The sequence below is a fragment of the Candoia aspera genome, chromosome 2 (assembly GCF_035149785.1).
Source record: "Candoia aspera isolate rCanAsp1 chromosome 2, rCanAsp1.hap2, whole genome shotgun sequence".
NCBI classification, from domain to species: Eukaryota; Metazoa; Chordata; class Lepidosauria; order Squamata; family Boidae; genus Candoia; species Candoia aspera.
This window is the reverse complement of record NC_086154.1, coordinates 231,939,363-232,083,541: the sequence shown is the minus strand read 5'-3', so window position 1 is coordinate 232,083,541 and position 144,179 is coordinate 231,939,363. Positions and strand designations below refer to the sequence as shown.

Here is a 144,179-nt window from a genome sequence, read left to right as displayed (position 1 = left end):
AGACAGGAACATAATTGGAGATGCAGTCCATCAGCTAGTCAATCCCTAGTCAATCTAAGTTCTAAAGGCTACAATCAGTCCTGTGGTTTATGCCAAGACAGTAATGAGCAACCAAGACAGATCTTTCATCATGGCATGATTGGATCACATCACTATGCTTTCATTTGGTTGCTGATTTTGCATTATCTGAAGTTTCTGGACTCTCTTTGAGGCAAGTCCCATGTAAAATGAAGTGCAAAAGTCTAGGAAAGGGAACAGCTAACACTCTAAATACGATTTTGGAAATGTACTTCATCTATCACCACCATCTGGAGATCCAGAGACACTTGCAGTTCAAGGGTCATGTGTAAACTGTAGCCAACTATCCATTCATTTAGTCATGAATTTATAAAGTACTTCAGCCAAGCTGCTCTAAGTCAAACCTATAATAACATACAAAACAGAAATACACTATAAAATTATGGTAAAAATTATAATTTGTATAATATTCTTGCAACTGGGAGTTCTACAGCACCTAAGCCCCAAAGGCTTTCTGCAACAGCCAAGTTTTTACAAGCTCCCCAAAGGCCATGAGAGTGGGGCCCACCCTTGCCTTGGGCAGCCAGCTGTTTCAGAAGAGGGGAGCCTCCACATAGAATTCCCTCTTTTGGCTCCCCTCCTGATAGGTGAGGAACTTCAGCAAGCATCTGTCCTCTGACTGGGATGCATCTATATGGGACAGGAAGTCTTGAAGATACTCAAACCCTCAGCTATATGAAGCTTTCTAGGTGATACCCAGCGCCTTCAGTCGCTCTTTCAGGAGAAGTGGACTCTGATGCAGAATAGTCTGGATTTCCAGCCCCCAAGCCTATTTTCCAACAGATACTTTTCAGTGTTGTCTGGATTGCATTTCAGCTTTTCAATCTAACTGGCACTTTTGGAGGGCCCCAGAGTAGAAAAGTTAATAAGAAATCACTACATGCTAACATATGAAAATCTGGCTTATAATTATAGTTTGAATGGACCTACTCTACTCTCAAGACCCCACTTTCTTTCTAATTCATACAATTATCTCTTTATATACATTCATATATACTTTAATGGATACTGAGAATGGTATTTCAACTGTGTGTAGTATAGGTGGAGGGGCTGATCCATCTTTGAATCTCTCTCTCTCTTTCATTGTTTTTATTCTTAGGCAAGCAGCGGTTTCTAGATAGGGGCATCTGACTCCCAAAACAAGGCTCAGTATTTGGCACATTGTGTTTGTTTTGATGGCATTCCACCCATTGAGTTATAAATTTCACCCTATGAAATCCATCATAAAGATATAATACTTGAGGAATTTCTTTTCCTTTGGTTTATTTTTCCAAACATTTTGAGAAAATGAGATGGCTATCTGCTGTTTCCTTATTTTTTTGCAGGAAAGCTAAGGGTTGTTGACTTCCTCTCCCCTCCCTTCCTTCCTTCTTTCTGAAGGTACAGAACTCATCTGAGAGAAGAAGAAAAAAAACAGAATGAAGTGATTGTTCCTGTTCTCTTTCTTAAGTCATTTGGAACACTGTCCCTCCACGTTTTCTAAATTCACTGCAGCTGCCACACGAGGAGTGACAACTTTGCCAGTTAGGGAGCAATTACAAGCATTGGGCCACTACCATTGTCGGGTCAGCACCTGGTAAGTTAACCTTCCAAAATTACTTAAGGCAGTGTGTAAACTATTAATAAATGAAATGTGAAATATCAAATACGTGCTTCTTTGTGGGTCACACAGCAATTCAATTTGGCAGCAAGTTAGTATGTGTGTTTACATGTGGATTTGCGCATTCTACAATTAACTATACAGTACTTCATTTTTTCAAACAGTCTGAAATTTAAGAAGAGGTGATCATTTTTACAACAGCAGTAAACGTTCTTAGTGCACTCTGAAGGCTGCAACCTTTTTTGTTTTAGTGCGTTTCCCAATCTGTATGGCATGTTTCAGATCCTCATGAAATCTTGAAATAATTCATCTGAGAAATGTACTTGCTTGTGGCCCTTAGTAGCTGATTCATCTAGTCTGGGCTGCACAGGGGACTGAATGATCTCTTAAAACCTTCTATTTTTAAGCCACAGCAGAAGGTGGAGGCTAGAGCTATATGAACAGTGCCCTGGGTACTAAGTGTTAACATCTCAAGTGTCCTCTTTCTTGAGAGTGTACAATACCAGTGGAGCAACCACTTCACATCAGAAGCAGCAAAAGATTCTGGGAGCTGTTTTATAAAATACACAGTTGTATTCATTGAGAAATCTAGGCAACATTTATGTTAAGTAGGTTGCAGTTCAGGTCTTCAAATTACAAGGTTTGTTCTGCTCAGTCATGAATTGTACCCTCCTAGTATCTTGTTCACTACAATTTTAGCTATATTTTAAGTTTTAGCTATAAGCCAAGACACCTTGGAGTAAATCCCACTTCCATGCTGGGGTGCAGTAATTTCCTTTCCTTTCCTTTCCTTTCCTTTCCTTTCCTTTCCTTTCCTTTCCTTTCCTTTCCTTTCCTTTCCTTTCCTTTCCTTTCCTTTCCTTTCCTTTCTTCTGGAAACAGTGCAGTACTGGTGCTTAAGTTTAAATGTGATATATTCATAGCATACTGAAGACCCAGTTTTCTCACATCTAAGCTCTCTGGGAATTATGTAAGATATAGAAATTTTAGGAATAAGTCCCAATGTACAAAATGGAATTTATTTCTTAGTAAGGACATGTTCATAGCTGCCTCAGTATTTTAAGTGATGAGCTCTCTTCTTCAGGCTCCAGTCCTATGCATGGTCGATATGGGCTAAGCAGCATTGAACTGATTGCAACAGTTCTGAAGAAACATGCATAGAATTGTACTAAATTGGGGATACCAGAATTGGGCTGCAAAAATCTGAATCACCACTAAGCAAAGAGATACAAGAAGACTTTAACTCTACACTGCTATCTAGTGGTTATCTAGCTTGTTGCAGGTCAGACTTTCTGGCCTTAACTAAAGGTGCACTGCTAGAAAGAGGTCCTTTTCCAGAGTGTTCTCATATTTTGCTGCCTGAAGTTTGTCAAGCATCAATGCTGCCAGTTTTCAAGAAAGACTTTAAAAAATATTTTATTCACAAGAAGAATGCATCTGATCGTTCTGATTGGGATTTTAGCTGGTCTGTGAGTTCTTTGCATTTTTGGGGAAGTGCTTTAATTTTTGCAGGGTGCTTGTTTTAATGTTGGTTTTAATTCTTTGTTCCTTTTATTTCATTCACCTTGAAACAGTTGTGCTCTTAGAAATATTTTAAAGGAAATAAATAAAGAAAATTTCCCCAGAAGTTTGGGATTAAAATCAAGTCCATGGCAAAGTGGGAGGGTTGTGTTTTGTTTTTGTTCTGGCATGGAACATCTAAAGTCAGGGTGAAGGAACTCAAGCCTTGGAAGCCATGGCTTCTGCCACTCTACTTAAGCCTATGCATAGAAGATCACCCAGGAAAATAAGAGAAGCCCAGCTGGGTCCTCTCGCTTCTTGCTGTGACCAACCAAACAGAAATGTATAGTTGACATTAGATTTGGAAGTATGAGATCAGTAGTCAAAGATTACATGTTTGGGGGTTGGATCTTCAATTTAAAGTTGCATATAACATCATGTGCAACTTTTTATTATCTACAATACTTTAACCGCTTTGTTGGAATGTTTTAACGGGATGTACAGTATGTCTACCTGATTGATGGACTTACTGGCTGTCTTTTCAATCAAATTTCCTCAGGTTGAGGTAAGCTACACATGGGAAGTTAACATACTCAGAAGTGTTATGTCCTGAGGCATAATTCACAATGTCAATAATCTTTGGAAAAGCTCATATATGTATCAGTTAAGTACACTTAGTGCTTAACTTATTAAGAGTAATGTTGTTTTTTTAAGATAATATTTTATATTTGTCATATTTAAATATAAAGTAAAAAATGTATTTGTGGACTCTTATAGCTAATGATTCATTCTGAAGCTTTAGGATGAGAGTTGATAATTTAATGACAATCAGAATAGAACTAAATTCAAACATTCAGTTATTATGTTACAGTAGAAGGAAAAAAACTTCTTCAGGCAGACAGTTCTCTGTGTTTCTTTGCTTAAAGCTTTTCTGTCCTGCCTTTGTACCTTTAAGAGCTCAAAAATATAAAATCAGAAATTAAATCAAGATCAAACACTGAGAACTGTTAAATGAACAATAAAGGTACAGTATATAAATATTAATTAAAATAAAGTCCAAAAACCCTTGTCAAATAGCAGAGAGAGAGAGAGAGAATGTGCACTGAAGCATTATATGCAATATTTGATCATTCAGTGAACCAAGAAGGTTCTCTGAAACGATGCGGTCTTGTAGTTGATTCATAATAATTTTCAAAGATAGTGCCTGGATTTGCATACTGTAGTTAATGCTGCTTGGATGGTTTGGGCTTTGCATGTTGGGTGAACCCAACTGATTAAGACTTATTCAGTCAATTAGACTTAAACACAGCTTAGCACAATGTGTAAGCCAGAGCAGTGGGAATTCCCAGTGTTCTTATCATGGTTACTTATTAATAAAATTTCTAGCCTGCATATTCATTATTAAAGAGTCATAAGGTAGGGAATAGTTTGAAAAACAATATGATAAAGCATTTTAAAAAATGATTACCAAGAAAATGATGATGACGGTCCTTTGAAAACTCGTTGATGATAAAACTCTAACAACCCACATACTTAAAATCATGATTAGGAGATCAGCTAGTGTCATACTGGAATGATGCAGTATTATAGTAGACAGTCTACTGTCATTTTAAATAATTGGCCTTGAGCCAGCACTGAAATGAATCCACTAAACAGAAAGAAGAAGATAGTACTTAAAGGAAGAGGAAGATAAACCAAGAACTAGATGAGTTTTCATAAAAGCAAAAATACCAAACCATATTTGGGTTAAAGTTGGCAAATGTTTTGGGAAACTCTCTGATGAACAACCTCTTCTACAATATAGTGAAGTTAAGAAAGTTGTGACCAAAATTGATTAAAATGGTAGTTACCGCTTTTATTTTGGATGCTATAGAACAATCTGAAATCTATGTAATAATTACCTTCTCCTATAGGTTTCATTTTCCCCTGCAAAATGAATTAGTCATGTTGGTGAGCAATAGATCTGCATCAGATTATGAGGAGACTGTGTCACCTTGCAGTTGAGTCTTCTTTAGGGTTACCAAATCTGGACTGCAAAAAATCAGACAAATTCTGATTGTGAATAGTATTTAAGAGGAGGGGCTTTCTTAAAGGTTGGCAGTGATGATACCTGGAAATCAGGAGCCCCACTGCAATACAAAGGAAACAAGCCATGGAGGCCAGGCCATCTGGCCACCACTGTAGTCAGACTGTGAATGATGGACAGAAGTGATATACATGGTCTACATGAGAGGCAGTAGTCCTATAACAGAGCTGGCAGACCAGCTGGAGTGACATAGTTCCAGGGCCAGCCTCCTCCCCCATGTACATCCCAATGTTGACATAGCTGGCACTATGCCACAGCAAGAGGGAAAATACCATTTCTATACTGGAATACCTCAGCTGACCTTTGGCTCACCTGAGTGTCTGGCTGGCACAAGATGGCTGCTGCAGTGCGTAGTAATGTTTTCCATGAATGCTAAATGAGCTGTCCCTGTGCCTCAACACAGGGGCTCTGTGGATGTGGCTTTAGTCCTCCTCAGAGTTTCCCAAATTGCTATATAATCTGGAGGTGAAGTCACACAGTATATGAGCTCCTTACGGAAATGGAATGTATGCTGTACAACTAGGGTTGGGTTGATACTCTCAGGCAAAAATCTTCCGTGCAAAAGGGAGATCTAGGGGAAAAATGAATAATGAATATTCTGTTGTTCGTATTTTCAAGATCCTGTTTACTATCTGTTTATGACTGCTTTTTCCCCCAGCACTTTTCTAAAAAGTAATCCTTAGCTGGGATAATACTTGCAAGCAACTTAGTGGGGTGATGTCCTTAAAATATATTGTAGTGTCAAAATGAGGACAATAACTATTGTCCTTACTCTGAATTGTCTTTGTGACATTGACTATATTATGATATGATGAAGCTGGTTCAGAGTGAGGGCAGTACTTGTCCATCTCTTGAACCTGGCTATACGGGATCATCACAAAACCAATTCTAGTTCAAAGTAATGGTAGAAAGCTTTCCTTTACTTTGCGTTGTTGTCAGGGATGGAACATTTTTGTATCTGCCTACAATTCATTCTCCCTACATTACCAAAATGTGCTGTTTTGTGAGGTACATAAAAATCTCTTAAAAAGCCATAGCAGATCTTAGCTTAGTCTTCCCCACAAATGTCTGGAACTTTATAGATTATGGCTCGTACATTCACTTTGTACCTGGAGCTCTCCTTTCTAGAAGCAGTAGAAGACAGTCTTGTGTATTGTGAACTCTGTGGGTGATAGCTTTGCTCCTCTGCATACAGAGCCAACCATGAACATCAGGGCTGTGCAAAACTTCAGATCTGAAGACAGAAAGGTGCTCCTGCAGTTCCTTAAACCAAACTCACCTTTTCCTATGAAAGCACTGTATTTGTTGAGGGCCACCATGCAATTCCATGGAAAGATTCAGGTAATTGCAGACAGATGCTACAGGAGCCCCAGTATGCTCTAAAACACCTTTTTGCCTCTAAATCTGAAGCTCTGCAAAGCCCCAATTCATGTGATTATTCCATTGCTGAAGTCATTATGCATCTCATATAAATCTGGCTGGGTTCTATATCAAACCCTAAAAGGGTTGTCACATCTTCACTTCCACTTTAGTAACTAGCATATGAAGTAAAAGAAGAAAGGAAGTGATTCATGCTTTATTCTGTAGCCTGAATCAATACCTGAAGGTAATTTCCCATAGAGAACTGAGATGCCAGCCTTCCTATGTTCACATCTAAGACATGGCTGAGAGGTGGACTCTGTTGCTACCTTCAGCTCATTCAAGATAATGATGATTGGCAGCAATCTACCAGTTTTTAGCACCAATACTGATAGTCACATAAAAATACAGGTAGTCCTCATTTAACAACCACTTTGTTTAATGACCATTGACAGTTATGACACTGATGAAAAAGTAACTAAATCCTCACATTTACAACCTTTGCAGGTCTGTAAAGCAAAGGAAAGCTGAAGTAAGATTATAAGCACAGTCACAGATTCATTTAGCAACTGCCTCACTTAGCAACCAGGTTGCCAGTCCCAATTGTGGTTGCTAAATGAGGACTATCTGTAGTAAAAGGCAGTGCAGAATAAGCTGCTATGGGGGCTCAAATAAGCTTATGATTCTATACAGATACTTTTCAAAGACTTAGACACAACATTGTTGAGCTATTTTGTCCATTTTTCCTGTCTTGCTATAAGCCCCATGCACTCATTGAAGAATGGAGTGCAAAGTGTGGGGCAATGGTAAGGCCCATGTCCTCCATAGATGTTCATACATTGGGTACAAATGTTTACTGGGGACATTCAGCTGAGACTTTGCCATAATCAGGAACCCCAGCACAATCAGGTTTCTCATCACAAGAAAGCTTACTCAACTGACTGACTTATGAAGCATCCAAAGTCATTACGATTACAGGTAATCCTCGTTTAGCAATTGCCTTGTTGAGTGACCCTTCACAGTTACAGTGGTGATGAAAAAGTAACTTTGCGACCAATCCTCACATTTACAACCTTCGCAGGTCTGTAAAGCAAAGGAAAGTTGAAGTAAGATCGTAAACAGAGTCACAGTTTCACTTAGCAACTGCCTTACTTAACAACAAGTTGCTGGTCCCAATTGTGATTGCAAAACGAGGACTATGTGTATATCCCCCCTTCTGACTCTTTCAGCCCTTATGTACAGTAGCTAAATGCCTAAAAAGAGTTAAGCGTCTGATCAAATCGGATTTAGAGTCACTTTGTAAGAAGAACACAACAAAGCTATAGTCTAATGGTGTTTCTTATGCAACAGTAATAAATCAAGCCTTGAACTTTTTTGGCACCTGGTGGCTGGTGCCAATGTTGGCTGATAGTGCAGTATGATAACATACATATACCTAACAAATGTGTACATAACTACAATTATTCATATTTCTTTAAGGAAAAATAGTATCTGCGCTGTCATCTTTACCGTCTATACCATGCTGGATGAATTTTTAATAGTTTTTCTAATATTTTTAAAAACTCAGGGCAGCATGTGGTTGACCTGCTGTGTGCTATGAAGCTAAGCAGCTTCAGACCTGGCTGGTGCTTGGATAGGAGGCCACCAGGGAATTCTAGGGCTGTAAGCTACAATGGGAAGTTGAAAAACTTCCACAGACCACATCTGTATTATTGAAAAGAAAATAATATTCTTGTGGTAATGCAGTCACCAGCTGAGCTGAGGTCACATCAAGAATATGTTTTTAATTTGTTTAAATGGATGGAGGATATGCCGTTAGCATTATGAGTTCCTCTTACTAGCAACCCCGTATTGCTATTAATTTCTGTGAACCTGACTCCTGACAAACATTCCAAGGGTCGGGGGGCACTCTGAAAATGAATGGAAGTAGCCATTGTCTCAGTTCCAATTTCAGAACTATTTTGCCCACACAGCTAGTATGTCAGATCATTTGTCCACATCTGTTTCATTGCAAAATGGCTGAGAATCTCTTTGGATGCTAGCAGAGACATTTTCAAAATCCAGCATTTCCAAACAAAAAACCAAATTGGGGCGCATCTGCAGAGTGCATCTGCAGAGTGAGGACAAGGTAAAAAAAGTCAAGATGGCAGCTGTGAGCACATGATGAAAGCCGCACTCCTTTGCATGTGGTGCCGCCACATAGACTTTCTTGACCCCCATTAGATGCCCCTGTTCCATTCTGACGGGAAAGGGATTAACGATTTCTCTTATGAAACAATGCTACCAATATCAAGCTATACTTTACCCCTATCAGTCTTGTTATGGTAGTTTCCCTTTTTCTTCATGCTTTACACAATTTACAGTACAAATTTGGTTTTCTAAGGAAGCACATCTTAGGAACAGTGCCATTTGTTTTATGAAAATAGGTGAGGGTGGAGAGAAGAAAGTAGGGTTCTGCTTTAATTTTGTATACGTCTCAGATTTGAATATTTCAAGTTAAGTAACAGCAAATAACAGCAAAATGTTATTTTAATAATTTGCAAAATTATGATTGTTGTTTATTACTTAGTGATAAAAAATGTGTTTTCTTACTTCCTGAAATTTCAGGGAGACATAGAAAGGCTCCATTCCCTGTCCAGTGGCTATTTCTTTTGAATTATGTATTTAGTGCATGATTTTATCTGTTTCAATAAAACAACCTCAGAAGAAGGTAGAGGATCTGTGTTATTTTATGCAGTGTCAAATACAAATGAATACAGAATGTTAATAGTTCAGCCACAGAGATGAGAGCATGAATATCCACAGTCAGATCTGTTTCACCCCCCATTAAACCATACTGCAGTTTATCTGTCTTTTTTTTTTTTGGTGTTGAGTCAGTCTTGACCCCTGGCAGGTTTTCTTGGCAAGATTTTCAGAAGTGGTTTGCCATTGCCTCCTTCTTAGGGCTAAGAGAGAGTGACTGGCCCAAGTTCATCCAGCTGGCTTTGTGCCTAAGGCATGGCTAGAGCTCATGGTCTTCTGGTTTGTGACCTGGGGCCTTAAACCACTGCACCCAAATGGTTCTCTTTATTAGTCTTAGTCTTAGCATATTATATGAATTTAGAGATCGTGGTTGTGTATGGCTTAATGTTATTTGTGTAATGCTTTTGTATTCTGCCTTTTGTCATTTATGCTCAAGGAAGCATAAAGAGGGGTCTCCTCAAGATCCTCACATCAACTTCCCTGAAGGCAGGTTCAGAAAATGTCTGGCTTAAAGTCAGAGTGATTCAATATTGACTTTGCCTTCATGGAAATAATTTGCTACAGTTGATAATTCCTCTATGCTTGGTTTAGGCTAAAGAGTATTGAGTCACAGCTTCAAAATTAAGTGACTTTGGACTTCGTTTAAAACAGACAGTAGAATTGCTACGTCACATAACATTTGATTTCTCGTAATACTAACAGTACAGATGATAGATTCCTGTTCTGTGTAGTTCAGAAAGTTTGAAACAAAGGATCACAGCATGCACTCTTGTACTTTAAATTGTTCTGGTGCAGATAAAGAATTTTCAAGATACGATCTTATCAAGAAGGGTAAGAAAAGCTGTTGTACTGCATTGCTCGGCTATTCAAGGTACAGGAAGCTGGTCTTCTCTTGCTATTGCACTTGGCAGCACGTTTAGTATTTAACACTTACTTCCTACACACAGAAATGGGAACGTTGTGTACAGAAGGGGAGAATGGAGCTCCCGTTCTCTAAAGATGAAAAATAATTACCTTTTCTTTAAAAAAAAAAGCATAATAGAACATTAAACCGGCAGCAGTTAGGATAACTGAGAAGCAGTGTGGATGTACCAACATTTTCTTCTTGTCATCCAAGGAGAATGTGACTCATGCTGAAGTCAACTGCTATTCCCACTTCTGTGACATTGCTCATAGTTTACAATAAATTAAAATTTAGTTTGGATGATGCTGTTGTTTTTTAAAAAGGACGACAAACCTTGCAAAGTTAAAAACAACTCAAAATTCACAAACACCGCTTCCCATTTTGCACGCCTTTCTGTCTCTAACAATACACACCACCTATATAGATAGGCACACTAAACTAAACACTATTAGCGACTTCACTGTGAGTAGAGTTCCCCATCTCTCTTTCTCTTTCTATCTCAGAAAACAACTATAGTTAGACACTGATTTGGATGGGCTGTCAGCACAAGGGACAGGAATTAAGGGTTTGCCCCAAAGCTAACATGGCAGAGAAAATATGCTAGTACTAGTACAAATTTCACAGAGGCCTCTCTCTATCATGTTCCTTTGACTAGCCACCGCCAAACATAGGAGACAAGCAAGAAAATAGCTTGAGAATATAGGGCAGCCCTGTTTAGTGATGCCAGTCCTTCTGTAGGAAAGCTTAATAGGATATACTTTTGTCTCCACTGGAACCCAGTGTTTCTCTTTATGGGGAATAGCAGTTTGTGATGTAAGTCGGCCCAACGTGAGGCCCTTCAGATAAGTTGGAATTACCTTTGCAGGCTGGTTAGGAATTCTGGGAGTTGCAATTTCAAAACATCTGGAGGGTACCAAGTTGACGACACATTTGAATACATAACAGTCTGCATACCTATCCCTCCCATGTGTAGAAACTTCAGTTATATTGTAGGGAAAGTTTACTTGGCTTTCTAAGTTAATATAACAATACTGTATACACCTGGGCAGTGTTAAAGATACTCATACAGCAAAGTGAAGGGAACTGTCCATCCACAGAATACAATCCAGGTGGTGTCTATGATCTGTGTACCCTATACTTGATCCACCATGGGAAGTTTTAAATGAAACAGCCTGGTTGCTCTCAGCACAGCAGTTTATATAAAGGATGAAAAAATGTGCACAACACTAACATTTTTCGAAAGGCAATGGAAAAGCAGCAAAATGAGAATTTCTACATGTGCTATCTCCACCAAATTTACTTTGACTGTAAAGGTTATTCTTTGTGAAGTTTCCTGTTTTGGTTTAGTGACCTTATTATATTGCAAAGTGCTGACATGTTTCCAAACAAAGTCTGACAATTATACACTGCTTTAGGGGACCTAGACCCCAGCCCTTCTATAGTTAAGGAGCTAGAACCAGAGTAACATGCTTGTTTTGAAGACAGTCAAATAAAAGACTACAAGCTACATGAACAAATACAATGCCATTCTTATATGTTTTTTCCAGTTCAAAAAAGGGAAAGAGTATCTGAACCTTCCATTCCCTGTTTTCTGGAGGGGAGGGTACCTTAGAGTCAGTCTTGACTCCTGGTGACTGCCTGAACAAGTCCCTGCAGTTTTCTTGGCAAGATTTCAGATGTGGTTTGCCATTGCCTTTTTCCTGGGGCTGAGAGAGAGTGACTGGCCCAAGGTCACCCAGCTGGCTTCACACCTAAGGCAGGACTAGAACTCATGATCTCTTGATTTCTAGCCTGATGCCTTAATTATTTTTTCATACTGAGGAAAGAATAGAATTAATGACAAGCATGCAGAGAGCTCATAAAATTCCTCAAACTATGCCCTCCAGCTGTCTATTGGGTTATAGTTCCCATTCAGTGTAATGAACACCAGAGGACCCCATATTGAGGAAGACTACTCAAAGGAATTATATGCAATATCATAGGCAAAGAAAACATAATAAAGAATGAGAAAATTGTATTCTCTTCTATAAAATCTCCAATTTAGCATGAAGTAGAAGCAAATGCAATGTCTATTTCAGAAACTTGGTACAAGGGTGAGAATCTTTGGATACAGTAGTCACATCAGGTTTGGTCCTTGGTGTAGGGAGTCGAATACATAGTACAGCATGTTTACATATTGATGCTTCCAGTTCAACAAAGGGCATACAGTACATGCATTATCTCTGTAAGGTTGTTTAATTGTTTAAGATCTATCTATCATCTCTATCTAGATCTATCTATCTACAGTATCTGTGTCTGTCTGTCTGTCTATCTATCATCTCTCTATCTTTTCTCTCTCTTTCCTCTTTCTTCTCTCTCTAGCTATCTAGCTATCTATCTAGCTCTCTCTCTCCCCCCCATCTCTAGCTAGCTAGCTAGTTAGCTATTTCTGTCTAGTTATCTAGCTATCCAGTTATCTCTATCACCTGTCTGTCTGTCTATGATCCATCATCTCCAAACAACAGCATCCTCAGATCTATTTTCCCCCAGTTCTGCACCAGAAAACAGCATAGAACCTTGAATTTCTATATCTCTACTATGACACAGTTTAAAGAATTATCATTCTCTTCTCTATCTCTTAGACACAGATGTCTGGAGCTCATGCAGATGCATTCAAAGCCAATTTGGCCCAAAGGTGATAATTTAATGTGAGTATAAATGCTGCACTATTGACTCCTAAACCAAATGCACATTTATTCAACAAATATTGTAAAATAGGCCAAGTAGCTAATGGATACTCAAAGCTTGAATTAATTTGTTGGACAGAAAATAGCACTGAAAGGCATAATGAGAGGTCCTAAATTTAGGGCACTCATGGAAGCATACAGCACCAATCTTTCATTGTGTGCTTGCTAGTTCATGCAGCTGATAACAGCCTGCAAAATCAATACTTAGGAACATAAGAAATTACCTTCACTGAATCAAGCTTTTGGTACATATAACCCCTCCCAAAGTTGCTAAGCTGTAAATGTTACAGAGATGGAAGTAGAAATAGTGACATACATTGGGAATAAACACATTAAGTATATGCCATTTATTAAGGCAAGAGTGTCTAATTGCTGCATCAGCTCACACCAGGATATAACGTTCCTAGAAATAAAATCCTGCTATATTAGATAAAATTGCTACTGTGTAGTTCTATAAACAGTGTGCAACTTCACTGCAACTCTCTGCCCCAAATTCATGTGATGTTGCAATTAAGAACTGTGCAGATGATGGATTAGCTGAGTTTATATACTCTACCTTGAGTGTGACCCCCAGAACCCTATACATTTGCCACTGAATTCTGAGTTTTAAATGATGGGGTAAGGCAAACTATTACATGCTTGCTAATAACCATATGAACTGTATTAATTGACTTAATTGCAATTTAATTTGCATTTAATTCAGTCAAATTGTGTTTTTATTGTGGGCATTTTGTTTAAGACTGCCACACTTTTTCCACTGTGTCCCTAGGATATCACTCAGAGCCCAAGTGTAGCTCTCAGCCCAAAAAGGAATATATAGCATGAATTTAGGAGTAGGATGATGGCCTAAACAGTTCTTTCCAATGCTATAATCTTACTGAACATCAAGATTGGTCTGCATGCTTTTGACATTGGAAAGCATGTCTAAGTGCATCCATAGTGGACCAGCAGGATGAGCCCTTACCAACCCATGGCCTGTCCTCATTCTTTTAATGCATGGGAGAGTTAGATTGAATTCCTTTCACATGGAGTTACATAGTATATAGCTACAATAAATAAAAATGCCAGAACCCAAGTTTCTGGCCTAGAAAGGTAAACTTGGGGCTGAAAATAAAAAGCAGACAAAATAGGAGAGACTACCATTTTTTGAGTTAAACTATCATTCAAGAGATTCCACTCAGATACCACATCATATCAAAAAATAGCAAGCAGGAACAGGATTGGTTTTAAGAACTGTTATTTATTATTTGAAGGAAGCTAGATCATCCAAGAGGACTTCAGTGCAATGAAGAAAGAGGACACACTCTGCAGGATGGACAATATGCAAACCTTTTCCTTTGCTCATTGCTTGGATCCTATTGTGAAGACCAGTATAGCTTCACCCCTCAGTGAGGAATTCAGGACACAGCTTGCCCAATTTGGATACAGCCCTCCAACAGACTTAGAAAACTTCAAAAGTTCTTTGGAAGGGGGATCTCGTAAACGTAAAAGTATGCCCATGAAAATGCCTCCTACTCTCCCTCCAGGAGATCCCACATCTCCATTGCACACATCTGAAGAAAATGTTGATGGAGGTTCTCCCAGCGTCCCTTCAATATTTCACCATGAAGCCACACAGTCAAAGTACAGTGCTCACATGATCGACCTCTGCAACCTTGGTTATCATTTTTACAGGACTCTGGAACACTTTGGGACACAGCCTATCAAAGAAGAACCAATAAAACCCAAAGTTCTATGGCCTGGCCCTACTGCATTTCTGCAGGCTCCCTATTCATACTACCCCAAAGTCCACCCTACTCTAATGTTCCCTTTTATGATCCCCCCAGATTTTCATTTTAGAAATCCTTTCCCATTGAAAAGGCCTCCAGAACCACCCTTCAAAACGGTTGAGTTAAATGAGCAAGCTGAAAAGAAGCAAAAGGTAGAAAGAGTGGATGTTAACATTCAGATTGATGACAGCTATTACATTGATGTAGGAGGGGAGCAGAAACGTTGGCAGTGCCCTATGTGTGACAAGTCTTACACATCCAAATACAACTTGGTCACTCACATTTTGGGGCATAGTGGCATCAAGCCACATGCTTGCTCCCGGTGTGGCAAGCTTTTCAAGCAGCTGAGTCACCTGCATACCCATATGCTGACTCATCAAGGCACTCGGCCTCATAAGTGCCAAGTATGTCACAAGGCCTTTACCCAAACCAGTCACCTGAAGAGACACATGATGCAGCACAGTGACATTAAACCTTACAGCTGCAGGATCTGTGGGAGGGGGTTTGCCTATCCCAGTGAGTTGAAAGCTCATGAATCCAAGCATGAGAATGGCCGAGAAAATATCTGCATTGAGTGTGGTCTTGACTTCCCAACTTTGGCTCAGCTGAAGAGGCACTTAACCACCCACCGAGGTCCTATACAATACACTTGCACCGAGTGTGACAAGACATTCCAGTACCCAAGCCAGCTGCAGAATCACATGATGAAGCACAAGGATATCCGCCCATATATTTGTACTGAGTGTGGCATGGAATTTGTGCAGCCTCATCACCTGAAGCAGCACTCTTTGACTCATAAGGTAAGCTAATACCTGAAATTCTCCAATAGTTGTGCTGGAAAAAACTTATTTTGTGACCTGCTGAAATGCATATATTTTTAAGCACTTATAAACTGAAAATAACACAGAAGTCACTTCCATATTACCACCATTTTTACTTCTCCCTAACCTCAGAAACACTTTCAGTTTCAGCAGCAATGGCCCTCACTGCAGCCAATCTTGAAATTTCAAGAACATCATACTTGCTGCAGCTGTCCAGTAGGTGTCCACAAATTGACATCTGGCCATTACCACCTTCTGTCTTTAGTTTACATGCCAGTCCACTAATCTGGCAACTTTTTTGAAACACCTGACTGTGATTTTAAACTCTTTTGTAAAGGAGAAGCCACCTTAAGCTCAATTTTAAAGAACACAGATAGCACAGCACCACAGCAACACACCCACTATGGGGAAGGAGGAGAGTGAAGGAGCTCAAAGGTGGATAAAACAAGAGCTTTTTAAAATGGGAAAACATCTGCCCCCAAACACCAAGGTTTGTAAGACTAAATTCCTCTTCTACTGTGGCTGAACTAAAGTTAATAATCTCAGCTGCCCAATAGAGATGATGGTGTGGGATCACAAGCAGAGCCAATCCAAGACTGGCATAAATACCACACATGGAGGAAACCTGAGGCTACAAATCTTTGCCCACATATCTGGGAGGAAACCTCACAGAATTCAGTAGTTCTGAGGAGACATCTATAAGAATGTTCTATAAAGTTGTAGCCCTGAACACAGGAAGTGAGTTCATTTGGACAGCATTTCCTTTTGGTGATCCTACTGAATGCAACAATACCTACTTTAGAGTATCATGCATAGGATAATACTATAATATTCTAAATGTGTTTTGTAATAATTGAATTAAAGTAAATATTCATTACAGAGACAGGTAATGGTGAGTGCTAATGAAATTGCTACATTTCTTGGTTTATAGAAAAATTTTGAAGTAGAATTGGTGGATTCATGTGAAAAATATGAAAGTTTAGAGACAATAATAACTCTCATTATTCATTATTGTTTTCTAATTCTGGTTAAGTTACAAGTTTTTGAACCAAGGTAGAAGTTTACTTCTTTATATTGTATTCTTTTGCACTTACAAATAATAATAATAATAACAAACAAAAACAAGCAAAATTTGAGCTGTTTTAGCACAAAGACATGTGACATTTATCAATACTTATTTATTTAATATATTTATTTTTCAGAGATTAAAAAAAAACCCAGCCAGCATAGTATATAGCAGACTTCCCTAATCTGCCTTCCACAGTTGAACTACAGCCCTCATCAACCCTAGCCAACCTGGCATAGTTGCTCTAAGTGTGCAGATTCTGTAGTTTAACTTTTCCTGAAGGTACCAAGTTTGGAAAGGCTGTTCCATGGATATATAAATAATTATTGAAGTCTTGATTCCAGATTAAGGCTGGGCAGCACTTCAGATTCAGTTTCAAAATAATGCTACAGGGTACCCAGGAGACCAGATATAACTCTTTAAATCAATTGCATCTTTTCTCAGGATTGTGCTGCAGGCAGCCATGTGATCCTAGGAAAAGATGCCACGGTTTTAAAGGATGGTATCCTTGTGATACATTTGGTTTCAGATTCACTCCAAAGCACCCTTTGGAGACCGAGTCTGAAGTTCTGCATGGCCCTAATCAAAATCTTTTCCATTCTAGACACTCTTCTTGGCCTTATAATAGACAGGTACACCATATTTCTTGTAATATTTTCTCCCTCTCTCTCTCTCAAGTTTTTGGTGGTCTACGATGGCTTTATCAATATTGTTTTTCTTCTTTTTCCCCAAATCTTAGAAGGTTGCAAGCACGTTATTCTTTGTGCAGCTTTGCATGGCTAATGAGATGATATGGGTTAAAAATGTTGTGGTTACCACTGGATCTAGAAACAGGTTAATGAGAAGTCATGAAAAGGAAGTGACATCTTGATATATGTCACAGAATGAGGTATTAAAAGGTGCTCAGTTGGAATTAGCACATCACAGATTAAAGGAGAATCATTATCACAGAGGTGAAATAAAGCAACCCCAGTCAAAACCAAGACCAAATTTAAAAAAAGGAAAAGGAAAAAAACGGGCAGCGCGGAAACCAATACCCTTCACTTACCTTGTTCTTATGTTTTTCAAGGGTGTGAAAGAGCACAAGTGTGGGATCTGTGGCCGGGAGTTTACACTACTTGCCAATATGAAGAGACATGTCTTAATTCACACCAATATCAGGGCCTACCAATGCCACCTCTGCTTTAAAAGCTTTGTGCAAAAACAGACCCTCAAAGCCCACATGATTGTCCATTCAGATGTCAAACCCTTCAAATGTAAGGTGAGTATTTCTCATTCTAGATACAAAGTCAAGTGAACCAAGAGATCTCAAAATAGTTTGTTTTTTTTAAGTCCCTGGTAAAAAAGGAGTGGAGAAATTCATTATAATTTGCACGATGAACAACAAAGACAACTTTCCATAAATACTATTATGTCTATAGCTAGCTAACATTTGCAATGGTAGTAATGTGTAAATATCAATATTATTGAATTCAGAGCACATGGATGATTTAGTAAGACCTCAGAATGGTTGCTTCTCATGTGGCAAAGATATAATAATAAATTAAACCAGTATGGTTCCCTTTCATGATGCCCCAAATCTGCTTTCCTATGCTTGCTGGTAAGTCTGACCCTTCTTTACTTCTAAAAAGAGGGAGATAAATTCATGTTTAAGAAACTGTTAGAGTGAAGACAATTTGGTATTACTGAGCTGTACCATAACAGCATTTTTTTTCATACCCAATAACTCCCAACATGATTTAAATCTAACCAATAAATCCTCCACTTCGTCTGGCATGAATTTGGAGTTTGCAGGAAGAACTGTACCTTCAAACAACCATTGTTTAGAGCAGTGTTTCTCAACCTTGTCAACTCTAAGACGTGTGGACTACAATTCCCAGAATGCCCTAGCCAGCTGGCTGGGGAATTCTGGGAGTTGAAATCCACACATCTTAAAGTTGACGCGGTTGAGAAACACTACTTCAGAGAAAGCTAGCCAATACCAGAGCTCTGAAAATGCTAGCCAGTCATTGCTCACTTTCTTCGCTATATGCTTGTCCACGGCTGAGCTTCCTCCCTTCCCAACCACTTCCAACACTCCAATAATCAACAAACAGCCCCGTCCTCTTTTTCACAAAAATGAAAGCAAATATGCCTTTGGTATATTATTTATTTTATTTTATTTATTTTATTTTTATCCTGCCTTTATTATTTTTATAAATAATCAATGATGGTGCTATTCTAGCAAGCCCTGAGGAATGTCTTGTCCTAGCAAATCCTGATTATGAGTCAAGTCAGCAAAGCTGCATTTGAGATCTTTTTCCAAAATGGATTCACCGAAACAGAGTGAGATTCATCTGTAGCTGACGTGGAAAAAAAAAAGCTTTTTTTTCCCACATAGAACTGTGGAGGTAGAATTGCAGCAGATCATTGCTGGTTTGCTGATAATATAGTGTGACAGGGTGGGGACCTATAAAGCAACAGAAGCAGGAAAATGTTATATGGTAGGGTGGTGCTTCTCAATCTCAGCAACTTTAAGATGTGTGGACTTCAACTCCCAGAATTCCCCAGCCAGCATGCTGTGGAATGGGATCACCCATTCTTTGAAAAAAGACATCAATAAACCTTACGCTAACATGTTCGTGAACTTTTTTCCACATCACCTAGTGTGACTGATCTTTAAGACAGTGTTTAAGAGAAACAAATCTGAGCACACTCTCATATCAAGAGTTTGGGAGCAGAAGCAGAACAACTCTTCTGCTGATAACAGAAGAAGCGCTTATACCAGGCCAGGATAATCCAGTTGTTGCAGTTGTTGTTATCATTTAGTGCCAATCCACAGCTAAGGCTCAACATAGCAAGCTGTTGTTTCTTTGGGGGGGGGGGGAATTCGATGAAGTTGCAAACAGCTGTCCTAACTAATTTGCCAGGTGAAGCCTCACTTTTGAAAGCAAGACTCCTATTCTGGACTGCTCTCCTGGAACATGTGCAACTGACATTCAAATCCACAATACAAGTAATGAAACATACACAGACATGTATATGCACACTGTTGTACTTTTAACTTAGATTTCTAAAAGGTATTCACTTCTGGAATGCATTGGCAAAGAGAAAGATTATATACTACTTAGAGTGATTAACAGATAACATTAATCTGTTACGTAGGTGGTACTTGTTCAATATTTTTCCTTTTTTGGAGATGGGATGCGTGGACTGGTGAAATAGTGCCATGGTTTCATTGTGTCATTGGCTGTTCAGTTGCTGCACTAAATCAGCCTTCCCCACTCTTGTGCAGTTCAGTTGTGTTGGGTCCACAGTTCCCAGAATTCTAAGCGTTAAGGCCATGCTTGCTAGGTATTCTGGGAGCTGCAGTTACTATATATTGATCAGGCATCAAATAAGAGAAGAGGGACTGAAATGAGGAAGCTTTGAAACTAGAATGTAGACTTTATCTTCATATTTCCTTTTGGTTTTATTCTTCATCTTGAGATTGCATTTCACAGCACTTAGTGTAATTGCTAGTCTGCTGATGATAAATATATCTGACATTTGCATTGCACATTTCATCCCAAAGGGAGGTCAAGGGTATTTAACAATTTGATATACTGGCTAAACACATGAATCAGTCTGTTCGTGCTGCCTTTTTTATCAATACAAAATATCAATTATGCCTATACCTAAAGACAGGAAGTATATTAACAATATTAGAGGAGGCAATGTCGTATTTCAAGCAGGATGATATTAATTAAATTCCAGCTTAACTTAAACAACCGTGTCAAAATTAGTCCCTTGGAAATGCTATGAACATTCATCGAAATAGCTAAACCTTTTGGCAAGCTGCAGAAGAATACAGTGAACCGGTACAATTCCTGTCTTCATCTTTCATGGTCAGCACCCTCTTTGATGGCAGTATTTCTAACAACCTCCAGTGCCACCCAATCCCCTATTTATTGAATGAGGCAAAAATCCCTTTTAAATCAACTATGAGTTCACGTTAGGATTGCTTTACCTTTTTTGCCCTTGGGAGGGGCAGAGCATCAGCACGTGGCTGCAAGAGGAAGTAAATACAAACTAGGGCATTGGTGACTCACTTTCATCATTCCTCTCCCTAAAGAAAGGGGAAATACATTGTAAGAATGGAATTCCCATCAGGCTTGTGTGAGCAGGCCATGCTTTGTCCCATGAAGCCTCCTTTGGCCCCAGAGACAATGCTATTTCAATGCCATCCTGACGCAGTTCATCTTATGGCTTCATTTCTGGCTTCTGCTCAGTCATATCTGTTGGCTGGAGACTTCTGGTTTGCTTCTGGAGGTGCTAGAAGAGCTTTATGGATGTGCACGATGCATCCATAGAGCCTTTTTAAACTGCACTTCTCTCAGGAGTCCCCACTAGTGAAGTGAAGGTGAGCAAAGCAGAACAAAGCAAACCTTAGTGCAGCTTTCTTGCATGGTAGCTTTGAACAGGTGTACTTCATTCAAAGCAGTGGTATCTGTAGCAAAGGGGGATGACACAAAAGCGATGAAGGACATGGGATGATGTAATTGTGCAAATGCTACAATTACATATTTGTGTCATTGGTGTAATTGTCATCATGAATGCATCATTTGCCCCTCACCCTCACTTGTTCCCTACAGACATCCATTACTTGAAGTCTTGTCAAAACCAATCACCCTTTCAAGTTTTATATGGGGAATCAGGCAATAGAATGAATTCCTCCTGTCATATGTCACCACCTTCATAAGGAAGAGGCTATAAGGTTATTGGGGGGGAACTTTGCTTTGTTGTTGTTTATTCATTTAGTCGCTTCCGACTCTTCGTGACTTCATGGACCAGCCCGCGCCAGAGCTTCCTGTCGGTCGTCAACACCCCCAGCTCCCCCAGGGACAAGTCCGTCACCTCTAGAATATCATCCATCCACCTTGCCCTTGGTCGGCCCCTCTTCCTTTTGCCCTCCACTCTCCCTAGCATCAGCATCTTCTCCAGGGTGTCCTGTCTTCTCATTATGTGGCCAAAGTATTTCAGTTTTGCTTTTAGTATCATTCCCTCAAGTGAGCAGTCTGGCTTTATTTCCTGGAGGATGGGCTGGTTTGATCTTCTTGCAGTCCAAGGCACTCTCAGAATTTTCCTCCAACACCACAGTTCAAAAGCATCGATCTTCCTTCTCTCAGCCTTCCTTATGGTCCAGCTCTCACAGCCATATGTTACTACGGGGAACACCATTGCTTTAACTATGCGGACCTTTGTTGTCAGTGTGATGTCTCTGCTCTGAACTCTTTTATCGAGATTGGTCCTTGCTCTTCTCCCAAGGATTAAGCGTCTTCGAATTTCCTGACTGCAGTCAGCATCTGCAGTAATCTTTGCACCTAGAAATACAAAGTCTTTCACTGCTTCTACATTTTCTCCCTCTATTTGCCAGTTATCAATCAAGCTGGTTGCCATAACCTTGGTTGGGTTTTTTTTGAGGTTTAGCTGCAAGCCAGCTTTTGCACTTTCTTCTTTCACCTTCATCATAAGGCTCCTCAGTTCCTCTTTGCTTTCAGCCATCAAAATGGTATCATCTGCATATCTGAGATGGTTAATGTTTCCTCCAGCGATTTTAACTCCAGCCTTGGATTCCTCAAGCCCAGCATGTCGCATGATGTGTTCTGCGTACAAGTTGAATAGGTAGGGTGAGAGTATACAGCCCTGCCGTACTCCTTTCCAATCTTAAACCAGTTCGTTGTTCCGTGGTCTGTTCTTACTGTTGCTACTTGGTCGTTATACAGATTCTTCAGGAGGCATACAAGATGACTTGGTATCCCCATACCGCTAAGAACTTGCCACAATTTGTTATGGTCCACACAGTCAAAGGCTTTAGAATAGTCAATAAAAGAGAAATAGATGTTTTTCTGAAACTCCCTGGCTTTTCCCATTATCCAGCGGATATTGGCAATTTGGTCCCGAGTTCCTCTGCCTTTTCGAAACCTAGCTTGTACATCTGGCAATTCTCACTCCATGAATTGCTGAAGTCTACCTTGCAGGATCTTGAGCATTACCTTACTGGCATGTGAAATGAGTGCCACTGTTCGATAGTTTGAACATTCTTTAGTGTTTCCCTTTTTTGGTATGGGGATGTAAGTTGATTTTTTCCAATCTGATGGCCATTCTTGTGTTTTCCAAATTTGCTGGCATATAGCATGCATTACCTTGACAGCATCATCTTGCAAGATTTTGAACAGTTCAGCTGGGATGCCGTCGTCTCCTGCTGCCTTGTTATTAGCAATGCTTCTTAAGGCCCATTCAACCTCACTCTTCAGGATGTCTGGCTCTAGCTCACTGACCACACCGTCAAAGCTATCCCTGATATTGTTATCCTTCCTATACAGGTCTTCTGTATATTCTTGCCACCTTTTCTTGATCTCTTCTGCTTCTGTTAGGTCCTTGCTATCTTTGTTTTTGATCATACCCATCTTTGCCTGGAATTTACCTCCGATGTTTCTAATTTTCTGGAAGAGGTCTCTTGTCCTTCCTATTCTATTGTCTTCTTCCACTTCTGCGCATTGCTTGTTTAAAAATAATTCCTTGTCTCTTCTGGCTAACCTCTGGAATTTTGCATTTAATTGGGCATATCTCCCCCTATCACTGTTGCCTTTTGCTTTCCTTCTTTCTTCGGCTACTTCTAGTGTCTCAGCAGACAGCCATTTTGCCTTCTTGGTTTTCTCTTTCTTTGGGATGTATTTTGTTGCTGCCTTCTGAACAACATTGTGAACTTCTGTCCATAGTTCTTCCGGACCCTATCTACTAAATCTAGTCCTTTAAATCTATTCTTCACCTCCACTGCATATTCCTGAGGAATATTAGTGAGCTCATATCTAGCTGATCTGTGGGTCTTCCCTAATCTCTTTAGTCTGATCCTAAATTGTGCAAGAAGAAGTTCGTGATCGGAACTACAGTCAGCTCCAGGTCTTGTTTCTACCGACTGTATAGATGTCTGCCACCTTTGGCTGCAAAGGATGTAGTCAATCTGATTTCGGTGTTGTCCATTTGGTGAAGTCCATGTATAAAGCCGTCTCTTAGATTGTTGGAAGAGAGTGTTTGTTATGCAGAGTGAGTTGTCTTGGCAAAATTCTATCAGCCTATGTCCTGCTTCATTTTGTTCTCCCAGGCCATGCTTACCTGTAATTCCAGGTGTCATTTTACTGCCCACCTTAGCATTCCAGTCTCCTGTGATGAAAATAACATCTCTTTTAGGCATGTTGTCCAGTAGGTACTGCAGATCCTCATAGAACTGCTCTACTTCAGCTTCTTCAGCACCTGTGGTTGGGGCGTATATTTGGATCACTGTGATGTTAGATGGCTTGCACTGAATTCCAATTGAGATCAATCTGTCGTTTTTTGGATTGTATCCAAGCACTGCTTCAGCCACTTTACTATTAATTATGAAGGCTACTCCATTTCTTCTGTGGTCCTCTTGTCCACAGTAGTAGATCTGGTGGTCATTTGATGTGAAGTGGCCCATTCCAGTCCATTTCAGTTCACTGACGCCCAAAATGTCTATCTTTAATCTTGACATCTCACCAATAACCACATCCAATTTGCCCTGGCTCATAGATCTTACATTCCAGGTTCCAGTGGTGTGTTGATTCTTAGAACATCAGATTCGCCGTTCACCATCAGCACCGTTGGCCGCTAGCCGTCCTTTTGGCTTTGAGCTAGCTGTGTCATCACGTCTGGGGCTAGTTGAACTCATCCTCTGTTCCTCCCCAGTAGCATTTTGACCATCTTCCGACCTGGGGGTCTCATCTTCCAATGGTATACTGACATATCTCTGGCTGTACTGATCCATTTAGTTTTCATGGCAAGAATACTGGGGTAGGTTGCCATTACCTTCCCCAGGGATCGCATTTAGTCTGACCTCTCTGTCATGACCTTCCCGTCTTGGGTGGCCCTTCACGGTTTAGCTCATGGCATCATTGAGGTACTCAAGCTCCAGCACCACGACAAGGTAACAGTCCTTTGCTGAAGGAACTTTGCTTACCCATCCCAAAAAGTAGGCAGGACCAAGGCAAAATCTAAATTTTATATGTAAATTAAATTAATTAAATACACAGGATTGTTCCTCTCTATCTAATAAATTCTCCCTTCCAGGATATTAAAAATTATACAGTAACTTGGGAAAATAATAGTCCTACTGTATTCTGCAGTGATCAGATTCCTTGAGTATTATGTCCAGGGCTGTGCATCACAGGGTAAGAAAGGCAGACTGGACCAGGTGCAAAGAAAGGCCATGAAGATAGTCAAGGACAGGAAGCAAAATTATACAGGGAGCTGAGATAGGATGAGATACCTTTTTTCCAAATACCTTACAGAGTCAGAAGAAGTCCATAGCCTGTTTTCTATCATCCTAAAATGGAATAATGGTGTTAATTACAGGAAGGCAGATTCAGGTTGAATGTGAGAGAAAAAAAATCCTAATAGTAAAAAGCAGACTGACAGTAGAATAAATTATTAAGGGAATCGTGGGCTTTTCTTTGCTGGATGTGTTCAAGGAAAGGCTAAACAGCTGTATTTTAGAGATGTTTTAAACTAGATTCCTACACTAAGGTGAGGATTAAAGTCCTACTTAGTCCTAAATGTCCTTTTCCAAGGCTTTGATTCTATTATAATCACTGGCAACTTTTGGAGGAACTTTGGAAAGCCACATGAAGCTCTGATGTCCGCCTTTGAGGTAGACCAAACCAAGTCAGGAAACAGCACAAGAAATACTAAAACCCTAGTTTATTGATAGAGGCTATAATAACAGAATCTTGAAAGCCTGGCAGCATTTATCTCTTATAGCAAACAGGCTCAGTCATGAGTTTCTTTCTCACACTTTCCTGTTTTCCTGGCCTAAGTTCATGTTTTGTTACATACTTTCTTTGAGGCCATCTCTGTTCTCCACTACATCTGAGGCAATAGGTAATGTATTTAACTATAGAAAAACCAGAAAATAGATGACCCTTTTTTATATTTCTATATTGCACCTAATAACTTTGTCAAATAATTAAGAAGGAGGGTGGCTTATGCAGAGATAAGTTGGGCATCTGGTGTTGGGGGCAACTTCTGAGGCTTCAGAAACCTTGCACAGTCCAACATTAGCAACCCCTAACCCTAACCAGTTAATTACCCTTGAATCTACCTGGCTGGGCACTTCAAGCAGTGCCAGGCAGCTGGGCATAGCTACTGCAGCTCTTCCATAGCAGTTTAAAGCAATACTATGGCAGGAACACTGTAAGGAGTTTTAATTGGAGAGTGATCTAGATGTCCAACAGTGTTGCTGCCCTCAAAGTTATCCATTGTTAGCAAATCCACCATGGTCTACTGGTGGAAGAAGATGCCTATTAGAAGATTCTAATCCAGAACTTCCTCAATCCTGGACTAATGCTTTTAAAAATATAATTTTATTGCTTTAAAAACAATATTCTTTGTATTACCTCTCAGGTAAGGTATTTGTAGCCCTGTGGATCATGAGACATAGGGATTGGGGAAAGTTATCTGCGCAAGGGGGAGAAAAACATGGCTCCAACAGCTGTCTGATCTTTGTTACACTGAATGGTCAGCTGGAGAGAGCCTAACATGGTCAGTAGAGGGGAGGAAATCCAATGGATTGATTTTAAACCCTGACATTCTGAAGGGTTTCAACAGGCAGCAGCTGAAACTGGCTACTTGGAGAAGAGGATCAGCCTGCTTGCAAGACCCCCTGGAGAATTGGGGCTGTTTGGCTGGCCTTCAGCAAGTTCAGGCAGTGACCAGATAGCCGCTTTTTGGCACCATGCTCCTCCTGAACAGAAGGAAGGATATCGCTGTATGAGCTGCTTGCTTAACAATGGCTTGCATGTCCCCAGGGAATGGCCTGCAAATAGATTTCATCTTGCTTTCTCTTGTACTTTTTGGAGCTTCCTGTTTTCTCACGGCCCTTTTGGACAGTTTGCAGTCTTTCTCCCTCTCCCTCTCTCTCTTACTTTCAGGAAAGGAACACCCTTCTTATTCAACTGTCTTTAAAAAAAGAGAAAAGAACACAAGGGTAAGACAGCACAGCAGTGGCCTTTCTACCTCTCGGCAGGCTTGTGCTTTCTTGGACTTGTTTCTCAGAGCAAAAGAAAACAGCCCGCTTTCCTACAGAGCTGATCACAAAGACCAGATGTGGCCTGAGGGCAGAAGAAAGGCTTTGTCGCTAATATTTCCTCATTATTTGGATTTTTTTCCTCTCCAAAGAGCAGTGCTGTATGCAGTCTCTTACACTAATCCAGCCAGAGGTTGCAGTGCTTTGCTTACAAATAATTGTACAAATTTTGCTTCCAAGTGCAGTCATGTAGTTAATGCGTGAATGTATTGAAACAACTGTCCCCCATCCATCTCAATATATATATAAATACACACACATGCGTGCACACACACACACACATCCTTTGCTATTGACTGAGCTCAACTGTTGTTGTCAAACATTTGAGATTCTTGTTTGCTCTTTGGAAAAGGATTATAGTTTCAGCCTGTTTAGGTTGATGCTTGCATGAGCTCTTTATTTTGTAGTTGCTAGAATAATATTTTCTAAAGTAGAGTGCTGAATTGTTTTCAGCAATGTCCCATCAAAATGTACTGAACAACTAGGAAATCAGGAAAGCAGCAGAAGCTGGTGCCAATATTTAAACAGACATATCAAGGCTTACCATGGCTGATGTTGCTTGGGACAACTTTTTTTTTCTTTCCTCAGTTTTTAAAACCATTTCATAGCAATAGGACTGACTAGGGTAGGTTGTCTATATGGATGTTTAGGATGCCTAAAATTACCTAGCTGCACCACTGCTTTGTTTTGCAAATGTTTACCAATATGGTATTTGATTACTGAATTGTTTAAAAAAGAATTAAAACACTATTGTTATACTGACAAATAGCTGCTGATAGATTTATCCTCTATAAATTTGTCTAGTAGAGTAGTCAACATATATTTGGGGTTGAATAAAGCCAGACCTTAAAGTGACAGAACTGCCTTATCATGTCAGTGACTATAATGTGGTTTTCTATTTAAAATGTCCCAAAACAAAACAAACAATAATTCATATGAGGTATACGGGCTTTATATGAACTACACTTAGAACATTCCAACAGAAAAAGCCAAAAATGTGTTTCAGTGGCCAACTTTCCACACTGAGGTACTCTGCTTTAGTATCATAATAGGTTTTTTCCCAGGATTTCTACCTTCCCATTAAATCCAAAAATTTGCTTGAGAGAGCAGAGAGTCCATTAAATATTAGGTGGAAAGGAACATGACCAAATCAAAGATTAAATAAGAAACAGAAACATGCTTGAAGAGGAAATACAGAACTTCCTCTTCATCTGTTTAGTTTTCCTGTAGCATTCCATGCATTTTTCCTTAAACAATAGAAATCCCAATTGTAAACACATGCCATCTTCTAGAATAGTTATCTCCCAACTTGACGCCTTCAGAATATGTTGGATTGTAATGTCCATCACACCCAAAGAATGGCAACTGGGGATGTTGGAAGTGATAGTCCATCCCATCTTGAAGGCACAAGATTTAAGAAGGTTATTTTAGGATGAGACAGATCTGAGGTTCACTTTAAATCCTACTTGAGTTTCTGAATGAGCTTGTACAATTTCTCACATAGGCAGGAGACCATTACGAAACTATCCTACAATAAATGTGAGTTTGCTCTTACATTTCCACAGTGAGCCTCTGATGTAAATATTTGCCTGTTACATTTACACTTTTAGGCTATAGTTTTGCATTTCCACATCAAAGAATATTCAGTAACTTCAAAGCCCCTATTTTATCAATTTTAGTGAGTAGTAGACCACCCGTGACCCGTTGGGTCATCGTTTCAGAAATATTTCCTTACCTGAACAGAGAAACAGAATGACCACGGGCAGATTGCTATTGGTTTGGTTTGAAAAATTAAACAAGAAAACATCAGTTCATTAAAGAAGAAAGATGTGTAGCAAGAGAAATATAGATGCTTTTTGTTTAACAAAGGATGATTTTAAAGACAGCATTTCTGGTTGATCTGCCATCCTTTAAAAATGCTCTAACATTTTCACTTCTTTAAGGTGACATACAGCTGACCATGCTGGAATACTGGTTTCTCCAGATAAATCAGCACATTCTCCAATTGTTTGTCCTTTTGTTTTATGTATAGTGAGAACAAAGCATGACTGTATGGTTGTTGTTGTTGTTTATTCGTTTAGTCGCTTCCGACTCTTTGTGACTTCATGGACCAGCCCACGCCAGAGCTTCCTGTCAGTCATCAACTCCCCCAGGGACGAGTCCGTCACCTCTAGCATATCATCCATCCACCTTGCCCTTGGTCGGCCCCTCTTCCTTTTGCCCTCCACTCTCCCTAGCATCAGCATCTTCTCCAGGGTGTCCTGTCTTCTCATTGTGTGGCCAAAGTATTTCAGTTTTGCCTTTAATATCATTCCCTCAAGTGAGCAGTCTGGCTTTATTTCCTGGAGGATGGACTGGTTTGATCTTCTTGCAGTCCAAGGCACTCTCAGAATTTTCCTCCAACAGACTGTATGGTGGAGTATTCTGAATTCTACACTGTCTTCAGGATCCATGAAGTAAATTTGAAGGATTTGGGCTTGCTGGTTGGGGTTTGGCATTAAATGTCCGATGTAATGATGAATTTGCCCTTGAATAATCACAGAAGGATTCCATCCGTTCCTCGTTGGAAGGACTTCTTTGGCACCAAAGGATGTCATTTGGAAGAGGCAGTTGTATTGTCTGATGTTCTTCCTGAACTCATTTGCAATAGGTTCATCAATGCTGTATAAATTGAAGAATTCATTAGGCTGAGGTTGCAAATTGCCTATCCTGACCTTTCCCTCCATACAGCAGAAATTGGCAGTTTCTCCAGGGAATTGGAAGGCACGACAAGGAGGGCAGACTTTGGCCATTGCACCAACATCAGCAGAAATATTACGCTGTGCGAGTTGTGCATTTCCCCTTGCTCTTTTTCTGTTGAGGTCTTGTCATCAAAGGCGGGTATTGTCATGTTGAGGAACTCTCACAGCAATTACTGCTTGCCACACATTCTCAAGTTGATCTTCCCTTTCTTCCTCTGTCTCTTCTTGTGTCCTCATTCTGTGTCTTTCATTGTCATTCTGGAGATGCGCAGCCCTTTCATCCTCCATTTGTTGATATCTTTTGCTATTTGTTCTTTGTGTCCGATCCTGGAGACGTGCATTTCTATGCTCCTTTGCCTCTTCCTCTCTTCTCCTTCTGTGCCTCTTGCTGTCATTCTGGAGATATGCATGCCTCTCCTCCTCTGTCTCTCCTTCTCTCACATTATTTGTCTGACTGCTTGATCACAGAATCATGCGACCCTGGCCTCATTCGATTCTTGTTCTGTCCTCCTTCTTGCCACTTCCTGGTGACATTTGTTGTCATCTGTTGACCATGACATCGCCCTTCTCTTTCCATGTGGCATAATTAGGCTGACAATTTTTTTAAAAAATATATTTTTAAATTTTTTTTTACCACAATGCTGTATGGTTCAGGCTTCCTGCCAGCTTACTTTGCCAAATTTTAATCCCTGAGGTATAGGGTGCCATCATCACCTCAGAAGCATTAGCACTTCTTGCTGGCTTCCCCATTGACTTGTGGGAAGCTGGCAGGGAGCACTGGAAATGATAATCACATGATTGTGGCTGACAGCAGCAGCGCGGCAGTGAAGTGGTGCTGAAGCAGTCACAACTTTTCCAAATTTCAGTCCTATGGAAATAATGGAACCCAGATTTTGGACACATTCTTTAAGTTAGCCCATTTGAGGTTTTTTTTTTCAAAAACTGTTGTTCTATGATGCACCATTTCACCCAACTGAAGGTTACAAACAGATAAACAGGAGAGTTTTAGTAGTATATAGATCCACAGGAATGAAAGAGAAGCACATCAAATTTAGCTGTACATACATTCCTTTTCCTTGAGGACCTATCTGTGATGGTTGAGTTGAGTTTCATTCATTATATAATGACATTTCACAAGTGAAATTCTTACCAAATTTTGGACCTATACCATAACCATAACCCTATAGGGAACACTTAGATTCATAGCTCAGGCTTCATCTTCTTTGGTCTTGCCAAATCTTTTGCTCACTAACATATTGTAAAAAAATATAAATTTTGGTAATTTCTGTCAAGCTACTCAGAACTAGAAGCTTCACAGGCAGCAATTCAAGGACACAGTTTATGATTAATTCATTTTATATCCAGAACTAGAAAAGCCTAATCTGACAACCAAGAGAGATGTTAATCCATTGATTGAGATTAAAGGGAGGCAATAGAAAAAAATGTTGCAGATTTATCCTAAAATATGATTCAGAAAGGCAAACTGCAGAACTGTTGAGAAGCTGACTCAATTTCAACAGGCTGTGTCTGAAAAAGCAAAGTGATCTCTTTGAAAAAATGCACCTACTGAATATTTATCACTTTGATTCTCATTGGTCTTTCAACAGCTGTGTGGAAAAGAATTTAATCGAATGCATAATTTAATGGGCCACATGCACTTGCATTCCGACAGCAAGCCATTTAAATGCCTCTACTGTCCCAGCAAGTTCACCTTGAAGGGGAATCTCACCAGACACATGAAAGTCAAACATGGGGTCATGGAAAGAGGATTTCGTTCTCAAGGTAAAAACTGGTAACTAGGTTGATTTACATTAGATCCAATAATATAATGACATTATTTAATATCTGGAAGTTCATTTGTGTACCAGAATCAGCAATCGTGTCTTTAATTGATCCAGATTTGGCCAAATAAGCAAAATCCAAGGTCCAAGGTGAGAAGGCAGACCTTATTGACTGGGTTAGCTCATCATATTTAGCCATAATTATCTTAACCATGTTTGTTAAATTGGCTGGTTTCACATACTGCACTAAACCATAAACAGTTATTTACAAATCATAATGAAATGGCTTGATTCACACATTATGCTAAAACGAAACCAACAAAACTCATTATGGCTTAGTACAATGGGTTGAACGCAGAAATTGTGTCCTATTGAACAGATGAAAGATGAATATCACTTCTTGGCCTTTTGGCTAAGATTTAGTATAGTATCATATCTGAATTGGAAGCAATTAATGATCATACCTAAAACATGACTTGCTCTGATTTTTCAGCAGTTTTGGAAATCACTGCATAGAACAAATGCTGTTGCTATAGCCCAAATCTCATGATTATTGGAACTGCAATGACATTAGTTCTAATGAGAAAATCATAATCCTGCTCCCACTAAAATTACTAGGAGTTGAATCACAACTCTGAGTAATCATCATTAACTTGTTAGTTACAAGGACTCTTACTGATATGGGAATTCAGAGGGCCAAATGAATTTTCCAATAATGCTGGCTCCATGAATTGTTGCAGTTATAAAACCAAGCTGCTTGATTTATGGACTTTAAGTCATAATATTCAAATATAGATTGGATATGAGCCATAAAATGAGTTGTATAATTTGGTTCTCCAGATACTCCATCTGAATTTGTTTATATATTTACCTATCCATATAATTAAGAAGGATTTTTGAAAATTATGATATTGGAACAAATTACAAAGGCCACTTATTTCTGAATATTTTTCCAGGTTGTAAATCATCCTAGATCATCCTGTTAGGTCAGTTTTCCAGAACTGTATATTAAAATAGGATGGAATTGCAAATATCCAAAATTGCCCAAGAGTTAGGAATGTAGCATCTGCAGGGACCTAAGTAGGTTCTGTAAAACTCCAGAATTAAATAAGATATATCTACATCTATGCTGAAATCTTTGTAAGATTGCTTACTTGCATGGTATTTTGGTATTCTTTCATGGGATCTTTTGAGATTTTAGGTTCTTAGATCTTATGAGAACATAAGGATGAGATCACCAAAACATTGTGAGATTTCACAATACAAATTTCTGCCTTTAAAAAAAATGAGTGTCCAATTTATCATGCAATGGTACATGACAATTAAAAAGATTGCCAATTAAATGATCTAAGCAAGATGACATGTGCTGAACATAACCACCACATAATCATCCTATTTCTTATATATAATGAAACCGAGTATTACCTAGAATTTCCATAATAGGCCAAACTAATCCAAATACCTCTGCGATAAAAGCTGTTCAAAATTGCCAAAAAATGCCAAGTGAAGTAGCAAAGAACCCCTTTTTTTAATCTTCCCTACCATAAATTGCAAAATAATCATGAGACACAAGCTGAAATATTCTGCATAAGGCTGAAGATCAGAATCACTGTAATTACAAAATGGACATGGAATGGTAGATGTATCTATTAATGTATTTGTCTTCTTTAAAAACAACCTAGGATTTGGAAGGGAGCAACTGAGAATAACACAAACAGATACCCCAGGAAGCCTAGAACAGGAAGAACCCTTTGACCTTTCCCAAAAAAACCATGGGCAAGGATTTTCCTTTCATTCTGACGGGGAGACTGCCAAACAAAACTCAGCCCATGATGAAGAAGATGACAACTGCCACAGGGCAGAGCAGTATTCCCCTCGCATGTACGAGAAAGGCAAGAAACCTAACAGACTGCAGGACCCTCCAGGCCAATCAGAATATGAGGTTAAGGATTTCAGAGAGTCATACTGTGAAGGAAAAGAGAAAAAGTTCAACGACACTGTTGAGGACAAACAAGAAAACAAAAGGGAGCAAAGCCGAGGAGAGAGAGACTTTGTGAATAACAATGAGGAATATCACTTTGAAAGGCTCACTCAGTCTCTATCTGACTATTTGTACTTTCAACATAGGAACAAGAGTTTGAAGGAACTGCTGGAAAGTAAGATGGAAACGCAAGCTGTTTTTCTGGGGATCTAAATGGACATCACTGAACTTACTTTTGGGAAAATGAAGTGCTTTCAGAGTTTTTGGCTAACACAAACTGTAAAATCTACCAAAATTGGTAAATGATAGCAAAAAATATATAAGCATAAAAAACTAGCAGAAATAATTTAAGACAATGTTCACTTGTCATTCAATTGTTCTTTCAGGTTTTCTGTTTTTATACAGTAATATTTTAGAGATTAATCTTTCATTCTCTTCCCAATACTTTGTCCCAATATTTGGACTGGGTCTACATGTTCAGCAGAACAAAGTGGAAGAGTCCTGGGGTAGTAAGTCAAATAAATGGCATATGAGATAGTCTTTTTTTTTAATGTTTCCCTATGTGATAAGTTTTCTCCCATCACAACTTTGTCCAGGCTGCACAATACTCATTTTTGTTTGTTTATTCATTTTGCTTGCAGGAAGTTAAGCACATGTAAAGCAATCACCTGAAGTGGTGCAGTACTGTCTCTATCTCAAGATACCACCACTTGATTGTGCTGGTTGTGCAGCTCAGTCCAGGCCTCGGTTCCTAACATTCTGTCCCACTGTGTCAAGACCAAGAACCAGTAACTGGGGCAGATCTTCCTGAGCAATAAGAAATGAGGAAGAAACTCCTTTCTTATTCCAGACACTGGAAGAGTAGGCTTAGCCTCTTTGTGGTAGTATCCTTTCATGTTTCCTGTTTTTATACAGTGATATTATAGAGGTTAATCTTTCATTCTGTTCCATTACCTTGTCCCAATCAATTTCACTGTAGCCTGTATAAGTTAATAACCACACCCACTCTACACATAGCCAAGAGGCCCCTTGAAGGCCTACTTTCCGTACAAAAGCTGTCAGTTATAAAATTGGCCTTTTAGTAGATCAATGTAGCCTATCATGGGAAAAAGAGAAGCTTATTTCATTTCCTCTGGACAATTTTTTTTCTTGATAATACTGTATTACTTGCCTTTTTTTAATTTTTTGGTGCCTTCAAGTCAGTGTTGACTTCTGGCAACTGCCTGGACAAGTCCCTGCAGTTTTTTTGGCAAGATTTTTCAGAATTGGTTTGCCATTGCCTCCTTCCTAGGGCTGAGAGAGAGTGATTGGCCCAAAGTCACCCAGCTGGTTTCATGCCTGTGGGACTAGAACTGACAGTCTCCTGGTTTTCTAGCCTGCCTTAACCACTACACAGTACTATAGAATTGGTTATATCGGTGCACTAAATACTTAAATGGATTAAGGTGTCATTCCATAACCTCATAGCATTATGTAGACAATAAAATTGGGTTGGGATTTATAGGCAGAGTCAGCTCTAACCATCTAAACACCTTCTAGAATGGGCTTTTCCAATGTTAATGGCTGTTAAATTCTAATCTTGCCTGGCAGCACTGGTTGCAAGCTTCCAGTCTGCAATGCTTTGTGGTATCTGAGACACTGGAAGGAAATATAGAAAGCAAACATCAATATGGCTGGGCCTTACTAGACTTTGAGAACTTTAGGAATACCATGTTTGAACCCAGATTGGGTTTAGGCTCCTGACCCAGAATTACCACCATTAGAATTCTTCAGCATAACTATGACAGGAAACTGGTAGAGAATCAGTATCTTCCTGCAGCATAGACATAGCCATTGTTATTAACAAAGTCAAGTCCATTCAGTGACATGCATATCTAGAAAACAGCCAAGCATGCAAGAATGCTGCATCACCACATCAAACAGTTATGATATTGCAGTAATGGTTTTGATAATTTTGTCCATACTGAAAGGTGCATCTCAAAAGATGGTTCCAACAGATTAACAAAAATAAGCATATGTTACATAATCTTGTGGCACAGAGGTGATCTTTATGTTTCCATAGATACTTTTATGTGGAGATCATTGCATTGTTCTTCATGTGGAATAACGTGGAAAAGTATCTAAGGCACCTTCTGGGTTGAGTTAACCTTTTAGCTTGATCAGGCTAATGATTTCCATAGGCTGTTTGCTTTACTTGCTGACTATGCCATATTTGTGCTATAAGATAATTAAGAACAATACAATCTCAGTCTGAGCCTGTTAACCTTAGGTGTCCCATGTCTGACTACATCAGCTAAAGAACTTAGTCCACACTTGAAAAACATAGCCAAGGCAACTATTGCCTTGATCTGCATTACAAAGCTTCAAACTGCTTTATGTGCCATGACTTTACAAAATCACCCTGGAGAGTAGAGCCATGTGGAGCATTCAGAACAGACCCTTTGCATCAGTTAAGAGTGCAAGCAAAGCACCCTCTTCAAATAATTAAAGAAGACTTGTCCTCTGGAAGGCTTGCCACAGTTGCATTGAAAACTTCTATAGAACTGCCAGTGAAGGGAAGTGACTGCATGGACACACCCACACAGACAACTGGAACAGCATTCAAAGCAGCTGCACAAGCCTTCCAAAAGATTCAGTTGCCTTAATGCTTTGAGGAGAGATGCATCGTACATGCTAGCATACTTTGCAGAGCACCCCATTCAAATGCTTTGCACAGCTGTACTGAGAAGAATAATTTGGTGAAATGCTGGGAGAGAGACAGAACACACAAGCATACGCAAGAGCACTGCCCCCATCAAAATGATAATTCTTAGGGCTCTCTGGACTATAACGTTTACTGTATCCTATGCATATTACATGTATGAAGGAAATTTTATACCTTTTGGTGACTGATGGTTATAGATATCTGACAAGGATAAACTTCTACACAGATCTCTGTGGAAAGTAGAATTCTCTTCTCACATGCTTTCAGATTGTGCAAAACCTAGCCATATAAAGCTCAAATGAGCTTTAATTGAGTTAATTCAGATGTAATTCTAATTAAATTAAATGAATGTAAAACAATACTATTGTCCTATGTATTTAAAGTCTCCACTTATTAAGGCAGCCTTGTAATCTCTCAAGTTTCATTTCTTGTGCTTAGTAATGACTCAGTCCTGCCACAGACACAGTCATAGTCCCCAACTGGTGGAGGTAATAAGGGAATCCATGGACTCAACCTTTTCCCTTCCCCTTCACAGTAATTGATTGAGATTGGTGTGGAAATATTTTCAACGACAACAGGAGAGTCAGAAATAGGGTCCTCTAAACTTTTTTAGAAAATGAAGATGCTGGGCAGTGCATTATTTGGAAGTGTATCCACATGACCCCGCTCCAAAATAAGTAGGCATAGTAAGGTGCAGTTTGCTGGAGGCAGGAGTATAGAAGGGATGACGATGATAGATAGATAGATAGATAGATAGATAGATAGATAGATAGATGATAGATAGATAGATAGATAGATAGATAGATAGATAGATAGATAGATAGATAGATAGATGATAGAGATTGCTTGCTTGCTTGCTTGCTTTATGGTAAATCGGTGTTCGTAACTACTTATATTGCCCACTTCTCAAGCCACCTTGAGAAGTTCCCTTGGACAGTATTTTGCAAGACCTCCTGCGACATGATCTTAAAAGGTGATCAAAGATTGGAGTGTGCTGTTGTAGTGGCCGCAATGTACTCCCTCCTGATCAGAACTCATCTGGCTCTAACACCTGAAACATTTAGCATTCTCAAAATAATTGATTCATATACTGTTAGCATAGGTATCTGGATTGGTAGGGAGACCAGAAGAGGGCACGTAACAGGGTATATGTTACATCAAGATACAAACTCTGCCTTTGAGTATTTACATATTACAGCACAATGCAAGTAGAAAGGATAGAACTTGCAACATGACATCACAGTACATGCTTTGTCACTTAAGTGTCACTATGTTTAGGAATAGTTACCTTTGCCTATTAGGATCTGGGAAGTAAGCCATGCTGAGTTCAGTCTACTTAGGGACAAACTAGAAATTATATGATGCTGATAGATTTCTTCCCCATTCAAGTATCTTCAGAGAAAGGATTTTCCTGGGAATGGCAACAGGACAAGGAAAGATAAAATCCCCTTCTCTGTTTCTGTTATGAACCTAAAAATCATCAACTTACCCCAGCCAATTCTGTTTGCATTTTGAAAAAACTGTGTTTATATGTAAAGCTACACCTAGCATCAGGGCTACTCTGGCACTTACTTTGAAGTAAGTACAGAAATGAGAATAATCTTACAGCACAATTCTTCAAGTGTCAGTCATGCTCCTGTGTTCAGTTTTACTTGCTTCCATTACATAAGAAAATGTGCATATGATTATGGCCTTAGTTTAGCTTATGGCAATAATATGATGTACATCTTTTTGGATCCTAACAGTTTGATATTAAAAACAGGAAATTGTATGTGATGATTTCTCTCCATTTTTCAAAACATGGAAAATATACTGCTTGATGCAAGATGTCCAGGATTTCTACAAACTTCCATGTAAAATGCAAGAATTCAGGAAATCTGCATTACATTTGTGGCCATAAAAGTAAGGTATCTATTGCATGTTAAAGGTCAACAATATATAGCATGCATGCTTCTTCTGATTCATTGGCTACAAGTTTGAAAACGTTATTGTATAGACCTGTAGTGGCTAAAGGGATGTCCAGATCTGGCTGTTAAATTAGGGTTGTATGACTTCTTCGAGAGTTGGAGGTGGTACTTGACCTTTGATAACCATGCTGGGAGATACATTCTAATAACAAGCAAGAGCAAGACAATAAAGGTCAAAATAAATTTGATCTGGTGGTTTTTCACTATGTACTTAATAATTTCTCCTAAAACATTACATTAAACATTACTACTTGGCAGTATTAGGTAAGACTCCAGGGGTTGCATGTAGCCTTGGGAACTCAGATCTGGTATCCCTCTGTTAAGCAATATGGAAGCCTCACCAAACCACAATTAAGATACAATAAAATTGCTTACAGTTTTACTCGTAAAACAAGAACAATTCCCCTGGCTAAATTGTACACATTTTCTGTACACACTGACCTCTTGCAAAGGTATGAGATACTATCTTTTGCTAATTTTCTTGTCATGTTTCTTTTGATCCTTGGTAATTGTAGTTTTGCCTTGCACTCCATAACAGGAGTAGATTCACAAAACTATAGCTGCAGTATTCTGTGTGGGAAATCTTAAAGGTATCCCTAAAGGGTCTTGCAGTATACTGTAAATATCCTTTATTTAAGAACAAGCAGCATTTGGTACAGGGATTCTGGGAAGCTGTATAGAATTCTGCGAGGTGCAGCAGAACATAGCAGGCAAGTGAAAGATTGGAAAGAAATATTGATTGCCACTTATGATAAGTGGATGTGGCTAAGACAACAAATGGCATCAGCAGTGTGATGATCAATTAACAAATGGTTTTGGCCTTACAGCAGCAAACTTAGGAGAGCTCAGATATATTGGGAGGCTACTAAAAAGAAAGAGTGTTCCCAGTTGGTGCATAATATGAAGGAGAGCCCCTGTTTAGGTATCTCAAATCTTTTTGGTTGCCTAGCGTAAGGTTGCAATTTTATTTTCACTATTAAGTATTGGGGGGAATGTAAAGAAGTCAATTAGCTTTGGATAGTTATATATCTATGTAATTTTTCTCAGCAACCAGGTGATTCCTATTTCTGCCTCCTTTTATTCTGTTGAAATGTTTGCCAAGGGTCATTATCTCTGACATCTTACTGCTTCATGGTGCTGTTCCATTTTGTGGTTGGTGGTGCAAATCTTGAAAGTGCAATTTAAAATATAATATTTATTAGGCCACTGTGATGTTGAATAGAATCCTACCATTTGTCCACTGCCATGTTGTGTTTATTTAACTGAATAAGATGTAACAACATTAACAATTTATATTTTATCTATGTACCAATTTGTGCAAATTTTGTAAATAGAATTCAACCAAAGTTCCAATTTAGCTCTTGATACCTGATAATTCATTTGAGAGTTGCATGTAAAATATATTTTGTTAATTTAAATAAAATAAAAAAAGACATATTAATGGTCAACTGTAGTTTCTGTCAAGTGCATACAGAAATATCAGTGATTTCTGTCCAGGTACACCAATAGGCTTGATTATGATGTTCCATTTCCTTTCTTCATATACTGAAGTAAACAATTTCAGAGGCATCTCTTATCTGGGCTTCAGTGAAATTAGCCCTGGAAACTTAGAAGATTATGACAGTCTTTTAATTCATTTATGAGCACATCAACTGAAGGTGGATGGGGATATAAAGCAGTGCTTCTACAAGCGTGAATTATACTGCCCACCTAAGATCTGTACAGAGAAATCTGCGCCAAAGCTGGAGCCTGCATTCAGCTCTTTCTCAGTCTTTTTACAAAGGCTTCTTTTGTTTCTAAAAACACTTCCATTATTTCTTCTGCACACAGATCCAAAACCCAGCCTTTGCTGTGGGGGTAGAAAAGCAAGAAGGAATGAGTCATCTTCTCCACAATGGTTCTCACATTCCAAGCATTAGAGTGTTTAAAGAAAATTCTTGAGCCACCTATGAATAGAACTAATCATTCTGTCCATAACATGACTTTGTGCAAACTCGAAAATTCTTCCAGAAAGTTAATCAGTATATGTATGTGTATGCAAACATATATACATGTATATTTTTGATGGGTTCATTTTAGATCTGATTCATTCACCACACTAAGCCATTTGTCTAACCATAGTTTGTTAAATAAGCCAGATTTGGGTGGAATTACATTATAATTTACAAACTAGAAAGGCTAGGTGTAAAGGAATAACTTTGATAAAGAAATGCAGGAGCTGTTAAGTCCTGAGAAAGGGGAAGATGTCAGAAAGAAACTCAAAATAATCTTGCCTTGATTGTGTTTGGTATAAAAGGGGGCAGAGAAAACTCTCACAGAATTTCAAGATTCTGTTGTTATCCCCTACAACAATAAAGTAGCACTTCTATAATCCTAGTAATACCTATTTCCTGACCTGACGCATCTTGAAGGGCTGACAACAGGTTCACAGATAGTGCTAAATTTTAATGTGATTTCTTTGATTTGGGCTTAGCATGTCATGTGAGCCCATAAGAGCATAAGAGTCCTGCTGGATCAAACCAACAGCCTCTCTAATGCAGCATTCTGGATAACACTTAATGTAAGTGTGAAGTTCTATCAGCTGTTCCAGGTCGTAGGTCAGAGGTAGGGAATATTTGAAAGGTTGGAGGTTACAGTTAAGTTTCTTGATCTTTGGAAAAGCAGCAGGAGGTGATACTGTGATGTCTGCAACCTAAATGGGGTCTGTCTGGAGACTTTTTTTGGTGAGTATGTGTTAAGAATAATGACAGCAGTCCTCCTGGAGGCAAACGGTTCCATCTCTCATCTTTAAAACTACCACAAAATCTGAGAAAGGTCCAAAACAGTGTTCCCAAAATGTGCCTATTTTACCATCAAATTTTGGGTCTGATCTCAAGGTGCTGAGATGGTAACAGCTAGGCTGCTCATGAACTATAGGTTTTCTACTCCTCTTACAAATAGTTCTTCACTGATTGACTAGACAGTTGGACCATTAGAAAATTCCACTGATCCCAAGCTGGTGGTTATCTCTGGCAGGGTGGTGGTGGTGGTGATACAAAAAGACTAGGTGCCTATAACCATGCGACTGAAATACCACTCCTTTTTTAAGTGTATCACAATGCATAAAGAAATTGTGAGCTGGTTGAGAGTAGAGCTGAGCCACTAGCTTAGCTCTATCAGCTGTTTTTAAATATTTACCAGCACACGGCTGGGTACATGCCGATAGCTTTACAGATCTGGCCTTCCTAAAAGCAACAAAGGTTCGGCTCTTTAAAAAAATTGTGAAAATAGAATGATTCTGATATAAATAATGACTGGAACACACATGAAAAAAGTTTACAACCATAGGATAATTTGGAAGGCAAATGTTAGTAACTGTAGCTTTGTGAACTGTTCATTTCAGGGAACAATGTGAATGGGGAAAAGTTTTGATTGTGTACTTTGTAAACACTGTAAACCTGTTCAGCGTGTGGAGGAAGCTCTGTGCCTTTGATAGCTGGGAGGGACCAGCACAGTCTCACGTGGCTCTCCATGTTTCCGCTTTGCCAGATGTAACAACAAGTTTTAAAGGCGCACAAAGGGCTTGACCTCCTTTTTATAACATACTTGCTTCAGCACCTTTGTTGGCAGCTGAACCGAGTTCCTTTCGCATAATAGAGCATGTCTGAAAATGTCCTACAATCTAGCCATTTGGTGAAGAAGCACACATGTATACACGATTGGTTCAAATAATACCCTAAGCTATAATTTGCTTCTCCATGATTTATTGCATAAATTAAGATTTACACAACATACCAGGACATAACTAGACACATTGTGACTTGGTACAATATATCAGCCCCATCCATAGCCATAGGACACTCCGCCAAACTTGTACTACCACTGGAGTTTTAGCCAGAAAGTTCATTCCACACCTTTCAGTTGAAAGACCCTCAAAACAGCAATTTTTCATAAGGAGAAGGGGCTCTTTCCCACAGGCAAAAGCCTTTGAATGTATTCATAATGAAAATGCTATGAGGACAAATATATAACAACAATCAGCAATGTTAAGCAACCTCTGGAGCTTGATCAGAGGGAAACGGCTTTTGCCGGATGGATGTCCTCCAAGCTGGAGTTCTCTGTGTTCAGGTCTGCACATTGCACTAAATCATAACGTGGCCTATTTTAATTTTGGCTTAATATATTCCGTTTCACGCAGTATACTAAGCCACTGTGATTTTTAAACAGGGGCTTATGTTCAATATGTTGTAAGAACTAAGCAAATCACAATTCATCCCAAAAATGATGGTTTTATATATCACGGCTTAGCATACTATGTGAAACCTGATTAGAAAAGTCCACTGAGGCACAGACCCATATCTGAGTGGCTCTAAGTAGTGTGGTACTTAAGAACTGGGTTGGGGTAAACATAGACAAGTTTTCTTCTTTATTCCCAGCAAGCTGAGTACCTGCACCTTGTATCTGTGGGCGTATTCGTGAACATGATTCATGCTAAATATCTCTAAGCAACAGAAGAAAAAGTTTAGCTGGAAGAAACCAATGATGATTCAAGCAAACTAACACGTGGCAAACAGTTCCAAAGATATTTGAAACTCCCAAACAAAAGTCGAATGGTTTAAATTAGATTTTCTAATGGTAAATTTTGCATTTTTGTTTTCACTGAGACATTTGAGTGTTGTTTTTTCACTGGTAGTGATGGAGTCATTATCACCAGCCAATTACTCCAATATCAAAAAAGAAGAAACTATATATTTAATACTTTTCTAACTCAATCCACTTAAAACTTTATTTCCTATATTCACTATAAATATTAAGTGATAAACAGGGATGTCCGCAAGGGAACCAAAAAAGTCAAGATGGCAGTCACCATTGTTTTTCTACTGTTACAACTAAGAGCCAGTTGGGTGGAATGGTTAAGGCACTGGACCAGAAAATGGGACCTTGGATGTGAAAGCCGGCTGGCTGACTTTGGGCTGGTCACACTCTCTCAGCCCAACCCACCTCACAGAGTTGTTCTCGTGAGGAAAATAGGAGGAGGAAGCATTCTGTACACTGCTTTGAATTGTACCAAAAATAAAGGCAAGATAATAACAAGAACTGGAAATCATAAGCATCTTACCTGGGAGCATGTATACAATATTTTAGGCAAAGATCCAGCATGCTCCAGAGGACCTACAAAGAACTGGGCACAAAAGGCCTTTCAAAATTCTCCCTCAAACTAGAAGGCATAAAAATAGGGTGGATGCTTGCTTCAAATTTCTCTAGGGGAATAAAAAAAAAACCCAATTATTTCTCCAATTCAGAACTCCTCCTTAGTTGTGCAATGGAAGAATTTTCCTGGTGTGGAGAACCACAGAGATGGCCTTGGGGAAGGGATGCAGTGGTGGCCATTAGCAACACATGAATTGAGCCTTGAAAGGAAGATGGCAATTAGAAAGAAACTTAATTCAGTAAGTTAGAGCCCTTAGACCGATGGGAGGCTGGGTCCAAAACCAGAAGCAGCACTAATGCATGCATGGATCCTATCAGCCCTTTGAGGTAGACCAGATTTGGACACCAAAGTTATGAATACTGACACTACTTTTATTACAGACCTACAGTAACAGAATATTGCAAATCTGAATGTGCCTTCCCTTCCCTGCTTTTATCCTAAAGAGAACTAGGGAGGGTCAAGTCAGAGACATTTTCTCAAGTTACATTCCTGTCTTGGACTCAGATTTCTCTTATCTTACCACTGTCTTGGCTGCAGCTCTTCCTCCTCTTCCTCAAAGTTATTCTCACAGCCCATTACAGATTCTGACAGCTGCCTAAGACTACTGCACGTTGATGCAATTTTTCTCACTTCTGAAGAAGTCAGGAGTGGATAACAGTATAATGTTTTTATCTTTTATACTTCAGTTTATGCAAAATGAAATCTGCCTAATACTGACAGGTCTCTGCTACATTGGCTAGCAAGGCAAACCACTGCATGACTGTTATTTTCCAGGACACAAAGACTCACATAACTACATTTATTGGAGCAAAAGTATGAAGCCATTACAAAAGTATTCCAGTGATTGCTGTATCAAGTGCAAGCATTATTTATAGCAATGTTCAAAGGTCTTATACTTCTTTCTCCTACCATGTTAGAACTAGAGTTCACAAATATTTGTGTACTGTGATAGTGTACTTTAGACTCAGTTTATGATTTGTTCACTGCTCCATATTGGAACCTGTCTTTTAAAACCTTCTAGAGTGGGGACTCTGTGGTGTGCCAAATGTTGAACCACAGTATCTAACATCCCTCATCATTAGCTATTTGAGTAGGAGATGCTGGGCTTGCCTATTTCTACCATGTAGCACCTGACATGCTTGGCTAGCACCAATCCCATCCTTGGGCCAAAGCAATGCCAACACCTCACCATCTGATAAAGCAATTACAAAAAGAATGAACTCTTCCTGTATCATGGTCACTCTCATTAATTTTTTTCAAGTCTGCATGGGAGAATGTGTTAGTTTAAAATATATCATTTGCACACAGAGTTTGGATGCATTTCTTGGTGCCTTCATTTAATACAAGAACTTAGTGAAAGATGATGTCAGCAGCCCAGTCTGTTCTAATATCTGGGTCACATCCAATTGGAATACAACCCAGTTGTGCCTCAGTATTTATTATGCTGGATGGAGCTAATGGAACTGGAATCCAACAGCTGAACGGCTCTAGGTTGCTCACCTCTGGGATGGACAAAACTGGACAAGACAGACAAATAATTCAACCGACAGAAAGCAGCTTCCTTTGCTTCTCTTATCTACACCCTGACTGCTTCCTAGTGTGACTTCCCCTCACAGTAGTAACTAGCCTTGGGCACTGAAATTTTATAAGAAAGTTTTAGCATCCTTCAATTTAAGGGCGGAGGAATAACTAAATTCCAGTACACAATTGTCTTATTAGTTATGAAACGGGATGCGCCTAAAAAAGGTGCCTTGAGACCCTTGAACCTGGAATGATTTATCAACTGTCAGATAATGAAAGACAATCAAACATGTTGTGTGACATATTTCCGTCAGTTCTGTTCTTCTCATCCAACAGTTGGGCAGATGACAACCAAAAATTATGGTTACAGACACACTTCAATGCTTAATGTTAAATGTTGAGTGGCAAACAGCCAGTTTGCTACCAGTTGGGATATTCACACTGCAATAGGAAGCAATTTTTATGATGTACAAACTTCCTTCTTTTTTTGAAGCCAGTCGACAATCATGTGCATATACGAATATTATATAAAAAAAAAGAAATGCCAGTTTAAAAACAGAAAAGGTCCATTGCATGAAGCTCGTATAGGTTCTAGTCTTTTACCACATCACCCTGATAAGTCAGGATAGGGAGTTCTAGACAGCATTTATTATTTATTTACAAGCCTTCTTCCCAATTGGCTAATATTAGGGTTCATAAAGCTAAAAGAATTTCAGGAAGATGAAACTGCTTATTTTCCTCCAACTGCATAAAATTGAATATTTAAAAACTATTATTTTCAGTTATGCTTCTGCCAGTGGTTTTTGTGGCACTGCAAGAGTTACCTGCTAAAATCTGAACCTTCAGTTTACAATATCCCTACACTGGGATATTTATTTAAGACTGTTACTGGCACTTTTTGAACAGTTTCTGGTATTTCATTGTTATAAATGCTGCTTTTCTACACTTGGTAAAGAATGGGTACTTACTTGGTTGCCCCGTGAATCCCTGTCAGACATTTTCCCCCTCTCTCTTTTCCTTTCTCTGTGATGTGTGTGTGTATGGATATGCAACAATGCCCTGGTCTCTCAAGAAACAAGAACAGAACTTCAGAAAACTGGCCTAAACGTGAGATTACCTATTTAGACTAGCACTGTCTTGCACTCTATGGTTCTGGTGGTTCCCAAAAAATATAGGCTGTACAAGGCATTGCAAGGGCCAATAATCCCTACAGACCCAAACAAATATCATGACATGATTTCTACTAGAGCTACATGAATCATTCAGAGGGATGCTTCATGAAGTGAGTAAAGCACCCCTCCAAAGCTGCTCTTTCATGGGTTATGGGGAAGCATTCTCAGAAGCCTTCTGAGGACATCCAACATTCATCTAAGTTTGCCCAGTTCTAGTCTGGCTGTTTTCTGTTCTGTAATATGCAGCCTTGCTTCTTCTGCTTTGGCTCTTTCCATTCTGATCTAGACCACAGAAACATGTCTGTGTCTGCAGCACCAATGCTTACTGGGGCATCTGAATTTTTGTGTGGGTTTGAATGCATCCACATCTCATCAGTGTATCTCTTTGAGCAATTAAATATCTTAAATCAGATTTCAGCCAATGCAGGTCAGACACAGTTGGTCATCTCAGTTGGATAACTTCATGGACAACACCCTTCACAGGCTTCCTGTATGTGCATGTGGCACAGGTAAAGCTGAAAGGGTGACTTTGTCTACAATTTCTGTATCTTACTAAAAGGGATTATATGAAAGCTTTGCTAGACCAGAGCCTTGATGGTTGGAGAACACCAATATTTATGGGCCCATCTGGGATGACTAACATATGAAGGGTTGAGATAATTACAAACAACAACAAAACAAAATAAAACAAAAGGATATTAATACTTTTTTTCCCCCAAACACAGGATCAGCGAATGTGAGGTTAGTTTGGCATGTCATTTAAATTTAAACATGATTTTCAGCCTCTTGGATTAAAAAAAAACTATACTGTAGAAAGTTAGAAAACAATGTAAATGAAACTTTGAGTGTTTATGCTAGAAACCACACTTTGGAATGATAAATCTGTCATTAATTTTGAAGATCAGTATTAATCTTCCAAAAATGGAATGTACCCATTTAAGGGATTTAGCCCCATTCTTAAAATTACAGGAGATATTTTACACTATTGAAGCAATGAAATACAGAAAGGCCTCTGGATTAGACAGGATCCCTTGAGTGGTATAAAAAATATAAGAGAATCTGGCTGCTCTCCAGTTAGCAATATATAACAGGTCTTTTGAAAAAGGGATTATCCGTATCATATTATGAGGTTGGTACAGGTGTGTGAGCTATTATCCAAATTGCCCTTATTAGATGTAGATGCTAAGATATGACAGCTACTTTGACATGAAGACTACAGAAAGTATTACTTTCAATAATTAATCCTGCACAATCTCGATTTATGAAAGTACATAAAATCTCCAACAATATTAAATCATTTTAGCATTGTATTATAGTAATGAAATAGCAGCACTGGCTTCCTTGGATGTGGAGAAAGCATTTGGCATAGCACAATATAGGTTATAAAAAAACTGGATTTCCCTCAACTTTATTTTTTGAATGAAAAGGGATTATTTTCCTGAAATTAAAAAGAAGTTGAAACTTGGCAAGGATGTTCCTTATCTCCTCTAATATTTAATATGGTGCTGGAAACATTGGTATGTTTAAGGAGTTACCCTGGGCCATTTTGGATGTTTGGACCTCAGGAACTGAATGTAAGAGGTTGCTATCAGTAATATATTGGAATGAAAATAATATTGAAAATATTCTGTTACGAGCCCAGGGAGTTATTACTTGGCATACTTGAAATCTTGGCGAATACTTTTTTTTCCCATTCAATCATGTCCGATTCTCGGAGACTGCCTGGATAAGTCCCTGCAGTTCTCTTGTCAAGGTTTTTCAGAAATGGTTTGCCATTGACTCCTTCCTGGGGCTGAGAGAGAGTGACTGGCCCAAGGTAACCCAGCTGGCTTTGTGCCTAAAGTGGGATTAGAACTCATGGTCTCCCAGTTTCTAAGCTGATGCCTTAACCACTACACCAAACTGGCTCTCACAAATACTTTTTACATCATAGTAAAATATTGTGTTATTTGTAGCACTTAAGACAGTTATACATATATACTGAGGCATTATTGCTAAGAAATTAAAATTTGTCTATAGTTCTGATGAGAAATGGATGCTTTAGAATAATCCCTTTTTAAAATTGGATATGTGGGAGGTGAGGGGGGAAGGAATGGGTAAAAAGTGGATAATTACTCTTAATCAGTTGATTATTAATGACAAATTTACAATTTCTGAAAGATTGCAAATAAAATATAAACAAATGAATGGCTATACATATAGTTAAAACATATATTATATTCTTTGTTTGGATCAGATGTTTTGAAAGTATGAAGAAAGTTTTTATCGAGGCCAACCAACAATCAAACATAATCAGCAATTAAAACACTTTACTGAGATAAAGTTGAATAACATACAAGATATTTGGAACAAATATTACAAAACCGTCTCACCATCCACATATAATGTTGGTCTTAAGTTGGTTTGAGCTATATTTTCTTTCTTTCTCTTGTCTCAGATCTTACTTTGGTTTTCCTATTTCTTACTCTTTGCCTACAGTTTGCATAACATTGCTTACCCTGAAAGGGACTTGAAAAATGGGGAGGTGTGCAAATAGCTATGTATATATCTGGACAATCTATAAACTTTGCTAAATGGGTGAAATAAGCTTTCCTTGCTTGTCCCTATAATATTCAGTTATAGTAGCTGTCCCTTATAAGGAATCTTATTAAAGTGAACCTCCAGGAAAGCAGACAGCAATATATTAAAGTGGGGTCAACAGTAGCTGTAGGGCATCTAGGCAATCCCAAGTAGCCAGATAAATTTAAAATTTAAATATTAAAGTATTTAAATTATTTTGCATTTCTACCCCCCAGAATTCATTGTTTCGAATTTCAATTGCTTGTTCATCATTGCACTGATAGCAGGACTGGGTTGGTGGTACTTCAGACAGCTTCAGCATCAGGAGTGAAAACTTGAACAATTGCAGAGATAAAGATGACAGACCTCCATCTTTGTCTCTGTTATACAGTAAATCAGTGTTTCTCAACCTTGGCAACTTTAAGATACATGGACTTCAACTCTCAGAATTCCCCAGCCAACCATGGTGGCTGGGGAATTCTGAGAGTTGAAGTCCACATATCTTAAAGTTGCCAAGGTTGAGAAACACTGCAGTAGATGATGGGTGAGAGGTGTCACCCTGAGGTGAGGAATTCAAACAACACTGGGAGTTGGCTGACTGGGTGAAATTAGTTTAACTCCAAACCATGTGAGGTCTAGCCCAATCTAGCCTTAGCAGGGTTCATGGACAGGGTCACTTAGCTCCATGTTGGAGTTCGAATGACACACTTATCTCCTCTCCAAGACCCCAGTTAAGCATGTTGTATGAATGGGCCCTGTATTAGTAAGTCTTATTGGTTGAACTAGGGTGCCAAAATCTGCTTATTGCTCACAATTACACAGGCACTTTGCAACTCATTTTTTACTCCAAGGGCTGTTGGACTGTTTCTCTAAAAGCTGAAAGAAAGGGGAAACATCTGATTATGATGTCAAAATAAGACAACATTTTTCAGAACTTTCATGCTGTTGGCTTCCCTGAAAGACACTCAAAATGAATAGGAAAGAATTTCCTGGGGAAAACGCTGGAATGCTTAGATAAAAAAGAGGAAATGACTGAAACAAATCGTGGCCTCTCCAGTAGTGGTGAGCCTGTGATTATTGTCTGTTGGTACAGAGTTCCAAAATGGTTACAAATAAAGGTAGTCAGTGTGTCCCATGTGATTGGATTAATAGTGATTTATGCTATTAATCTCAATGGCACACTGACCTGCGGGCACATTGACATACAAACTGTAGTCTTGATATTTGCAGGTCTCCTGAAAGTTCACCAGTGAACGTTTGCTGACATAAAAAGATGATATGTGCCACATAGAAAAAAGTGTCAGAAACATCTTCCGGTAACTTCAGCAAAGGTGAGCTGCTCTCACTCTCGGTACAAAGTACACTGAGCATGCTCACAACAGCCTTATTTCTGCAACATGCATGAGCCAGCTGGCCACCAAATCAAATATTCCCACCACATAAAATCACAGTAACTGAGTAAAGAGCCACTGGTTTAGGACTTACTGAGATCTCACTTACTTTTTGCAGGGACTGCCTTCTATCCCATACATGAAGAGTTATTGTCAGGACATCATTCCCATCATCCAGACAGGCAATAGGAGGAGCAGCCTGGCCACTGCAGACAATACATATTGGAAAGTCCTGCCAAATCTTGGCAGCACGTTTTTATGTTTTAGGGGTTTGTTTGTTTGTTTGCTCTAATGGAGAGGCATGCTCTGTGACAGAGAAATGCTCATTTTTTTAGGACTTGGTATAAAAATTGGGTTAATTGACAGGGTTGAGATGTTCTTACAATATGATTACTTGAACAGGTTTAATTTACTTTTTGCATGATTGAGACTGTTTTGGGCTAAATCAAGAATCTCAAACGCAAAATTACTATGCTACATGAGGATCTAGTTCATTAGATGAGCAGCAGATCTTTCTTTCTTTGGATCTCTTCTCATTTACTTTCCATTCCTCTCCTTGCCTGGCAGAGATACCTTGCTTGCTTGCCATGTTTCTCATTCTTCACCCAAATGCTAATGACAGGACAGTCAGATCCTGCCCTTCTCCTCAATCACCTTCTTCTTCTCTCCCATGGACAGTTCCACCATCATAATCTATTTCCCCTGGCCAACCTTGCTCCTGCCCTGCTCAGAAGGCCTGGCACTGCCTTGAAGCTGTGCCTGCCATGAAGCATGAGAATGGATTGGCATTTCTGGAGAGCAGGACTGCTTAACACAATTGCACAGCCCAGCCAACCAGAGTCCTTGGTTGCCAGGAGACCATTAGGTTGGGCTAGTATTGTGGCCCAGTCTGTGCATCTATGTTGCACTGACAGTCCTGACATGACTGGGCAGTGTCTAGAAAGTATTTTTTCAAGCCACAGAAAATGTCTTGAAGAGTGTCCATGGGCTGCTTGTTTGAAAGCCCTTGACTAAATTTAAACATGTGGGAGGATACTTGACTGGTTTAATTGATTCCTTTTTGGTGTTCCTACAACCATTGTCCCTTCCCTCCACCTCCAGCTGACCAAGATGAACATGTTATGGGGATAGGGCCAATGAATAATAATTTTAAAAGTTCATGCATGCATGCACAAGCTTGGGGAAGCCAACATTTGCTTTCCAGAGGAGAAAAAGATGAGTATGTCCATCCAGAGAACTATAAAATACATATTCTAACCTAAGAGAGAAGAGGATTGCATGTTATAACAAATAACATACAGTATTACCCAATTGTTATCTTCTATGTCATATTTTGTCAAATCAAAATATGCTACTGTATGACAGTTTGCCTTCAGCAAAGGATCGTTACCTTGTCGTGGTGCTGGAGCTTGAGCACCTCAATGATGCCATGAGCTAAACTGTGAAGGGCCACCCAAGACGGGAAGGTCATGACAGAGAGGTCAGACTAAATGCGATCCCTGGGGAAGGTAATGGCAACCCACCTCAGTATTCTTGCCGTGAAAACTAAATGGATCAGTACAACCAGAGATATGTCGGTATACCATCGGAAGATGAGACCCCCAGATCGGAAGATGGTCAAAATGCTACTGGGGAGGAACAGAGGATGAGCTCAACTAGCCCCAGACGTGATGACGCAGCTAGCTCAAAGCCGAAAGGACAGCTAGCGGCCGACGGTGCTGGTGGTGAACGGCAAATCCGATGTTCTAAGGATCAACACACCATCGGAACCTGGAATGTAAGATCTATGAGCCAGGGCAAATTGGATGTGCTTATTGGTGAGATGTCAAGATTAAAGATAGACATTCTGGGCGTCAGTGAACTGAAATGGACTGGAATGGGCCACTTCACATCAAATGACCACCAGATCTACTACTGTGGACAAGAGGACCACAGAAGAAATGGAGTAGCCTTCATAATTAATAGTAAAGTGGCTAAAGCAGTGCTTGGATACAACCCAAAAAATGATAGAATGATCTCAATTCGAATTCAGGGCAAGCCATCTAACATCACAGTGATCCAAATATACGCCCCAACCACAAATGCTGAAGAAGCTGAAGTAGAGCAGTTCTATGAGGATCTGCAGCACCTACTGGACAACACGCCTAAAAGAGATGTTATTTTCATCACAGGAGACTGGAATGCTAAGGTGGGCAGTCAAATGACACCTCGAATTACAGGTAAGTATGGCCTGGGAGAACAAAACGAAGCAGGACACAGGCTGATAGAATTTTGCCAAGACAATTCACTCTGCATAACAAACACTCTCTTCCAACAACCTAAGAGACGGCTTTATACATGGACTTCACCAGATGGACAATACCGAAATCAGATTGATTACATCCTTTGCAGCCAAAGGTGGCAGACATCTGTACAGTCGGTAAAAACAAGGCCTGGAGCTGACTGTAGTTCAGATCACGAACTTCTTCTTGCACAATTTAGGATCAGACTAAAGAGATTAGGGAAGACCCACAGATCAGCTAGATATGAGCTCACTAATATTCCTAAGGAATATGCAGTGGAGGTGAAGAATAGATTTAAGGGACTGGACTTAGTAGATAGGGTCCCGGAAGAACTCTGGACAGAAGTTGGCAGCATTGTTCAGGAGGCGGCAACAAAATACATCCCAAAGAAAGAGAAAACCAAGAAGGCAAAATGGCTGTCTGCTGAGACACTAGAAGTAGCCCAAGAAAGAAGGAAAGCAAAAGGCGACAGTGACCGGGGGAGATATGCCCAATTAAATGCAAAATTCCAGAGGTTAGCCAGAAGAGATAAGGAATTATTTTTAAACAAGCAATGCGCGGAAGTGGAAGAAGACAATAGAATAGGAAGGACAAGAGACCTCTTCCAGAAAATTAGAAACATTGGAGGTAAATTCCAGGCAAAAATGGGTATGATCAAAAACAAAGATGGCAAGGACCTAACAGAAGAAGAAGAGATCAAGAAAAGGTGGCAAGAATATACAGAAGACCTGTATAGGAAGGATAACAATATCGGGGATAGCTTTGACAGTGTGGTCGGTGAGCTAGAGCCAGACATCCTGAAGAGTGAGGTTGAATGGGCCTTAAGAAGCATTGCTAATAACAAGGCAACAGGAGACGACAGCATCCCAGCTGAACTGTTCAAAATCTTGCAAGATGATGCTGTCAAGGTAATGCATGCTATATGCCAGCAAATTTGGAAAACACAAGAATGGCCATCAGACTGGAAAAAATCAACTTATATCCCCATACCAAAAAAGGGAAACACTAAAGAATGTTCAAACTATCGAACAGTGGCACTCATTTCACATGCCAGTAAGGTAATGCTCAAGATCCTGCAAGGTAGACTTCAGCAGTTCATGGAGCGAGAATTGCCAGACGTACAAGCTGGGTTTAGAAAAGGCAGAGGAACTAGAGACCAAATTGCCAATATCCGCTGGATAATGGAAAAAGCCAGGGAGTTTCAGAAAAACATCTACTTCTGTTTTATTGACTATTCTAAAGCCTTTGACTGTGTGGACCATAACAAATTGTGGCAAGTTCTTAGTGGTATGGGGATACCAAGTCATCTTGTCTGCCTCCTGAGGAATCTGTATAACGACCAAGTAGCAACAGTAAGAACAGACCAGGGAACAACAGACTGGTTTAAGATTGGGAAAGGAGTACGGCAGGGCTGTATACTCTCACCCTACCTATTCAACTTGTATGCAGAACACATCATGCGACAAGCTGGCCTTGAGGAATCCAAGGCTGGAGTTAAAATCTCTGGAAGAAACATTAACCATCTCAGATATGCAGATGATACCACTTTGATGGCTGAAAGTGAAGAGGAACTGAGGAGCCTTATGATGAAGGTGAAAGAAGAAAGTGCAAAAGCTGGTTTGCAGCTAAACTCAAAAAAACCAAGATTATGGCAACCAGCTTGATTGATAACTGGCAAATAGAGGGAGAAAATGTAGAAGCAGTGAAAGACTTTGTATTCCTAGGTGCAAAGATTACTGCAGATGCTGACTGCAGTCAGGAAATCAGAAGACGCTTAATCCTTGGGAGAAGAGCAATGACAAATCTCGATAAAATAGTTATGAGCAGAGACATCACACTGACAACAAAGGCCCGCATAGTTAAAGCAATGGTGTTCCCTGTAGTAACATATGGCTGCGAGAGCTGGACCATAAGGAAGGCTGAGCGAAGGAAGATCGATGCTTTTGAACTGTGGTGTTGGAGGAAAATTCTGAGAGTGCCTTGGACTGCAAGAAGATCAAACCAGTCCATCCTCCAGGAAATAAAGCCAGACTGCTCACTTGAGGGAATGATATTAAAGGCAAAACTGAAATACTTTGGCCACATAATGAGAAGACAGGACACCCTGGAGAAGATGCTGATGCTAGGGAGAGTGGAAGGCAAAAGGAAGAGGGGCCGACCAAGGGCAAGGTGGATGGATGATATTCTAGAGGTGACGGACTCGTCCCTGGGGGAGCTGGGGGTGTTGACGACCGACAGGAAGCTCTGGCGTGGGCTGGTCCATGAAGTCACGAAGAGTCGGAAGCGACTAAACGAATAAACAACAACAACAACAATGACAGTTTGCAGAAGGGCAATATTAGGGTTTTATAATTATGAAGAGTAGGGGAAGCTGGATTGATAGGAAAAATCAGGTCCATTGGTGCAAAAGTGATAGAACTAAAGAAGAAAAATCGAAGAAACAGAGCAAGAGTGATACGATTAGATCATCTAGCAGACTCATTCCATCAAGCAAACTGAATCTAATCAATTAAAATTTAACCAACCCTACTTGGCTTAGAAGGCAAAACGAGATCAACAGACTCAAATCAACAGAAATAATCATGGACAGTTTGAAAATTGAGGGCATTTGTTCAGCTTGGTAATACCTCTACAGGGAGTATCATCTCCATACCTGCCAACCTTGAAATGCAGGGAACAGGCAGCGAATACCATTAGCCCATCAATGCTTCTTTTAGATGACCAAAAGGAAGTGTGAAGAGTGTTATCCAGAGATGCCCGGTCCCCTGAGCTCTGGCAGCTCCTGGAGTAACAGAAATCGCCTTGTCCAGGTGCTGTGACAGACATACAGTGTTATTGTCTGTTATACAATAAATGTTCTTTCTCCCTTTTGTGACCTGCTGAAGAGCAAAAATCTGGCATACCCGTTCCCTTGTTTGGCATAAAGCCATAGCACTACCTAAATTTTGCTCATTGTCACCTCTTGTACTTGTTCTGGCAAATACTTTCCAAAGGATGCCAAGCAAACTAACCTCACCATGGTGCTGGCATTCACTCTTGCGCCCTCTCCTGCTGTGTAGGGAAACAGTAATGGTGCTCTTCTAATCCCCACACCTAAATGTAGTCTGCTCACACTTATTAATCAGGCCACACATCTGTAAGCAAACCAGATTTTCTGACATTTGTTCAGTTCCAAAGTCTACACTTGAATCCTTGCTGTTGTTCAACATTGTCACTGCATTTATGACATCCTTTCGTCATTTATTTCTTGGACACTAACATTTATAGCATTTTTTTTCAATTCTATTCTTTGACATATTACTGTAATTCTTAATACACTTCTCTAAAATACTCCTTCCAGCATTTCCTCACTTCAATTTCATCCCCAATCATTTCATCAGTTTTATTTTTAAATCCATTGCTCTGCTAGAGGCTTTGTTCGGTCCTCTTTGCTCACTTCCAAAGCAATTTATCATTTTATCAAAACTGCTCTGCATTTTTTTTTTTTGCCTGTTTTAATCTTCACTGTTCCTTGCCCTTTCTGACTATATTACCTGAAAATGTCTTTTTCTGCTGATTGGAAAACCCCACATGGACTTTTTGTGTAAAAAAGAAAAAAATGAACTTATGGTTTACGATTTTGATGATTAGATAGGATAGATTATAGAAAGAAGAGAGTCATGATGTAGCTTTAGAGAAAGAGGTAAATTTATAATTGTACATATAACTGCTGTAAAGAAGATTGAAAGCTACTTTTCTTTGTATCTTTTTTCTGTCTTTTCTATTTTTCTTTTTTTTCTTGCACTTTTAGTTTTCTCTTTGATTTCCTTTTCTTTTTTCTTTTTTCTTATATTCTTACTCTATAATAGTTTGTATTAGTTTTTACTTTTGTTTTTAAAACTTTTAATAAAATTATATATAAGAAAATGTCTTTCTCTCTCTACAGACATTATACAATATCTTTCTTTCATCCTCATTCTCACAGCATTTTCTTAAATGCATTTTCTCTTATTCACAGTCTCTTTCACTTCAACATTTCACCAAACATCATTTTTCGTACTTCCCATTAGCATAATTCCTCACACTTCTGTGAACTCTGTAAGACATTTTTTTTTCATTAGGTTTTAAGCAGCTTTCACATCCTTTTTTCTTACATCCACTTTCCATTCATTCTCTTGGGAGATCAATCTACTTAATACTTTTTCATACAGGACTCACACTTTCTGTTCCTGAAGTCAAGACACTTTCACTCCTGTTTGTTTCACTTTTTAAGTTTTCTTCCATGTCCATTTCCCATCAGGGTCCTTTCTTGACACTGTTCCACAATCAGAACTTCCAATTTCCATCATATCCTTCACTAAGGAATTAAAACAATTGTGTTTTCAGATTTATATTCATTTCTTTGCTGTGTGCATATATATGATAGATGTATTCTTTAACTACATACTTAAAACAAACAGATCTTTCTCTGAGCAAACACCAGTCACCATTGCCATTCATTCTTAGACTCCAATAGCCCAATCACTTTTTCTGCATTTTTTCATCTCATTCCTACTATCCATTCAAGTCAACTAGCAAAAAGAGTTTGCCCTTGATCACATTTATTCAAAATGATGCACTGTTATCCATCAAACTCACCTCTGGTTCTTTCATTATCACCATTCACTGGGGTATAACATGCAATTATCACTAACCTATAGTTTCCTACTTTCATATACAACTGTACAACCTAGTTGGTACCAGTCCTTACTTTCTGATATACCTTATAGCCTTTTCATTCATAATTAAACCTATACCTTCAGTTCTCTTTATGTATTCATCAACTCCATTCCACACGATCAGACCAATTTCATTTATATAGATCACATCCTTCTCCTTTCTTCTTTCTCAGATATGATGCTGTTACCACATCCCACCAATTAGGATGTACAATTACTACATGACACAAACTCATCTGTGGTTCATTTAAGAAAATATGGCAAAGAAAACATGTTTAGTGTGATGCATGAACCCAGCTATATTGTCTCCTATAGAATATTCTGGATATTCTATAGGAGTATTCTACTCCTATAGAATATTCTTTATTGTAAATATTCAAGAAGGCTAGTGCAAGCTTCCTTAGTTTCACCTGGTTGCTGGGCCATATAGGTGTAGAGCTCTAATTAAATCTAGATACCTTGTAGAATAAATGAACCTTTATCCAATGTCAACTCAAAAACAATATGCATATTTGAATTATCTGTTACATTTACTTGGTATATCATAATACCATAATACCACAGAGTCATGATGCTGGCATGATAGACAGGAAACAGTGACAGTCAATAACTATATGGAGAATGTTGGAGTATTCGTATATTAAAAAAAAGAACAACCAAAATTATGGATTAGAGCATTTCATTCTAAGAAAGAATTTTCTTAAGTCTCTTGCGAAGTACAGAAATACTTACGTTTTAGTATGCAAGATCCTAATGAGACAGCAGTGTGAATTTTCTGCAATGTAAGCATTTCAAGTAATTTTCCTGAACCAGGATACTTTGTGGCCAGACACCGAGCAATTCAGCTCAGTTATGCCAGAATAAATGGTTAGGCAGAGTTCTAAGAAATTGCATAACAATTAAGCCTAGCAAATAAGTGATTTATTCTTTATGTCTCTCGACTGGAAACAAAACTAGTTATTTCCTAATTAAAGAATAGCAGACAATCTTCAAATGGAAAGAAGAGCTTGGTGTTAGTTACATACATTTGTACTGCAATTTGTTTTGAATATCAGTATGCTGGACTTGTAAATATGATTAAGCTTCACTGGAAGAGAATTCAAATGTCTAGGTAGGCCAGTTTAGCTATAAGATTACCTCTGCCTACTGCTTTCCTGCCTAGATAAATTTCATGCAGTGTTTTCTCAAAATATATTATTTCAACCAATGAAGTTCCTAAAAATGTGCCAGTTAAATGTCATGTCATCGTATCTTATTAAAAGATCTGACCTTTAGGGTATAAAATATAGAAACATCCATTTGTGAAGCACAAATGAATGTTTCCCTGTTTGACTCAGATTTGATCACTGAGCATGTGTTGTGAAAGTCTTACTTGCCTACTTCATTCATATTCAAAAAGCTTGTTTGTTTTTGCTTAGTGCTAGCACATGATGGCTTTGCTAACAAACCATGTTTTTAAAATTCTAGTTTTTCCATGCTGTATAAATCCAGCCACTCTGTTCAGTGATCTTCCCATGTAAAAGCAAATGATTGCCATATTTACCTAAATTTGAATGTTTCCATGATAGACTGCAAGAGATAATGGGTTTCTAAAATGGCACTAAATCTAGTCATGGTTTTGTCACTATGAGGTATTGAATAAGCCACAATTAGCTAGGTTCACACAATACCCTAAGCCAGAAGCCTTGGTTTAGAAACTGGATTGGATTCCTACGACACATTTAAGTATTTTTTTAAATAGTGATTTACTGTATAATATTGTATAAAGCAGGTTGCCTTCACCATTTTGAATAAGCAGCTAGTTTTACTTTGACTCAGGATCTATTTAGTCTTAGCCCTTAAGTCCCAGTACTTAAAAACAGTTTCATCTCGACATATTTGAAATACACAGAATAGGGCTGAGTGCATTTGCTTTCATTGATAAATCTGAATTTGACTGTAATGACCAGTGCTACCATGGATTATCTGGATCAGGGGGCCAAAGGACATTTCTGGCCAGGCTGCTCTACAACCTCTTAGTAAATTGATTCCAGAAGCATTTAAGGCATTTTGTCATACTAGTCATGAGCTAATATTTATACTGTAGATACTCTGTTTCAGAAGACATTAAATATGGCAAAAACATTAGTAAATTAGGACACAGGGCTTAAGTCTAGGTATTGGTGTATCTGTTAGTTTGAATTTGGGTTACATATTTAAAAAAAGATTGGCTGCCATACTTTCTAAACTGAAGAAGTAATAAATTTGCCATGGATGTGTCACCTGGTAATGCCTTATTGGTTAGATATAAATACTAAGATGAACCAGATTCTTGGAAGGAGGTTAAGGGCCAAAGGTGTTAATGTGTTGTTAAACTAAATTGAGAAATTGGGAATCTCTCAGTTTATGAAAAACATTAGGTATATCATGCTTGAACTCTTTTGAAAAAGGTGATTATGTATTCCTAGAAGTGTGTGCGTGTATGTGTGTGTGTGTGTGTGTGTGTATACATACATACATACACACACACACACACATACATACATACTAGATTTTAAAAAATTGGCTTAATGAAATTTGTCACCTCTTGGACTTCCATGAGGTCATGGTGAACTGAAGATGTCCCTTAAATGGATTAAGTGTTGATTTTAGAAAGCTATAAATGGATCAAGGGCCCAGATGGATTTAATAATATTCTGAAATTAAATATAAGAATCCTTCCCATGGGAAACTATTCTTGTTTTTGCATTCGGAAGAAAAACAACATGATAAGATAGGACTTTGAAGGCTGGACACTAGAGTGCACCAGAAGGAAATAAAGATTATAATTAAAGGGGAAAAATACTTAAACTCGATCTGATAATGGATTTAACAATGGATGCATTGATAAATATTTGTCAACAATGTACTTAGAAGTTAGTTTTAAAGATCTCTGCCGTTATTGATAGACTAAATGATGTTATGGAAGAGTAACAAGTTTTAGTAGACAAGACTGAAATTGATGCAAATGTGGACTTAAAAATGACAGACTACAAGAAGGATATGGAAAGAGAATATACAAACAAAACTGGCTGATGTTTTGATAACTAAAAAAGTACAAATAATAGACTAGGAGAGCGTCTTGGATAATCTTTCTATATTGGATTTACAAAATGGATTTGTTAATGTTGTCAGCGATTTTGTGAGAAGAGACAGAGAAAATGAAAAGAAACCAAGTGTTTGGACACTAATTGAAGGGACTAAAGATTAAGATTGATGTGAGCAAGAAGATAGAGTATAAAGTTCCTTTTTTTTTTGTGACCAAGGTTAATATAGATAGATTGCTATTTCTGGAAATTTCTAATGGATTTTTTCTGTCCAGGACTGGATGATAATGTTTTAAGGTTTTGTTTATAGATAATGGTTAGATGGGAAAGAGTTCATTTGCTGTATTTTAAATTGATCTGATTTAAGGTTATAACAGTTATGTTATCTCTGGTAACTTTTGTTGGATTTTTACTGACTAAATTTGAATGATGAGGTTTTAAAGATTTGTTTAATGATAGAAAATGAGATATTAATGTAAAAGGAAGAAATTCAGGGTGTTTATTAGATCAAGTTTATAAAAGATAGGTTGTTATTTCTGGTAACCCTTAATGGACTTTTGCTGATTAGGATGGATGATGAGGTTTTAAAGATTTGTCTATAGAGAATGAGGTGAGATACGGGATGAAGAGAGAGTCTGTTGTATTTTAAGAGATGGTGGTAAGTTGTTGAAGTTGTTTATACTTGCTGGGACAAAGGGGAAAGTTACTTTTTTTCTTTCTTTCTCTTTGTTTTTTCTTTGCACTTTTTTTTGATACTTTGTATTAGTTTTATCTGTACAATGTAATCTTTAATAAAATTATTACTTAAAAATGTCACCTCTCAGTATTGAAGGAGAGGTATTGTACTGAACAGTATGACTCCATACAGTCTAAATTGAATTGAATTGTAATGATTTGTATTAATTTAAAAGTATCAAATTGTGGAATAGTAATATAATTTGTACATTTGACTAATTTGGTATTTTCATTAATGGGCTTTTAAATTTTATTTTCCTTTTTTGTCTTTGTTTTCCTATTTTTTTCTACCATCTTTTTTTTAAGTAATGGTTTTGTTTGTTTGCATGGGGCTCTTAAGAGATGTTTAGTTACTTTAGTTTAGGTTTTTGTTTTTAAACATATAGTCTATTATATAATAATTATAAGGGACAGTGCAGTATAATGGTTAAGGCGCTGTACTAGGAATGGGGAGACCCAGGTTCTAGTCCTTCCTTAGGCATGGAAGATGGTTGGGTGATTTTGGGCCACCATTCTCTCCCAGCCCTACATTGGGAAGTCAAAGAACATCTATCTACCAACCTACACTGGACCAGTGTGGTAGATTGTGGTCTATAATGTTCAGTGAAGAAACTTTCATCCTGCAGTGTATTGATTCAGGCTGATTAAAATATTTAGTATGCATGTGTGTGTGTGTGCACACGCAATTGTCTGTGTACACACACATACAGTACACATTACTGTTACTAATATGTATTTTAACAAAATTTGATTGTAATTTTTAAAAATTCTATAAAAATCCTAACCAAAAATACAGGTAGGCTTAGATTCTCATTTTCCAAGCTTGTTCCCATCTGCCTTAGCAGAAACAGCACCAAACCAACCTTGGTTGATCTCCAGATAAGAGTTGGTTAATACTTGGATGGAACCCATCAGATAATCCAAGGCTATAGGCTAGACTAGGAAATCAACTCCCCCCACCCCCATCCTGGAAGAAGGCAATAGTGAACTATGCCTGTATGGTTGGTCACGGGTTGCAAATTTTTCTTATGCCTTCCTTTTTTGACATTAAAAGAATAACTCTTATTTCAATCTTCAGAAAAACCCATGGGACTTAAAAGCCACAATTTATCTCCATTGCTAATCCAGGTTCCTCTCTAAAAGGTAGTAAAAGTACAACAAAGCAGATTCTGTGGTCTAAATTTCCCCTGAAACTGCTAACCACAGGGAGGATTTTGTACAGGCATCAGTCTTTTCTATTCCAGTTCTCTTTTTCTCGGACATTCTGAAATGAGAACTAACAAAGCTTGACACATAAATGCATTATTCCCAAAGACTGGGCTGCTTTATTTCTCTTCCTCTCCATAATGCAATTATTTTTAGAATGGCAAAACGTTTCTGGGAAATGTTTATACTTATGCTCTACTCCATTAACCAACCACTTCCAGCCAAGAGTCTTCCAAATAAGTTGGATGACAGCTCTTAGAATTCCAAATATTAGATCCTTTACCTCTTCCAAGTTGGGGAAGGCCGACATGCAATGGCAGAATGATCTAGGAACCTGCTTCATATCATTAATCTGTCTCCCCTGATTGACAGAAACTCACCAGTCTTGAATAGAGAAGGTATTACTTAACCTTAACTGGATATGATGTACCACCTTTTGCTGCTTTGGACACAACCAACTGAACAATATCATTATAACTATGTAAGTATCCCATTTATAGTGTCTCGCCTAGCTATCAACAAAAGATAGTCAGGTTTGGATCTGGGTAGTACTTGGATGAGAGGTCACCTAGAAAATGAAGCACTGTAGGTCAGGCTGGAAAGCAAAAAAAAAAAAAAAAAAATCTCCAAGGCAAGAAGTGACAAATCACTTCTGCATGACTGCCATGAAAACACATTGGGAGAAGTTGGTTCCCTTCCAGTTGCAATTCAAAACACTAGTTTTCTATGGTTTGGCACCTGAATACTTGCAGGCCAGCATGTCCTGTCATAATCAACTCAAGTGAACAGGGAAGAAGTGCAGAGGTGCTACTTTTTGATAGCAGCACTGACCCTTTGGAATAGGGTCCTGGTTGAGAGTAGGCTTGGTTCCTTTTAGGGAGATGCTCAAAATGTAGAGCATTTGTAGAACGACTGGCACCATTTACTCTGAATGACTGTACGTATGCTTTTCTCATGGTTGATCTCTTTCTTATTGTGAATGTTTTATATACAACCACCAAGAGTGCTACAGGATTCAACAGCATACAAGTTGAATGGATGAACAAGCAAATAACGTGAATATGTTTTTACCTTTCTTGTACAGCAATGTCACAGTGTTGTTTTCTTTCTTTGTTTTGGAGGAAAAGAAGGGTCTGGGGAAGCACGTTCAAGAAGGGTCTAGTGAAACGTTGAAATCCTAAGCAGAATAACTAACTGGCAGATGCTTGATAAGCATGGGGCAATGCAAGGCCTATTCATTTATTGCATTATCTCTATGAGTACCCTTCATGTTTTATCTCTAAATTGCTCAAGGTGGCTAACAGATCAATATTAGTAAGTATGCTTAACCCGGTTCAAACTGCAGTTCAAAACTTTAATCCAGGCCTGGTGAAAAGGAAAGTCATCATTCTCTTTTAAAAGTAGAAAATGGGGCTAAGTCCAGCTCTTGAGGGAATGCATTGTTCTCCACAGAAAGTCCTATGAGATAGCACACCAATGTTATCCTTTGCCTGAAAATGGAGTCTCACACTTGAAATTCAGAACCTTTCCACACTTAGAAATATTTCAGTGCATTCATAATTTTATATGTAACTAATTTTAAAACACAAAAGGTAATACAGATTTTTAAAATTGTACCTGATACAATTTGTATTCCCCATTCAAACCAGATGGATTGTTTTACAAAGAATGAATACTGCACCCTCTACTGTCTGTTCTACAGTATTTTGACAAGATATTGAAAATGAAAAATTCAGTTCCTATTTCTTTTTCTAAAATTAGTTCTTTAAAAAAATACTTGAAGACAGGGGTACATAGAAATATGCTTTTTTGTTGCTATATACGCATCTAAGGGAAAAATAAATTAACAAAACCTTGTTCATTTATGTCTGATACAGACATTACACAGCGTTCAGACTGACTCCAGCTACTCTTAATTCAGCAATACTTATTTCCACCTAAGTGTGCTTAGGATTCGAGCTTCAAGGATATTTCCATTTTGCATTATTTTTATATATACCGGTCTAGCAGCATAGCTTCTGCAACTGTGATCCCTCACAGCTCTTGTTCCTTTAAGCATTCAGGAACCCTTTTCATAGAAAATGACTCCTTAAGATATTATGAAATGTCTCCTTAGTAGTACTGAGGAATTCTGATTCTGGTAAACACATTGCCATGAAAGTAACAATCTTTACATGCTAAAAATGAAGGGACTCTCAGCCCAACTCAGCAAGGCAAATTGAAATCAGGTAGGACCATGGAAGAATCTGTTATAAACTGGTAGGCTTGGGGGAACAGGTGGAGGGAAGAGCAGAGATGGCAGGCTTTTTATGAGGACTTCTATAGATCTTTGTATCAGAGGCTTCCAAAAGGTTTGCTTGAAAGCAGAAGAATTGTGTGCCCATATGCAAAAATAACCCACGGCTATCTGAATCATGATTTACTGAATCAGTCCCACGATCTGTGCTCCTACTACACAATGAATCATAAACTAATCATATTAATTGGATTTTACAGCATATTGTCATATCATGAACAAGTTTGATGTAGTGGTTAAGATGCTGCCCTAGAAACCAGGAAACTGAGAGTTCTAGTCCTGTCTTAGGCATGAATGTCAGCTGGGTGATTTGGGGGCAGTCACTCTCTCTCAGCCCAGCTCACCTCACAGGGTTGTTGTTGTGGGGAAAATAGGAGGAGGAAGGAGTATTAGGTATGTTTGCTGCCGAGAGAGAGATAAAAGGTGGAATAATAATTGTAATAATAATCCACAAATTAATTATATTTTAGCAGAGCATTTGGGTGAACTCAATCCAAATGAGGCATATTTGGCTTTGGCTTAGTATGTTGTGCAAATCTAGCCACTGTTTGTATAGCTTGGCATACTGAATGAATCTAGCCAATTTGGTTTACTAACAAAATCGTGCTTAAGTGACCATAGATGAATGTGATGTGTTAACAGCCCAAAAAAGCCCAGTGAATTTTGTAGTTAAGTGGGGACCTGAACTTGGGTCTCCCTAGCCCAACACTGCTTGCTGTCTAACAGAGTTCTTCCCTTTAGTGAACTGCTCAGATGGACAAAGCAAGGGAAAGATGGTTGTTTCTGTCTTCTCCATACCACCTTCTCTCCAACAGGAACCAATGACTATGGAAATATGAAATCAAGAAATGCCTTGATAAGCTTGGCAAGCTTGTTTTAACTGTTCCTGCAGAATGCCTACTTTGAAGTTATGTTAGGTCTTTACATTACTTTCTTGGCAATATACCAGGAAAACCATTCATATCATTTATGAACATCAGTATTCATCCATGAAAACACACTAAATGAAAATCTTGTAAGAAAGGGAGATTATAGGATAGAATTCCTGATGGGGCAAGTGCACTCAATCACTCAGCAGAAAAGACTGAAGAGGCTGTAAAGTCCGTTGACTCCGTTTCATTTCTTTCAACAGCTGCATTTTGTACCCTTTTGGGTGTGGGACCTCACACAGCAGGTCATCCAGAGTCAGTTCATTTATCTGTCCTGAGACTTTTAACTTGGTGACGATTTCTTCAAACTGAATAATGAGTTGTGAATTGACTTCTACTTTTTCCCTGGCTGCAGTCATCTGTGAGATTACAGCAAACAAATCAGCATCAGCAAAACTGTAGCACTGTCTTTTCTATGCCAAATCATAATCAACTTTTACCAAATGTCAGAAACAAGACCCCCTCCCACACCCAATCCAATTCCTCCTGGCTATTTGTTATGAAGGTACACAACATCTGTGATGCTTACATTTATCTGCAGCTCTACACATCAAAGCTTATCCTGTGCAGCTGAAAGCTACAAGCCAGAGAAGTTTTAAACTTGCACATCATTAGACATACAGCAGAATACCATGCCTGAATATTTGTTAATTGGGACTGATTAGATGAGGAAAATATTCCTAAGGGTAACCAAGATCAGCAAGCTATCAATGTGTTAAAAGGCTGTTCATGTGTATGGTTATTTCAGGATAACTATTGCCAAATTGTTTTCAGATTGTGTATTATTTATAATTAAACAGGATGCATCAGTAAGCAACGATTCTCACCATTTACAATGTAATCTACCTTGGGCTGAAAAACCAGGAACAGGGGTGTGTTCTCTTGAACAAGTAATGTTTGTGGCTGATGTAAAGTATGCATTATACTCTAGCAAATAATGCAGTACCTTTCAGCAAGATGTGGGAGAAACAACTGAGATAGCCATGATAGCATGGGCACATTTGTTCCTAGTATAAAATGCTTTCCAATTTATTCCTTGAGAATAAATCGAAAAAGTCACTTGTGCTGCATTTGGGGTGACACTTCAGCTGCTACAGAAACAGTTGAAGAAAAAATTAGCAACACATTTCATAGGGCTTTCAGCATGCAGCAAAGAAGGCTAAAAGTGTTGGGTACACACACACATGCACAGAGACACCCCCCTCAAGTCCTGATGCGATAAAAAGAATCCCTGCCTGAAAGGAAAAAACGAACTGGACTCCTAGCTACGAAAAAAGCCTGCTTCTATCAATTAACTTCCACTTACCACGTCCTTACAGATGCTAGGTTTTCTCACAAAATAGGTATCGATTTTTGAAGCTTTTTCCAGTGTTTGCACAAGATTTTTTAGATTTCCAGAAGCAGCCAAAAGAAGAATCTTCAATATAAACACCACAAAAGAATAAAGTTTTGACAAATTCTGTACTATGTCAGAAGAAAACCCTTCCAAACAAACAGATCAAAGGTCCTTTTGTACCAGTAGCCCTGATGATCGTCAACAGAATGTATTGTTCGTAAAGAGGAGAGACCGTGGTACCCTTGCGGCTTCCTCAGCTACTGCTGATCGACTGTGGCAAATTCCAGATATATTTTTCAATGTAAAATTTCCATTACAAAAGTGACAGTAAAACTTGCAATACGGAACCTTTCTGTCTCTAATTCTACATAGAAGTATCTGTAGAATTAAATAGACATGGCTAAGGGAAAGGACATGCTGGGATTGAAACTTCAGAGCAACCTTCTCCACCCTGGCAATCTCCACACCAGGAGATGCAGTCCAGTACACCTGGAGAATGTTATGCTAGAAAGAGCTGCTTAGGAACTTTCTTGCCATTACAGTTGAAGTCATCAATACCCTCCAAGTCCATGTCATTACAACAAACCAAAAAAATTGGTATGTATAGATGGAGGAATGGGGAAGTGTATGTGAAGAACAAATTGTACTTGTTTTGTTCCTAAATAAGAGTTAGATTGCTGATTGTCATCTATCTGCTGTCCCTTCCTCCATCTGCCCCACTTCCTACCACTCCCATATAGATGTTTCTGTCTTCAATGCAATACTAGCAGCTCCCATTTTCAGTGGCATATCCCCTCTGAGATTATCTCTGCTTGTCCTCCTTCAATGTTCTTTCAACATCTTGTGAATAAATTTATTTGCTCCTAAGTTTGCTGCCATGGAATTTTTTATTAACAAAAGATTTTGAGAAGGTTCCATATAACCATATCCCTGATGCGAGTCACAGTAAAGGTTTTGCCAGAACATTTTACTAGTTTAACCATTGGTTATTTAAAAATAGAGTTGAGGAACAGTAAATGGGTAATTGCTTACATTTTTCCATTGCTGATCTGCCAAAAAGCAAATCTAAACCCTTAAAAAATTAAGGACATAAAAGAAAACAATAAAAAGCAGAGATTTTTTAAATTAGTGTGGAACAGAGCAGAAGCTAACTTGCCATAAGTTGTTTAAGACAATGGACATCCTTTCTTTAAAAAAATAATCTTCAGAACTCAGAACACACAAATTAAGTGCACTTACCTTTAGATTATCATATACTATACTTTCTGAATGCTGTAACTGTGAAAAATAATAGTGGGCCTTTATAAAATCATTCTGCAGGAGGAAACAAAAATAATAATTAGCCATACTTTAAAATATTGTTTAACATTTTATTTGAACCCTGACAACTGGCTCTCACAACCTCTCAATAATAAATTGACCTATCATACTGTACATTGTCCTAAATCAGAAGTGAGCAAATATGTTGGATCTCCAGATGGCAAACTCCCATCTTCTCTCAGTTAGCCACACTGACTAAAGCTGCTGGGAGTTGAAGTACAAGGATGTCCAGAGGATCACTTTAACATTCATCACTGTTGTATGTTCAATTCACTTTGAGTCCACCTCAAAAATGGCAAGCACCACCATTTTAAAGTTATCTGAAGGTTTTTTTTTTTCCTCTGTTTTGTCTCTGAAAATATCCTTTTAAAAAACAATCCAGGTGATCACAGTTGTCCATAGAGAAGGACAAAAGGAAGCAAATTCCAACATACGCAAAATGGCATCCCTACACAAATGCCATGACTTTTGTAGTTGTTCTAGACGTTTGGATTCAAATATATAATGACAATATTGGTGTGATGTCACTGTGTGCCATCATTTTGGCATCATCTACAAAAAACCACTGGGTGAGCATGTCCTTTGGTTACGGGTCAGGTATCATTGTATGACCATGATACCCAACTGTACATCTTGACTATGGGCCATCCAAGGGATGTTGTCAAGGTCTTGTCCCAATGTCTGGAGGCTGGATGAGGAAGAACAGATTCAGGCTGAATCCTGACATGACCAAGTAGCTGTGGATATTTGGGCCCCCTGGCGCTGGGGACTTTCCATCTTTATTCTTGGATGGGGTAACAATTCCCCATTCAAGACTGGTAAACAATCTGGGGGTTGTCTTAAACTTAAAGAACAGGGGGCAGCTATGGCCAATAGGGCCTTTGGACAGATTCATCTAGTTGCACCAGTTCCTGGATTAGGAAGCCACTGAGGTATCACTCATATCCTAGGCACCTCACAAATAGACTACTGCAATGCACTCTACATAGGGCTGCCCTTGAAGACCACGTGGAAGCTACGGCTGGTCCAGAATGCAATAGCCTGGGCAGTAATGGACACACCACAATGTGCCTATGTAACTCTACCGCACCACAAGCTATGCTAGTTACCAGTTGGCTTCTGAGTGCAATTCAAGGTGCTGGTTACCACCCAAAAAGCCCTTCATGGTACAGGGCCTAGTTATTAGAGGGACAGCCTATCTCCAGTTGTTTCTGCCCGTCTGGTGAGAATGAGGAGAGTGGGTGTGCTTTGGGTCCCTTCAATGAAATGATGTCATCTATCAGGAACCTAGGAAGCATGACTTCTCTAGTTGATGCCTCTCTGGAACAGCATCCCTGCCAAGACCCATATGCCCTCCACCCTGATGATGTTCAGAAAGTCACTGAAAACCTGTCTGTCTCCCAGACCTTGGGGGCAGGATATGGTTAAGCTCCTGTAGGATGTTTTGTTTATTGTAGAGAGTTTGCCCTCTCAATGCCTACAGTTTGTTTCCTTACTTTTTACTGTTAATGCCTTTTTAAGCATAAGCCACCCACTCATTTGGAGTTGGTGGCTTCTAAATTGTATTAAATAAATAAAATCATGGCTTGCTGAATACCTCTGTTGATTACCAATATTTGAGTTTTCATAGGACATTATATTCTGAAAAACAATCTAATTAAAATAATTGACCCATATTGGATGATAAAGTTCAGTCTTCATAGCTAAAAAAAATCTATGAGTTATAATTCTTGTAAGATTTTAACTGAAAGTCAGAGAACTAAACTGCTTCCTGAATATCTCAGATTTTTTAAAACTGCAATTTAAAAAATAAATTTAGATTAAAGCCATTGGAGAAAACTAAGATCCTTAAGGAACCACATCTCGTCCTTAAGCTGCCAACTGGTTATTCCCATGTCAGAGAATGTTCTGGTTTTGGCATAGTTTTATTTCAATGTTCAAATTGAGAATATCAGCTTCTTTTATATATTGTTTCAGGTTTAATTTCTTTAACAAAACAAAACTGCTATCACAAAAAGCCCCCTCTTTTCTCTTCAAAAATAATCTAGGAGATACATCATAAATATTTGTATTGCATCAATGCAGTAAGGTAATCCCCAGTAATGGGAAGAACAAGGTCAATATAACCAGAACATCTGCACTGATGTTGTTGTACAGACACACAACCAAGGATACAGAACAGCAAACTGCCCACATAATAGAAATGAAAAATCCTGTACCTGTTTCAGACCAAGTGCGACTACAAAATATTGTGTTCTTCTTGAAAACTCATATCCCTGGAGATGCTTATCTTCAAGTAATGTATTAACAAATTTCCAAGACTCTGGGTTGTTCTGTGGAATGGAAGATTTTTAATACATGTGTAACTGCAGTGCACACTACATTGTGGAGATGTCAGGACTTCACTGAATTCTAAGTGCGTGGGATATGAGAACAGCTCAGACGTTCTCTTAAAATTTTGCGCGTGACCAAAAAACAACCACCCCACATTCATTTGTAAACTCCCTTGAAAACTGGACCTCGGTGGATACTCCAGCATGATTAATTAATTTGTGAGCACATCAGGAAAATGATATTCAATACTTGTCTAATGGAAGAACATTTATTTCTAGAAATCAATAGACAGCAAGCTTCAGCAAGCCTCTGTGTTAGATACAGGTGAAGGATGAAGCATATCTCCTCCCTACATAGTCACATTATTTCCAAGCTATCAAACTTCCCCTCTTTGTAAGTTGAAGATTCCACTGCTCCTTGGAGGAGGAAGATATCCAGATGGAGAAAGGAGCATACGTACCTCTCCTCACAGAAGGTAAGCTTAATCCATTAGTATGATACTCACTGGGACAGCGTGTCATATTGGTCGAAGCACAAACACCTACCAAATGGCTGTGGTTCATATCTATTTTGCTGTAACCTTTACAAAGCCTAGCAAGATATTTTGTATTACTGAAAAGATCTGCATTTGTGTATCATAGCTTCATGAAACTATTGATGACTATGATGTTCTTTACACAATGTGTAGCTGACCTATGGTATTCCCAGCTAATGTGATCATTTAAAAGGAGACTACAGACAAATGCAAGAAGGATCAGGCTATCAATAGCGGCTAGTTTTGATGTGTATTACCACAGTAATACACATCAAAACTACTGCAATACAGCCACAGTAGACCAAAACTATTATCCTTCTGTTTCAGACTGTGAACTCTTTGAATGAATCTGGCTGGCCGTATGTGGCGTGAAACACTGGATTCGGTAAGTCATAACCTGAGGCAACAAGATTGTTATGTTCTTATGTCAAAATAGCAAATGATATTTTATAGGATAGAAATCTATCTTAAATGCTTAAGATTTAACTTTAAAAAATCATATTCCTGATTCACCTATGACTATATGCAAAACATGCACCTTTCCGCTTCAGTGGCTATAAAACACCATCTGCTTAACTCTAGGGAAATCTTAGTGTCTGCCCCTGGTTGACAAAGCACCAGTGGAAGCAAGATAGAGAGGCAAGGAATGAGGCCATTCAATGATCTTGTCCCTACCTAGTAAATTGTTATTACTACGGGTTTGGCCTTCTTTGTAGGCTTCAGGATGCACATTTACTAAAGAAAATCATAGACACAAATCATATTAAACATGACTTAAACAGTACGTATTATATTACCAGTTTGTAGCATATTGCAAATGCAAGCAAGTAGGTGTCTTGGCTGAATCTGACATTTCCCCTGTCCATTTCTAAGAGCACTTCCAGAGCATCTGTTGAATATAATTTAAGTATTCAGTATTTGTAGATAATCACACACTCTAACAGCTAAATAATAATATTTGCAACTGAAATAAATTATTTATTAAAAACACTTGGGAGATCAGTTGCATACCACTAGCTCAGGGTTTCTCAACCAGGGTTCTGTGGAACCCTAGGGTTCTGCAAGAGGTCACTAGGGATTCCCTGGGAGATCACAATTTATTTTAAAAATTATTTCAAATTCAGGCAACTTCACATTAAAGAGGTAAGTCTTGTTCTTTATTTTTAGTTTAAGAATACAGTCAATGCATACATACAGGCCTACACATGAAACGAATATAATAATTTTGTAACTTCTGGCCTATATTTGAGCCTGAATGTGCAGGGGTTCCCGAGGCCTGGAAAATATTTCAAGGGTTCTTCCAGGGTCAGTTGGTTGAGAAAGGCTGCACTAGATTCTTTATTTTAACTCAGGAGTTTTCAACTCTTTTGGGCAAATAGGTTCTTTTGGGATATTTGAATGCCTGTCATAAACACGCAATAATTCTGCCATAGGAAGAGTTTGATTTATACAATGGTTGTCATGGTGGGTGGGGCCAGTCACAAAACACCAATTTGGCAGGAGGCAAACTTGTGAAGTTCTTCCTATAGTTACCTTTTCCCCATTTTCGAATAGGCAAGCACATTTCCAGAGAAAGCACTGGGATATAGCTGCTTACCACTGTCACTTTCCAAGAATGCCTATGAGATCCCAATACATTCTTGTAAGCTAAGATGATACTAGAGGTTAGTGCACTGCAATTAAAGTATGTATTAAAAATTACATTAGGTAGAGCAGGGACCTGGTAGGTGCAAAGGGATGTGGCTATAAACAATGTAGCCCATGCTGGGGACTCCAGTTAGAAATGATACTATACCTAGCTTCTAAGATCACAATAATTCAATGGAAATCATACATCATACTAGAAAAACAATGTACTATGTGATAGTGAAAAGCTTGGTATATCAATTTTTGTTTTTTTGTTACTATATACAGTATAACCGATAACAAATGGAATAAAACTGCATATTAGGCTTCAGCATTGATGTCCAAATACAACTTTGTTTGCAACTCTTGCATCATGCACTGGTTAGAAAGGGTGTCTTCTGAACCTCAGTCAGGGGTCTTTCAAAATTACAGGTCAAAATATTCCCAGGGACCCAGAGCCATTACAAAATCCTCAACAATTAAAATGGCATCATCCAAAGTTTAAAACATTAAAAGTGAATGACACCTTGTAAAACCTCATGGCAACCTGTCTTGAGATATTTTTTTAAAGAATACTATTTTGATTCCATTTGGAGGTCTGTGAATGATATCTAGAAATGTCGTAAGTGCTGTGGAGCTGCAGTACTATACACACTTACTTGGAATTAAGTATTATTGTCTAGAACAACTCTTCCTTCCTAATAGTATTAGGAATTCAGCATTAGGAATTAGGAATAGCACAGCATTGCAGTGCACGTGCAATCTCATGTACCATGGGGCAAAGGAACTGTTGTGCTCAGTCAAAATTCAATCTTGTCAAGATTTAAAATTTCTCAGGCTCCCAAAAGAAAACAACTGCACAAGTGACAACGCAGAATTTTTAAAAACTCCAAAAAAGTACTAAGCGAGATTACACCCACTGAATGAGAACTAATATCTAATGAACACAGAATTAAGAGAGCTACAATTATCTTTATGAGATGTGTTATAGCTCTTTGATATGAAAAGTTTCTTAGGAGATTGAATTATTCAGTGGCAATTATATTGTATTATTATCTGATTAATATTATCTTTCCTTTACCTTCATAATGGCCCTTTTCAAATAACATGTCCATTAATATATTGAATGATGTGTTATCTCCAAAGAAGCCATTTAGAGTCTGAAAGGAAAAAAAAAAAAGAACCAGAAAATATAACTGTGTTGGCTGTCTTCATCTAAATAATTGTTTCTACTGAAACCACTCTCTTCATAATGCTTGGGAAAAACTTTTGGATAAAAATTCAGGGCCTTAAATTTCAGTTTCATATTCTCAAAGCGCAGATGTTTATTAGGAGAGAACAGTTTCATCATTCAAAAGTAAAATACATTTATCACTACAGTACTTCTGAAGATAAATTTTCAGAGGTTAAAGGGCTATTTATCAGAAGACCGGTTTGAAAAGTTCTTGGCAATGCACAGACCACAGAGTGCATTCCTTTGGATCTTAATCATCGGCTGTAGTAGACTGTACTCAAACCTTAGAGTAATCCCTAATGAAGTGAATAAGATCTACTTCCAAGTATCAAGTCCCATGCAACTGGCAAGACCAAGGAAGCAAGAGTAACTAGGATTTCAGGAAGATATTTTTAATGCTAGTCTAAGATAATCTTGAAAACTCTAAGAATTTCTTAGACTTAGTTATAGTGAGTTGATTAAGGTGGAATTTCTTTGAAATGCTTTTTCTCATGTCTATCAGCAACTGGACTGAGTTGCCTATTCTGAGATTAACATTCACCCATCTTCTCTCCCTCCTTTCCACTATCCCTTGCCCCAAGTATAGCAAGGATTACACTATCCCTTGCCCCAAGTATAGCAAAGATTACACTATCCCTTGCCCCAAGTATAGCAAGGATTACACGGTTAATCTCCAAAGTTATGCCAGCTACATTTGTATAATTATTATTCCTATCAATAAAATAGCAATACTAAGCTTATCTTTTAAAAGCCAAATTCTCTGTAACTGTGAGAATTATCTGCAAGCAAAACTGGAGATCTAAGGTAGCTGCTGCTTTTAAAATTATAATTACTTAACAGATATATTTTAGTTCCATAGAACCACCCAAAGTTCTGTAACAACAATTAAGGTGTCTAAGACATATTATTTAAGGTGGCAAAGCAAGCTGCTTTAGAGAACAAATTTGAATTATTGCTAGAATGTGGATGTTGATGGTATAAACAAACCTCTATTTTATAGATATTCATGTTTAGGTAACCTGATAGTCCATATTCAGACTTAATCTGGCATGCCTCCCCCCAAAAAAGTTCACTTCCCAAAATGAAAGCATGGTAAAGACAAGGTCTCTGAGATCCAGCTATGGCATAAGATTCTCTAACACACATCCTTCCCTGAAAGCGGACAAATAAATCAGAGACAGAAGAATGTCACAAGGCTGGTATCTCTGAATAACTAAGTTGTTTCAGATAATATCTGTTATGACAACTGATGCACCATTTAAACAGAGGCAAAAGGATATATCTAAGTTTGTGTAGCAGGGGAAAAAAACATGAATTAAACACAAGATGTTACAAGATGCAAAGGAAAGAGGAAGATTGGGTTTACCTGAACTGAAATTGTATTTTGCCCCTTGTTGTTTGGTTTGGGTGAAAAGAGTGGGTGCTGCTACGAAACAGAAGGCTTTTGGAGTTAGAAGGACATGACCTGAGATTTGGGTGGCATGGATGTTTGTGGTACGATAAAATCAAGGTAAGAGAGCCAGTTTGGTGTAATGGTTAAGGCATCAGGCTAGAAACTGGGAGACCATGAGTTCTAGTCCTACTTTAGGCACAAAGCCAGCTGGGTGACCTTGGGCCAGTCACTTTCTCAGCCCTAGGAAGCAAGCAATGGCAAACCACTTCTGAAAAACCTTGCCAAGAGAATTGCAGGGACTTATGCAGGCAGTCTCTGAGAATCAGACACGACTGAACAGATTGAAAATAAAAAAGTCAAGGTTAATGTGGATTTTAAAATTATGTTAGACATGCCATATTGAGAATATGGAATCGATACAAACCCAGATTGTGCTGAACACACCTCTCAGCACAAGAAGCATTTTATAGATGAGAAATAATAAGCAAACAGAAATGGCTAACCTATCATGAGGTACTAACATTTTGTCATGGGGAATACAAAATAAAATCAAGAGAAGATCTGGTGGCAAAGGGATATAGTTGCCAATGGTTTTTTTTTATTTACAGTTATTAGAAAGTTTTAAAGTAGACAAAAGAGTTTATGGTTTTGAACATCATTAAGACTGAGTCTGAAATAGAGTTGTGTATAAATGATGAACATGTAATTGCTAAAATGTATAAACTTTCACTGAAATTTAAAACAAGAACAAGAAGTAAAAGAATGTATGATAAAGTGAGCTAAAATTTTTGGTTATAATATACAGATTAAACAACGGGAAAATATGTGGTTGAAAGGATTGAAATTTACATTGTGTTATGATCTTAAAGAGACTTTTATAAAATTATGTACCATTGGTATATGACACCAGAGAAATTGTCTAGAATGTATAAAGGCACTTCAAATTTATGTTGGAAATGTGAACAAGAAGGGATATTTTATCATGTTCGGTGAACGTGTAAAAAAGCTAGAAAATTTTGGATTCAAATAAAAACACTGATTCAGAGAATTTAAAAGATTAATATACAATTAAGACCAGAAGTCCTTCTTTTGGGACTGATGGACAAACAGTTGGAAAAAAGTCATGGAACTTTGTTTCTATACAGTACATGATAACTGCACAAGATTATTGTATGTACAAAGATGGAAAGATTCGGCAATACCTTTTTGATGATGGAACTTGCTGATGGTCAAATTCATTTTTTTGATTAGAGAAAAGACAATATCTACATTTATTGCTGACTGGAAACTCCTTATGGATTTTTTGTGTAAAACAGGAAAAAATGAACTTATGATTTATGGTTTCGATGATTAGACAGGATAGATTATAGAAAGAAAAGACTCATGATTTAAATTTAGAGAAAGAGGTAAATTTATAATTCTACTTATAACTGCTGTAAAGAAGATTGGAAGCCACTTCCTTGTATCTTTTTTCTTTCTTTTCTATTTTACTTTTTCTTTCTTTCTTGCACTTTTAGCTTTCTCTTTGATTTCTTTTTCTTTTTTCTTCCTTACTTTGTATTACTTTGTATTAATTTTTACCTTTGTTTTTAAAAGTTTAACAAAATTACAAAAAATGAATAACTAAATTTAATACATCCAAAGTTATACATTTTTAAACAATGGAAAATAAATCCCCATAGCATTAGCTAAAAACTTGAGGTTCAAGATTCCAGGTATTTTAGGAACTTAAATGGAACCCAAATGTTCCAAATTAAACCCATGGGCCTTAAAAAACTTGTAAATCAACTTGAATTGATTTTAAGATGGCTGCATAGGAAAAATAATTGCCCTGTGAGTTGAATTCCATAGTTAGAATATGTGATGGATTTCAGTAATGCTGCTGGTTCTCAGGAATGAGGGAGCACATTCCAAGGAGGAGGACAAGGTAAGAGGAAACACAGTCCAGGAAGTGATTGTGGGAGAACCAAGAGGTTCAGAATGGCCCCGCCCTATTGCTTTCCCAAGTTATTTCCCCTTAGGTTAGGCACAGTTGCTTCAGTCTGGCAAGATTCTGTCTGTACAGTGTTAGCAAATAAAGAACTGAAGTTTGGCTGGACTGATTCTTTGTCATTCTTGGGCTGGGCCTGACAAATAAAATAAAACAATAAAAACATAGTCCTGAATTTCACCTGGTCTTTGATGAGTTCCAGTGCAACTGCTTCAAGGTCTAGTTCATAACACAGCCTCATAAATATGGGTCCAAATCTGAATTCTCCAAAGATCCTGTTTCTGTTCTCTTCATGATACCTGAGCAGAGGATAGTTTTCGTTATGATAATTTATCTTAAACACCAGATAGACGAGATGGGAGAAAAAAAATAAACTCAGTATGAATCTTCCACAAGATAGGAACCAACATGCTGGGAAAAAACAGAATTTTACAGCTACTTGCTTAGGGTTTCCAGCAAACCAATGTCATTTAACACAAAATAATGGCAACCCCCTCCCCATTCAACAAGAGCTTTTTTATCTCCCCAAAGTAGCTCTTTCTATCAAATTAATTTTGGACGCTGGTACAAGATTCTATATACTTTTTCCTTTTACTATGTCGCGGCTTACATTATTTCTATGAGAATGAAATGTGAATAACCAATCCCATATTTCACTAATGTACAATGTTGTTCTCGAAAAGACATTTAGAAAAAAAAATCAGATGTAAAATAATTAAGAATCGTCTCATTATAAAGCTCCCCTGTTGTCACATCATCAGAGATAGACCAAAGAAAATACAAATGAAAGTACACATTATTTGTATGGCTCTTACCTGTATATGGTTCTTCTGACTAATTCTATTCCATTTTTGGATTGGCACAAATATAGTAGATTTACTAATTCGTTTTTGAGGATAAGTGTATTATTTGCTAACTTTTCTTCAATAGTCCTGAAAAACTCATCTGAAATTGAAATAATTGTATATTGTTTATACTGTATTCAATTGTATTTATAATCAGCTATTAAGTTTACATATGTCATTGCAGAGGTAGGAAGAATAAAACTGAGCTTACCATTGCTTTGGTGTATATGTAGGATGATCTGACTTCCTAGTTCTACTGGGACTGCCTCAGGTTTGGCGGAGGTATCCTGCACATTAGGTACATCTCCCAACTTAGGAAAATAATTCCTGGTTTCCAGAGCTTAGCTCAGCTCAGCAGCGACAATAGAACAAGTGGGCTCATCTGAGCCACAGAGCAGGAAATTGCATCTGTGTTCCCTGATCATGACGACTAGGGCTACCATACCTGGGTTACCAAAAGCCAGACAGCCTCTGGATGGCAACAAAGATTTTGAGTTTATGCTTCTGCCATCTAGTGATTTATCAGGATTTTTGTAACTTCTGAGAGTACTTGGGGGTATGAATGAACTTTAATACAGGTAGTCCTTGCTTAATGACCACAGCTGGGACTGGCAACTCTGTCACTAAGTGCCATGGTTGTTAAGCAAGACATCAAGTGACTGAGATTTGCAATTTTACTGCTGGCTTCCCATTGACTCTGCTTGTTGGAAGCTGGCAGCGAAGCTTGCAAATGGTGATCATATGACTGCAGGACATTGTGATGGTTGTAAATGCCCACCGGCAGTAAAGCGCCCGAATCTTAATCATGTGACCGCAGGGACACTGAGACGGCCATTAGTGTGAGGACCAGTCATAAAATTACCTTTTCAGCGATGTTGTAACTTCAAATGGTCGCTAAACAGGGCAGTTGTTAAGCGAGGACTACCTGTAAATACATAACTTTATATAAATTAATGTGTGCTCTTGGAAATCTGATTCATATGAAGGGTAAAACTTGGTTCTACCAGTGCTTCAGTTCACAAAATACAAACAAAATCATACTGCAATTTGCTTGCTTTTTGCTTAGTGTGTTGTGAATCTATTGGTTTATAACTTAGCAAATCTAGCAAATGATGACTCATTCAAAAAGCTATAGCCTTAGCACATTATATGATGAATCCAAAGTCATGCTAGGGTTTTATTATTAATCATTAACGGTAGACTAACATTATATTATAACGCTTACAAGTTTCAGCCAGCATATATAAAATAGATGCTTGATCTCCCCTTTCGTTTCTTTGTTTACTGGCTGAATCAGAATAAATAATTGCCAAGCAAGGCTACTTCCACACAGGGCTTCGGCACTACTCTGGGACTGGCATTACAATTCTGTAATTTAAACATCCCAATGTAGCTAAGCCAATTTTCTTCCTGCACAAATTGGAAATGTTCCTGTTTTCAGTTGAGATGCCAGAACTCTGTGGAGGTTGGGTTGTTGTTACTGGTCATCTAGAGGGAACACTGAGGGACTGTTAAGTGCTTTTAGGTCAGATGCAGTGAAAACAAGTGCAAATAAGCTTCATACTGTTTCTGGGCAGTGGCATTTGCAGAGGGCACAAAATGATCCAGTGCAACACCACCATTTTTATTCTGACAAAAGCAGCACGTTCCTGTAGATGCCGATGTTTCTCTGGGTTTGGGGGTGAACCTATTGGTGGTCTAGAATGACCAACCCACCCTCCTGTTTGCTAGGCAGGAATAATGACTGTATCTACTGTTAAACAACTCTTAGACAAAAGAATGCCTTGGATGACAGCTCAGAAATTAATTACTTACCCCTCAGAGTGGAGTTGCAATTGCAAAATATATACTGAATTAAAATGAAAACCAAAAAAGATTTTGAAGCTATTTCATATGGCCTTTCAATTCTGATTTCAATATAGGGAATTATTTGTATAAAAATTAAGATATTAAATGAAAATATCCCATTTCAGACTGTTCAGTCTGAAATCTTTCTGGAAATAATTGACTTTAAGGTATTTTTAGTAGCAACTGTCACATCAAAAGATTCCTACAAATTTAGTAGGTTTGATCAAATGATGAAAAGCAGCAGCTTTATTCATTATTGAGAAAGGTTTAGATTTAACAAATCAAACAATTTTTTGACTTCTGACTACATCACAGAGACAAGAAAAATCTGAAAGAAGTGGAATTTGAGCCAGTAACAGGAAATAACTGGGTTGTATCCAAGTAGGTCTGATCACCTACTTGGATACAACCTCCCAGAGTTGCTGGCTGGAGAATTCTGAGTTGAAGTCCACACTTCTTAAAGTTGCAGATACTGAGAAATGCTGTACTAGAGAAATATAGTGAAATAGGACTTTAAATAGGATAAGGACAATAGGAGTAAGCCATATATACAGATAGAATGTTATCAGTAATCCATTTGTTTATATAATAGTAGAAGAAATTGACAATTTACAGTTGCCTTTTGTAAAATACCCTTTTTTATTTTTTATGTTGTAAAACATTTCCCTGAGCCTCAGAAGAGAAATACAAACAACCTCTGTAGGGAAATACAATCTCTCTTCTCTGAGAGCTTAAGGAAAGGTAGACTATATATACCATTCTGACAGTGCTTCTGGATATCCCTTCCTACATCTGTTGAGCACCAGGACCTGGATAGCTTCTAAAGCTAATGCACTGTACAGAATAACATCTGGCTACCCACATCTGAAAAGTCCCATTAAGGACAACACTGGTGATGAGATCCCTCCTGGTAGTCAATTAACAAGACAAACCAATGGTCCCAGTTTCCAGTGCTTTTGTGTTAGTAGTGAGTCTGGTTGAGATTTCAAAAGAACCTGGGACATTCCTTCTGTGATTTGATTGCTGATGTGACTTGTTCATCTGATGGTATGAGATCTGATACATACAAGAGTTGTGCATGCTTCAAAAATAATTTGAAAGAAGTGCTTTGACCCAGGATAAACATAACGCTTTTCTGCTACTCATTAAAGCAGATATACAGTATCTTTTTTCAGGTTGCCATGAGAACCCAAAAAGAGAAACAGATAGTTTAAGAATCACTTTAATGAGTCCATTCACTGAAGCAGCTGCATGTTTTTTCAGGCTTGCGCAGGAGACAGAGCTGCTTAATATGTAACAGAGAGGTGTTCACACATTTGAAGCACGGTTGCTGAATCACTTTTGAACAATGCATACCCCTAACACATACATACTCAAAAGTCCCAAAGTTAATTGGTATTTATTCTTGGTAGGAAAATATAGCATTGCATTGCAGATAAATACTATTTTCCTGGAATATGCTTAAAGAGACAAGAGTACCTTAGCTATCATATTGTGTGGACGGACAAAATCATAACTTGTACATCACAGATTAACATTATGCTCCTCAATTTTAATTTGCAAATAATCAATCTGGTGTAAGTACCTTTTCGGCCATATATTTTATATTCGCTTTCCAATTTCTTCTCCTGAAACTTACGTAACTGCAGAACATCTTCTGTTAACAAATAACGTTTTGCTGAAAATGGAACAAAAAATACAAAAAAAGTAGTGTTTTATTCTTACTTTATCCTAAAAATAACCATTTTAAACTTAAATTGAATAGCCATACTTCCAGCTAGAAAATGACACAAGACCTCGGAGACTTATTTCCTTTACGCAGTTAATGCTATTCTGATGTGACATGATTACAGGCATTCTATTGTAATACTTTAATAGGTTTCCACTATGATCACTTCTATTTATGTAACAGTAAAACTCAACCAAGTTTTGCAAAATAAACATTAGTTAGTTCAATTCCTCAAGAACAATAAGTGTCAAGCCCTAAGCATATTAACTCATCTCTCTATAAAGTATGGTTTTCTATTATGTTCAATCTTAGGAAACTGTAGTTTATATTAACTAACAAGGATCAGAATTCTATTTGATTCTATCTGGTTAGAAAAACCTTTATTTTCCCTGAATATGATGCAAGAGAAAACTGATTAATTCAAAGTCCAAACTACCACCACCAGCATTTTCTTTTTCCATCTCTCATCCTTCAGCAAAGGATCGTTACCTTGTCGTGGCGCTGGAGCTTGAGCACCTCAATGATGCCATGAGCTAAACCGTGAAGGGCCACCCAAGACGGGAAGGTCATGACAGAGAGGTCAGACTAAATGCGACCCCTGGGGAAGGTAATGGCAACCCACCCAAGTATTCTTGCCGTGAAAACTAAATGGATCAGTACAACCAGAGATATGTCGGTATACCATCGGAAGATGAGACCCCCAGCTCGGAAGATGGTCAAAATGCTACTGGGGAGGAACAGAGGATGAGTTCAACTAGCCCCAGATGTGATGATGCAGCTAGCTCAAAGCCGAAAGGATGGCTAGTGGCTGACGGTGCTGGTGGTGAACGGCGAATCTGATGTTCTAAGAATCAACACACCACTGGAACCTGGAATGTAAGATCTATGAGCCAGGGCAAATTGGATGTGGTTATTGGTGAGATGTCAAGATTAAAGATAGACATTTTGGGCGTCAGTGAACTGAAATGGACTGGAATGGGCCACTTCACATCAAATGACCACCAGATCTACTACTGTGGACAAGAGGACCACAGAAGAAATGGAGTAGCCTTCATAATTAATAGTAAAATGGCTAAAGCAGTGCTTGGATACAATCCAAAAAACGACAGATTGATCTCAATTGGAATTCAGTGCAAGCCATCTAACATCACAGTGATCCAAATATACGCCCCAACCACAGATGCTGAAGAAGCTGAAGTAGAGCAGTTCTATGAGGATCTGCAGCACCTACTGGACAACACGCCTAAAAGAGATGTTATTTTCATCACAGGAGACTGGAATGCTAAGGTGGGCAGTCAAATGACACCTGGAATTACAGGTAAGCATGGCCTGGGAGAACAAAACGAAGCAGGACATAGGCTGATAGAATTTTGCCAAGACAATTCACTCTGTATAACAAACACTCTCTTCCAACAATCTAAGAGACGGCTTTATACATGGACTTCACCAGATGGACAACACCGAAATCAGATTGACTACTTCCTTTGCAGCCAAAGGTGGCGGACATCTATACAGTCAGTAAAAACAAGACCTGGAGCTGACTGTAGTTCAGATCACGAACTTCTTCTTGCACAATTTAGGATCAGACTAAAGAGATTAGGGAAGACCCACAGATCAGCTAGATATGAGCTCACTAATATTCCTAAGGAATATGCAGTGGAGGTGAAGAATAGATTTAAGGGACTAGATCCAGTAGATAGGGTCCCGGAAGAACTATGGACAGAAGTTCACAATGTTGTTCAGGAGGCGGCAACAAAATACATCCCAAAGAAAGAGAAAACCAAGAAGGCAAAATGGCTGTCTGCTGAGACACTAGAAGTAGCCCAAGAAAGAAGGAAAGCAAAAGGCAGCAGTGATAGGGGGAGATATGCCCAATTAAATGCAAAATTCCAGAGGTTAGCCAGAAGAGACAAGGAATTATTTTTAAACAAGCAATGCGCGGAAGTGGAAGAAGACAATAGAATAGGAAGGACAAGAGATCTCTTCCAGAAAATTAGAAACATCGGAGGTGAATTCCAGGCAAAAATGGGTATGATCAAAAACAAAGATGGCAAGGACCTAACAGAAGAAGAAGAGATCAAGAAATGGTGGCAAGAATATACAGAAGACCTGTATAGGAAGGATAACAATACCGGGGATAGCTTTGACGGTGTGGCCAGTGAGCTAGAGCCAGACATCCTGAAGAGTGAGGTTGAATGGGCCTTAAGAAGCATTGCTAATAACAAGGCAGCAGGAGATGACGGCATCCCAGCTGAACTGTTCAAAATCTTGCAAGATGATGCTGTCAAGATAATGCATGCTATATGCCAGCAAATTTGGAAAACACAAGAATGGCCATCAGATTGGAAAAAATCAACTTATATCCCCATACCAAAAAAGGGAAGCACTAAAGAATGTTCAAACTATCGAACAGTGGCACTCATTTCACATGCCAGTAAGGTAATGCTCAAGATCCTGCAAGGTAGACTTCAGCAATTCATGGAGCAAGAATTGCCAGATGTACAAGCTGGGTTTAGAAAAGGCAGAGGAACTAGGGACCAAATTGCCAATATCCGCTGGATAATGGAAAAAGCCAGGGAGTTTCAGAAAAACATCTATTTCTGTTTTATTGACTATTCTAAAGCCTTTGACTGTGTGGACCATAAACAATTGTGGCAAGTTCTTAGTGGTATGGGGATACCAAGTCATCTTGTCTGCCTCCTGAGGAATCTGTATAACGACCAAGTAGCAACAGTAAGAACAGACCATGGAACAACGGACTAGTTTAAGATTGGGAAAGGAGTACAGCAGGGCTGTATACTCTCACCCTACCGATTCAACTTGTATGCAGAACACATCATGCAACATGCTGGGCTTGAGGAATCCAAGGCTGGAGTTAAAATCGCTGGAAGAAACATTAACAGTCTCAGATATGCAGATGATACCACTTTGATAGCTGAAAGCGAAGAGGAACTGAGGAGCCTTACGATGAAGGTGAAAGAAGAAAGTGCAAAAGCTGGCTTGCAGCTAAACCTCAAAAAAAACCAACCAAGATTATGGCAACCAGCTTGATTGATAACTGGCAAATAGAGGGAGAAAATGTAGAAGCAGTGAAAGACTTTGTATTTCTAGGTGTGAAGATTACTGCAGATGCTGACTGCAGTCAGGAAATCAGAAGACATTTAATCCTTGGGAGAAGAGCAATGACAAATCTTGATATAATAGTTAAGAGCAGAGACATCACACTGACAACCAAGGTCCGTATAGTTAAAGCAATGGTGTTCCCCGTAGTAACATATGGCTGCGAGAGCTGGACCATAAGGAAGGCTGAGAGAAGGAAGATCAATGCTTTTGAACTGTGGTGTTGGAGGAAAATGCTGAGAGTGCCTTGGACTGCAAGAAGATCAAACCAGTCCATCCTCCAGGACATAAAGCCAGACTGCTCACTTGAGGGAAGGATATTAAAGGCAAAACTGAAATACTTTGGCCACACATTGAGAAGACAGGACACCCTGGAGAAGATGCTGATGCTAGGAAGAGTGGAAGGCAAAAGGAAGAGGGGCCGACCAAGGGCAAGGTGGATGGATGATATTCTAGAGGTGACGGACTCGTCCCTGGGGGAGCTGGGGTGTTGACGACCGACAGGAAACTCTGGCGTGGGCTGGTCCATGAAGTCATGAAGAGTCGGAAGCGACTGAATGAATAAACAACAGAACTTAAAAAAAACAACAACCATGTAGAATTAGGTAATCACTATACACATATTTTGTTTGTGGTCAGAACTCAAATATTTCATAAAATACAGCCTTTTATCTGAATAAAATGGTATAATTGAGACCTGCATATGTGGATCTGACTGGGGTAAACTGTAGGGGTGGTACAGAAATAAGTTATTTTCGTTTAGTTCTGCTTTTTACTCTATTTTGTTATATATGGTCTTATTATTGTCTTGCATGTTGTATTTTGATATGGCTCCTGGCTAATCAATAATGTATTCTTATTACTTATAAGATTTGTATGGCTGTCCACCTTAAAACACAACTCTGGGCGGCTCACAATTGTTGTTGTTGTTGTTGTTGTTAATGACGATATATTACAAATCCCAGATTCCTGCAAAAATATCCACCGGAGCTGCAAAGCAGCATTTTCACTTATTCGGTCATTTTTTAAAGAGGGACCTCGAACTTCCAATCCCCTTTGCTCTCTCAACACCAATTCCTATATACCTCCTTGAAAGCCGTTCCAACACCCAAATCTGTCCGCAACCGGCCCGCCAGCTGCGGAATACTTGGCCGTCGTTTGTAGCAGCCGACCGGACGCTCGAAACACCAGCGCAGCCATTTTACCTCCGGAATATACGAAGAACGGCAACAGGAAGAGGGGCGCTAAAGGACCGCCCATGAAGTATGCCCTTCTTTCCCGTAGCACTCTATGAGTCACACTTGTGAGGGAGAGGCGTTCGACTACAGTAGGACCTCAAGCGGCATGGTCTGGGCCGCGGCAGCGAAGGCCTTTCTTCCGTTTACTCCTCCCCCCCGTCTGGATCATAGAGGTGGTACGCGCCAAAATGGCAGCGGTCATGTTTCAACGTGGGTTACTGCAGAGCAGGACTGCTATGAAAAGTTGGGCGGCGGCAGGTGGGTAGCTTCAGCGGGCAGGTTGGAGATCTTGGTCAGAGGATCTGTCCGTTTCCCTCGATTCCTAGTTCTTGTTTTTTTTTCTTTTCGTTTTCAGTAGTTTTACTGATTTTTTTGACTCAATGATTTAATATCCTGGGGTGACTTTTTATAGACCTTATTTGGGCTGACTGGTTCAGGAGTGTTTATTCCTACTAAGAATTTTTGCATAGAATGAAGCTGCTCGTCAGGATGTATTCTTCCTGTTTAACATCCACGTGGAATTTATGAGGATAAGAGCTCGGCCAATCTAGTCGCTTGGTCTTCTTATGTGTTGCCTTGAGTTCTTATTTCAACAGAAAATATGTCACTCCCCATCAAATCAAATGCCTATCAGATTGTAGAACAATGCTAGATTAGTGCCAGTTAAGAGGAGAGGTCCGTGTCATGCTAATTCATCATTTGTTTTAACCACAGTTTGTTGAACATGCTATAGTGGCCTGGTCCAAACATTACCTTAAGCCATGATTTAGAAACCAGAATGCTGGATTCACACATGAAGTTAAACTAGCTTAAAAGTATGAAAGAAATAGATTTTCTGTCAGAATATAAATCAAAGTGTTGTAGCCAATGATCTTTATTGCTGAATGCTAAAATGTAAAACAACAAGACTGCCATAGAGTAAACAAGGTTTAGATTAACTTTTGTTATCTTAAACCTTTTGGGGGCAGAAGAGTAGCTCATACTATTCCTCCACTGATTTCAATAGTCATAGTGAAGCTTTTGTAGAATAGGCTTACTGTTTTTTGAGTCAATAACACAGTGACCAAAATGCATACTTTATTTTTTATATCTGTGACTTCCTTTAAATGTATCAGTACAATATATATAATATTTGCATAATATGTGTACATTGAAGAAACAATGTAATTCTTCTGAAATGTTCAGAAACTAGTGTTTTTTTTCATAGAGAGTGGAATATGGTCTGGAGAAATTTGCACAAAGTTGAGTAGAACATTGATTGCAAGCAGCCCAGTGGGCTGAATAGTATTTAGTACTCTCAATAAAAGGGTTAGAAGCATACAGAGTATTGGCCTATCTACCTCATCATTCTCTTCACCACAAATAGAAACCTTTGGGGTAGGTGGACACATTTGGAAAATTTAGAGTGTACTATAACCTCTCACACAAAATAGTTGTTGTGAAGGATCTGGCCAGTCTGGGGGGAAAAAAACACGAAAACAACCCAACAACCTATTCAGTACAGTCTGCTCCCTCTTTGTCACTGTAATCTTCCCTGTCATTTCAGTAATTCACCTTTTTTATTTTCTAACAATGTAGGTATACCATCTATGGGGCCCAAAGGCCTTCTGGGAAATAAAGATGTTGCTGCGAGATGGTGCCTTGCTTTGTAGTCCGTCAGCTTTCATCAGTATTGTTGTAATCTGAACAAAAGTCAGATGGGGCAGGAGCCAGGTATACACCAAAAGGAGGTGGTCCCCATTTCTGGTCTGCAGGTTTTAGACAGGGCTCTTGTGTGTGACAATGCTGGGGATGGAATTCTGCCCCTTTTAAAATTAAATCCTGTATTCTTCCGCAGAACAAAGGCAAAGTTTTTTCACATCATATGGAAAAGACAGCCTGGACTTTACTTAGCATTCACAAACAGTTTTGTTTCTCCTTTTTCTTAGTACACTCTGTAAGTCTCTCAACATAGTATTTCTCAGCACTGTATATGGAATTATCTTATTTTCCTACCAATGACATTGTATTATATTATGCACTAATTTTATCTCATTTGGAACCTTTTTGCCTGGATCACCTCTTCACTTTTTCCTTCCTCCCACATTTTTGAGATTTGAGTTTATTAGGTTTTAAATTTATGGGATCCATCCCAGTAGAGTGAGTGGCTTATTTATATGAGCCTTATTGTTACAGCCAGCTGGATGGTATATTGACTTTTTTTTTTCTTCAAGCTTGTGGGGATAAAATAATCACACATGTGAGCTACATTCACTACCAAGCCTATGAGATGCTGCCCCATTCATGTGAACTGGTTAAAGTGCCCTTGTGAGAAAACATTCACAGCAAGCTGAATTGACCCTGAGTGGGGACAGGGGGAAGAATCAGTCAGGAACCTGTGGCTCAGTAAACCAAATTGTTTCTATCTCAAAGATATCTCAAAAGACAGTATGGCTAGCGTGCTGAACTAGTAGGAGGGGGTTCCAAGGTCATGCTATGATTGACACTGTGCCTGCCTTTGTCTTGCCTTTGCAATGTAGTAGGTCAAGGGTACAAGCTATGGTCCTGCCTGTGCTCAGGGCTGCCCAACAAGCTGCCAATGCTTTGTTGGGGTCCCAGTGTGCACTGTATTGTTGGCATGCCTAACAAAATTATGTTGTATCCTCAAAGTGATTTGGTTGCTTTAGGTGAGCCAGGTTTTGGCCAGAGCAAGATCAGTTTGCGGGATTGGAGGAAGGGACTTTCTCGGGTCATATTTGTATTGCACTCTTAATCTTCTGTTCTGTGCTCACACTGGCGTGATTCTAACTGGCTTAAGACAATCTTGTTCAAACAGAGACACTTTGGCAGCAGTTTGCAAAATACTCAGTTTGGACAGAAAGCTTAAACTTCTGCTCTGTGCTGGATCCCACTTAATCTATTGTCCACTAAAATACACATCTAGCAGTTTTCCAAACAGCTGGCAGGAGTGTGAGCTAGGCTATTGTTACAGTGTTGCTTTTGGAAACCCTTCATGAACTTCACTTCATGGTAAAGGCTAAAATAAGATTTAGATGTATGTACTTTATAATGGGAACAGTTGGGATGGGGGAAAAAACTTACTGACTTACGTCTGGTCTGCTCAAAAACCATTGAGGATGTTATTTCATTTCCCATCTCTTTGCCTTCTGAATCCTCACCTGGGTGCTTTTCACACCTAGATTTTCACTTTAGGAGTTAGGACTACAGAATTTTTAACATTTATTCTAAAGCAGAGTTTCTCAAGCTTGGCAACTTTAAGACATGTGGACTTCAATTCCCCAGCATAGCTGGCTAGGGAATTCTGGGAGTTGAAGTCCACACATCTTAAAGTTGCCAAGCTTGAGAAACACTGTTCTAAAGAAATGTTGGGAGCATTGTTGGGAAGTTAATTAAGGTGTTACCAGGTCAATATTTTTGCATTTTTTAGGACTCTAGAAATAGCTATCATATTAACTATATGCATTTATTTATTTGTTTGTTTGTTTTTATTTATTTTCTATCCCGCCTTTATTATTTTTATAAATTTATATCTTTTTTCACACTTTTTTCCTATTGATTTGTTCTGTTGTTATAATTTATAATTCTGTTTTTACTCTGAATTGTCAAAGATAGGAATTATATGCTGCTCAGAGTTGGCTTCAAATAGAGCAGTTTGTAAGCCTTACAAATTAAAGCTTTTGTATCAATTTAAGATGTAGGGAGTTTACATACTGCTATTCTGGTTAATATCTTTTGAACAGATTAGCATTTCAATTAACTTGTTTTCACGGAAAATGCTATATAACTGTCCTTGGACTACCTGAATAGATCATAATATTTATTGGGTAAGATCTGTTTGAATTTTGTTGAAATATAATTTATGGTGAGGTTGTGAGATATTTTAAAGCCATAAATAGAGCTGACAGAGACTGTTTAGGGTTCCAATTTTTACAGGATTTGAATCCCAAAGGATGATAGAAGTTAAATGATTCCTAAAATAGTAATTGCTATCATAGCAACCTGGTTCATTTAATATAATGAATATTATGCATACAAATAAGATGACTAATGCATTTTTCAGTGTAGAAATCTTCTAAAGGACTTCCTTTATATATTGATTTTGACCTCTTTTATTAGGTAAAAGATGTATTCTTTCAGCAGCATATGTGGACAGTACAGCATGGGAACAAAGAAAAAAGGATGAGCACAGCCTGGGTAAGGAAATGAATGCTTTGTTTATCTTGGGCAGACAGGGTCTTACATAATGGTGAACTATTATCTAGACTCAGATTTGTTAGTATTCCACACACGGGTTGCTCAAAGCAAGAGTGCCTGCCTGACTCTTATAATGCGGGGCTAGATACTTGAGAAAACAATGATAGTATGTGACACATTTTACTAATATTCATTTCAGTCAGCAATGTTTTAGTTGCTGACCTACAAACCAAAGAGCTTTGTAGGGCAGGGTTGTACATATGGGAGACAGGGATGCATGGCAGCTTTTTATGTCAGATTCTTTCCCCTTTTCTAAATAATATATACGTTGAATATCCTATGTTACATTATCATGCCTTTTTGCATTTCTTTTATATGTGGTCCATATCATTGGCTGTCTCTGGCAGGGATGGGGAAACATGCAACTTCCTGATACTGGGAAATAGGTTAATTGTTTTTTCACATTATGGAAAGGACATTTATAGAAAGCAGTATTGTCTGTTCTTGCTGGCAGCAGTTTTCCATCATCTCAACAGCTCCAGCCCTGAGATAAGGGAGTTACAGTTTCTGGTTACAGTTCAGTAGTGTATAGAACAGTAACTGTATCATTAGAGGCTAACGAATTCATTGTGGCAGAGCTTTCATAAAGGTCATAATGTACCAAAATAACACTGAAAGTAAAATAGGCTGAAATATTAGGGGAAAAGCAGTCAAGACAGGACTCTCAATTGACTGAGGGTAGATAAATTAGCTTGTCTATGTATCAGTTCGCAAACCAGAGTTGTGCAGTGTCTTTTACTTGAACGTAAGGTGGCACTGTGTCTTTGTGAGTGGTAGGAATTCTAAGTCAAAGGAATGACTATTTTTACAATGGCCAGTCACGGTAACCTCATAATGCAGCATTTTAGAGACTGGTTCTCTGCAAGAAACAAGCGTCATGTATCCATGAGGGTGGACTAGAACCTGGGTCTCCCTATTTCTAGTCCAACACCTTAGGTTTGTGGGGTGTATGCTCATTGCCTTGAAACCAGTGTGGCTGAGTTGGAGATACTTAAACAGCCAGAAAGATTTAAAAATCAAAGAAAACTAACTTACCAACAATAACTAGCACAAAGGAGGAAAGCCCAGCAATGAGGAGGATGCTTTCCAGTATATTGCATAGAGTGTCAAATATACAATTGTGGGCCTATTGGATATAAGTTTGGTTTTGTGCTCAGTGCAATAAATTTGTTTGTTTGCTTGTTTATTAAATTTATATCCTGCCTTTCATTCAAGAGTAAAAGGTAACATACATAGGATTCACTTTTGTTTTTTTCCCACGACACTAACTCTGTTGAGGTAGGTTGGGCTAAGAGAGAGTAACTGGCCCAAAGTCATCCAGTGAGCTTCTGTGCCTGAGGGTGGACTAGAACCCGGGTCTCCCTATCCCTGGTCCAACACCTTAGGTTTGTGGGGTGTATGCTTATTGCCCTGAATGTGGCTGAGCTGGAGATACTTAAACAGCCAGAAAGATAAGTAGACCAGACTTTCTGGGTTGTTACAGCTTTGTCTCACTCCTAGGGTGATAGTACCCTGGCTGTCAGAAAGAACAAGCGTCTTAATGAAGGACAACATTATTCTGAGGTAAAGTTTTCCCACAGGACAAACACAGTCCACATCTTCTTATACCAAGAATCCTCTTCCAGGGAGCAGAGTAATAATGATTCCACTTTCAGGCATTCCTCAGTTCCAGCACAAACTGCCCGGAGATATACATAGTGAATACCTTGCTTTCTCAGCAAGGTGAACAAGAAAGTGAACAATTGCTAGTGATATGTCATTGCTCTCTTGTTTTAAGGAGGCTGAATGCTCAAGTTACTGTAGGCATACAAGAGACAGTGAGCACAGAAAGTCAATTCAGAGTGACAAATCCTCAATAATAGTCACTTATGTGTATCTCCTTATTGGGATTGTGGATTCCATCCCCTTTTCCAGCTGTTTCAGGTATCACTCGCACCAACAAGACATAGCTCATTATAATAGTAACTTCCATTTACAGATTACATTGAAAATCATATTATCCTGAATTCTTGACTAGTTGTATACACTCAAGAATGATTAAAGTAACAAAGTCCATAAAGTAATTTATTCCAGATACAGATATAGGAAGGAATGATGGCCAGTCAAACACTCTACCCATCAAAATGAGAGTTTATTAGAAGGTATTGGAAATTAGAGAATGCACTGGGAGAAAAAGTTAAAATCTGAGAGAGAAAGCACTTCTCAGGATACTTCTCTGTTTGTCAGATTCTCAACATCTTTTATTTCCTTGAAAATTGAAGCTTCCTCCCAGAGATCCCTCCTTCCTGAATTCTTGATCGGCTCCAGTCCTTCTTTTGCTTGACCTGGGTTCTCTTTGGGGACTGGGCCAGCTGTCCCACTTTCGGCCATGGGGCTTGGTTCAAAAGAGCCCCATTTACTATTTGATTGTGACATTTTGTTACTGTAGGAATAGTTTGTGCCATCCCTTTTTACTACAATTTGTTTATGGTCTCTCTGTCTATAGCATTTTCTCTTCCTTCCTTCCATATTATCAAGCGCTTGGCACAAGCAGTAAAAGTTCAAAGAGAAGGAATAAACAGTACCCTCCTAACAAATGTACAGTTACAAATTTTGCAAAAGCTGGAATACAACACACATACCAAGAAGAGAAAAGGATTCATGACATTGCTTCTATTGCTGTAAATAAGCAAATACTAAAACCATTTCAGTATTAAATGTAGAAACAATACTTACCATTCTGTTTAAAAATGGATAGACAGAGTTTGGTCAAGCTTTTAGGAACAGGTCCCATCTCAACAGACTGGTGCCAAAGTTGTGGAAGTCACCTGCCATCTAGATAAGCTGATGGGCTGTGCTGAGGAGAAGGCAGCTGTCATGGTCTATATTGGCAGCAGTGACATTGTAATGTAACCAGTCAGTCCTGGAAGCCAGATTTAGATGTCTAGGACTCCTCAAGTGGTTTTCTTAAAAATTCTACCATTTCTACTTACAGGCCAGCTAGACAGGCAGAACTCAATGTGTGGATGAGTCAGTGCTGCCCAGCAGAGGAGCTTAGGTCTGTTAGGCAAGGGAAACTTCTGAGGCAAACTGAAGAGGGGTGGACTCTTATATAGGATGAAATAATAAAATAATGATTAATCATAATAAATAATAAACATGTGGCAGAGTGGCTTTTAAACTAATCCCTAGGAGAAAGACAGGAGGTCCCAGGCAGCATCTAGTTTGGTAGGTTATAGATGTCTCAAAAAATATTGTAAGAGATTAACAAAATGTCAGCTTTTATACTGTGTCTGCCCAATGAGGGCTATTCAGATGGGCTGCTGAGGTGCCCCCTTGCCCAGAGACAACTTCACAAAAGACTTACCAGTTCTGATTGTCTTTTAAAAAGTGCTATCCCATCCTCTTACACTCAACGTGATCAGCTCCGATGAGTTTGTAATCCAGTCAACCTCAACATGATCCCTACATGCTTACTGCATCTCTATAACGGAAGTATCCCTAAAGGCAACGTTAGCGTTCAACCTAAGCAAAAGGTCACATTTGCAAATGGAAGGGGAGAATAAGGATAAGCAGATTCCTGACAAGCGTTATCCTGTAGTGATCTTATATCCTTGAGTGGCTGCTGTATTGGATTTCCCTCCTTCATAATTCTGAACTGAGGTGGGCTTGGCCTGTTGCAGCAGGGCTGTTCTTCAGTGTGTATATTGGCCTGCAGATTCTGCATTTGGACTCTGATATACATTTGTATTGGGAAGAAAACACGTGGTACCTGAAGTGCTTCTAGTTTCTTCAGATACCTTCATAGCCATAATAGTTTAAGCCTAGGTTTTGTTACTCTTCTACAAACCTTAAAATGAGTAGCAAACATGAAACACTTTTATGATGTACAGAAGGTTTGTTGAGAGAGAGAGAGGGAGAGAAGAGGAAGCGGAAGCAGGAAGAATGGTGTTTCTGTTTTTCATTGATAAAAGAAATAGAGTATGCTTAAAAAAAGCATAGTAAAGGAAAAACCAAAATGATTTACAAAAAAAAATAGCATATTTGGATGTTTAGCCTAGAAAAAGACACTTGGAAGCACTTTCTACAAATATATATGATGCTGAGAAACCAAACAGAGATAAATTTTTCTCCTTCCTCAATACTAGAAATCAGTCTTGTCGTGAATTCAGAACAAATAAAAGGAAATGCATCATACATGGCACATAGTTAAAATAAATATAGGTAGGTAGCTTTAAAGGGGGATTAGACAGATTAATGAAGGATAAATTTGTGAGTGGTCATAATGGATCTTGCTGCCTCCAAGATCAGATGCAGCATACTGTGAATACTAGTTGTGGGGAAACAGCTGTGCAAGGAAACTATGTTGTCTTTTAAGTCCAAGATCCTGGACTTCATAATCCCTGCCAGTTCACACCAGCGGCCTTCCTTGTATTTTTAATGTGGTGGGGTAGGAAAGCTGCTATTTTTTCCATGGTTTAAAATTATATTCAGAAGATTCAGCAAAATGCATGGAGAAGTATGTCATTTTAATTCTAATGAATCCAGATTACTTTTATGAATATCCGTTGCCTGCGTAAGGCGCAAAAGTATTATTCTGCTTTAAAGTGACTTAAAATACCGTAACAGACTTTATTTATGCATACTTTATCCTACACTCTCATTGAATATTGACATCCTTACAGAAACTACTTGCAAACTGTTTTATGTTGATGGGTTTCCATTAAAAAATACACTAACAGCACTGATGTATTTTGAAGAGTATGCCAGCAGCTATTTTGTAGTAAGCCATTATTGATTGGTGCTGACTGGAGCTAGCTTTGAACCAGCAATTTTTGGGAAGTGAAAAGCTTTATCTCTTGTTACTAGTCCCTTGAGCCACCAATTTGTAAGAGCAGGAATCTCCTTTGACAGCTTTAAGGTAAATTTAATCAATAGGCAATCTTAGATCTCATTATTTTAGGAGGTAATATTTAACTGTTGAATGGATGCTGGTTAGGATTTTCTTTAGTTGATTCGTGAGATTTCCATATTACATTCCATCATTTAAGTTTTATAGAAGGATAGTAATGCCATGCTCACTTTTATACATCATTAAGATGTTGAATATATTAAATAATATTAAGCAGTTTTCCAGAGCAGTTTGGCTTTAAAACGGGTTGCTTAAACTTTTCTTCTTTTTAACTAGATTTCTTTAAAAAATATATAAAATGAGATGCTGTTTTCTACATTAATTGGCTTGATTGATAAATGTGATCTTTGTGCATGGCTGATTACCTGATCCCTCATCTCTTGAATTAACATACAGATGGGAACTGAGCTGTCTTCGCTTGTCTTTGGATGTCGCAACACAGTTTCTGGCAATTTAACTGTATCAGAATACAGACATAATTCATATATAACGATAGATACTTAAAAAGTTTTGTTTTAATCAAATGTTTGAAAGTAACAGCTGCGACACCAGCATTCAGTTGTTGCCTGTAAACTCAGGCACCCCAAGTTTGGCGTGGAGATGAAGACCACAGTCAGATCTAAGAGAACTTCTAAACTACTAAACAGTGAATCATCTTCCCATTCAGTGGAAGATGATTCTATTTCAGACAAAATCTACTACTTTGTGGATTTCTGAGAACCGCCCGCCCAACCAGTTTTGTTTTATCTGGATTGAGTTTCAGTTTATTTATCCAGATTCAGTTCCTGACTAATTCTAGAGAGCCACTTGCAGGTCTTAATTATTACATCTGAATCTGATGAAAAGGTGGAGTAGAACATTTTTCTTTTGCTGGTTATAACTTCTCTCATAATTTCAGCTGATCTCTCTCTCCCCAGTTTCATGTAGATCCTGTTAATGGCGTATGGGCGTTAGATAGAACCATGTGGGACTTCTAGTATGGTTAAGGAGCCAATAGTAATCCTATAACACCAAAGGTAAAGATGCCCTCAAGTTGAATTTGACTTCTAGGGACTTCATGGTTTCATCCATCTTATTTTGGCAATATCATGGAAGTGACTTGCTGCTGCCTTCTTCTGGGATTTTTTCAACTTTCCAGGTTAGCCTGTATCCCTGGAATTCTCTAGTGGTCTCCCATCCAAGTCCTAACTGTGTTTGACATAGTGTAGTTTCTGAGTCCATACAAGGTTCCTTCCGCAAATTAAGGCTCAATCATGTTGTACTCTATCAGGTTGGGAGCTTTTGCATATTGAAATGCCATTGTTTTAACTGATATAGGTCAGCACTTCTGGATGTTGTAGTGCAAAACTAGGACAGAACAAAGGAATGTAGGCTTCTGTTTCTTATTTTAGTTGCTTCCAAAGAGGCAGTGTTACTCATTCCTGGTGAGTAAGAAAGCAACAATTTGTAACTGGTGTACAGAGTATATTATAGTTACTTATGTATTTGTTCGTTAGTTAGATTTACAGGTAATCCTTGGTTAGTGACTGTTCGTGGTTACGATGGTGATGAAAAAGTAACTTTGTGATCAATCCTTGCATTTATGACCTTTGCAGGTCTGTAAAGCAAAGGAAAGCTGAAGTAAGATTGTAAACACAGTTGCAGTTTCACTTAGCAACACTCTGCTTAATGACTGAGTTGCAGGTCCCAATTGTGGTTGCTAAACAAGGGCTACCTGTATATTCCTGTAGTTGCTCATGGCAGTATACTTTGCACTATGAGAGGTTATAACTAGACCAAAGTCACAGAAAGTGATTCCAAGTGAGTTGACTTTAGTCCAGGCCTGGACAAGAAAAAACCTCATGTAGCCCACCAAGCAACTTCATGTGGCCCACTGGAATTTAAAAACAACAACAAAAACCCTCAGATTCACTGCTGCCAAGTGTTGGCACTGCCAGGAAGAATCCATCCCCACATCCCACAGACACACTGCCAAACACCTCCAGGCGTCACATCCAGCACCAGCTCCAGGGCTACTGCTGCTCCAGTAGCCGTCAAACTGCTAATCAGCGCACTGGGTATTCCTTTGTGGCCCATGGGTATTTTTAATTTATCAGTGTGATGTGGCCCTTTCCCCTCTGTGAGTTGTGCAGGACTACTTTAGCCCGTTTATTCTCAGGTCTAGATGGCACCTTAACCATTGCACTGTAAAGATGTAACACGAAAGAAGGCCGTTTATTTAGCTCAGCTTTTGGAATGACTTTGCTTGCATTTCTTCTTTTTCCATCCAATAACTTTAAATGAGTGAGTCCCCCTTTCTTGGGGGAGATGGATGGTAATAGAAGTTTGATAAATAAATAAACTAAATATGCTTTTTTTTCCCCTGCAGCTACTTTAGCCAATCTGATGGACAGAACCTATGAAAAAAAACTACCTGTCAGCTCTTTAACTTTATCTCGGGTAAGAATGTGACATTCAATGTGGATCAAGCAAAAATAATCAGTACAAAATCATCTTCTTGATATTTTTAACTAGTATTTAATTTAATTGCTAAATGTACAGTACTGTGCAAAAGTTTTAGGCAGGTGTGAAAAAATGCTGTAAAGTAAGAATGCTTTCAAAAATACAGTATATTTTGTAATCATTTCATTAAGCGTACATAGATAGCTATTTAAGGCCTTGGGAGAACTAGTTATCTACTTTGACTTGGTATGACTTGTCTTCTTTCTAATCTCTATTGTCTCATATATTGCAGAGATGGCCTTCCTTGGATGTGCAGTAAGGCTTTATAGAGCAAGCTTTGTTCTCTAAATCCTATAATTATGATTATTGTGCAAAGAACTGCCAGTGTATAAGAGTCATATTCATCAAGGCAATGTCAGCCTTACCAGGTAGACCAGACAGGAAACACAAACAGATAGCTAATTCTACTTTATTGTAAGGCTATGTTAACAGAATCTTGCAAGTCTGAAAGTACAAATCTCCCGCTATCTCCTTTACCCCCGAGAAACTAGGGAGGATCTTTTCTGAGCCTCTTGCCCTGCCTACTATCCAGCTGTGGACTATGCTGTCTCTTATCTGACCATTCCCTAGGCAGCAGCTCTGGGCCCAGTCTCCCACATACCATTACAGGCAATTCCTAAATTGATGTTTTTCCCTAAAGGATAAACTTGTGGAAAATTAAGTCTTATTGGGCCAGAAGTGATATGTAATTATGAATTATTTGTGTAGTGTTTAGTATGGTAACAGCATGAGCAGTTATGGGTGAGCCACAATATGCCCATATAACACTTCTGCTACATGAATTGCATTGGTTATCAGTAGGCTTCTGGGTACAATTCAAGGTGCCAGTTGTCCTCTACAAAGCTCTACATGGCATGGGGCCAAGTTATATGAGTGATGATTTGAGAATCATCTCCTAATGATTCTGCTTGTTCCATAAGTTTGGAAGGAGTTGGTATATTCTGGATCCCATCCATTAAGCAATGCTTCGATTGGCAATGTCATCTGATGGGGCCCAGGAGACATCCTTTCTACAGTACGGTGTCTGCCCTCTGGAGCATTATCCTTTCAGAGATTCAAATAGTCTTGACCCTGCTTTCCTTTAAATGTGCCTTGAAAACCTGACTCTGTCCCCAGGCTTTGAGCTAGAGTAGGATATAGGCTTCCTATGTGAGGGGGGTTGTAGGTTTTTAATGTTCCACTGGTAAGACTGTCTTCTTTTTTTATTTGTAGTAGTTGCTCTATGCAAGGGACGCGGTGGCGCTGCGGGTTAAACCGCTGAGCTGTCGATCGGAAGGTCGGCGGTTCGAAACCGCGCGGCGGGGTGAGCTCCCGTTGCTCGTCCCAGCTTCTGCACACCAAGCAGTTCGAAAACATGCAAATGTGAGTAGATTAATTGGTACCGCTTCGGCGGGAAGGTAACGGCGTTCCGTGAGTCATGCTGGCCACATGACCCGGAAGTGTCCTATGGACAACGCTGGCTCCAAGGCTTTGAAACGGAGATGAGCACCGCCCCCTAGAGTCGGACTCGACTGGACTTTACGTCAAGGGAAACCTTTACCTTTACCTTTAGTTGCTCTATACTTTTGTTTTTAATTCTGTACACCACCCAAAATTGTTGATGAGTTGGGCAACCTTAGAAATACGAATTATAAATAAATAAAAAATGAATGGATATTAGTTAATATAGTAATGACACAATCTTCTGTTGTGCATTTGATATTGCTTTTCAGTTTCATCCTCTAGCGGGTTACAGCTCCGTCGAATATCCTGTGGTAGCTTCTCTCCCAGAATTTCCATCCAGTATGGGTTCCATACTGGAAAGGCTGTCTGAATGTCTTGTAAAATAGAGCTGTGCAGGCTTTGAAAATAATTAGCTTATTTAATGAGGTGTCCCTAATTCAAATTTAGAATTAATTAAGACCAGCCATCTTGATTGATAAAGTATCATAGCTGTGAGTGCTGTCCTCACTTAATTGCAGCCTTCCCTACTTGGGTACTATCCAAAAATGTGAATTTCAATTCCCAGCATTCTTCAGCAAGTATGGACATTGCTGAGAATTCTGTAAGTTGAAGTCCACACATCTGGAGTGAGCCATAGTTAGGGAAAGATACTTCATTATATTCTGAGGAATGTGTAGAAAGGAAGAGGCTTTCACTTGCCTAATGCCAGGTCTGTACTGTATGGACCTTTCACACTCAAGCAAATGCTGTGATGGGTTGGCTTCTGCATTCAGGAGCTAAGGCAGAATCCTATGTCACTAGGTGGTGTCCTTGCTGAAATAGACATCTTTATCAGGGATTCTATTTCTCAAGAATTGCAAAGAAGGCAGAATTCCATCATATATGATGTTCAAATGGCATTGCGGTGGTGATAGGAGAGGCTATGTCTGGTACAGATTTAAAGGTTCATATCTTTTTATGTTTTCTTATATACAGTTTTGTGCAGGGTCTCCTAGATTCCCCAGCTTTTTCTCCTCATTTATAATTTTAGAAAGGAGTAAAGATAATTGTCCTGGAAGAAAATTATTAATGCTTATAATTCCATCATTGTGGATGATGGTTTCCAGTGGGACCATATACATTTTGCATTAAAAAAAAACAAGATATATGCCAAGGTAATAGCTTTGTATTGAAAAGCTGATTTGTATAAATTACAATATATTCTGAAAAATAGCTCATTTTGTTTCTGTAATTTAATTTTTTTCCTTGGGAAAAGGTCAGTGCATGTTATGCAACAAATCCCATCTTTCAGTCACATCCTTCCTTCTGTCTCCTGAGATTTTGCTACTTGTTTCTCACACTTTTAAAGTCTGTCTTCTTAGCCTAGAATTTTTTTTTTAGACAGCAGAATTAATGAATATAGAATCATCCTTTATTCCAATTAAATTATTTGGGTGTCATATTTATGTAGCCAAACTGTGTACCAGAAGATATCAGCAATTTTTTTTTTCCAAGTGAAGGCATTTCCATAAGCAGCACAATAAAATCTGAGTATCTTCAGTGGTAGAGGAATGATTACTGATTGCCAAGAACAAGAAACTCAGAAAACCATCTGCGAGAGGAAATACAATAAAATGTTCAGAAAACTGGCACAGAAGTATTTTATTGTGTACCAACTTGTTCCATTTAGTGTTTGCTTCTAGATAAGCCAGTCCTAAATCCACAATTCCTGGGTGTTCCTGAATTTGTTCCTAATAGTACTGTCATATTAATAATATGGATGATGATGATGCTAATAATAATACCATATATACTTGAAAGGAACATGATCCTGATTTTAAGACTATTTCCTCATCATAAAAAGGAAGATTAAACATAAAAAATCATCTACCCTCATTACCATAATTTCAGTGTACCTGAAACTTCCTTTTAAAGACAAATTGGGGAAAATACATAGTTTTCCTTTCAGGTAAGGGTAATAGTTGCTAATCAGGTACAAGTGCTATATTGATAATTTTATCTGTATGCCAAGTTAAAGTGATTCTTTGTATACTGCAGTTATGACTGACCATGCAATGTTCAGCAATATTTGGGTGACTGTTTGATTTACCTGGAAGGGTCATCTCTAAACTATTTTTTCCCTTAGTTTATAGATAACATTTCTTCACGTGAGCATGTGGATCAAACTGAATATTATCTATACAAGTAAGCAACCCTTTTAATTTTATAACAAAATCATATATTTTCATTGCATACTTGGTTTTTAGCTCTTGGTTACAATTAGTTAAATCAAACATTGCTTGAAAATCAACTCCTGATCATCAGCCTGGATATCATTGATGTCCAAGGACCCACAATGCACTCATCACCAGTCTGTTAGAAAGTGTAATTTGCTCCAGTAAAAACATGAAATCAGGGGGAGAACCTTCTCATTGTGGTGATTTCAGAATGGGAGAATGGCAGTGGTCCTCTCTTAAGCAACACTGAGCCTAGGCATTTAAAGAACCATGAGTGTAGTGGAAGCCAAGCATTCATGCCCCAGAGTAATGCTAGTTCTCAAGGCTTATCAGATTGGTAGAAGTTCCTGTCACTGCTCTCTGGAATATGGCAAGAAAAAAAATTGGCTGGCTACCAAAGCTGGCTGAGATATACTGACTGTTGTTAGTAACAGGAGTCTGTCCGAAGTGTCATATTCCTTCAGCTGTTTCTTCCAACCTTTTGGCTCATTTATTACTTAATGTATTGTGTGGCATATTTGCCAAATGTGCAGCGACTGATGTTGCAGTTTGATGTGACAAAGTTGAGCATGAATGTGGCAAGTATTAAGAGAGCCAGTGTGACATAGTGTTTAAGGTATTGGACTAAATCTGGGGAGACCCAGCTTCAAATCTACTCTTGTCCATGGGTGCTCATTAGATATGAATTTTTCAGGGCTTATAAGCTGCTCCAATCACAAACAACTCTGAGCATCATCCATCCCAACATTCTTTCTGTCTCTCTCTTTTATTGTAACAGATTTTAAAAGTGCAACCAAGAAAAAAGAGAAGTAAAAGAAATAAGGGAGCAAAAAAAAGAAAAAAGATTTACAAGCTGTATAAAAATGAATAAGAATGTGCAAAAAAAAAGGTGAACATATATTAATTTAGCACTTTAAAACCATTAAAATCAAATCAATAATCAGTAATCAGCCAAAGAAATAAGAATCATCAATCAGAATAAAGAAGAGTTTCTTTCTAATCTGGGAAAGCCTGTCTTTATTAGAACAAATCAGGCAAAATCTAATATTTTAAGAGCCGTATGTTAAAAAAAAAATCCCAACTTCAGCTGTTGTACATCTGAATTCAGTATCAGCCTTGTTTAAAAATACAGTGTATTTTTAAATTATATTGATGTGTATCCCATAGCTTAGTCTGCCATTCTTCTACAGAAGGAATTATATGTAATTTCCAATAATGAAGAATCCCAACAGCTGCTATCATATGCAAAGCCCACTCTGTATACTTTATAGGACTATAAGGCTTAGTAATGCTTAAGAACAGCTGGCAAATAAGAAAAATTAATACTTGTTTCATTCTAAGTCAAATCATTTTCAAGAATCGTTGAGCTTTATGACATTGCCACCAAATGTGCAAAAAGATCCAACATGGTTATTGCATTTCCATCAGTTTTTGAATAATGAGCTCTAATGAGCATCCTCAAGGTTCCAGCCATGGCAGCATCCCTGCAGTCATGCAGAGAAGGTTGTATGCTGGTTATCCATACCCATATTTCTGGGTTGAGCAGTGGGTTCTTGAAGAGCAGAGCAAGAGAAACTCCTGTCTCATGAGCATAGGTCCTCTTGTGTAAGACTGAATTTCCCCCATGCTTCTCTGAGAGATTTTGTTTTAATTCTTTCCAAGTGTTAAAGCCAAATGTAAATCTCTCCACTGAAATTACATTTGCATGGTTAAAAAGACAAGAATATTATTTTTGCAAATATTGCATCTGGTTACTTCTGAGTTACAATAAAAATGTTTAAATTTGGAAATCTATGTTTAGATTTGAAATGAAATCCCTATTTTAAATTAAGAATTCCAAATGATTTGATTAATGCATTACAGTGGAGTCCTTTCTACCAAGGAATAGTTGTTGGTGCTCAGGAACAATCAACCAGTTTTGGTACCATCTCTGTAATACCTTTGTCTGCTTACGGATACTGTGGCAGAGACCCTCACAGACAGAGAGGTGGGGAACTGACAGGGAGTACCAGGAAGCAAATACTGGGTTCTCCAAAGATGTCGAAATAAGCATGTAATGTAATGTAAGCATTCAGGGTCGGGGGTTGTCATCAAAACCAGACTCTTTGGAGTGTCAGCATTCCAAACCGAGAATTCAAAGTAATTTCTCCAAATAAAATAGATGGGTTAGTAGATGGGTCTGGCAGAAGTAGATGGGTCTGGCAGCTGTAGCTTGAGGCATGTTCTCCTCCCACACCAACAGTCTCAGTGGGCCTTCCAGCCTCAGCTGTGAGCATATAGGCGATTCCTTACTTGGGAAGTCTCTGGCCCCTTCCTTTCCTCTAAGTAAAGCTTTTCAATATGCAGAAGCAGCTCTATTCTGTGCCTGGAAAGTGAGCTGAGCACCAGCCAGGCAGCATAAAAGGGTGGGGGAGTCTGTTTATACAGGCCGGATAAGGGTAATTCCAGCAGGCACTTCTTCCAGAGGTTTTTCTCTGTCACCCTCTGCTATTTACCATCTCCCTCAACCTTCTTCCCCAACTCCATCATTTGCCCTTCCTTCAGAGCATCCTTTATGCTCAGCAAGCACGAAGTCTGCAGGCACTTACAGTCAGGGGCTGTGGCTTACTCATGAGGAGGCTGGTGTTTTCTCTTCACCACAGATGCTATATTTCTGTATCAACTCCCCCGCCCTTTTTTTTTTTTTTTTTGCTTTTCTCCTTTGCTTGCTTATTCACTCTTTTTTTCATATGATTAATTTAAAGAAAACAATAAACCATGACTGGGTAATCAAAGATTCAGCACTAAAGTCCTCAGAGACCACCTCCATCTGCATATCTTCTCAGCATCAGAAACATTTAATTATTGCTTCATTATTAGCTAGCTTGCTTATGTAGTAACAGCTGGTAAATGAAATTTAGAAGTTATAGAAAGGTCAGCAGTAGCTGAAAATTACAGATGGCAGCCAAGATGGTATGGTAAACAGGTCTGGCAATCTGCCTGCAACATATATTGGGAGGTGGTTGTGATTTTAACATATGCAGATACAGAAATACTATATAGGTGATCTGTGCATATCCTATTTTTTTTAAAAGATCATTTTTTATTTTCCATTTGTGATGCCTGTAATGTCATGAGGAAATTTAGGATTTTGTAGCTACCCTCCTGCATTACTGCACATGAATTGACAGGAGGTACAGGATGGTTCTGATGGGCACAAAATCATATTAGATTAATGCATGCTGGCTGAAGAATTCTGGGAATTGAAGTTCACACAGCTTAAAGTTGCTGATGTTGAGAAACACCAGATATGTGAAATGGCTGTGGCAAAATGTCAGGGTCTTGTACGGAAGAGTTTGTGAGGCAACCCCAGAAGGATATCTCATTATCCATTACATCCAGTGTTTTGGCACTGTGCCTGCTTGGAAGAGTAAGTAAAGCAAGCACAACAGCAACTGGCAAAAATGGAAACATTTTAAAAATGTGAATGAGAACCTGTGATCTGCCCAGCCATCCTAGGAATAATATTTCATTTTAGTTTCCCCATCTATTTATGGTCAAAGGCCCAAACCCCCTATATGTAATGAATTTAAAGAGAGAGAATAAATAAAAGGGACATTCATGGGAGGTGTCAAAAAAGTCAAGCTGGCATCCATGACCACACGATCAAGGCCCGACCTCTTTTTATGTGTGTCACATATGATACGCAATAAAGAGGTAGGGTTTCAATCACACTGTTGACTTTTTGACATCCTCCCAATGCCCCTGAATAAAAGACAATATAGAATGCAAACAATTAGTACAATAACATATCAAGAATCAAATATATCTTCCAAGTTAGTGATTCTAGAATTAAACCCAAAGTTAATGCCAATCCTAACCAACCATATCTAGCAATTGTCCTGGATGGTTCTGCGGACAGGTCTGCTAGTCTGCATTTGCTTTATCTGGCTAGGCCAAGCAATTAATTAACAGGCCATGATTCCTTTTCATCATTTAGTTCCAGTACAGCTCTTCATTTGGATAGAAATAATATTATTTCATTATTATTATTAGGATAAGGAAACAATTCATTATAATTATTTCCTTACTGTAACTGACTGTTATCTGACTTTCTCTTTGGCTTTTTAGTTATTTGGGACAGGGCTCTTAATGTTTTCTCTGTATAATCCTTATACTTGTGAATAATATTCTTAGTATGGCAACGTTGAGATACTATCTTGGCTTAGGCAGGGGGTTGGACTAGAAGACCTCCAAGATCCTTTCCAATCTTATGATTCTATGATTCTTTAACTTGGAGTTCAGATACTACTTTTTGCAGGTTAGAAAGTACTACAACTTTCTCAATGGTAATTAAAAAATTAATGCAAGTAGTTTGCTTCTTTCATTTAGGTTCAAAAGGAAAAAATGCACAGTGAGTCGCATTCCAAAGAAAAATACTGAAATATGTTTCTCAGATTTATATAACACAGTATGATATTTATGAAATTCACTTTTTCACCTTTGCATCTAATGGCTGTTCAGTTAAAATGGTTGTGAAGTGTAAGAAAGACAGGATAAAAAAATGTTCCTTGTATTGCAGTGCCCATAAATGGGAGTGGTGTTGGGGAGACGTATGAGGATTGTGACTTTGATTTTTCATGGGGGATGATCTAATTGAATGGTGGCCTGCTGTTCTTCAGCAAAAAGTTGCCAGCTGAACTATGGCTATTTCTTTGAATCTTAAGCTTCTGTGATTCTTGCCTTATTTCCCTCCCCCCCCGCAAAATCCCCCTGAAAAATGGGAACAATAATGGAAGCTGCCTTATACTCAGTCAGATCCTATGACCATTCTGCAGGACTGAGCAGCATTTGGAAGGTCAAGGACTGGCTGCCAGGAGGGCACCATGGGAGGCATCTGGTCACTGTCATATCACCTGAAAGTATGGGGCTCATGGATTTGGGGGGGGGGTGCTTAGGGTGGAAATGGAAACAGGTGGCATCTAGGAAATAACCCCCAACTTTACCCTTTAAAGCCCCCAACTATTATGCTATCAACTTGATCTGAGGGTTCTGGAGGGGCACGTGCTGATTTGGCTAGAAGGTTTGATACTCCCCTCCTGAGCCTAAGTTAAGTCTTGGCACTTTTAATTTCAAAATATTTAGTTGGACCTCAGTGAGGGAAAAAAAGATTATGTTTACCACTCTTGCTGCCAAAGGCCATGACTGATATTCAGTGATTAAATTCATTCAATCCAGCTCTTTTCTAAGAGATTCCATTCTGTTCCAAAACTCCTACTTTAAAAAAAAAAATAATAATAGCAAATTTTATTAGGTTTCAAGAGAAGAATAAAAACTACAAAAAACTACAAAGAAAGAAAAAAAACTAAAAAAGTGTGGAAATGTGAGAATTTTTTTTCAAATTTACAAAAAGATGTGGCTTCTGACTTTTAACAGCAGGGATATACAAAAATTTCCATAATCAATTTCTTACTCTATATTAAGCCAAAACACCACATTATTTCTATAAGTCATTCCACTTTAACACATAATAAAAATCACTAAGTACAGTTACTCCCCCCCCCTTATATTAAAATAAAGAAAAAAAGTTCATATAAACCTCCTAAACATCTTTCTCTCCTCCAAAAGATAAAAATATTTAATTATTCCCTTTCTACCACTATTCTATACATTTCTATCTACTATAAGAATCAAATTAAAAAGCACGTCAGTTGTCTGCTATTATACTTAATAGTACAGATGAACATTCTTATCCCACTTCAAAATAAACCAGAGCATTTACATATCCCCACAAAGCACATAGAGCTTTCCTCTTGAAAGAATCAAACAGCCCAGCTGCCCCCCTCAAAAATTCCAGGTTCTTTTCATGGCATTCCACCAGGAGATCAATTTTACTTATAGCTTGCAGATCACTGTATCCCTTAGATGTCTCCAACTCCATTATCCAATCTTCATCCAGGCATCTCGATAACAATCCCAATGTCACTCTTAAAAGAAACATTTCTATCGCTGTTGAATTCCTCAGTTTCATCCACCACATCCCCAACCTGATGGCACATTTTGGATCTCATATTTTCCACAATGTCCTGGATATCTTGCGTAAAAGTTTGATAGAAGTCAGAAGAAATCTGTTTAAAATCCTGGTGAAACTCAGAAAGAATCTGTTTGAAATCCTCCATGTCTCACGCAGTAGATTATGGCACCCCCTAGGAGCTTAACCAGCTAAAGTCGAAGATATGGAAGAGTTCCAAAGTGTGTTTACATAAAGTGAGAGTGAGATAGCAGACAGTTCTCAAGGGAGAGTGAAAACAGAAAGCTGATGGTTCAAATCAGCTGATTCAACGTGTAGGAAAATGCTAATATCTTCAAATTTAATACAAAAATAATAACAGGAAGACAATTGTTTACTCTCAATCTTTGGAATTTCCTTTAGAAGGAAAATGAAATCCAAAACTTAAAAAAAAAAATTTTTTTTAAAGTAATCCCAGAGATAGCGTAACCACCAAGAGAACCAACTTCTCGCTGTAGAAAACCTCACTTGGGTACATATACTTTAAAAAAAAATACAAATTGGTGATTTAGAAATGGTGTGGCCAGTCTTAGTGTCCCTTTAAGGCTACAGCGCAGCTAGAAAGTGATGAAGTCCCTGCCTCCCAGCTGGCTCTTACCAGTTGAGTGTGAAATGCTGTTTGCCATCTTCTGGCTGCAAGCAGCCATTCGGAAGACCGATGGGATGATTTCCAGGTATTCTCCTTGATCCAGAGAACGTTTCTGGGCTTCAGGAAAACCTGCCTGAGTCTGAAAAAAATTACCGTGTTGTCAGCTCCACCTGCTGAACCAGAAGGCACAGCCGTTCAGTCTGCCATTCCCACCAGAAGCCCAAAACTCCTACATTTTTGTCCATCCAGAAAACTTCCCACTGTAGTATAGCGCAAATACTGCAGCTATTTTCTTCCTCCTTGTGCTCAGAAAGTTATCCACCTTTTTTACTCTCCTTTTCATTCACTACTCTCTTCTTCTCATAGGCAGATTGCTTTCTTTCTTTCTTTTTTTCATTGTGAAAGGGGATCACTCTGTGGTGTTAATCTTAAACCACAGGAAAAAAAATTGTCAGTGGCTTTAATAAGCAAAGAAGGCAGATGGAGCTAATTGTACAACAATTTATAGTTAGAGTCATTACACCTCTTGGGTACAATCTAAGCAGAAAAACATGGCTCAGTACAATAAGGCTTTTAAAATTAATTACATATTCATGATATGTCAGCAATGTGACTGTCGTGGCGAACTGCAGCACAGCTTGGTGGTAGCCATCTTGGGTGCCTCATTAATCAGAGAGGCTGATTTGGATAACATATTCATGCTGGGTTTCCAAGAGAGAGCTGTTCTTTCCCCTCCTTTGTGCCCCCCTGTGTGGGAAGTCAAACATCACAAGCTCTGGGTCCATGTGTTCTTAAACTGTGTTTGAAATGTAAGAGTATGCCATGAATTGTCAACAATATGTGTTTTTAATACATGGCTGTCATTTATTTTTCTTGACATTTCATCCCCTCCATTACATTTCTGACATTTTTCAATTGATGCTATGCCAGGGGCAGGCATACATTGCAGAATATGGTTGTCATAGTGAAGAATTAGGAGACCAAATGGCTAGAAATGAAGAGTACAGCAGCAGCTGCCTGCCTCACATTAATGGAGAGGGAATGGTAAAAATTGCACTAACATGGTTTAAACCTTGGCTGTATTTTGGATTGATGGCAATGTCATCTCTCTCCTATTTTGTTTCAGTGCCAAAGAGTAGTAGCAGTAGTTGTTGTCTGTGAAACACCTAAAGTTTTCTAGGTGCTGTGCAGTTTTTTCAAAACAGTGGCTGATGCCAGCCAGTTTCAACTGTAAATAATACAAGGAATGAAATGGAATGAACCCAGCAACCCAGCACATTGAGCCCCTTCATAAGGATTTCCATAAACCTGAATGTGCTCTATGTTGGCAGAGTGCTAGAAAGCATTTGGCCCAGGAGAGATCAGAAAAGTCACACACCAGGCATTTCTATAAAAATAATTTTATTTACAGAAAGCAAACATATTTAAAGGCTGTTTGCTGAAAGGAGAGATTTCTCTCAGCTGCATATTCTCTGCAAGCCTACACAGAAGGGAAACTGAAATTAAAACAAGTTCAGGCAAGTTCCTCCCTTAGGCAATGCAACCATTAACATGTGAAAAGGGGGACAATTAAATTCAACTTCTTCATCCATCAAAATGATTAGTTACCATAGTAACCTTAATCTGTAGTAGAAAACATATTAACACTCCCCTTTTTATACTACAGAATAAGATGCAAACCAATTTTCTTTGACAACTCTGTATGTCTTTCCATTCACATTATTTTAACATTATCTCCCCTTTGGTTTAACAGAAAGCTACCATCCTTCTTCCTGTGTATTTCCAAACCTAGATTATTTGTTACAGTTCCAAGGCTTTTTAATGTGAAATGGCTTTTCATACAGGCTTCAAAATCAAGCCTTTGTTTTTCTGTTGGTGTGAACAGCAGCAAATCATCAACATAAAAGCACAGATACATACAGCCTTGTTTGTCCTTCTTCATATATACACAGGGATCTGCTTTTCCTTCTTCAAAACCAAAATTTTGCAGTTTTTCATCTAATTTTTGGTTCCAGGATCTAGCAGCTTGTTTTAACCCATAGATTGACTTCTGCAGTTCACAGACTAGATTCTCCCCTTTTTCATAGCCAAGGGGTTGCTGCATGTATAATTTGTGGTCTAAATCACCATAGAGAAATGCAGTTTGAATGTCATAGTGGTGAACTGACATTCCTTTGAGTGCAGCAATTTTTAACAGTAATCTAATTGATTCACCTTTAGTAACTGGTGCAAAAGTCTTGTCAAAGTCTAAATCTTTCCTTTGGGTGAACCCTTTTGCAACTAACCTTGCTTTATATTTTTGGATTTTGCCATCAGCATCCCTTTTCAGTTTGAAAACCCACCTACAACCTAGACAGTCTTCATAGGGAGGTAGATTTACCAGTTTCCATGTTTTATTTTCTTTCAAGGATGCTAACTCCTGTTGCATGGCAGAATGCCAATTTTGTGCAATCTCAGGTGGTAGAGCATTCACTTGTGCTAAAGACTCAGGTTCTCTGAATATGTGAAAAGCCTTTACTGTTTCAGCCTGAAAACATGATGGAGGGATGCCTTTATTACTCCTCTGAGATCTGCGAGGTACTACAGGGCTTAAATTTTGACTCCTATCACTTTCCTGAGAAGCATCTGTCTCATCAGACAGATCTTCAGTTTGCTTTTCTGGTTTAATGTCCTCATCAGGCAAAAGATCACCATCAGCAAGTCCTTGCTGTTCTCTTGTGGTGGTCAGATCAACTGGAGAGCTAGAATTTAATCTCCCCCAGTTTTGTTCAGCAAAAGAAGCGCTTTTGCTAATTATCAATTTCTCTCCCATTATGAACCTGTAGCTCCTTTGGCTTTGTTCATAGCCAACAAAGATGGCTTTCTTTGTTGTGGGGTCTCCTTTCCTTCTCTGTTGTTTTGGAATATGAACCCAAGCAGTGCTACCAAACACTCTAAGATGGTTTACCTTTTGTTTCACACCATAAAACAAATGGAATGGAGTGTCCTGAATCACAGAGTTACACAATCTGTTTTGTACGAAACAGGCAGTAGATATTGCCTCTCCCCAATACTTAAAAGATAAATGTGAATCTTTAAGCATGCATTCCATCGCATTTTGCAAGGTTCTGCCCTTTCTTTCAGCAACACCATTTTGCTGAGGGGTGTAAGGGTTAGAAAGAATTTGTTCTATCCCCTTTTCCACTAGGAACCTTTTGAATTTGTGAGAAAGGTATTCTCCTCCTCTATCACATTGGAGTGCAGATACAGGCCTAGGGAATTTTCTATTTGCCCATGTCACAAAACCTTTAAATTTCTCAAATGCCTCATCTTTATGTTTTAAGATGTAGGTAAACGTGTATCTTGAGAAATCATCAATGATGGTCATTGCATACCTTGCTTGTCCAAGACTTGGAGCAAAAGGACCAATAATGTCAGAGTGTACAATTTCCAAAGGTCTAGTTGTAACTCTGTCACTGTGCTTACTCACAGAAGCTTTTAGTGTTTTGCATTCTTTGCAAACTACACAATCTAAGTATTTGTCACAGGGTTTTATCTTTAGGTCAGCACACAGCTGTGGCATTTGTGCTATATACTTGAAATTAGCATGACCAAATCTCCTGTGCATCAGGTGTACACATTGGTCATGATATGGCGTGTTGCCAACTGCAGCCTTGCAGCTTGGCTTCCTTACATTTTGCACAATGTACAAGGAGTCTTTTAATATACCAGTAGCACACAATTTCCCATTTTTACGTATCTCACAACCATTTTTCTTAAATGTTATGACATACCCTGTTGCAGCCAATTGCGCCACAGATAAAAGGTTTGATTGTAAATTTGGCACATACAACACACCTTTTACAGTTTCTCCCAAGCAGGATAAATACAAGTCACCTTGTCCCATAATTTTGGTCACAGACCCATCAGCCAAAGATACACTTTGTCTTTCAGTTTTAGACAGTGACACAAAAGAGCTTTTACAATTACATAAATGAGAATTGGCCCCAGAATCTAACACCCATACATCAGAATTACCCTTCTCAGCAACCTGTGCAATTTGGGTTGTCTGAAGAGCCTTCTTCTGTGTTGCCCTTGTGTTCTTCTTCTCTGTCTTTCTACTGTTGGGTCTCAAGGCACAGTCTTTCTGAAAATGTCCAGCTGAACCACAAGTGAAGCATCGCTGGCTGGCTAGCGCTGTGGCCTCAGCTTCCTTTCCCTTCTTTTCCCTTGTTTTCTGGTACTGCAACTTTCCAGAAGAGATGGGGGGGATCTTTCCTCTCTCTTCTCCCATTCAGCGAGTACGCGCTGTGTAACATACGATGGGGTGAGGTCTGCTTCAGGCATAGCCTCCAGGGTACAAATCAGTGTGTCCCACGTTTCATTCAGTGACGACAGGAGGATATAGGATTTTGTGAGAGGTGTAAATTCCATTCCTCTCTCCTGCAACTCAACAAACAGCTGCTGAATATAATGCAGGTGCTCAGGAAGGCTATCTCCTTCTGCAAGGTAGGCTTTGTACAGCTTTTTTGTCAGGGTAATTTTACTCCCTGCTGTTGCCTTTACATACAAGTCTCTCAAAGCATCCCAAAGTTGCTTTGCAGACTGCATACCTCGCACGTGGACTAGCTGATTGTCCTCAACTCCCAGGATAATGGTGGCTCTAGCCCGCTCATCCTGTCTAAGCCATTCAGCACTGCGATTTTGGGGGGTTTGCTCACCAATTGGCAGCCAAAGATTCTCTCTGCGAAGATACATCTCCATCTTCAGGGCCCAATTCAAATAGTTGGTCTCTGATAGGCACTCCAGAGGCATCGCTGAGGGCTGGGAGGTAGCCATGGCTTCTTCCTTCTTTTGCAAGTCACCTCAGCTGGCTTCTTTGTCCTGTAGACTGGCAGTTGCTGGAAAATCTCCAGGCGGCTCCAAAGAAAATCTTCACAGGTCTTTGCTACCTGCCTTTACATTGTGCATGAGGTGTGGAGCTGATCTCTCTATTCTCTCTGAGTTTTACTGGGCTTACTGGGTTTACTGGGCTGCTTACTGGGCCCATAACCTGTTGGCAGAGTGCTAGAAAGCATTTGGCCCAGGAGAGATCAGAAAAGTCACACACCGGGCATTTCCATAAAAATAATTTTATTTACAGAAAGCAGACATATTTAAAGGCTGTTTGCTGAGAGGAGAGATTATCTCAGTTGCATATTCTCTGCAAGCCTACACAGAAGGGAAACTGAAACCAAAACAAGTTCAGGCAAGTTCCTCCCTTAGGCAATGCAACCATTAACATGTGAAAAGGGGGACAATTAAATTCAATCTCTTCACCGTCAAAATGATTAGTTACCATAGTAACCTTAATCTGTAGTGGAAAACATATTAACACTCTAATCTTAAACAGTGGTATACGAGGGAGGAAGTGGTGCAAATGTAATTGTTACACACATGGGAATAAAGCATTTGAACTCAATATCTTTTGAAGGGAGTGGAATTAAATATCAAAGTGGATTAAGAAAATGTGGATTTAGGATTAAAGAAAATAGCCATCATGATTTAGAATTGATGGAAATTATTCCATATACATGTGTACCTTGTATAAACATCAAGAACATGTTTCAAGGTTTCTCATTCATTTACTCTTCTTGCACTTTTACATAAACTGCCCAATTTTCAAAGGCCTTCTTTAAACATTTGTGACATATGCTGGTTTATGCCTCATAAAACGTTTGCAATGTGAATGTTTGATTCTGTAGGACTAGGTAGCATTAAATTTGTTTACTGGTAGTTGGGTTATGAGCGTAATGTGCTCATTCATATTTAAGGACAGAAAATGTTTGTTATAACAAGGAACTGGTTAAGAAAACTATGGCTCAATGGACTGGCTGGAACACGATAGTCTATCTTGATTGCTTTTAAGGCTTATAGAATATCATTAACTAAAAACATTTGTTGAGCTTTATCAGAAAAGAAATACAAATTTCTGTCATGGCTTATATAATTGTTGACATCACGTTATTAATGTTATAACATCATACACTGTATGTTTACAAAGCAAGAATTTAACTATTCTGAATAATTTGGTTAGAACAAGGTAGCAAAAACATGCATACTAGGGCTTATGGAAATCTTTCCAACCCCTTTACCAGCAATGGCCCTAGGGGGGTACCTGTAATTTCTTCTGTCTTGCATCTGTGTATGTGTGTGTTTCTTGTTTTCCCCTTGTGTTGCATCTGTGTGTTTGTGTATTTGTGCACTAGAAAGCATGGGGTTGGCTGCGTATGCTCTTCTCTGGGTCATGGGACCAGGAGGAAGCTGGGAGGGGGCTTAGAATGGAGCAACTGGCAGTGTTCCAAGACCCTACCCAACTGCCTCTCCCCTAGGGATGCATTGGGGATTTTTTTCTGTAATGTTTGTCTCCACATCCCTGAGAGAGATCCGGCTCATTTTCAACCTCACTATTTCTTTTGTTGTTTTCTCCCAACATACCAAAATTGGGCCCATTCTGTTCAGTTTTCTGAGAGTTATCCTGCTGATGGAGAGATCCCTAGTCCCTTTACATTAAATCTTTCCAACATTCCATTGAGTTGAAAAGACGGGGAAAAAAAGCTTGACATAATAAAAAATATTCAAAGAATTATCTTGCTGGTACGTTATTTTAAAGTTACTGTATTGTGGTCACGCTGGGAGTATCTCTTATCAGGTTGCTATAGCAACAGCTCACCCCACCATTCTCTAGTGCTTTCCTTGGTCTATTATAGTGCACATTCTAATACTAGATTATTACAGGGTGGTTGGTTTTTGTTGTTGTTCAAATCTAGTCATTTTCAATTAAATGGGGCCAATGGTGATTTTAAGAGGGAAATCTTTATTGACTTTTTTTGCTATCAGATTTGTTTAAAGCAAAGTACTTCTCAGTTTACTTTTTGAAAGCATTTCACCTCCAAGAAATACAATGAAAATAGTGTCATGTGTATACATGCTGGGGGAAAATACCGTTGTAGTTTTTCATTTTAAAATCAACTGGTCTTAATAGCTTTTTCCCAAGGAACAAATTATTATTGAACTTTTATGTTATATTGACTGAAAAATATCAATGACTATCATGCTGAGGCAGGGGAAGGAGAAAAAGATGCTTCTTATTTGCCCCTTTTAAAAAATAGAACACAACGTTTTGAGATTCCTTCCTTCCTCTTGGTTCCTGCCTCTGATTTTATAGCTGACTGCTGGGGGAAAACAACAACACTTTTTGTTTCTTTCCATTCGAAGTGCCCCAGTTAATATGCTTTTTTAAAAACATGTTGTATGGGGGCATATTTCCCTAAGTACAACTGGATTATTTTAAAATAGATCCAGAAAATGTTTCCTTTTCATATTTTCTATATGAAATTTCTGGGTTTAGAGTTACCCAGGTTAACAAGTGCAGGGAGCCTTTTATTGTAGGAGCTTAAGGGCTGTATAGACAAAGGTTTGAAAAGAAGTACGGGCATGTACATGCATGCCATACAAATGGGATGCAGGGTTGACATAGGCTAAGTGACAAAAGGAAAGCTTCCTTTAGTTATGCATGATTAAAAAGGAACCTTCAACGAGCAACGGGGCTTTGTGGGGCAGTTTTCTTTGATGGAGATGCATGATCAGCAAGTGCCTCCAGGCTTTCCCCTACTGCTTACAACTCACAGTGGCAGACAAAGGAGATTTCTTGGAGACATCCTTCTAAGTCCTCTGAGTTAAGCCTGCCTAGATTCTATTTGATCATTAAGCTTTTTACCTAAAAATATGCATGGGAAGGAAGAATTTTAGAATTTTCAAGCTCAACCTTTAACATGCCACTTTAATTTGCATTTAGAAAGGGAGGCAGATCTGAATTGTTCCAAGAGATCAGCTTATTTTTAGTTGTTTGGAATATTTATTTGCGTTCTTGTTTCTTCTCGAATTATTTTAGACTCTGAAGCAAACACAGAAAAAATGCTTTTTATGAAAGAAAATGAGTATGTACAATACTGGGCTGTGGAAAGCACTCACAGAAGCACTTTGCGAAGTCTGTTGGCATGAGCAAAGTGCCCCTCCTCACAGCATGGAGACAGCTACATTCCATGGAAGGATCAGCACAGCTGCTTCAACCATTGCCTGTGCTCTGTGTGTGTGTGTGCGTATGTGCATGTGTGTGCACAGACAACAGTGCTGTCGAACAAGCTGGCAAAACAGTTGTGCTTCTACACACATGTGGAGAGTGGAAAAGCCTTCCCAACAGTCACATATGGCCTTCTGACATAGCTGCCTCAGTGCTTCAAAGAGGAGCGTTTTGTTTGCACACGCTGGCTGCTTTGCAAAACACTACTCCCAATGCTTCACACCTGCATGAGTATGCAAAAACTCATAGTGAACATAAATTGCATTTGGAGTAGTTCTGTGTTGTATATTTAACCTTGAAAACATCTTCCTCATGTACTTCCAAGGTTGGGAACAGATATAGCTTTAGGCATGAGCAAATGCACTGGATGAACATGTACACAGCACGTGTATGTTCTCAATCTGTAGTGTGCGAGATGACCATTAGATAGACTATTAAAAATATAGTCTCCCCTTCACCTTCTTTAATTTGGGTTAATTCATGCAGCATTAAAAATGGAAATGAAACAAAATTCTAAAATCAGAGGTAGTATACACATGTTCCTGTATGTACTGTTGAAATTGATGCTCCATGAATAATTGTATTTGAGCATGTCAGTATAAAACATTGCCACATGGTGGCACTGAACAAAACTTTTAAGATCCATATGAAAGAAACATAATTTTGGTGTAACACTGAAAAGAAATAATTTCCCTGAAACTAAGTCTTATCAACATTAGCTGAATTTACTTCTAAAAGTAAATTTAGCACTTTTTGGGTCAGGTAAATGGCTGTATTGTCCCCTGCTCTTTTTCATAAAGCACATTATTCCAGTATGATTATTTGTAATCAAAGAGGAGAAAAACCAAGTTGTTCCAACACTTAACTTCAGGCTTCCCCTGTTTACTTATTGCTTTAAATTTAAAATTGTTTTATGAGCAATAGCAAGTTTATTAGCTTTCACATTTTGTTATCTCATTAGCTGATCTGGGTTAATTGTTGGCTTTGGATCACTCAACTGATAATATATCCAAATCTTTTTCCTAATTTAAGTAATAGGCAATAACCATCATTTTTCTGCTGTGTAACCATCCTCTGACTCAGATTCTCTAATCTGGAAATCCTCCAGTCATGTGATCTAATTCTCAAAACTTTCCACCCGGCATACCTATTGCTAAGAATTCTGGGAGCTGAAGTATATGCATGTTTGTGGAATGGAGAAAATTTCTGTATGTTAGTATCATATGTGATTAAAAATGAAAAAGGGCAAGGCCTTTCTTATCTCCCCATGCTCTCACATTGTACAACTTTGTTCCTCATTGCCAAATCTCTCTCTTTTTATTCTCTCTCTTCCCCATCTCCCTACCTTACAATGCCTTTCTTGTCTTCCTTTGCCTCAATTGTTGTCCCTTACACTTTCTCCTCCTAGTCAAATTGGTATCATGAGTGCATAGTCCTCCATACTGGGGCTTCCTTTTTTCTTCCCAGTTAAGAGTTTGATGAAGAAATAATTAAATAGCTGTTGGCATTCTTTCTGGAACCATTTCCATTGAAAGTCATGTCTGTGGAAGACAAAACTGCAACTTGTTCTCACTGAGTTTAGTTCCTTCGGTAGTTCCTTCAAAAGCCCATAGGGCGTTGCCATTTTGCTTTTTCCAGGTATTCCTTCCAATAAAAAACAGGAATTGCATGAATTGTGGGAATGCTGTCTGTTTTATCAGTTGGAGAATGTTTCAAGGATACTGTGAGATGTATAAGTTTTCTTGCCACCCAATTCTGTAGTGGTTTGTGCATGGAACTGGTGTAAAACTACTTCATGTGTTTATACTCCAATCTTCCTTTCTCAGCATTTACCAGAGTTAGCAATGGCAAGCGATTACTGTATGCCTATTTCAGCCATATTCTTTGCATTTTGATAACAGTGGGTTTGTGGGAATATCCTGTCCTAATAATGTTCAGGAGTTATTGAACAGTGGAGTCCTTGGTGCTCTCTGAGCCTGGTTGTTTGCTTACAGACATTTCATTGCCCGACTGGGTAGTATCATCAGTGCTAGTGAGTGTGGGGTTTGCTCCCTGTTTATACACAGTAGTTTGCCCTGCCAGTGTTGGTGTGGGTGTTGATTTCTCCATGGTAGTTCCTTGATCAGGGTATTGTTTTCTGCTTGAATAGTTATTGAACAGGAAATGGGTTTCACTACCTTGGATAGTTCTAAGGAAATGGCTAATGGGTGTCTGAAATTGTTATGACCTTTGCCCTGCTTGGGATAGACTATATTTCCAAGGTTCTGTTCTCTTCCATAAGAGTAGAGAGCTTTATAAGTATAGTTATCTTATCTGAAGGATTTAGATCTCACTGTATATGGGTCTGAAAAGCTGCACTGTAACGTTGCGTGATGATTATATAGAACAATTATATAATTGTTCTCCCCTGCTGAATAAGGAAGTTCAAAAATAATCAGTTTGCTGGCTCTGAGATATAATATATTGATTTGCTGGGTGTTAGTATTAAAGATACTGTACATACACAACACCACACTGTGCTTGATCTTCTGCCTCCAACAATAGATGTTTAGAAACTAGAGGAGTATAAATAGTAGAAAACCACAAGGAAAGCTCCTGATCATCCCATTCAGCATATAAAATGTACTAGAGGCTGCCTCTTCATTTAATCAATGTTTACCCCTTGTTCTGATTGATAAACCTAGGGTATATTCTATATTCCTAGTTGTTGCAGATTGCATCTTTCTCTCTCCTGACTTTGGGCCCTGAACATATTGCACAACCTAATTATACCCTGTTCAAGGAGCAGAGGCACAGCTTAATTATATCCTGTTTTGGGAAGGAACAGAGAGATACTTAACACTTCTTCAGCTGGCTCTGTGTGCATGTGTGCATGCACATTTGTGCGCAAAATATCTGATGTAGCAGTTACTGAATGTTGTCTACATCAAAGAAGATAAAATACAAAACCTTTCAGAAACTCACCCCAAATTAAGTATTCTTTTGGGAGGATTGCACATCCTGGTAGATATATCATTAATAATCTGGACCCAGTAATGTACAACAGACTTCTCCAGCTTGATCCCATCCCAATGTGTTATCCCAGTTCATTGAACTTTCACAACCTGGTACCATCCTCTAGCCATCCAGAGCCTCACATGATTATGCATCCAAATGTGTTGGCAAAATAGCAGTTTTCAGAATAGATCATTTAATGTTGGTCTTTTTCCAGAAACACTTGAAATCATTTTGTCAGTTTTTTCCCTCAAGAATCCCCCAGATGCAAAAGAAAAAGATTGTCTCCTGTAGTGACATCACTGCTTCAGTGCCAACCATCCAAGTCCAGAATAAGAAAGAAAAAGAAAGGAAAATAAGTGCAACCTCAGGCTGGATTAAATTTGCCCAGTCCCTGAATTATATTTTTCCTCATCCGCAGATAACATAGTATCTGTCCTGATTAGAAATAGGTGGATATGTATTTCATCACATCTGTGGAGCACCAGTGTAAGTTTCTCTACAATAAACAGACAGGGTTGTCTTTCAGCCTTGCTTGCCTGGAACCAAGTTGAGCAGAAATACTCTTGAGCAGAAATACTCTTGATCCACACAGCCACTTGGTAGATTGGAGTTACAAAGCAATATTCATCTCACCCAGTCTCTCAGCTATTTGTCAGAATCCATCTTCTTACAGCTTACTGATAGTTTTGACTGATTTTCTTCTGACTAGACTGCGATACAAATATGTTGCAAGAAAAAAAAAAACCTTGCAAAATGCTCCAAAATGAATGAGACTGTGTATGATACATACTTAGTAAAAAAAAAAATCCTCAGAAAATGCACAGTGTAAATACTACATGCTCTATAAATATCTCACGTAGTTAACATATTTAATGTTAAATAATGGATTAAAGGGAAAAATCAATGAAGTATACTTAGTGTTATTTAAATGTTATATTCAAAGGAATTCAATGCTTTGCCTTGAAATTGTTTATATTACACTACTTGGAAACATCTTAAGATGTGGTGATCCAGTAAAAGGCACACCTCTTACATTATTTAAATGCCAGAGTTGATGCATTGAAGGGAATTATACAGCAGCAGCAGGATAAACCAGGCAAAGGCTTGAAGCAGTTGACAGTTAATATGCTCTTCTTCATTGTCTGAATTGGGTCTTTTTTGACAGGAAATGATGAAAAGTCCGGCAATTTAACCTTATTTAATGAATGGTTTGTTTTGCAATTATACGTTTTTAACTATTTTTTCAATCAATACTGCATATATTTTAGAACAGGTTTTTTTAAAATTTGGATTATATTTTCATTAACTAACAAATACACACACAAAAGATTTTTCTGTTTTTGCAAGTTTATTCTTTTAAAATACCAGTTCCCAACTGCACATATAGACCCTTACATACATGCAGTTGTATGCATGTCAGTAATTTAGTTAGCTGTGACATTTATATCCATGCCTTGCTTTAAACATGCATTGATGTTCTCTTCCTTTTTTACTGTCACTGTGTAAAATAATTTAGATGTAGATTGCAGTTGGTGAAATGCCTGTCAGTTTCATGGCTAAGTTTACATTGGAACCCAGTTCCAATTCAATACTTTTTCTATATCAGTTTGCTATGCAGATTGAGGACAGGATCAGCGGGTGCAAAAGAGGCTGGGAGTTGGGCTTAGTTTTCCTTCAACTCTGTGTGTTGATTGAACCTGTGGATAAAACTTGAGAAGACAACTATAGATGTTTGTCTTCTGTCTGGCCAGTTCTTGCACCTGATCCTGCAGTCCAGCTATCTGAGTGAGTTTTGGGATAATAGGGTTCTTTTTGCTTTATAACTGGATTCAGGTTTTTAATTATACTGTGTAACTAGCAACCCAATCAATACCAGTTAGATAAATGATTCATCAAATCATAATTCAGTTTGCTGGTACATAACTGATGTTTCCTGCAAGCATTTTTTAAGCAGTCCCCTAATGAAAACAAATACAGAACCCTTTTTATTCTTAATATCAGAGTTGAAGTGGAAGCATGTCAAGCGATTAGATCAACCAAATGGATCCTTATACCGCTCAGAGTCCCTCTTTGGGGGGAGATGGGCGGTAGTATAAATTTGAGAAATAAACAAACAAACTTGATTTTGAGTGAGCCTTTATGTCATAATACTAATTTGAAAAGAGGGAACAGTCAGTCACTTAAGAAACAATATATATACTTCCTTTGTCTGTGCTTTCATGTCATAGCTTCTGTTCTTGACAGCTGGGTATCCAACCACTCTATTCACTGAACAATATACCTCTTCTCCCCTTGGTAATATATATAGCCTTTAGCCATAAGGGACAATTCTGAGAAATTCACTTGAGAGTAGTGAAGGGATGGTGGCTATAATAATCTGATAAATGTTCTGGAAAGCATGCTCATTCAGATGGAAGAATCTTTCTTGCTGTTAAATAGTGCTGCAGTTTGGCTTCAGGCTGCTTTAGCATCTGTGCATTAGTACTGTTCATTCATCCTGATGTTCTACTGAAAAGGGATATGGGCTAAGGCTCTCTGTCATTTAGATGCAGGGGTTCCTAGGCCTTGTCACTTATAGGTTATATAGATCTTAGAACAATGGCAGAAAGACCTCTAGTTTATAGGATTACTCTGACTTTTTACTAATATCTGCAGAACCACCAGAGCTTGACGTACTTAGAATTAAAGAAATCTGAGCTCACAAATTAGTACTTAGTATCAAAGATGAAAGAATATTAGAACTTCTGGCTAATGCCCCACCATCAGTAGTGTTTTTTTCCTTTGCAGCAATATGACTCCAAGAAGGAGTCAGATTTCTATTGCTGCTGTAGAACAACTGAGAATCAGAAATCCTGGTTCAGTTAGCTACCTGGAGATTGATCAATAAATCCTAATTTACTTCTATCCAGTTCTGTTTTAAAGGCTTCTGTCAGTGGATCAGAAAATCGTAAGATATGGTTAGGTATTTTCTTTCCTCCCATTACGAGTTGTTTTCTGTTATTAAATAGGATTTTCCCCTATTTTTAACCTGTTTTCTGTCCCAAAAACCTTACAGTGCCTCTATATGCAGACAGAGAACAAATGGAGACAACACTTTAAATAGTTAACCATGTTTTTTCTAGTTTTAGGATTATGGAAATGATAAAATCGTGTCCTTTAGAGATGTAATAAGAGCATGAGAGTTCATGAAAAAGAGTTAGAACATTTAAGATAATTGTATGTTTTTTGATAATTTAAACCAAGACTTCCTTTCCCAAATCCAAGGTTTCAAACCACTGGTATTCACTGTAAAGTAGCTGTGTAGCCTTAAAATTTTGTGGTATTTCGTCAGTTCAGTTGGTGGTATTTTTCTTTTGGTTCACTTTTGGCAATGAATTAAGACTTCCTCTGAGCTAGAAGTTCATTTTTCCAGATTTTATCCCTGGAGGTTTTATCCTTTGGCCTTCCTTCAAATGGTTGACATTGAGAAGCTTGTGACTTTATCCATATTTGGATCCTGCTGTCCAAAAACTTTTATTTCATGCTTGGGACCCATTTTCAGGGCAAGTATTACCATCACTTTAGTTCAGAATTGCCTTGAACAATGTTTTTATTGGTCATTGGTTATGTAGGTGAAATGTTTTGCAGCCGTTCTATATCCCAAGTATGAATTTTCGATTGGTCATTTAATGTGCCATGTACAACTGAAGCCATTTTAGCAAAGTACAACTTTAACTCAGTTTCCACTGTCCAGCCCCTCACAAGTCAGTCTGAAGCTGACTCTAGATTGTCTTCATTTCTGCTGCCCTCAAAACACTGAGAATGAGTGGGAAACACTAGGAGAACCACCAGTTCTCTATCTGGCTGAATGGCAGGAAAGTTCAAACACTTGGCTAGCCTGCCCAGCTAACAAAAATTCCTATCCCCCTGGGGAAATAAATTGCTAGCACCATTTCCCATTCAATTGTAAGTATATATTATCTTTCAATTTTAAGTATAGATTGTCTTTCCCTGTTGAGAAATTGTCATTACTACTTTTTCTATTAAAATGTGTCTGCTCTCTTTGGCTGGAAGGACAGCATGGTAACAGTTTCGTAGCCACACACTTTTCATAGTAGCCATCGGCATAGTTGTAGATGTCACCATAAAGCCTATAGAATGCCTAGAGCTGTGTTTCTCAACCTTGGCAACTTTAAGATGCAGGGACTTCAACTCCCAGAATTCCCCAGCTAGCATGCTTAAAGTTGCCAAGGTTGAGAAACACTGGTCTAGAGGATTAAGTTAGGGCACAGTGATAAGCTTGCCTGTGTTTCTTCTCTAGCATAGGTAGCATAGCAGCTATCTGTAGCTGCAGATGCTGAACTAGGGCTTGCTTGCACCCAGGAACTGAAAGGTGTGAGGAAACAAAGCCCGTAGAAAATCAGATTGCCCACAGGCCATGTCATTGCAAAAAAAAGTCTCACTATCTTCCAAGTTCAGTGCACAGCCACAAAAAAAGCCAAAGGACAAGGACAGGGAGGTCCAGAGCCAAACTGGGAGCAGCTCAAAGCGTATGTGCAGAGCGGGTCCAATGGCTGCTTGTATGTTACAACCCCTACCTGGATGTTCTGTTCTGTTCTTCTTTTCAAGATATAATCATCAGTGGACAATATAAAATAAAACAAGGGCTTTATTCTACGTTGTTTGACTTTGCAGGAGGAAGTGGCTGAGCAAGATGCTTTCAGTTGGCTTGTTTTCTTAGTGTAGCCACTTCATTCCTTTGCTGCTGTTGCCAGTGCTTATTAGTTTGCCTTCCACTAGGGTCCAGTTCCCACAAGTTCCTAGAAGGAGAAGATGATGTCTGAGAATTTGTCTCCTTGCTCTTCTCACTGGTAATTTGTTCAGGGAAACCAGCAACCACAAGGAGAAGTAGAAAACCTAGGGGCTAGGCAGACAGGAGACTGGCAGTAGATCCTTCCTTGGACAGGAAACTTCTCCAGCAACTGCCCCCAAATATCAGCTTCGGCAGTCATGAAATCAATAGGGGAATCATAGTAGCTTTGTTTTTGTGGCACATTTTCACCAGTGATTAACTAAGTTAACCCAATAACATTTGATCAGATAGCCTATTTGTCATTCTTCCATTCTGAGCAGTTTTGCCTGATTTTAGTTTCTCAGGTTAGAACTGAAATTCTGATAGCTTCTGGGCAATCTCTTTGTGCAGTCAATAAAGCTGGTTTTAGAGCTGCTTTTGAGAGTCCCAGAACAACTTATTGGAGAGAAGAGCATTTCCCTACTTGGAAGAGGGTCCCTAGGGGACCTCTGGTCAAGCAGAACTTCTTTTAATGATCATACGTTACAGAGAACTAATTATTTCAGGGTGGATCCTTCTGTAACCATAACAACATCTTCTACCACATTAGGAAGTTTGTAGAACATTCTCATTCTCTCCCTCTCTCCCTCTCTTGTGTATTTTGATAGCTGTCAAGTGCCATGTAGCTGACAAATTCAAAATCCAAGAACATAAATTTTAGAAAGACATCTTTCCTGCCAGTCAGTGGTAAAAACATGATTTTGAAAATTGTAAAGAATTGTTTCCAGGCAGACTAACAGCAAGCTAATTAAACCTTTGAAAGATTTGCTCCCCACGTCTGCACCATGCTGCCTCTTCTGACACAAATGAACTCTTCCACCTGCTTGTAACAGTCTCTCACAATGGGGAATAAAGGCTGTTCCCACCATCTCAAAACTGTCCAGCAAGGATTAAGCACGTATAAAGGCTACCGGTACAGAGTAAAACTAAATGGAATATCTGAGATGAGGGTGCGGCTGCTCCATTTGTTATAATGGCCCTTCTATTTTTGATATCTTACTAAAATATTTTCATATTTCTCCCAATTTAATTGATCTGAAAAAAATAATTGCAAAGTGTGATTGTTTTAATATGAATAACTAATTGGTTCTGGAGGAGAGTCTTCTGATGAAGAAAGCTGCTTTTAATCCAGCTTGCTTTTACATGTTTTGCTTTTCTGCAGTTTTTTGCAGTGGCTAATCAATTTAACCTGTGACTTTCTATTGCATTGTATCTTATTACTCTTTTCATTTTCATTTTAGAATTTAAACAATTCTTCATCCAAAATATAAAGTCAGAATGTGACAAAAGATGTTTCAAATAATTTTCTTGGTGGGCAGAATTGATTGTGACTGCCAGTTGACAGCTGCTACAATTGGATTGTGATGTGTGAAATGGCCCCAAGTAATTAAAACTTTAAAATTAGGATTTAGTCAAACCTCAATTAAATATTTTAAATCCAGTTGACCTACATGTGGAACAAAACAGCCACTTTAGTGTTTTACTGAGAACTATATGCCTTTAAAAATTAGAAACACTGGCTGTATTGAACCCAACCAGTTATGCGCAATAAAAGATGCTATTGTTATCACAGTGTCCGGCCCAGCCCAAGAACGACAAAGAATCAATCCAGTCAAACTTCAGTTCTTTATTTGCTCACACCATATAGACAGAATCTTGCCAGACTAAAGCTACTCTACCTAACCTGGGAAGGCTCTAGGGCAGGGCTAGTCTAAACCTCTTGGTCTTCCCACATTCCATCCCTGGACTGTGTTTGCTCTTATCTTGCTCTCCTCCTTGGAATGCGCTCCCTCCTTCCTGGGAACCAACAGCATTACTGAAATCCACCACACATTGTAATCCTAGGGGTCACAAATGGACCTAATTATCTCATAATAAATTGGTACTCTTTAAGTATCAGTAAATGCTTTTGTTTTCATGGTGCTTATGTATAGTTAATGTACTACACCTTGCAATAAATATACCTTGCAATTCAGCATTAGCCTCCTTAATTCTTGATGTTTGTCTTATCACTTAGGTTTCGTCACAGCCCTAATTGCTTTTATTTGAGAGACTGGATCATCCACAGCTGGATTAGGCAGTGCCTTAAGTTTGGTGCACAGGATAAAGCTTTGTATACTCTACAAAACAAGGTTTTTAAATTTTATTATATTTTATTTTGTATGTAAAAGAAAAAGGATACTAACGAAAGAGAAAAACAAATCTTTTCACAAAATCATACTTTGCTCATATACTAATCAGAACTAATGTTACATAGGAAATTCATGACATGTTATACAATTAAATTAATTTTTATACCAGTCTTCCTAACAATAAGTTAAAAATGGAAAATTAAATATATAAACATTATGTGTAGTCCAAAATTTGCAATCCTCCAATTGGGATTCCTGATGATAAAATGCTTGTCCAAATGTAGCAAAAAGGTAAGTTCTTCAGACCATTATATAATCGATGAGAGAATGGATGTCCTTGTAACGTAAGCCTTTTACAAACATGAATGTATATGGTTTCCATTTCCATTTCCCGCTTGTTTGTTTCCAAGCCATTGGTAATTAATTCAAAAGAACCAGAATATCTACAAAACTGAATAATTCTTTTAGGACAGTATTAATATGTGAAACAACCGGAATAGTTGAATAGAAGGGATCCACTAACACATGACCCCATCAGATGAGTATCATATCATGTCATATTGTATTGAGTAACACATCTACACTAATGAGCTGTACCCATCTAGTTCTTTTGATTTCTTTTTAAAAAGATATACTGTATGAATGTCCAATTGGCACAAAATAATAATTTTTGAATTAAATAAACTTTAGAACTATAGAACTGTGACGCATAGATACCCAAATGGTCTGCTGTTCACATTTGTATACTGAACGTTATAATTCCTTACTTAATTTCTCTTTATGCTCTTGAATATCTCAATTGGTATATTCTAACAAGGATTTGTAAATAGTTATTATAGGCTTTATTTGTAAAGAACGTATTTAATACTAAAACTTTTAATATGGGTGGTGGTGGTCTGTAACACTTAAGACTGATAGCACACATCTAACCATCAGTAAATGTTTTTATTGAAGATATTGCTACTCTGGGCCTCTTTTGCAAATAATACTTGGATTGCAACTACTCAAATAATGAACATGTGTAATTTAATCCTATTAATACATGTATTAATACTTTCCACACTGCATCTAGGTTCTCCAATAGATGGATTACCTTGCTATTTTCAAATCTGGATTCCCCTATAATGTCATTTATAGAATAAAGTAACTAGTTATTTTTCACTTGTCCTAGTATCTTTTTAGAAAGGGCATTAATTAGTTGTTCTGAAATCCTGGACAGATACAGTTCTTCATTTTAAGTCCTCTTCCATTTCTATGTAACGTGGATACAGTCTGGCTCAAGTAAAGAAATACTATGTTGATTTCAGTAAGGATGATTGAAGGCCTGCTTATGTCTCTCTTACTGAAATTTGTAAGTGAATACTTCTAATGCTTTTGCCCAGATTGTGATCAATTTGTTTATTAAGGGATTTAATAAATAGCTTGATTTATTTTATCAGTCTGTACAACCCGCAGTAGCATTTAAGGGGATGGCTTCTATTTAGCTGAGAACTATATTGAACAAAAGCAGAAATATCTATCTATCCAAGGCATTTTTCCATGCACAGAGAGCCACATTCCTTGAAGTACTTGCTTTTGTTCAAAACAGTTCTCAGCTAAATTGTTTTTGTTTGGCAACTCAGCTTAGATTTTTGAGGTCTCCTGCTTCAGCAATACAAAGATATTTCAACGTCAAAGTGCGGTCAAAGGAAATGGTTCTTCCTGCTGAAAGTTTAAAGGCTTGGAAGAAAGGATACAAAAGCATGTTCTTCTTTCCTGGTGTGCCATAGCTTGGCAGGAATCAAAATGAAGTGGCAGAGATTTGTGAATGCTATCTGTCCTTGGCTTGGAATGCAAAGGTCATTTACATATTGCATGTTGGAAAATGTAATGTGTATCGCTGTGAGAGCTCATTGCTTGTGATTAATGGAAGAGTACTAATTTCCCTGCAGAAGTTCACGAACAGAAGGTGGCTGGGTAGATTCATGTAGCTGGCTGGTTGTGTGCCCTAACTTCTGAAGATGAAAGGAAAACTGAGAGTGCTAGGGCTGCTGGGTGTATAGTTCTGCCTCTCTTCTTGATTAAAAGATTAGCTTGATGGAAGGGAGATGGGAAAGCTGTCATTGGTTTCCTGAAGCTTAGGTCAGTTAGTGCTGCCTGTCCTGGTTTTCATCCTCTAAAGCAGTGTTTTTCAAACTTGGTAACTTTGAGATATGTGGACTTCAGCTCCCAGAATTCCCCAGCCAGCATGCTGGCTGGGAAATTCTGGGAGCTGAAATCTACAATCTTAAAGTTGTCAAGTTTGAAAAACACTGATCTAAAGGCTGTGCTAGTCGGTGCAACAGCAGTTCACTGCTTTCCTCAGGCTCAAGTTACTCTGCATTTTGCAAATTCTTATATTCCCATGTCCGTCTATGAAAGCCAAAATAGAAGCAGAGTGCATACTGATAGATAACTCTTTAGATTTGCCCATCCGCATCACACATTCAGGCCACTATTCAGAATTACTGGAAGTATGGCATTAACACAACTTTGTCCTCTCTGCTCATTTTTTCCAGGTACAGTTTGGGATAATTCCAGATAGTTTTACATTCAATTTATTATTGGATTCTTTTATTAAAGATGAGAATTATGAAAGTAAGGAACAAATATTTATTATGCATTAGTTATTATGTATGTAATGTGTATTTTACATTTAGTATGTGTTGTACATTTCTGGATTTCCTGGATATGCCCATCTTTGAGCCTGTTTCTTTACAGCTGATTTACCATTATTTCAGGAATGGGCAATTTAAAAAAAGCAGGGGGGAAGGGATGACAGAAGTGAAGCAGGTGGCAAGATTAAAGGCAATGACGACAAATTCTTTTGTATAAAAAAGATATAATATAAAAATGCTTCCATCTTATTTTTGTAGTCTGCCAGTGGAAAGTGCCATTCTTTCCTAACAGCTGAAAAGCCACTGGGGAATAAATTGTCAGAGTCAGAGTGTCATGCAACTAAAAGAGTTTACCTAAAATGCCCTTAGAGCTTATTTGTGTCTTTTATATTGTTGTTGTTACTTCTTCAGTATAAAACAGAAACAGCAAAAAGATGCAAAGATTTGAAAAAGAAAAACAGAAGACACAAAATACATATATTTTAAAAATTCCTCCATTTTTAAACACAGCATTAAATCTTGACAGCCCAGAATAATATTGATCAGTCTTTCCATTATGCTGATAAAGAGGCAGTTCATAATTAGAGAGCAAGCATATTTTATCAAATCTGGGGTCTGACCACCTTTCCATTCTATTTTTTTACTATGCCCCATGCTCAGTAAATCCATAGTTATTCATATATTGATAAATGAAACAAAATCATATATCTTTAAATCATGTTACCCTTCCCAAAACAGTATCAACAAACTTAGGGGTATTAAATTAAAACAGAATAATAGTGGTGCAAGTCCATTTCATATGTTGTGTTTCCCCATCATTTTACACTTCCAGCATAATGGAGTTGACCACACTAGACCTCTTTAAATATTATCTGAGATATTCAATACACACAAAAAATAATTAGATCAAATTATGAAATCAGAAGATATTTGAATTGGGTATACTACTATTCTGCAGTTTTAGGAATTCAAATTCCCTTGGTCAAACCTTCCTCCTTTTTCCCAGGTTGTGGGAAGACCGTAATATCATATAAATAGGGAAGTAAATTGTATTTTCATCCCAGTATCTTCCAAATCTGCCTTGCAGTTTTAATGTTGGAAACAGTATAATTATGAGTAAAAGAGGACCCAAGGACTTCACTTGGAGAGAGTCACATAAGTTTATATTTATGCCCATAATGAGCTTTGCACATAATCACCTGGATTCCACTGAAAAAGAGAAGTCAAGATGTTTGCCCAGGAATAAAGCTGAACAGCAGGAAAATTAAAACCATCACAATCACATGGCAATGATAGTTTAGGTAAAGAAAATCAAGAGTTTCGTCCTTCGCATAAAAGTTTCTTAATTTATCAATCTGCTGAATGGTATTTATATAGGTATTTAATGTGGATATTAAAAGTATTATATGGGAGTCTATTTAAGTACATATATCAGTGTTGAAATTATATTAATTTTTACGACACCTATCTTTCCCCATAAGATCACTGGGATTTTTAACCACCTGTTTATATCATATTAATCTGAAATAAACAGTTTGATATATTTACTTCTATAAATACATTGGTGCAATAATTGTGGTAATACATTTTAAACAATCATTTTAATGCTTGTTTTTATGATTATTAGATGCTATGGCTGTAGTGACTGAGATAATGATACAGGAAGATTTTACTGAAGTGTCTACACAACTTCTCTCACTGTGTACCATGTACAAATATTTGGCAACCAAATCAGAACTTACGGTAAGCTACTTGCATAATGAAATGTTTGTGGTTATGGCTAAAGAGTAATATAGCTATATGATTCAGATGCAGCATGTCCATTCTTTCAAAATATGATTTAAAGCCAAGAATGACTTTTCATCCTTAGGTATAATTTAAGTTGTCAGGCTATGCCAGCTGGTATATGGCCCTTGATTGACCCCATGGCTACTCTTCCTTCTCCCAAAACATCTCCCTTCCTTCATCACCAGCTGTCAAAGCCGATGATTCCTGGTACCACACCTGATGTCTGCTATAGGATAGTCTACTTGACTATCCAGTGCCAACTGCTTCCTTTTGCCATTCTGTCCCCTTCAGAATGGGTGAAAGATAATCTGAAATTGATGTGAACCATGGTGCTGGCATTCCAGTTTGAACACCCACAAGCCATTCTCTGTTTCAGCTGTATCACACGTTTATCTTTTTTTTCTAATAAGAGCTTTATTAAAGTTCCAGAAAAGATTAAAATACAAAATACAGAAAAGTTAGAATACAGAATTAAAGAAGAAAGACAAACAAAAAAGTGCAAGAGTAGCAAGGAAACTACAAAGAAGGTGACTTCTGACCCATCTTGCTACTTTCCCAGGCTCTCCGATCTTGTTAGGCAGCTGTGACTGTGATATGTTCAAGATGGATCACAGCCCTTAGGAATTAAATTGCAGCCCTGTCCTTACTTATCTTCTTAGAATGTGTCTCACCTGAAAAACTGTTCTGCTTCTTTCATGTAGGGCCTTGAGGCCTAGAAGTGATAAAAGTCCAGTGGATTTTGATAGCAAAGTTTTTCAGTTTTTAGTATGTGGGAAAAGATGCTATAAAAATGCTGATGGTCCTGAAATAGCAGTTTAGAAAAGTGACTCCCCTCATTTGAAGAACTTGGAAACATTGAAGGAAAATTGTTTTTTATTGTAAGACAAACAATTGGCTTCATATACTAAAGTTTTGTGTAAAAATTATTTTTAAAAATGAAGTTATGGTTTCCTTTCAGTTTCATAATCATGGCAAATAAGAAGAGAATATCTATAGCAAATAAGATCCTATATATTTTTTTCTTTCCTCACTCTTTCTTAACCCTAAATTTACAAATGGATGTTTGATTTCTTTCTTACTTCTTTTATTCATATCTTACTACAGTTAGCCATCTTGATAAGGCTGATTTATGTTAAGATTTTGCTGTTCCTTTTAACTTAGATCAAATTTTCTAGAGTTACTTGTGACCCAAGTTTCATATAGAATGTCTTTATGTTCAGCTCTAATAAATTGTGCTGGCAGAACATGCAATGAATTCTTATTATTCTTTCTTTGTCTCCCATATAGCAATGTAATCCTATGTAAAAGCTACTTTGTTTTTTAAAAATAAATCTTTAACAAGAAAGTAAAAAGAAAGAAAGAAAGGGATTAGCAAAAACACATTGCATACAGGAAATCATTCTGCCTAATGTTTAAATACATCATTAAAACTCAACTACATGGAATCCTATTGATCACTTTTCCCACTAAATTGGTAGAGAACCAGTTCAAAAGACAACATGGAATGTATATTGTCAATTCAGGATTATGAATCTGTGATTACTTGATCTTTTGAACTTGAAGAGCATTTTTTTTCTCCCCCTGCTTGATAAAACCATAAGTTTTCACATAGTATTAAGTTCCAAGTTCTTGGAGTATAATGTAAAATAATGTTTACATCTGTAAATCTTTTTTTAATGACTTGTTCATTTGTATTCTGTAGAATAATTGAAGACAGTCTGTATGCCCAGTGATAAGACTGAAAGTTAGGAAAGTTAAACCCCTCACCATCCATATGATAGTTCTAACTTAGGTAAAGAAAATGGAGCGGTTTGTCCTTCCCATTACAAAGAATCTTAGTATCTTATGAGTCTGCTTAAAATCAGTATATCATGGAAGTACTATTCATTTTTACAGTATCTTCCTTCCTAAACTCAGTGTCAATTCTTATCTGAGATTTTTTTAAAAAGTGATATATTTACATCCACAAGTGAAGGAAGCTGCTGTTTTGTGCCTATCTCTATCCTCAGATTGCTGTCAGCTTTCTCTGTATGTGAGAATACATGTATAAGGAGAAAGGGAGGGAGGGAGAAAGGGATGGAGGGAAGAAAAGAAAAGAAAAGCCTCTAAGTTGAGGTTAGTTCCTCTTGACATTATGGACATGACCATACAGTCTCCTTGGCAACAGTAGATTTGAGTTCTTCCATGTTTTTTTCTTTTACTCTGCAGTCTAGTTTACAGCCCTGATATTCCCTGGAGGTTGCCTATCCAAATACTAAGCAGGCCCAACCCTGCTTAACTGAGAGCCCAGTCAAAATGAGCTCTAAACAAGAGTCCTGCAACTTGCTGAAGCGTGCACAGAGATGCTTTGTTTAATAAAGCAGAAAATTGGGAGGGATGTGGAACCCTGTTCTGTTTTCACATTTTTCAAGCAATATTTCCTGTTTTTAGTGGGAAGAAGAGAAAAATCTTGGAGCATCTCTGTTGTTAGTGGGCCTCAAGCAGACCAACACCATTGGATTCAGTTCTCAGCTATATGGCTATGCACTTCTTGGTAAGTTTTAACAAATATTTAATTAAAAAGTATTTCCTTATTTTTTTATTGATTAGTTGGAGTAAGTGGAATTATAACATCCTTCAATTAAATTCTAATATGTCTTGACACATTATAAAGTCAGAACTAAATCAAATTAAGCATATTGGCACACAGTCCAAATAATCTGGCTAGTCTCAACAATCAGTTCAAAGTTCCACTGAATATTTGTAAAGTCCAAAAGGTGGAATCTATCTTTCTTGGGTCATCTCAACCATCTGCCCACACAAACAGTCAACTGAGGAAGGAGGTAAATGGTAACAAGCAGAAATTACTAGTTAGCTATACACGAGGGAGTCATTTGCTGTTTTCCAACTAGAGGCCTATGATCCCCAGGAGTAAAGATATTCCATGTGGCATTATAGGTTCCTCTGTCACATCCTCCAAGCTAACTTACCTTATTTGCAGTTGGTTTAAACCTGAATAGGGTCTAGACCCAACTTGAAACAGGGCCAGACTTCTCAAGAGAAAGATGTGTTTGAAATGTCCTCCTTGTAGTCCTGTACTGTCTCTTAAAATTCCTACCTGTATGTATGGGAGGTTATTTCCCTATAGTTAATTATTATTTAGTAAATATTAGATGCTGTAAATTAACATTTAAAGAAGGGAGAATGTTCCCTCTAGGACAGTCCCTAATCCCTTCAATTCATTTTGGGATTTCAGAATACTTTTTTATTAAAGTTCAGCATACAATGTCTGAATTCCCTCTATTTCAATGTCTTTTTTATATTTTACCATGGCTTTATTGTGTGCACAGTTAAAAACCCCTTGCCCTCCCCTGTGAGTAGCTGTTAATTGGCATGCTACCTTCAGGTGAGAGACAGGCTTTATCAAAAAGTGTTGGATAGTTGCCCTTATGCATGCAGTGGTTTCTCAGCTGTGATAAGAGTGGTGGTGACATATCAGGATTAGATGCTGATCTGATTTTACCTGGTGGTACAATTTAAAAAGTGGCAGATTCTACTGCAATAGAGATCAAAATTGTAAACTAATTAGCACCACATTTTTATCCCACTTCAGCTACCCTTTTTAAAAAACTGTCTTTGATTGGTATTTTCAAATCTTTAAAATACATCCTTGAATAGTTTAGGGAGAAATTGGGTTTTGCAAAATATTTTACTTCTGTAGACAGAAGACTCACCTGAACATTCTGAAGGTCCAAAGCTACTTTCTGTTGTGCTAAGCCTTTTCCAATCTTGCCAGATCTGATGGAGTAGACCTGTATAAAGAATGAAAGATGCCGGTAGACACAGACTAGCCTAGAGCATTTTAGCAGGTTATCTTTAGCTGTGCTCCAGTTAACTTTTTAAGTGTGTGGTCCTTGCTGCTTCATGGGTTCCCTCCTTGAAAAAGAAAGAGGGGTAAGTGAATGTCACAACAGGTTGCATAGTTAATTGTTCCTTTGTGATTAATATAATGTAAATGTGATGTAATTGTAGTAAGAGATGCAAAGCTACATGTAAAAGCCTTTTCTGCTATAGCTAAGCCCACCTTATGGAACATTCTACTTCCAGAGATCAGGTTGGCCCTGATCCTGCTGGCCTTTCATAAGGCCCTAAAGACCTGCTCTGGCCCCGGGCCTGGGGCCCCAAGTGCGCTCAGGGACCTGTTTTTTTGGCTGTATTAGTGATTTGGGTTATAATGCTTCTCAGCTGCTATGTATTTTAATTGTTCTAATGTTTTAAATTGTTTTTACTTTATTTTAATTCTGTTCACCACCCAGAGTAACTTATCAAGATGGGCGACCATACAAATTGAATAAACAAACAAACAAATGAGGAATAAGTAAAGCAAAACTTAATTTCAACTAGGCCAAGAAATATTTATTGAAATCACACACTCTGTTCCTAGAAAAACTATATAAATGTTGTTTCAACATTGTTTAAAGGCCCTTTTTGTGGACTGTAGGAGACTATGGGACGCGGTGGCGCTGCGGGTTAAACCGCTGAGCTGTCGATCGGAAGGTCGGCGGTTCGAAACCGCGCGGCGGGGTGAGCTCCCGTTGCTCGTCCCAGCTTCTGCACACCAAGCAGTTCGAAAACATGCAAATGTGAGTAGATTAATTGGTACCGCTTCGGCAGGAAGGTAACGGCGTCATGCTGGCCACATGACCCGGAAGTGTCTATGACAACGCCAGCTCCAAGGCTTTGAAACGGAGATGAGCACCGCCCCCTAGAGTCGGACACGACTGGACTTTACGTCAAGGGAAACCTTTACCTTTACCTTTACCTAGGAGACTATAAAAGCAAAGGAGACACTGAAAAGCATTCTGAAATCCAAAACTAGATGGATTTCTTAACGCCCCTCTGGGAATTATGTACCTGCTTTCTGCTCTGAATTTAACAGTAATAATAGAGGAGGGGGAGTTGTTGTTGTTATTATGGTCAATGTAGAAGAAGGTGTTAAACTATCCCTTCTCATATCCTATAATCTCAGTTAAAATTTTCGGCCTGCCTACCAGTACTCCTTGTTCATTTTTAAAGAAAATGGTGACATAATTTCTAGTTTCATATTCATTATCATGTCCCAAGTCTTAGCATTGTTTTCTCCTTTAAGCAATGGAGTACCTCTCACAATGACCATTTAATAACAGGTAAAGTGGAGCTGCAGAAAGGATTGCGAGCTGTTTACCACCAAATGCCGCTCATGTGGACCCCGGGCTATCTGAATAGAGCCTTGCAAGTAATGGAGAATGTGGCCTCACTTCCTGAAGATGTGAAGCTTTGCCAGGAAGCAGTAAGCGAAAAATAATTTAACCAAATGTGCCTGGTGTATTCCTGGCTCAGCAGCAGGGTTTTTATGTAGTTTGAATATGTATTGAAGTACTTGTTGAATACTACTGTGCTTATCTTCACCTTGAAAAGAAAATGATGTTTCCAGAAAGTCCAGGGAAAATGTTCTCCTCACCCATACCTCGCTGCTGATTCTGATTCTGACAGTTATCAATAATGCAGCCAGTCTTTCCTATTCCCTTGATTCGAGCAACTTCTCATGCAATGCTTCTGAATATCAACTTCTGGGAAACACATTCAAAAACCTGTAATACTGTCACTCAGATTTCCATTCAGACAGACTTTCTTGTTTGTCTGTTATCTAAGTGAGGGTACAGGTACGTGATTCTGTTGAAAACCATAGACAAGCTATTATGTAGCCTTTTCTTTCCAAAACAGGAATTCAGATAGAAATTATGGGACATAATACGCTATAATCTCTTCTTATACTTGTAATTGTTGTGGAAGATTTAAACTATTTTCAGCAAAGAGCATCTGTGACTTATTTGGGGTCAATAATAAAATCAATAGTAATTTCAGAAAAGCCTGGTCTGCTTCATCAAATAGCAGTGTTCAACCAACATGCAAGCATGGGGAAAAAACAACAAGTTAATAATTCTTAAAATTCCCAGTCTTTTAAAATTATTTTGGTCATTAAATAGTTTAGTGTGCACTGTTGTTTTATATTTTCAGTTTACAATATACACTGTTAAAAAAGTTAAGCCCTTTTCTGCAGTTAAAGCCATGACCTTTGAAAAAAACAAAAAATTAAGGTACTATGTCCTGTTTTCAATCCACTTTGTTGTTAAAATTTGATTCTATCTTTTGTTTGGCTTTTTATTTTAATATTGTGTTCTCAAAATGTTAAGGAAGATGCACAGATTGCAAAAAAGATACCCACAGACATGACACTTTTTTGTGTTACTTTAAGCCACCCGCTGCTTTTTTTCTTTTTTTGTTGCAAAGGTTGATGTTCTGGCAGACATTTTGCACCCAGCGCCTGAGCCTGAGGTTTCTCTAGAAGACACCAAGGATTCAGAAGAAACACCAAAACAGACACCGCCAGAAGAAACAGAGGTGCTTCGACTGCCTGAATACCTAAACCAATTCAAGGTATGCAGTTTCCTTCTACTTCTGTTTTGTTTTTTTCTCCTGAGGAAATAAGGCTCCATGGCTACCCCACTAGTAATAGCACCAGGTTCTTAGGTATTGATGCTGAACTACATTCTTACTGTTTCAGACAGGAATTTGTCTGGAGAAGATCAAGTTCAGTGTCATTTTCCTATTGCCTGGTTGCTGAGAAGCTGTTTTTGCTTTTCATAGTAAAGGTAAAGGTTTCCCTTGACATTAAGTCCAGTCGTGTCCGACTCTAGGGGACGGTGCTCATCTCCGTTTCAAAGCCGAAGAGCCAGTGTTTGTCCGTAGACACTTCCGTGGTCATGTGGCCGGCATGACTACTTTTCATACATCTGCCTTAATAAGTGAAACTCCTAATAACTAAAATGAAATGTCACTTCTGGCCACTTGTCCTTTGCGTCATCTCTTCCTTATTCAGGTACATGCTCTTACTCACAACTTGTGAGGCCGGGATGGTTTTAACAAAAAATTTACTTCTGTATGTAGATGCCCGTATATCAGTTGGAAAATTTTCCCGGTAATTCTGATTTCATATATAAAAGCTATAGAACATGTGTATCACAGCATCATATTTATTCTTTTTGGATTCCTCATCATCTCAGAAGGCTTTAGATTTATTATCTTCCTTCCTTCTTTGGTTGGTTATTGAATGACGTCTTTATGTAAGGATTACATAGAGCTGATACAGCTTAATGGTTAGAATGTTGGACTACACCTGTTAGATAAAGACCAAGTGTGAAGTTCACTGTTAGCTAGGGGACCTCACAAAATGATATCTCAGTCCAATTTACCTCATACAGTGGTTGTTACAAAGATTTCTCCTATGTATACTGCCACCTCCTAAAGGAAAGACCAGATATAATCTAACCAGTACATTTTGATTCAGGGCTCCTTTTGAGGGCTCAGTTGAAGTCTAAATATGCAGAAGTCACCAAGGTTGAGAAAGGATGATAAAATACTGAATGCTTCATCATTGGCCTAAAAAAATGTTGAACTATATGTCAGAATTATTCTTAGTCTAGTCAAGGCACCTTATTAACATCTCAAAAGGTATGAAGCTTTACAAGTCTTAACAAAAACTGAGAAGAATGTGTTTGACAGTCACCTCACCAGTCTCATCATTAGGCCATTAAGCCAAAAAGGGGAGAGTGGCAAAAGTCCAGGACTGAATATGCATCCAAAGATTGGGGTAAAGAAAGCAGAACACAGAGGGGGAAATGGGAGACTAGGATGAGTTTTACACAGTACTAAAAACAAGGTGCCAGTAGATCATACTCAGAACTCAGATACTTCTGCACTAAATTTGATTAATAAATAAGTAAATAATGCACAAAGTATATGAAATAAATAGGGATAACTAGAGATCCTAATTCAGGAAAACAATGACAAATATAATGTGACGGGTATTATTGGAACGTGTTGGGATGGCACTCCTGATTAGCAAACAGTAATGGAAGGCTACAGTTTATTCAAAAGGAACAGACCCAAGAGAAAGGATGGGGGGTGTTACATTGTACATAAAGGAAAAATATGCTTGAACTGAAATTCAGCAGAGCATGGAAATCCTGTTGAAAATATCTGGGAATAATTACAAGAGAGAGAAAAAAATGGACACCACTGTGGGAGTATATTATAGACCACCAGGGCAGGCAGAAGAAACAAATGAGGCCTTTCTGCATCTGGTGACCAGTTTTTCAAAGATGTATGCAATAGTTTTCAATTATCCTGATAATCTGCTGGGAATCTAACTTTGCCAAGAGTCAGACGTCCAAATACTTCTTGTCTTCCCTCACTGAATTTCATTGGCCAGAAGGTGGAAGAAAACTGAAAAATTCCACAAAATTGTATATTGAAGGTGCAGTCTCAAACAGTCCCTACAAGAAAGAAAAGTAGGAATGATCTAGAGAGGCCAACATGAGTACATGCAGAGTTCTCTAAAATGCTAAAAAAAGAGGGGGAGGGGAAAATGGAAGGAGGACATACCTGAAGAAGAATGCAAGGTGGTCTCTCAAAGCAGTAACTCTGTTAGAAAAGCTGAAGTTCAGAATGAGCTAAAGCTTGCAGGAGATATGAAAAATAACAATTGTTCTTGGGTATACAGAACTCCTTATCTCCTGTTTTTGTGTCTGTCTTCTCTCAGAAGGGAAATGGAACCTTAGGTGGTCATCATTACGCCACCAAAAGAATGAGGGAACTGCAGCTTAGGATGGGCAATGAGGGGGTAAAAGAGAAATAAACTAAATTAAACAAATTCAAGTCTCCAGGGCCAGATAGAATACTGAGGTTGGTTGCACAACCACTTTGCTAATATTTGAGAACTTCTGGAGGACTGGTAAAATTCCAGAAGCTGGGAGGAGAGCAAACAGCATCCTTATCTTCCAGAAGAGAAGTTACGAACTGTCAGCATCTTGATGGTTCATAATCATAACTTTTATCAACTCAGCCCCATTGATTTTCATGGGGCTTACTTTCAAGTGATGGTACAGGACCACAGATTTGCTAAGAGAATAAATAGGTTTGGGGAAGGAATGAACCACAGACAGACAGGATGGAGAAGCCGAAGCATTCCAAGTATTGTTGGACTACAAATCCTGTCATTCCAGTCCATTGATTATTCCATCTGAATTAATGAGAGTTCAGTGCCAATTATATTTTGGTGATTCAGCTATTAACTTGAGCTCCTTGGCAGGATGGAAGTTTCATTTTTTAAATGAGTGATAGAAAATAGATAGGAAGATAGATGCTTTTGAACTGTGGTGTTGGAGGAGAATTCTGAGAGTGCCTTGGACTGCAAGAAGATCAAACCAGTCCATACTCCAGGAAATAAGGCCAGACTGCTCACTTTAGGGAATGATATTAAAGGCAAAACTGAAGTACTTGGCCACATAATGAGAAGACAGGATGGAGAAGTCACGAAAAGTCAGAAGCAACTAATAAATAATTCAGTAGGCTGTGATCTAAGAAATTTAGAAGACTGGTTCACTGTGGGCCTTATTTGACCATAAAAGTCAATGCCAGCTAATCCTTAGGTTTCTAAATTATATTACTTTATTCACTGTCAGTAACTTCTTTGAAAAAAACATAGAACTTAAAAAAGCTGGTGTTCATCTAAGACAGTTTTCTTCTCATTCTCTAGGATGCTCCTCTGTTAGGACAATTTGCCTTCTGCCCAGTGAATGTCAAGCTGTTCTATAAAACATCCCTAACCACAGATTGCCCTGCATCTTAAAGCACTTAATTGAATTATTTTTTTATCATTCATCACTGGGTGTGTTGCAAAAAATACTGCACCATCTATCTGAGTGGAACTACTCTCCTGTCTGGCCCAAGACCCCACTTCCAGCCCACCCTTATATATCCCCAGAGGCAGAAGGAAGGCACTTTCCACAGCTGCTTACACTGAGCTGAACGTAACATCAGGAGCACCATTCGAAATAGGCCATATAGGAATGTACTGTGCAAAAGCATGAAAGCTCGTGGGCTCTATTCACTAGGCAATTAGTAGTTAAATTATTCCCATCTGTTGACAGGAAGGTTAGCTGAAGCAACTTGGGGTGGTGAGTCTTTGCATCAGCAGTGTGCTGGAGGGTGGGGATAGAGAACTCTAAAGCATTGGGATGGCGAGCAAGCCATTTATCATTGGTTAGGATAATGAGTTTTTATTAATGAAGGTTTATTAATGCTTTTATAAGCTAAGCCTACTCCAGCACTTAGCTGAACTAAAAATTTATCAATTTGGTCTCTGCTTTGTTATTGCTAAATAATATAATTTTTTACAAAGATCTAGCTCGTATATGTCATTTTATTTATTTATTTATTTATTTATTGGATTTGTAGGGCTGCCCAATTCAAACAGTGTAACTTTGGGCGGCTTACAGCAAAAAACAAAGAGTAAACTTAAATAAATAAATAGCCACGTAACATTAAAAAAACTACCCAATATCTGAAATATAAAACATTGCATGGTTTTGTTTGGTTTTTCCTTTTGGGAAAGGCTGAATGCTCATTTATTGTGGCCAGGGCACTTTTCCAAGAATAAATGTCATATGCCTACTTGTAGAATGTCAGATTCCAGTTCCAAAGGGAAGAAAGGTTATATGGGCCAGACCCGTCCATCACGGATGTAGTGCAACTGACTGATCAGCTGTTCCTTTCCTTTCCTTTCTCTCTTTCATGCTGACCGGGACAGGAGCTGAACTCTAAACTCCACTCGCTTGGCAAGGTGGAATCTACAAGGCTGCTAACCCTGACCACCCAGCTTGTTGAGGAGAAGCTACCAGCATCTGAAGAGGAAGACATTGCAAAATACAGACAGAAACTTAAGGAGTGGGAGAAGGAGCAAACAATGCTGATTGAAAGGGAGAAAGAGATGAAAGAAAAAGCCAAGGAAATGATGGAAGCCCGAAGAAAAGCCAACGCATCTACATGATGCTTCTGCCTATAGACTTCCATGATGCCTCAGATCGTCTTGGCAATAAACAAGAGTCTCATCCAGGCTAGTACCTTATTGCAACACAGTCTTGACTGTACATAGATTAAACCGTTACACATCCAGGTTGTATGTCATTCCCCCTCCTTTGAAATCTATAATTACTATTGTTCTTCTGAAAGTATCCATTACCTCTGTTGTGTCTGAGAGCAAAGGTCTGTCATTTAATCCAATGATCCCTTTCTAAAATGTTTGGGTGAAACAGTACATTCAGAAGCACTATTGTCATCATCAGCATACACTGTTTTTCGTGATAGTTATTGACGAGTTGCTGGTGGCCTAGAAATAATTAATAAATAAATAAATGCGATTTGAATGTGTACATATATTCACGCATATTCCATTATTTCTGTATCTGAGCACTGTTTCCCAACTTTCCAACTTAGGAGTTAAAGGGTGGTTCAGAGAATCAGTAATAATCTGTTCTCCCATGACCTGTGAATGGTGTTAATCTGGATCAGATTTTCTCAGCCCTTGAAATATGTCAGACTACAACTCCTGTTACCCAGCGAATATGAGTGGAAGACGCTGATCAAGACTCTGCTTAGGAAGGCACTGTATACTTTTATAATAAAACACAGTAAAACCTCAATAAAATAGATCTGTTCATTTTGCATGTCAATCTTCTTCCAATGTTGAAATTTAAATATAAAACTAAAAATGCCATCAGGAGCTAATACATCTGGAAGAGTGCAATAAACCTAGTTCCTGATTGCTGGTTAATTGTTTTATATTTGTTTTTAGTTGGCATTGTGTATTTTGTTTTTATACCTTTATTTGCTGGTTTACTGTATGCCACCCAGGCTCTCATTGTTCAAGTTGGGCAGCTATATAAATGCTTTAAGTATAATATGATACAGGTAGCCATTGGCTTATGTCCATTCATTCAGCAACCATTCAAACTTGCAGTGGTGCTCAATGAGTGGTACTTATGACTGGTTCTTGGAGTTCTGGACGTTGCAGGGTCACCATGGTTACATGATCATGATTTGTGACCTTCCCTGCTGGCTTCCCACAAAGTCAATGGTGAAGCCAGCAGGAAGTCGGAAATCATGGTCACATAAGGTCCTCACTTAATGTCCAATGCTGTCCTCACTTAACGATAGTAACCGGGACTGCCAGAGCTGCTGTTGCTAAGTGCCATGGTCACCTGATGTTGCACTTTATGACCATATCACTTAGCAACAAATTCTGGTCATTTATTGCCATTGTTAATGCGGATTACCTGTATATTACCTTACTTTACCAGGCAGGCTTCCTTGGGAAACATTCCAGAACCAGGAAGCCACCACAGAGAAACCCCTTTCTTGTTGCGTCTTTCTAAGAATGACAGACACACTTGAGGTTGTGCATATGATCTTAATTAAAGACCAGCTAGGACAGGAACACTTGGGAGTTGTCCCATTAGATACTGAGGTCTATCTTATACCGATACGTGGACTGAACCGTAGTAACTATTAACGGAAATTGTCCTCCATCATTTTTTTTTTTTTGGAATTCCAACTTTATCCTTTGCTGCAGTTTTGATTTCTTTTTATCTTTTCTGTTTTACAGAGTCCCATTTTCTGCTTTTGCTGTCTTTTATTCAAAAAATGTCACAAATGAGCTGCTTCAGCCTCTCCGAACTTTCATCTGGCTTTCCTCATTCTAGATTTTCTAGAAATCTCTCCTTTCTATTTCCTTCTCTGGTTTCCCTTTCTTTCTCTCTCTATTTCCTGTCTGAGTCAAATGATTAGGCAAGCATGCTAAAAAGTCTGCTTTATTTAATCCAGGGAAGGAGAGCCAGTTTGGGATAGTGGTTAAGGCACCAGGCTAGAAACTGGGAGATTTCCGCTTTAGGCACTAAGCCACACAGGTGATTTGGGCCAGACACTCTCTCTCAGCACTAGGAAGGAGGCAATGGCAAGAAACCGCTTCTGACAATTTTGCCAAGAGGACCGCAGGGACTAGTCCAGGCAGTTGCCAGGAAGCAACACTGACTTGAAGGCCTGTGTATGTGTGTAAACAAAAGGCACTCATGGGGATGATGTGCTCCTTAAACTCAGAATTCAACTTAGCATTTGTCTGCTTATAACTCTGAGAATTTGTGGGTGCTGCATCGTTTGTCAAGCAGACTCTTCCTTTTGAGATGCAGATTTTTTTAGCTAAAGGAAAATGCTGCATACAGCATTTATGATAATTGCCTTTATGATCAGTGACCACTTTGTTTTGTTGCTTTGGTCTTCAGGAGGATTTCTAGCAGTGGTTATGGGTTGCAAAAGTACTAGTTGCCATAAAGCTCCAAATTAGTCCTAATTTTGTCTCGTATTAGCTGATCTTGACTCCCTCCACTGTTAAAAAGTAGTGCATATGTTTTTCATGTCAGGTTAACAAGCATTAACAAGCAGGACTGTCAGTAAGATTTACCGTTGTTGCCCTGCAGACCTTAGGATAAGGTATGAAACCACATTCCAGAATATAATTCCTGTTTTAATCCTAGATGTATAAATTGTTTCATGTTACTCAGTATTTTGTGGTCTAAAATCTGCATGAGAAACAAATGTGGCACTGATTGTGGTATGTGCAGTTATGTCCAATGGATTAACTCCCAGGTAAACGTATATAGGATTGTCCTCTGAATTTATCAATTCTTGGTTCCTTTTTTACATAATGTAATCTTATTCTTTCTAAAGAAATATGAGTAATGTTTTCACTCATAAACTGCAGATATAAAGAGCACACAGTAGAATGAATGTCTTATCTGGGCAATATATCCCTGTACTTAACCTATTTTGCATATGTTACAGGACTATTTTAGAAGGTAGCATGAAAGCACATCTTTACATATCCATACGGCATTGTCTTCAAACAAAGCCTTTTGCTTTGACTGTGCATGTCTAGTTACACGTTCAGAAGATGTAAGATAATCATTTGCTTATTTTTTATTAATTTGATATGCAGATTGCTGATTCCAATTCACAGTATAAATAAATCTTTTAATGAATAAGAAAGCATATACACTTTCAATCCATTAGAGAAATCCAGTGTCATATTCTCAAGAAGGAAATTAGTGATTTCCTTCGGTCTCAGATCACTGTTAGTGTTTGGCTGTCCCAGAATCAAGATAACACTATCACAGATGGTAAATGAACATTAGTAAGCCTATTCACATATAGAATAGCGTACAACAGCAAGGTCCAGTCTCTGAGTTATAGCTGAGTAGAAATGACGAGAGTGCTACAGTGTTTATAGTATATACTGGTTT

At 38.5% G+C, this 144,179-nt stretch overlaps 3 protein-coding genes across 3 annotated transcripts; 2 read left to right on the top strand and 1 right to left on the bottom strand.

Moving 5' to 3' along the window:
* The first annotated feature begins 1,552 nt into the window (after positions 1–1,552).
* Positions 1,553–35,537, top strand: ZNF366 (zinc finger protein 366). The gene is made up of 6 exons (XM_063295501.1): positions 1,553–1,654; positions 12,897–12,956; positions 14,249–15,564; positions 17,721–17,912; positions 31,120–31,294; positions 32,976–35,537. The coding sequence occupies exons 3-6, from the start codon at positions 14,281–14,283 to the stop codon at positions 33,485–33,487; spliced, it is 2,163 nt and encodes a 720-aa protein (XP_063151571.1). The 5' UTR covers positions 1,553–1,654; positions 12,897–12,956; positions 14,249–14,280; the 3' UTR covers positions 33,488–35,537.
* Positions 35,538–63,307: 27,770 nt separating this feature from the next.
* On the bottom strand, positions 63,308–85,512 carry PTCD2 (pentatricopeptide repeat domain 2). The gene is made up of 10 exons (XM_063295499.1): positions 85,385–85,512; positions 81,036–81,128; positions 77,573–77,702; positions 76,939–77,056; positions 73,222–73,300; positions 71,312–71,403; positions 69,865–69,978; positions 67,565–67,639; positions 66,296–66,406; positions 63,308–65,348 (listed from the first exon to the last, which is right to left on the bottom strand). Exons 1-10 carry the CDS (start codon positions 85,497–85,499, stop codon positions 65,124–65,126), a joined length of 1,152 nt encoding a protein of 383 aa, XP_063151569.1. The 5' UTR covers positions 85,500–85,512; the 3' UTR covers positions 63,308–65,123.
* A 90-nt stretch (positions 85,513–85,602) lies between these two features.
* Positions 85,603–141,658, top strand: MRPS27 (mitochondrial ribosomal protein S27). The gene is made up of 11 exons (XM_063295498.1): positions 85,603–85,795; positions 89,654–89,731; positions 97,051–97,121; positions 100,753–100,811; positions 125,428–125,542; positions 128,080–128,158; positions 129,806–129,921; positions 132,397–132,499; positions 135,132–135,274; positions 136,276–136,422; positions 140,636–141,658. Exons 1-11 carry the CDS (start codon positions 85,726–85,728, stop codon positions 140,873–140,875), a joined length of 1,221 nt encoding a protein of 406 aa, XP_063151568.1. The 5' UTR covers positions 85,603–85,725; the 3' UTR covers positions 140,876–141,658.
* Positions 141,659–144,179: the final 2,521 nt, after the last annotated feature.

Bases quoted from the DNA above. Each gene is read 5' to 3' on its own strand.
- MRPS27 (XM_063295498.1), top strand. From the start codon at position 85,726: ATGGCAGCGGTCATGTTTCAACGTGGGTTACTGCAGAGCAGGACTGCT. The intron at 125,543-128,079 runs GTTTTTAAATTT...CATTTTTTCCAG, and splicing joins TGTATACTCTACAAAACAAG to GTACAGTTTGGGATAATTCC. The intron at 135,275-136,275 runs GTAAGCGAAAAA...TTTGTTGCAAAG, and splicing joins TGAAGCTTTGCCAGGAAGCA to GTTGATGTTCTGGCAGACAT.
- PTCD2 (XM_063295499.1), bottom strand. From the start codon at position 85,499: ATGGCTGCGCTGGTGTTTCGAGCGTCCGGTCGGCTGCTACAAACGACG. The intron at 69,979-71,311 runs GTAATATAATAC...TCCATTCCACAG, and splicing joins TTGCAATATGCTACAAACTG to AACAACCCAGAGTCTTGGAA. The intron at 67,640-69,864 runs GTACAGGATTTT...TTCCTCCTGCAG, and splicing joins TCGCACTTGGTCTGAAACAG to AATGATTTTATAAAGGCCCA.
- ZNF366 (XM_063295501.1), top strand. From the start codon at position 14,281: ATGAAGAAAGAGGACACACTCTGCAGGATGGACAATATGCAAACCTTT. The intron at 17,913-31,119 runs GTGAGTATTTCT...GTCTTTCAACAG, and splicing joins TCAAACCCTTCAAATGTAAG to CTGTGTGGAAAAGAATTTAA. The intron at 31,295-32,975 runs GTAAAAACTGGT...AAAACAACCTAG, and splicing joins AAGAGGATTTCGTTCTCAAG to GATTTGGAAGGGAGCAACTG.